Source organism: Pholcus phalangioides, unplaced genomic scaffold, assembly GCF_987345545.1.
Source record: "Pholcus phalangioides strain wild (caught in Gottingen) unplaced genomic scaffold, Ppha-v1.0 ptg000001l_1, whole genome shotgun sequence".
NCBI lineage: Eukaryota > Metazoa > Arthropoda > Arachnida > Araneae > Pholcidae > Pholcus > Pholcus phalangioides.
In genome coordinates this window covers 24,564,443-24,708,621 of record NW_028301594.1, presented here as the reverse complement: position 1 = coordinate 24,708,621, position 144,179 = coordinate 24,564,443, and the positions used below count along the sequence as shown (strand labels likewise).

Genomic DNA, 144,179 nt, shown 5'->3' with positions numbered 1-144,179 from the left:
ATTTTTTTTTCTAATAAGAAGCATGTTTCTATGATCAAAAGCTTAAATGCTGAACGACTTTTTTGGTTGAGAAAAACAACATTTTTTTTGTGAAACAGTTCATTTTTTTTAAATGTAGAAATTCGATTATTCCGAGTTCTACATTTTATAATTCACATCACGGTTACTTATACATACGTACGTATATTTTTCCCACATAAAATTTCATAACCGAGGCTCTCTCTTCTAAAATACAATCGCTTTAGTTTCCAAATTTCCATAAATACTTGAATGGATATCGAAAGTTTGAGTGAAGCAAAATACTTTTAATGTTCTCTACAAAGATAAAAAAGGGAGAGAAAAATGTCCATAGAACTATAGACATTCGATGAAACTAAGTAATAAATTCCGTATCGTGATTTCGAGAGATTTATCGAAGTATCGTAAATACATTGGTGAACGCATTTCCTCTTGTATTCGGTCTCATCTCAGAGATATACGATTTTTCTTATAACCACATTTTTTTTTTGCTCTTTTTATTATTATCATCATTTCTTTTAGTAATTCTTTTGGGTTTGGTTTGGCGTAGGAATCGTTGAATAAGAACTAGTTTCTCCGATTTCTTTCTTTATTTTTGAAGGAATAAAAAGAAAAAGTTCCTTTTACAATGTTTTCTGGAGGAAATATTCTCGCCCGTTTAAGTTTGTCTCTTTTTCTCTCTCTCCTTACTTCTGATTTCCTTTTTTTTCCTGTAGAACTTTCGAGAAAATTCTCCTCCTGAGAATACAGCTACCATTCTAAAGGTGGAAAGGGAGTATATGCGTGGGAATTCCTTTTTATTTTTGTACTACGTATTTTTACTTTTACTTCTCATTTTTCTATCAATTTTATTTTATTATTTTTTTTTTACTTGTATTCTCTTGGTGAAGAGAAGTAGGCGTTCATCAGTTTAATGGTCCAATGCATCACGAAGGCGACTCGGCCTCTGTCCTTCTTTTCTATTCTTTAACATTCCATATTCTTTCTTTCTTTTTTTTTTTGGGCTTAGGATTTCTTGCTTTTCCATTTTCTATGTATTGTGTATGTGTGTGTGTGTGTGTGTGTTCCGTGTGGCTGTTCAATGGGAAAAAAATCCGGCCACTTCCTGAATGGGAAGTAAATAAGAAAAAAAAATTGAATTCCACTTCTTTGGATTGCGATAAACAACCAAAAAAAAATGAAAATTTTCGGCTATTGTACTGATTTTGTGTGTGTTTGTGGCATTTGTACAATGAGCATTTGTTAAGAGTCGATTATATTTAGAATAGGGGGATTACATGGATGATTTCCTCTAAGATGTAGGAGTTTCCCCCAGTGACATTACCAGCACTGGTTAATTTGAAAAAAATGGCATACATAAATGGTAATATTCAGCTTTGCGATCTGATAGTCTTATGTAATAATGCATTATTGTGTATATCCGTTGTTTTGTTAGTTTCTGGCGAATGCTAGCGGGAATCTCGTTGGATTCATCGAGTCTGACAACATATATATGACATCGTATATATGCAACGCTATGTCCTCAATTAATCAATAAAGTATTAGAACAATTTACATCTTTTAAAAACTACTACTCACTGACTCATATCAGGAAAATATGCACTTTGGCTGAAGAGACCTCAACATCTTTCCCGCAGGATAAGGCGAAATGTCTGTTATGTGCTGATATTACGATGTCTCTTATGTGCTGATTTTAAATATCCTCGACAAAATTTGACTAAATAGTCAAGTATGATTTAGATTTTCAAATCCTTCATTACGTCAAGATGTCTTATATAGAAAACTGTATATTTTTATTGAGAAAACACAATTCGGTAGCATGCATTCGTGTGAATGCAACAAAGCTTATTGGCTGTGTTTTTCGTCTTATAAACGAAATTTTAAAACTTTTATAGAGTAATCTCGGCCTTAGATCAATCAAATATTAGAGTTGAAAACAGAAATCCCAATATTATTTATTGAGAGGATTTCTAGAGAGGTAGAGTCTACTATACTGCTACTTCCACTAAACCGTACATGCAACTTGTAAACTCGTGCACATTCCTTTTGCGGAATGACACAGATGTGGAAAATCAATTTTTATACCATATAGATTCGACATACCTTTCACACTGATCTACTGTGTGAGACCTTTCTCAATTCGTAACACCCATGAAAAAAGCGATCGGCTCATGATCACCTCAACGTACAACACCATTTATTAACAAAAAACGATTGTATAATATTTCTCTAACGGAGAAAAATAACAACGACGAAACATACCGAGCAAACATGTGTAGTTCTATTTATTTCATTATGTTTTTTTTTCTTCCGCCGAATAATATTTCGTCCTTTTCCTTTTTATGGCCATCCATCGGCTGAATCCAGACGTTGTGACATTAGAGGCGCCTGAGGCGCAAAAGAAATATTGGTAGGGAAAGGAAGATAGAAAACTCACAGCCACATACACACACATTTTTATGCGTAACAAAACTACAGGCAGCAGAGAGTAAATTGCCAATCAATTCAGAAAGTAACGATGATCACCTCATCCAAAACACCATTCATAAGAAAGGGAACGTATAGATACTCTCACTGTGTAACTTATTCAACGTGTACGAAGGATAAGAAACATCTCCGGGGATACCCAGGGTTATGCGCTAGGTTTTTATGAGATAATAGCGAAAATATACTCGGTGCTACCAGGGTTTTCATCATATTTCGAGCACTAAAGAAGTAATAAACCATTGCAAAGGAGTTTGTATCTATCTCTGTATTTGTTCGGGAAAAAATACTTACAAAATATTACATTTAGAAAGTCACTGATGAAGCCAAGAAATAATTTTTCCAGGCATTTTTTTTTTGGATTATTGATTCCTGATATTTGACATCGATATCTATCTATATCGATATTATATCGATATTTGATTCCCTTTTTTTAGAGTTTCTGTCATTTCCTGTTAGGTATATACGTCGCTTAGATCGGGATTACACTATGAAAAAGTTATAGAAATTATTTTATAAAAAATTTCCCAAATGCAATCAATAAACTTATCGGTTGCATTTGCTTGAATTTAACCGATAGGCTTATTGATTGCATTTGCTTGAATTTAACCGATAGGCTTATTGATTGCATTTTCCTATTCTATTTCCTATTCCTATTTCTTTTATAAAATAACTTTTATAAAATGTTTATAGCGTAATCTTGGCCCCTAACGTATTTATGTTGTCAGAGTTGTGTTTGTTTCGAGTTATACTTGTACTGCCATCTGCCTTTCGTATTTTGAGGTGAAAATGGTCGAATTTTCGTTATGTGAGTATCGTGTTGAGGGTATTTGTCAGCTCTCTGTGTAGAGACTTTTTCGAATGAGAAAACAGCCGGCATTTTGGCCTTGAAGTTGGAAGACCAACTACAACCGACCACCGCCGTTCCACCAATGCGAATCGAACCTGGATCCTCACAATGTCTATATATATATACAGGCATTACTACGTTTAAACGCTTGCACTTTTTAACACTTGTTGGCTTTCAAAATTTGTTTCCTCCATTTTTTTTTTAATTTCTAGCTGGAAATTATTGAACCGTATTATTTGATGATTTTGCCGTTATTAGTTATATTTACTGTTATCATGATTATTTTTTGAAACATTACTCAGTTTTTAAATTAAAGTTTTAACCTTGAATTATTGAAAATGACTTAATTTAATACTCATTTCATTTTTAATACGTCAGTTTTATATAAAAAAAAATCGATGTGCTGCAATTCAGAATTAGAAAGTTAACACGCTACAAAAATAATGTTAGAAATCCTTGAAGAAATAATTTTTTATTTGGATAAATAAATGAATTTCATCTTAAATCACATAAGAATGTATAATCTCTCACGGAAAAGCAAACGATCAAATATAATTGCATTACTTTGATTTTATAATCAGTTTTTGGAATTCTAATCCCTCTCAACAATTAGCGTATAACTACCGACTGAGTATCATTTATCACTGGATTAAGCAAAATCAATTATAGATTATATTCTTCCCATACTTCACATTATAACACCCATTGAATTTTTAGGATGAATAAATAAAGAATTTTCGGAAGCTTATCGAGAGAGAGAGAATTCCCTGTAAGGCAATCGTAATATCTATCTGAAAGTTTAATTTTAATCCCGTTTCCTTGTGAGAAGTTTCTAGAAAAATCTCTCATCATCTCTCATTATTTATCGTGTTTTTTTTTCAAATACTTTAGATTATGTTATTTAGTTCAGAAATCTTCTAGATGAATTGATTCAGAATCTGTTGATTAATTGAATTAAGTAATTAAATTGATATATATTTTCGAAATTGCTTCGTAATGTATAATAATGTTGTTTATAAAATGAATTGTATCGTAATAAAAATGAAACATAAAATATCCTTGTGCCTTTTTATACAAAATCTTTATCATTTTAATTGTTTTTATTCATTTTGTTTAGATTTATTCATCTTCGTTTTTTTTTTTTTCAATTTTTGCAGTAAATATATTTAATCAGGCCTTATGAGGAAATATGTGAATATAGTGATTGAATAGATATCAGAACATATACAGAATATAAAATTATATAGTTTATCAACCTTTTATTAATAATGATGATTTTATTTAAAATGAAAAATAAATTTCGTCTGTTATAGGTAAAAATAAACCGGGTTCGAACCCCACCTTCGCCACGGTGGTGGTCGGCTGAAGTTGGCTGAAGTCGGCCCAACTTCGAGGTGCGAATGCAAGCCGATCTCCCCATTAAAGAGTCTCGCCGCAGAGAGCAACAACCCTACAACGGTAAAATCCTCGAAATCACTACACGTCACTCATAGTTCGAAAAATATGTGGTAGATGGCAGCACTATAACAAGCACACTCCACTCGGGATATCAGACTACTCTGTTACCAAACTTATTTCTCCCCCCGTTCTTTCTTAGATAGATTCTTTCAATAGATTGTGGTGTAATCCCAACGACTTCTTGCAAAGGACAGGGCCTATTTCTTGGACTCCAAAACGCGATTAAAGCATACAGCTTCGCCTGTCAGCAATAGTTGTAACTAATTTGAAATTTCCATGTCAGATTTTTACGACTTTCAAAATAATCATATCGTTAGTTTTATTCTTCTATCGATCACCGTTTCCAAGTTATTTCATTTTAAAATCAGAGTCCATTGAGGGACATCCTGAACATCTATCACGTATACACAAATTTTACAGCGCTTCGAAACCACTTGCAAAAATGCAAATCCCTGTGCAATTACTACCCGTGCTAGCTTGTCTAAGAGAGTAAATATAGAAAAAAAATCGATTTTTATCGAATCGGAAATTTTTATTGATTCGGTAAATGAAAAGATAATTCGAAGATCTTTTCAAAGAAATCGATATCCACTACTTAAAAAAAAAAGAATGAACATCATGATGAGCATCTCTCTCATAGAGTTCGATTCATAAGAGAAAACGACAAGAGTTCTCTTTGAAAGGAGGTATGTTTTCCGAAGCAGATTGAGGAATATCGATGAAAAGCGTACTAAAGATCAGTCCCGCCCTCCTCGTGTAGTCAAGTGTATTAGTCTTCCAGCCTCCATCAATTCCATTTCTGGATTCGAGTCTAAAATTTCGTTTTCATTGTCCTCTTCTGGTGATTGATTCTCTTCTATGTACCAGGTCACATGAGATGAAGATACATTGAAAACAACCCCATCGTGTGGCTCCCACCGCCGACATCCTTGCGTATCATCCAGTTGCGATTGCTACGGTATTTTATATTTTTGTTTTTCATTCTCGAATGCTATTCATTTCCCCATGATATCAGTGAGATTTCCTATCAATAGAGTGAATCTTTCTTATCTGATATATCTGGAAATTCTTTCCAGTTTTCAGACATTAATCGATCTCCGAAATTGTTTGCTTTCTTGTAATCAATAAATATAAAAGCGAATTCTTTTTTTATTTAATTTCAGTACAGTTCCCAAAAATTTCTGAATTTCAATGTTGGAGCATTTTTACGTCTTTTTTGGGCGTATAGAGTTTGAAAAGTTTTTAATTATATGCATATCTTTCTTTTCTTGCAATGGTATCAGGTAATTCCATGCAAAATAGTGTTTATTTTTTGGTTTTTCTTAGTCACTTCTGAGACTGGGGAACTGGGAAGCCTCGAGAATTCCAGGCTCCGCCGCAAAAAGCAATGTAAACACTTCGGGGGGGGGGGGGAACCAGGGAATCTCCGGCAAAACCAAAATTTATTGATACGTCAAAGATCACATATAGTGCAAGGTAATTAAAAATATATATAAATCGCAGAATCACAAATAAATCAAGTTAAAGTCGAAGTGCAACTGGCACCGATAATAAACAATCATAGAAAGTTGTATAAAATATCGTAAAAGGCGCAATCAGAAGTTTGATTGATCAAGGATTGTATGACAGAAGGGTAGAGCAGCACCCCATTGCGCTCGGACAGCTCAATGCACCCGTCAAATCGAAAGATACCCAGGCCACATCGCCATATGGCAATATCGGCTCATTGTCCTCACGGACTGGATACCTCTAGAAATTTATTCATAAAAAACATACATTACAAAATATACATTACAATCATAACTATAAAATCATAATCTAAGTGTAAAATATAATCTAAGTGTTATATAAGATTATATTTTACACTTAGATTATATTTTACAATCTAAGTGTAAAATATATAATCTAAGTGTAAAATATATAATCTAAGTGTAAAATATATAATCTAAGTGTAAAATATATAATCTAAGTGTAAAATCAGTTGCGAGATCACAATCGTATGCAATCGGAAATCAAGCATATAATCCTAGCTCAATACACCCAGTCTAATTCACTTTTGATCACTGTTGAAGATCTTTTAAAATTTCTCTGGGACTTTATTAATTAGATTTGGGATTCATTCTGCTCCTCGCTTGCAAACAGTGCCACCAGCGCACTGTCAGGGTGGAGACGCGGCGATCTCCTTAACGGAGGCGCTGGTACCGGAGTTACAGGAGCTGGAGGAAACTTCTAACTAGAAAAAGCATCCAAATAACGTGTAAAACTCAGCTACGTCGTTCATATTGTAAGAGGTTGTATAGTTATTACAACAGAAATGGAAACATTTTATACTGACAACCTGTCCTAAAAGCACAATAATTAAAGGAAGTTGTTGCCCTGTGTTTCCTGGGGAAGACAAAAAACAAAATCCACATTTCTAAGTGAAGTATTTGGGAGTTATCTTAATTCATAATCAGCATAAACGACAGCAAGAAGCGTTGTCTGCTAGTTTATGCTGTTCTTCCCCAACTTTTTTTCCCGATTTTGAATTCAAATGTCTCAGCCAATATTGCCCATAGAAACATGTGGCTTTTTTTTGTTGACCTCAGGGAAGACAGGGCAACCACTTTCTAGTTTGTTTTTGAGGACAGGGAGTATCCGTATAAAATGTTAACTTTATACGGAGAAAAGAAATTAATATTTTGGTAAAAATATTGAAATATCGAAAGATATTTTTGTATGTTATAATAAGCAATTTCTGTTAGTTTTAATGCTTTTTGAAGGGTGGTAACTCAAAATTTCTCGGGAAGAAAATTGCTGTACCCTTTTCAAAGGTCGGTCCTTTGCGTGCTCCTGCAAACAGTGCATACATACTTACTGTTTATGACGTCTTGCGTTACATAAAACTACTATATTTCAACATGAGCACCCTTCCACCAGTTTATATGTTATCCGAGCTAAGAAGGGGGTGCATATAATGAAATGTGATAGTTTTATGTAATGCAAATTGTCATAAACATTAATTTTGCACTGTTTGTGTTGCATTTTACGCGTTATGTCGAATATTTCGTTTAACAGCGTCGCCTATGAATGAAATTTGAACTTCTGTTTTATTAATCAAAATGAAGAGAGCGCGGTAGCCCAGGTCGACAAGATACTCACTTAACGTACCAAAGGATATTAAGAGGTGTCGCGAGTTTGATACCGGTTCGTCCTAGTCAGAAAACTTTTCTGACACAGGGGTACAACAAAAACGGAGACATGACAGCAGTAAAACATTGCTACCGCAGGGAGTCTCCCATCGAAGGGTTAGCGCACCAACGATGCGTATAGAAAACAAGCCAGCCGTTCGGAATCGGTGATAAATTGTAGGTCCCGGGGGGTCTAGCCCTCGTGTGCAGAAAATGACCGTGGTGCGACAAAAATGATAAAAAAAAAACTGTTGGCCATGATTAGTATTGTAGATTAAACCGCACTTTTTCGTGTTGATTTGTTTTTAATCTTTTAAATGTGTGTCCAGTATTTCTCGTCGCCCCTGCGTATTTGATTCTGAACTTTTCCAGTTTTTCATCAAACTCACTTATAAATAATCGGATTGCTATGAATAAAGTGTTAAATAATTATAAATTATAATAAATCATTATAATTTACTTGGTTTTATTCACAACGGGGAATCATTGCAACTTTGTGTCCATCTACAGCTTATACTAAATCTCCTAAAATTAATTTCAGCAAACAGAAAAAATATGTTTTCAATACAGTATAACCTATAAATTTCTAGATTTATTGCGAATTTCCACAAAAGAAATTCAAAAAGTTATTGAATAATTTATGTACCCTTTTTTTTAAATGAAATAAAGTAATTTCTTTTCTATAGAAAAATTCTTTAAGAAAATGAATAAGGAGCTGCAAATTAAATAACAACTAGAATAATAATATATGTCTAAACAAATAAAAACCCTGAATAATAAATATAAAAATAAATAAAAACTGTGAAGATCATTTTGAAACAAATAAAATCTGAATTTTGTTATAAATAAAAATTTTGAATGTTAGTTTCAAATATATGAAAATTGTGAATATTATTATAAGGCAAGTGAAAAATGAACAATAATATAAAACAAATAAAAATTGTGAATATTAATATAAGATTTTCTAATGTTAAAAGTTCCCATACATAGTGAGTGATTTGCAAATGAGAAAAATATTCGAAAAAATGGGACATTTTTCTTTAACAATTTGAAAATTTCTTAAAATAACATGAAATATTTTTTTCTTATAGTCTACGATATTTACTAAAAAAAATTATTTCAAAGATATTTTTAAATTTGTACAGAAGCATTGTAAGTTTGTAAATACCCCAACTGAGTAAATGTTGCGCCGTATATTTCCCCAAAATGAAACAGAATATCTAAGAAAAAGGAAACTGGAGGTAAAAATAATAGTAAAAACACTATAAAATAGGCAAAGTTACAAACAGAAAAACTCTAAAAAAAGGAAAAAAGGAGTCACAAATATTTTCAAAGAAGTCACATCAAAAGGAAATCAACTCAGAACTTAGAAAAAGAGCTAAAAAAGAGCAAATATATTTTTTTTGTCTTCAAACTCTCCCGGAACAAAATCTCAAAAGAATTACCCCTGATGGCGGAAAGAGAATGTCAAAAGGTCTAGTCTGTCAGAAGACTTTCAATGAAACAAAGCCAAAAGAGGAGAATATGCTGGAATAAAAGGGAAGAGAGAGAGAGAGAGAGAGATACCAGGGACATTTATGCAAATGAGGATCTTTAACAACTACAACGCCTTCTCCATGTAGGTAGAAAAGAAATATTAGTCGCAGTGTTTTCCATCATGAATGTCATTTTACTATAACCTACAAAGTTAAATTTCCCGTATTTTCTGAGAAAAAATTAAATAAAATTTTAAAATAAATTAAGTTTAAAAATTGAAAATTGAAAAATTTAAGTTAAGATTAAAATTTAATTTAAATCTTAATAAAATTTAAGTATTTAAATTAAATACTTGCTTCAACTTAATGACCTTGCTCTTTCTTCTTCTTCGTCTTCCCGTTCCCTTTATAAAACTAAAGCGTAAATCTCTGTATCTGTACTAGTACACTATCGATATTTTTAAATCACGTACACAAGTAATGTAAGTTAATAAATTCCTAAATGGAGTAAATGTTACGCTATACAATTTTCCCAAAACGCAATAGAATACCTAAAAAAGGAAACTGAGGGGGAAAAATAATACTAAAGAAACACTATGAAATAGGTAAAGTTACAAACAAAAAAATCTAAAAAAAAGGAAAAAAGTCACAAATATTTTCCAAGAAGTCACATCAAAAGGAAATCAACTCAGAACTAGGAAAAATAGCTAAAAAAGGGCAATTTTTTTTTTTTTTTTGTCTTCAAACTCTCCCGGAACAAAATCTCAAAAGAATTACCCCTGATGGCGGAAAGAGAATGGCAAAAGGTCTAGTCCGTCAGAAGACTTTCAATGAAACAAAGCCAAAAGAGGAGAATATGCTGGAATAAAAGGGGAAGCGAGAGAAAGAGATACCAGGGATTTATGCAAATGAGGATCCTTAACAGCTGCAACGCCTTCTCCATGTAGGTAGAAAAGAAATATTAGTCGCAGTGTCTTCGATCATTTCACTTGCTTCTAGAGAATTCCCCTCTCTCTCTCTCTCTCTCCTGATGCACTTTAATGCCATCAACGTGGGGGTTGGATGAAAAAGAGCGAGAGAGAGATAGAGATAGAGAGAGAAGTTTTCACCTCTCTAAGAATAAGAACATCGGATGGCATCTGTCAGCAATGTCTTAATTAAATGACTTGCTTCAGCTTGATGACCTTGCTCTTTCTTCTTCGTCTTCCCGTTCTCTTATTCCCTTTGTAGAAACTGAAACGGAAGTCTCTGTACATAGTACACTATCGTGGTTGGTTGATTCCTCTGATGGATGGAGGTTTTCATTTCTCTTCCCTGTGACAATACGAACATCGCCGGGATTTCTGTTGTTGCTCTTTGTACCAAAAAGGAAATAAGTTTCGTAGTGATCTTGTGTGTTGCGAGTCCGACTCCCTCTATCTTTCTTGTTCTTTGTATGAGTTTGTGTGACTGTGTGTGTACGTTTCATTAGCGTTTCCGTGACGGAATGCCCTCGCGTGTTTCCACTGTCTACCCTTAAAAAGAGAGATAGAAACACATACAGAGAGATCAGATTGATAATAGGGAGTTTTGAGGCAGCGCACGTAGAAAATATTATGAGAGAGGATGGCATTGTGAATAAATGGTGGGAAGGAATATTGATGGTAGCTTTACACGTGCGTTTATACTCGGATTAAAATTTTTAATTTCAAGCGTTCCATTCGGTTGGTAGCATGCACGATAATGAGGAAATATACAAGAGCATTGCATACTCAAAATTCTTTTCTTTCTTTTAGATACGAAGAATTATTCTATAATAGAAAAAAAATAACAGACAGAAAGTTATATATTTTTAAAACTCGTATAGTTTTAGTATCACCTTTAAATATAATTCGAAATTCATTTTACTATTGATATTTATTTTTATTCATTCAAAATTATGAATTCAAATGGATTTCCGAAACAAAAAAAAAGATTTCCGTTTAACATAGTATTTTTTTTTTTCTTTTACACATGACATAAATACAATTAAACCAGCCCTATGAGTGATAATTTCATTTGGAAATTTCGCATGCGGTTATAATTTTGCTTAAGAGCACTATCTTGTTACCCTTATTCATACGTAAATTGAGTTCTTTTTTAAATGTATCAACAAATTTAAAATTTGCCATATTTCACCTAGAGTACCACACGTTTTCATACCTTTTAAACTATACTTTTGAATTTAAAATGTATTTCCGATTCTTACAGAATGGAACACAAGGAAAGGATTAACTTTTCTTTTTGGCGATGTAAATTGTAGAGAAACAGTTATCAATTGTCTGCAGCTTATCACCTACGCGAGTGGTTCTCATACTTTTGCCACCCAGCGACTGCCTTTCCATAACGATGTTTATTCACTGTTCCCCTGAATAGTCTAAGACAGAACCACTTCAAAGCACTGAAGAGACACACATCAATGTCTCCAGGTCACGGCGACGCTCTTGAAAAAGGTTGGTGCCGCCCTCAGGACGCATACTTTGAGAACTACTGACCAACGCGATGCAACGGAGGGCCAAGAAAATCGAGCTTCTCACTTGAAATAAGCTACTGATACAGTTTAAAAAATGTTGTTTATTTATGTACAAGGGATACCGAAAGATATTGCCGTACGTGCAAAATTGTGATTTCTTTTTTTTTCCAAAAAATATTTTGCCAAACGATCCTTACTTGAAATAGTCGTACGAAAATACAGCCCTTACTTCCATCGTATTGATTTAAATAAGACGTGCTTATATACGTGCTCATAAAAGTATGTTATGTTATTATAAAGCATGTTATGTTTAATATTAAGCTTACGGTATGTTAAGGCTGCTTGAATTCTCCAGTGACGTCGCCCTACGCTGTTTTCTAACTGTATAAACTTAAAACTGTTAAATGATTCGAAACGTTTATCTTTATAGATTTTTTTTTGTAAATTAAGTTAATTTTAATTATTAATCAATGCATAATGTGTTTTCTAACTTACATATTCTAACTGAAAACTTCCATAATTGAAATATCAGCAAATACAATGAGGAAATTATGGTAATGGGAATTATAAAAATACTATCTGAAATTTTTAAATGAGAGTACGTTGCACGACAGGTAAACTTACAAATTTTCTGCAGTTATATTCTGTAGCAAAATAATGATATTTATTGACCTTTAATGATCTTTAATAATTAGCAAAATAATGATCTTTATAAGAAAAACGAACCAGCAGAGTCAGGTAGAAGCGGCATTAATGTCTTCTGTAGAGACATTAAACTCCAGTACATGTCATCTATAAGTATTACATTGATGTTTGAACTTTGGAGCTGGATGAAATCAAAAATAAGAGGTAAATACCCTCAAGACTGAAAAATTGAAAAAATAAAAACAACTCTCTCTCTCTCTCTATCTCTCTCTCTCTATATATATATATATATGTGTGTGCAGGAGTAGGAGATTTCTCTGAAGGAGAAAAGTCTTTGGCGATTATAAGGAGAAAGTCTCGGAACTAAGATCGAGTTATTAGCACGTACAAAGACCGAAAGAAGATGAAGAATAAGAAAAATAAAAAAGATGGAGAAGGATCGAAAGTTTCTCTTGAAGCCATTAGCACAAAGTAATGATCACTTTTCAGTTCAATCTACTGAATAAGAGCGGAGAGCTCGTTTCAGTTCTTCGAGGAAACCTTCCCCTTTTATGAAGTTCGAACTCTTGGATGGAACAAAAAGTAACAAAGAAGAAGAACTAATACAAAAGCAATGTTCAAAAATTAATCCCGATTTTCTAAGGACCTAAAGTCTGCGAGAGAGAATCAGAAATAAATGGGTACCATACATATGTGGTACGTATTAATTAAACGAAACTGTCGGCAAACTAGCAAATAATTAGCTGCCTTCAAAGTATGATTACTTACGCTTTTATACGGGAACATGCTTTTGAGAAATTATCTACCTACCTACCTTCATTTATGATGTACTATTCCTTGAAAATTCGAGACGTGTATGGATACGGGAATGGAGTTACTTGCGTAACGAGTTGTATTTCCGAGCAAAATCCCATCGTTACTTGTTTTACGAATGAGAATTCATCGTAGATCTTCTGGTCATTAGTCCAAGCAACATATCAGCTGATGTCGGCGATCGAATATGCATTCATATTTATGTGGAATTTTCAATTTATCATTGTTTTATCATTATAGTACTTCATTAAAAAATAACCCTGATTCACAAAATGAATCCATTACATTTATTTTTATAATGTAATTATCTATTAAATAATATTGTCTTCAATTTTCTAGGGGAAAAAATTTAATTGCTGCTTGTATAATCAACTTACAAACTTACTTCAATCAAAACTCAACTTACAAACTTTTTGGGGAAAGGTAGAAAACACAAAACCGAAACAGAACAGAATCACGATTTTTTTTTTGTGCATAACTGTGGATGGTAAGAACTTTGAGCACTTGTTGTGAAACTTAACATGTACACATACTGTGCACTCCTCACGTAAAGTATCGATAAATGGAATTCCACCAATTATACTGGCTCGTCATTTCTGCACCTTCGTTTACCTTTCAGCTGATCAGGTTGAGGTTTATGGCCATACATTGTTATGTGATTATGTTTTATTGTTTTTGTGTTTTCTACCGCGTTAAGTTTGTACGTTAAGTTTTGAATCACCCTGTATATATGAATGTAAAAAATAGTGATTTTCTGTGAAGAAGTAATAGTAAGCTCCGATTATACAGTATCATAGGGATATACAGAGGGGGGCAGTGGGGTGATCACTCCTCCCGTTCTCTAAAAAATTATATTATTGGAATATACAGGGTATCCTGTGAGTCCAAATGCAGCTTTTATCTCATCAACTGTTTGTCGTAGAGGTATGATTCTAATTTAAAAAAATGTTTAAAATGTATTCAGAAATCATTCCGTACCAGTTTTGAGAGTGAAAATACAGTGCAGTTCATTCAAATTAAAAAGTCATAAAATAAAAAAATACACATTTTTTATACGTCCCCCCACTCTGACTTCCACTTGGAAAGTTGTTGCCCTGGCCCTTCTGAGGCCAACAAAAAAATTCTTCACGTTTCTAAGGGCAATATTCATTGAGATATTTGAACTCAAATATCGGAGAACAGCTGGGAAATAATACTATAAGTAAGTTAAAAAATCGTTAACCGTTAGTTTATGCTGTTCTTTTCCAACTTTCCTCCAATTTTTGAACTCAAATATCTCAACATCGCAAATATCTCTGGACATTGCACTTAGAAACAATGAATTTTTTGTTTGAGGTTTCTACCTCACGAGAGACGGGGCAACAAATTATCAATTGGAGGACAGGGAGACCGTATAAAAATTTAAGATTTTTTTTTTACTTCATGACAAACTGTATTTTCACTTTCGAAAAAGTTGTACAGTGACTCTTAAACACATTTTGAGCATTTTTTAAGCTGGAACCTTACGTCTACAACGAACAGTTGACGATATAATGCCCGAACTCGGACTTAGAGGACATGAGGTATACAGGTAGAAAGGGGTGGAGGTGAGCAATCTGAACTATCACCTCCTTTCGTTAACTATACACACCCTCGGCGATGCAGTGGCTGCCCCCCCCCCGTTCGAAGAGCCTGTATCAACTTATGCACACACCATTGCCATCGAATGGATAAAACAACATTGCATTTAAACCACTCTTTATTACGTGTGGGGAAAACAGTAGCTACTTGTTCACATGGCAGTTCTTTCAGGATCGAGTCGTGTCATTGCTGAAGCCTGATTTGGATCACGGGTATTGGAGCTCTTGGAAATCCCAGGTAGTTGGCTCATCGGCTATAGTTGTGCAAAGTGTGACGCCAATGTTATCTCTACTGCCAATTGCGGAACCGATGCTGTATTTTTAACGATCAGATGAGCAGAAAACTAATTTTTGCCACTCTGAGATGGAGGGGGGGGGGGTGGCGATGAATCCTCCAGATGCCTTGACGCTATGCTCTCGCTCGAATCGGGGACACGGAACTGATTCTGCAGATAATCAATATTATAGATTGAGTAAAAAATTATGCATTTTCACACATTGAACATTTCAAAAAAGCGTCTGTTGGAATGCATATCTATTCGTCGAACGCAGTTGGGCATGCAAGAACCACAGATGATTTCTGATCCCATTTCAATGAGGTCGGAATGTGAGGTCAACCGTATGATTGTTCATTATTTGTGAATATTTTGTGAATCAAATTTTCTAGCCAATATAGAACCAACGAGGTCGCATTGTCTCTATTTATTTCCATATTTCAGTTCTGTAAGAGATAATGATGAATAAGGCATATAACATGACATGACACGATATCGGTTTTCAAGTTGGGTTTCTTGTAAGATATTCATAGGGAAGAGAGAAAATTTAATCTAACAAAAAAAATTACACTTGACCAGTGGCGTATTTACGGGGGGGGGTGCACGTGCTATAGCCCAGGGTGTCATGTTAAGAGGGGCGGCAAATTTGAGGAATTAGTATCCAAGAAAATTGCTAGAATGGAAGAAGAACGGCGAAATGTGTATCACTCAATAACTCCACCTCTGCCCAGACAGCAAAGGACTGGTCAGTGAGTGACCAAAAGGGTGATCTAAAGAGTTTGCAAGCACGTGAATGACCATAAGAGTGACTTACTGAGCGAGGGACTACGTCAGTGAGTGACTTTAGAGTTTGTGCAAGTATTTGAGAGACAAATCATGTGCAAGCATGTGAGTGGCTAAAACAGTGTGCAAGAATGTGAATGACTAAAAGAGTAACTTAAAGAGTGTGGGCATGGGAGTGACCAAAAGAATGACTCAGAAAAACAAATGTACTTGCAGGAGGGGAGGGGTGGCCTAAATAGTGGGTAATGGGCTATAGCACAGGGTGGCGAATTCGAGGAAAGACTACTAATGAAAATTAGACTAGAATAGAAGAAGGGAAGTGAAATTCGTGTAGCCCACAGGCGTCAAAACCATAAATGCGCCTCTGCACTTGACTAGAAATACTTCATGACTAAAAGTTTGAAGTATTGAAAAAACTAAAAAAAAGAGATGGAAGGTGAATAATATCATTACACTGAATATAGAATTACATACAGGACAACAAATTATTCATCGTGAGGCCAAGACAGTACCGTATAATGCTGTACAATTTCACGACAAAGTAGAAAAATATTACATCGAGAAAGAAATAACCGATGAGTGGATTTGAAAAAGCTTATATTACATACATTTCGTACAAAGATACAAAAACAAATCTCAGCACATGACCATCAGTGACAATCTCAAGAAATGTGCAGTATGATAAAAAAAATCAGACAAAAAATACTGATGCTCTACTTCAAAAAAACAAAAACAAAACTATAACATTGCGCAAAAACATCGATTTCCATGGTCGATTTTGGAAGTTTAGAAATCACTATAAAGTCTTCGATATAAAATAAAGCCACTCAGTCTCAAGAAATCGACCAGAAGAAAGAAAACATTTCAACAGGAATATCATTTTCATATCTCGTCTCAGTTCGAAATATTATTGCTTCAACAGAATTTTATCCGCAGATCCATATTTCCCAAGCTCTCCATAATGATATACTAGAAGCAATCCAAATGTCAAAGGGAAAGAAATATCCGAAATTTTGTGCGTTCTTCTATTCACGCGGAATGTTACCAACGAATATTCTCAAAAGCAACTGCGAGATCTTCTCTCAGCAAAACTCATTTTAATAATTATTAAAATGAGCTATACTACGCGAAAAATATTCCTCCGTTGATTTTTCGATACACACTTAGGAGTATGAAATACAGTCGACGCTCGCGTTATAACCACCCCACGTGATATCAAACATTCCTTCACAACGACCGATAGGATAAGTCCAAAATGTTTTCATAGAATGACCCATCATATATGTTTTACTTTCGATATAACAACCCTCCCAATGCAACGTAATTTTCTGACGGGACGAAGGGGGTCGTTATATCGAGCTTCGACTGCATCTATATATATTTTTTTTTAATTCTCGTGTACATTATAATCGAATAGAAGAATAGTAAATTCAATACACGCACGCGCGCGCGCGCATATATATATATACGTATATGTATATGTATGTATGTATATTGTTAAAGTTTCCATTTTTTATATATGGAAAACTAAAAACAAATTAATTATGTGAACTGGAAAGAAAAAGCAAAAAATATGAACATTGAAAATTTCCAAAAGAAATTAATTTCCAAAAGAAATTAATTTCCAAAAGAAATGAAAAATTCAAATAGGAATTCAAAATGAAAAATTCAAATAGGAATTCAAAATGAAAAATTCAAATAGGAATTCAAAATGAAAAATTCAAATTGGAATTCAAAATGAAAAATTCAAATAGGAATTCAAAATGAAAAATTCAAATTGGAATTCAAAAATGAAAAAAAGGCATAGCCAATGTCTAGGGCTCTCATCAGTGGGGAACACCCTGACATTGGCTTAACACAGAACGTTTCTTGGCCTCCATAGCCTAAATAGATGCCCGATCTGCAAAAATCAAACTTTTTTTCTTCAACTTGACAAAAAAAATATTTTTTTTCGCTTTTTCTTTTGATTTGATTCTTGATTCTTTTGATTGTACAAAATTTGCACAATCGTTTAAGTTAGGGCTGAACTCCCTGTGGTCAGAAGAAAAAATTCTAGTGAGAAAAATCAACCCCCCCGAATTTGTGGCACCAGGGGCTGAAAGGGTCATTATCACCCTGTATAACGATTGAAAAATATTACATCAATTAAATTCATTTTTTTCTAACAAACGGAATTAATTTCACGTGTAACAATAACAAACAATAAACAAGTTGATAATAATTTCTGATTGGTAACATGCAGTGTACTGTATCATTCCTTATCTGGATCTAATATTCTTTCGAATATAAATTTTTATTACTGAACGTTCTTGAAAGAAGGGAAATAAAAAACTAACGTTAGAGTCAATTCTTTTTGTTGTTCCAGGTAAACAAAACGGTAAAAAAAGTAAACCCTGTTTACCCAGAAGATTTAATATTTAACTCGAGCTGCTAGAAAACTTCATTCTTAATCCTGATTTTAAGGGTTGAATATAATTCGGAGACGATCAAAATCACTTTGTGTTTGTTTACTGGCGAAACCCCGCGAGAAAAACATGTTATAAATCCCCTCGTTTTACGCCCAGAATAAATTGAATTCTCCGAGAAAAACGTGTTTTGTACTAACGTTACGGCCCATCGCCTCTCTCTCTCTCTCTCTGGAGATGATGCTGCCGCGTTTCTACCCAATAAGCGCCAAAAATGAATGAATCAGTTTGATAAATTCGCTGCGGAATGAATTTTTGCTGTAATCCGTTTTCCAGTTAATTAATAGCAAGTCTGTTGAAGTTCAGGAGTGAACTTTTGCGAAGTTTTGCCGTTATCAGAGACAGATCGTATCTCTCTCTTTCTCTATGTTAACTATACTTCTCTCGCTAATATTAGATATTTCGTGCGATTCGATTCACGTTTTTCCGGGAACACTTTTATTATAACAGATTATTCACTGGAAATGGAATTTCAAACTTGTCGTTAAATACATTCATACATCAGATTTTGTGGAAAAATACGCGTCAAATTTGTATGAACTGATCCATATCAGGTGATGATCTTTGCGTATACGTGTCTTTTAAAATTTTGAACCATAAATTGAATTTTATGATAAAAAAAAAATAGGGTTTAGTGAAATACTTCGGAATGGTTCGTAGAAGAGAAAACTCACTAAAAATAATAATGGGGGGGGGGGGGGAGGGTTGTGTTTCTGGGCTTGTATAAGTCTTTAGACCAGGGTTGCACAACCTCCTGCTCGCGGACCAAATGCAGCTCGCTAAGGAGTTCCATACGGCCCGCGAAAGCTGATTCGGTAGAAAAATATTAATACACATAACACAAAAAATACTTAGGCTGACCATATAGGCTCTCCACATAGACAGTTGAATTTTCTTTCCGGGATTTATCTTCGCATCAGCCAGCTGTGGAAACTTTTGTACGAATGGTGGAGAGTGATATCACACAGACACCTTCAGAGTTTCATTATGCATTGCTAAAAAGAACGGCTATTATTGAAGTTTTTCTATCTAATGATGACCTATAAGTGTAAGAAGAAACACCGCTATGGTTATGAGAGCAGGAAAATAAGAAAAATTAACGTATCGGTATACACAGAATAGGGAGTGACAGTCCAAAATGATTCATGACCCAAAACTTCAAAATTCATGTACATTCTTATGACTTTCATACCCAAAAAAGTTCGTTCCCAAAAGTTTGCCCCGTAATTTAAAGAGAAAAAACGGTTTTTTTTTACTCCCTTACAATCCAATGTAAATGAACATAAAAAAGAACGAAAAATTTCCTTCATTAGCATATCACCGTCTAATAAGTCGATACGAAACGACCAGTCACAAAGAGATCAGAAAAGGGCCATCACATGAACGCAAAAATAATAATAATACAAGGGGAAAAAAAAAATTATTATTTTTTTCCTCTAGTATCCATTCCTTGCCAAACCTATTAAAAGTCCCTTCTTGTTTCTGATCTCAATGTGGCCCATTCCTGCTAAACCAATAAAGGGAGGAGAGAAAGAAAGACGTAACAAAACCTGGCTTCTGTGCTATTCATGGATCGGCTTCTCCTCTATACACACACGGACATATATACGGTGTAATGGGCCTCCTGCAAAGGAGGCATCAACGTCAAGTAAAAAAAGGGGGACAGATGATCCTCCTCAGAGGGAAAATAATAAGATAAAAAAAAAATATATATATATATACAGAGTCTTCTTATTCTCCTATGGTCTCGAATCCATGCCCTAAATGACAAAATCAATAACTCACGGCATGGAGCGGCAATTTTTGAGATTCAAACGGCAGACGCCACAAAAGAGGTTGCATTTGTACCTTCCTTCTTCCATTTCTAGATATATACATGTATTTTTTTTCTGTGTGTGCGTGTGTGTGTATATACATGCTCTGGACCTCAATATATATATATATAGAGAAGAATTCAATGATTCCTTATATTTTTCTTATCCGCCCCAAATAGAAAACTTGGAATAAAAATGGATCGTACCTTTAACTGAAAGAAGAAGAATGGCTGGATAAGAAGACATAAAAATGCAAAAACTGAGAAAATCTGTTTTCGATTGAACCTTTCGTATACCGTATATATATATCAGTCTTTCTTATTTTACCGCCATTATAAGCCTTTGGAATTTGATTTCTTGATATTTGTAAAATATTACCGATGCAGAAGAATGAGGTTACTTATACTAAGCAAAATACCTGAGATTCTACTTTCTTTTCCATAGTCCAATAGTGACACTTATAAAGTATAAGGTGAGTTTCGAGGAGCGTCCTAAAGAAATAAAAGTTCTATGGTTGATTGTAACGTTAAAGTGAAGTATATGAAGTAAAGGCCGTAATTTCTTGCGTATAATACGCAGAAGAAATTTTCGCTACTTTCAGAAAAAATAATGTACCAACGCAATATCTGTAGAGGCGTATAACAAGCGTGTGAAAATTTTTTTCATCAATAATGAAATCTGTAGGAATTAAACGCATTGTTTGTAGAAAAAAATCTCAATGTACAGCGAAATCTCCATCCAACGATACTCGATATAACAATAAATCCCACTACAACGATTTCTTTTTAAATTTTGTTTGGCGCTGCCAAAAATCAAATGATAAACTGTCCTTTCGATATATAACGATATACTTTTACTACTGTAAATCTCTTTATAACGGTATTTTTTTGAGATATTTCGATACCACTACAATGTCATTTTTAAATTTTGCTCAAAATCACTTTCAATATACAAGTACGCCGTGCATAGCTACCACGACACACCGCATTCTACTGGCGGACCGTTCATCCTAGAGGCATACTTCCAGTTAGAAAAAGTATCCACATAAAATGTAGTACTCAGGTGCGTGTCATTCGTGTTGCAAGGGGGGGGGGGGTATAGTTAGTTGAAATAAAAAAATGAAAAACTTTTTATACGGAAAACAAGATAAATAAGGATGAAACGCGTTTTACCCACACCACATATATCCTGTTTTTTACCCAATTTTTCAGCGATTTTTTAATTTACATATCTCAGTGAATATTGCACTTGTTGGCATCAGAAAAGACAGGGCAACAATTTTATCTTCGAGTTTTTGAGCAAAAAGTGTCTCTATGAAAAGTTAATTTTTATTTTATTTTAATAACTGTACAACCCCTTGCAACTTAAATGACGTATCTGAGTTGCACACGTTATTTGGATAATTTTTCTAATTGCAAGTATGCCTCTTGGGACCAAAGGTTTGCCAGTAAAATACCATACACATCATTCAACTCATTCATTTCCCAAACTTCAACTAAACAATTAGACTTAATTTTTTCCTGGGAGTAAATATTTATAAATGCATTTTACGCCAGTGCTAACAACGCCAATTTAGAGGGGATGCCAACAACAGCATAAACCCTTAACTGGCGTTGTAAAAATTCAGTACGTAACTGGCTTCGTGGTGCCATTTTGACCCCGGCATGTGTTAAAGGATTTTCAAAATCAAAGAAAGAAATTTTCATAAAAGCAATGGGATTTTTCACATGATTTAGTTCATCTATCAATTAATTCACTAAATAATTTTTCAAGTTTCTTTAACTATTTCCTCTGAAATGGCCTTTTATTAAGACACACATTCGAAAGAATCGGACGCACACATAACTATTGAATTTTTTTTTAATTATATATTAAATTTTTTAAACACAATGTTCACGATTATAAACTGAACAGATATGATTACAATATACTCAGAAAATACAATTTACAAATTAAATTAATATTTACCATATTTTCACAAGCACCAAAATTAGTCTTACTCTAAGTCGGAAACACAGTACTTGCAAACAACACTATGACATGATGGTCACACAGATCTTAAGTAAAATTCACTAACAACACTATCTTCATCTCACCTAAGCTCACCTCGATCACGACTAATTTGAAACTGTTATCACTAATTTGAAAAATCACGCTCTTCTGATACACCATTTCGATCTGAACACTCAGGCCATCAGACAAAAAGAGACTTCCGCAAGTTGTGAGGGTCATTTTGATCCCACGGAAACTTTCATCAGTGATATAGCGGAAAAAAAGGAGAATAATATCGTAAATTTGTCAAACACGTGTAAATAACTAGCTGGAACGGTAGTACTGAAAATAAGATGGTCCAAATGCATTTCTTTCTGAAGGGGTGGCAGGATGAAGAATGCGTGGGATCAAAATCGTCCCACCACGTCAGTTAAGGGTAAATTCGGCTCCTGATGATAATGCTATGCATCTCTCTACGATAACCCCTCTACAACGAGATTTTTCCTTGGTCGGCGGAGTATCATTATATCGAGGTTTCACTGTAATACGCTATCTGCAAATCTTTTATAAAAGAATTCTCTTAGAATATTTTTTTTTATTCCTGCCAGAAGAAGTATTTGTTGGTAAGAAAAGCGGCATATAATCTTCACTAACAAATTCCGATGTTTTTTCAATGCATACTTAAAAAATTGTCAATTGTAGTAAAATTGACTTCTATTTAGGTTACATCTAAATTAATATCTCCAACAACATTTGACTGAAAATTCGCTGAGACATAAGTGATTATAATTATTTATTTTTGTCATTTTATCTGTTAAAATTTATACATTTCAAAAGTTTTCTACGCTTCAAAAGTAGTTTGAAAAAACATTCCAACCATTGATCTTGGCGAATTTTCACCTAAATGCTCCCGATTATATATTATTTCTCTGTGCAAAAGAAAAAAGATATAGTGGCATTGCGGAGAAAAAAATTGCTTATAATATAAGCGTATAACTGTGAGCACTAATAGTATATTTGCTGTAGAGCTTTTTTGCTTTTGACTATCCAAAACGGCAAGAACTTTTCTTTTGGTTATTGAATGTCATATAAGCCCTCTTCTTTCCCAATATTTGCATTCCAAAAAAAGTTGTTCAAGGAAGTTTGTCGATAACTTTCTCGATTCAAGATTTCTTTCTTTTGTCTCGTTACGGTTTTAATACAAGTATATATATATATATATATATATACACTGCTGGCCACCCAAATTGCAACACCAAGAAAGACAAGAGATATCGCAACAATATTTATTTTGTAGATAACATGTTGACCAAGCATCAAATGATTAAATTTATAGACTTCTGTGAAGTGTGGTTCCTGCCAAAATCAGTAGCCAGAGTAGCCGCCATTGTTGGAGATCACCGCTGCCACACGCCTCGGCATTGATTCAAAGAGACTTTGGATGTGTTCTTGGGGTACAGCAGACCAAGCAGCTTCCACGCGTTGCCAAAGTTGATCTGGTGTGGCAGCTGGGGATGTAATCTGGGTCAATCGTTGAGCAACCATGGACCACATGTTTTCTATCGGCGAAAGATCCGGAGAGCGAGCTGACCAGGGAAGCAATTCAATCTGGCGATTGACAAAGAACCTTTGGACAATGCGTGCCACGTGTGATCGCGCATTATCCTGTTGAAATATGGCTGTGGGCAAGCCCTGAAGGTAAGGAAGGACAACTGGCTCCATCACCTCGGAGATGTAGCGCTGGCTTTTTAAAGTACCGGCAATGCGTACTAGAGGAGTGCGAGAGTGATATCCAATACCGCCCCATACCATAATACCCGGTGCAGGACCAGTGTGGCGGTGCATAACGCAGCTGTTCAGCATCCTCTCTCCACGGTGTCTCCAGACTCGAATCCGACCATCGTGGTGTTGCAGACAGAAGCGTGACTCGTCAGTAAAGACAATTTCATTCCATTGTGCCGTCCACATCCTTCTTTCATCGCACCATTGGCGGCGGAGACGTCTGTGGTTCTGCGTCAAGGGTAGACGAAGCAATGGACGTCTTGCGGACAGACCACTCTGCTGTAAACGGCGTCGAATGGTACGCGCAGACACTGGATGATGTGGTACAGACTGAATGTGCTGTGCTATGGTTCGTGATGTGGCTGAGCGATCCGTCACTGCCATACGCACAATACGCCTGTCATCACGCGAAGTGGTGCACTGAGGTCGGTCCGTCGTACCCTCCTGCATCCAACGATCACATATCCGCATTACAGTTGTTTGGTTTCGTCCAACACGACTACCGATTTCCCTGAAAGATAATCCACAATCTCGGTAGGCCACTGTCCTTCCTCTGTCGAACTCGGATACTTGATCAAAAGATCATCGCTGTTTTCTACGAGGCATAATTGATCGTTTTTTTGAAAAAACCACAAGAAAAACACAATTGCCGTACTTCAAATCGTCGAAATCTCCGAGCCTTAAATAGCGCTTTGAAGTGGCGCCACAGGCGCGCGTGATGTGCGTCTGCGCTGAAATTCTAATCATTTGCATATCTCACCTTTGCTGATGCATGTTGTAAATTTCATATTATTTGCATGCTTCCTTCAGGGTGTTGCATTTACGGTGGCCAGCAGTGTATATACCAGCCTGCTCATCTGACACTAGCATCCATAATATATATATACATACACACACACACACACACACACACACACACATATATATATATATATATATATACATACATACATATATATATATTATGGATGCTAGCGTTAGATGAGCAGGCTGGATCGTGGGACTTTACGATCAAGGAAGTAATATTGCATCCAAACGCCAGTGAAATGAATTCAAACAAGTTCTCTCTTCTTTCTTTCCTCTCTCCTTATCATCTCGAAGCTTTGTTTTAACCCTATATATTATTTTTCCCCTTCGTTTTTTTCATTAGTGATTTTTTTTCTATATATGATGTATCTTTCTACCATATACATCTAAGAGTGAAAGAGAACAGGTAGGGTGAGGATGGAAAGATAAATCTACTTTATACCTACTCAATACTGTTTTACTCTTTCTTTTTTTTTTCCTCCTTTTATTCTACGTTTTTTTCCTTCCCCTTTTCCTTTTTCTAACGTGCGGTTAGGTTAGGACAAGGTCACCATATTTATCTCCGGAGTCCATATTCATTTAATGAAGATAATCCGAATTTGTTTCCAATCGCTCGTATGCGAAGGGGTAACCGGTATTTTGGCGCACAAAATTTACACCGGTGTGGAACATAAAATAGTAATACATATAATTTTATATGAAAAAACATATTACATATTATAACAAAATCAATATTATTTTTATGTATGTAAACACAAAATAAGTAATACATATTAGTCAAACACATTTCGTTGGTTTTCATGCAGCATACTGATTTTAAACCAACAGTTAACTTTGTTTTAAAAATTACAAGATAGTTTAGTTGTTATTTGATAAGTTGCAGCAGAAGCCCCGTGTATCTTTATGGATACAGTGTATGTATCTATCTGGATATTTCCCCCTCCCCCCCCCCCCCCCACATTTTACATTTCTCTTTTTTCTTCTTCCGTGAATACCATTAAGGCATACCATACTACTTAGCTGGAAGTGAGGTTTCTCGTTTTCCAGAGCAGCCCACTTGAAGTGTATGATTCAATTTTGAACCCAGTTCCAGGCCTCGTGACCGCACTGGACTGCTCAATATTAGGACCATGAAAATAGATCAAGAAACGTTGACTGCACATCATAGTTGCCAAAAAAAACCATTTTTGTGGAATATTGCGCATTCTGTGGAATAGACGCGTATGAACCACTTATATCATCGCCGATGAAAAAAATTAATTGTAATTCAATGTTCTTATATTTTTTTTTACATGCCCACGTCGGGCATGCGGTCGAAAAAAATACATGTTCGGTCGAAATCCTTACATGCCCCGGGCATGTGGAGTAGTAGATTTTCCCAGCTCTATTATACAGATATTATATCCCTATTTCAATTTCTTTGCCGAAAAACATCAGATGACAATGATACACTACGCCAGCGGTTCTCAGCTAATGCTCCGTGTGCACCTTCCAGTTGCTCCACGGTGACTCGGGGAAAATAAAATGAATCAGTAGATTTTATAGATAAGCAAATAAGAGAGGCCTACAAGGTTCTGCCATAGACATTATGTACAAAGAAGGGCTCCTCGAGTCAAACAGGGCTCCGGTATAGAAATTATATACTGAAAAGGGCTCCGCGAGTCAAAAAGGTTGAGAACCGCTGCATTACGCTAACCTTCTGAAAATGAAACACGAAATGTAAGGAGTCAAGATTTAGCTCTGTTTTGTTCATAGAAAAGACTGTGAAGGAACTCTCAGAATTCGCCAAAATGTGCGTTAGCATAAGAGGCATCTATGTCAAAGGCTGAAAGAAAGGCAGTTAGATTTTTTAAAATATTTGCATATTTAAAATCTTTAATGCATGAAATTTTTGTAAAAAGTCCCAGAAAAAAATATACTTTCTCGCAGAATTTCGACTTTTTGAGAAATATAATATCCTTTCTTTATCGGTCGGATAAATGGATCACGTATGTAAGATGAATCGAAATGATGAAATATTAGGGAAACATGGTTACAAATAGATTGTGAAAATCGGAAATCGTTCGTGATTCAATTGCATCAGGACATTCCTCGTCTTTTTAAGAGTTACGAATCAGAGAGATTTCGTCAAACGAAAACCAACTTAATCCCTACTATTTTTGATGAGTTAAAACCTCGAAAAATACTCCTCTTCTATTTCTTCTAGCGTTTTCGGTAAGTATTTATCCTCTTCTTCTTTCAAAAGACCCGACATACAATAAATAAATAAATGAAAACTAAAAAATAAAGCTGCTTTCCTCTCGAGATCAATCTGTATAACTAGTTGGATGGAGGATTTATATGAGTTCAAGGACTTGAAAAGGTTTAGAATCAAGTCTTTTTCGAAGTTCTTTCCCCCCCCCCCCCTTGACATCTTTCCGATTTCTTAAAGATTCTACGAGGATCTAAGGGTATATACACGTTCTTTTCATAAAACTGAAACACCCAGAAATTTACGAGAACTGTTCATGAAATGCTCAAGCTGGAAAGAACGAATTAAGGGTACAGTTGAAATTTGTATTTTCATCTTTTAAGAAGTTCCTTCTTGAACATATCGGCGGCAAAAATTTACACATATTGAATGTTTCTTAAAGTGACAAATTATTTTTTCCTCTTTGTTTCAAAAAATTAGAACATCTGGCTTCAAACGGATTATTACATGAATATTTTCATGCAAATTTACATCACCTTGATCGAATTCGTGTTTCATGTCTTTCCTGGTTATGTATGTATAAACCTAGATTTGTTTGTTGTTTTGTTTCTTTCTGTTGTTTTGACAAACGCAAAATTACATGTGTATTTGGTATGGAAGTATAAGGAAACGTGTTCTGATATCGTACGAATACATTGTACTATGGCCATCTTTGGCCTTGTCGTTATTTTAGAGCTAGTTTGCAATTGATTACTTTGTTTTTAGCACGGCTTCACAATCTTTTGGTAGGATCAGCATCTGGTACAATCATCAGATAGCGTGAAACCACCAAAGTACTGATGGTGTTTGATAGACATCACTGAATTCTAAATCCAATCTGCGTTTTCCATCTTCGTGGTTAAGGCCAAAGATGGCCGCAGTACAAGGTATTCGAGCGATATCACAGCACGAGTTCCTTCATACTGTCCTACTACATGTGATTTTGCGTTTGCAGAAACATCCAGTTTTTCTAGTCCTATTGCAAAGGTTCATCAAATCTAGGTTTATACATACATAACGAGGAAAGACATACGACACGAATTCGATCAAGTTGATGTAAATTTGCATGAAAATACTCATGGAATAATTTTTAAAGTCCGATGGTTCTAATATAACTTTCGGGGTGTTCTGAGTTTTTTAAGTAAAGATGAAAAGTAATTTGACACTTTGAGAAACATTTAATCTACATTATGCAAATTTTTGCCGCTGATATGCTCAAGAAGCACAACTTAGAAGACGAAAATACAAATTTCAACTGCACGTAATTCGGGCTTTCAGGTTGAGCATTTCATAAACTGCTCTCGTAAACTTCTGAGGCTAGTCTAATTTTTTGAAAATGACGTGTACTCGTATGAAGAGAGTTGATATTTTTTTTCAAAATTAAAATGTCTATTTTCATGCAGTTGCTGAAGCTCTAAAAGTTGGTAGGGATCTACAATAGAAATGTTTGACGCAAAAAAGGTACAATTCGATTTTTCAGATGGATCTAAGTTTAGTTTCCGAACTTCTCGTTAACTGGGCCAGATGTCTTATTTGTCTAGACAAGCTGTTCTCAACCTCTATTGACTCGTGGAGCTTTTTATAGTGTATAATTTTTGCGGATCCCCTGGGAAGTGCACATGGATCCTCAGGGGCTCCATGGGCACCGGTTGAGAACCGCTACCAGAACCATTAGTCTATGACCAATAAACGGGAAAAATATACATTCACATATTACTTATCACACGCATTCTGTGTTTTTACTTTTTAAAAATATTTTGGAATCGGACGGTTCTTTCTAAATCCCCTCCGTAAAAATATTGACTTGATCAAATGATTATTGCTCATTCAGAATTTGATAAAATTGCATTATATGATATATGTATGGTAAGTATCTGTTCAGTTGAGACTTAGCGCATTTTTTTTTAGTTCTATCATAATTTTACCTACGATGAGAAAAATAAAAAAAAAATTTTTATTAGGACGTTTTCATTTTGAAGAATCTCTCACGACCCCCCCCCCCCCCAGTTCATTAACGCTACCCACACTTTGGGAACAACTGTTGTACCCTGTATAGTCATTTTCAATATTTTCCAAAAGTCATATATTTGCTGACGAAAATTTTGTTTTTCCTCGTTTATCGGTTATAAACCCCCCCCCCCCCCAAAAGTTACTAAGAAAAGCAACATATTTCTATGGTGAATAAGTTTACAAAATATGTATGTTTAGAGTGCGATAAATGCTTCCTTGCACAGGAAGTTGTTGTGGTGTTTTTTTTGCGAAGGGAAAACTCCCCTATATTGCATAAGGTAGTGCGTTATTTTGTCATTCCGCAAATATATCGAAATTCTGTGTGCAGAGAAACAACAGGTCTGTGAAGGTAAAATAAAAGACTATGTGTCTGAAAAAAACTAATAAAATTAGTATCGGAGCCCCCGTACAAGATTGGCCAACCATTGGCCAATTGATAGGAGGGCTCTGCCAACCCTCCTACTTTTGAGAGGGGGGGGGGGTAATGGGGGCCATGGGTCACTTAAACCATTGATGGTGGATGCTTCATTTCCTTCCCAGGAGATATTCACAGACAACTCAGGTGAACACTCCATGATTCAATGATTACAATCATTGATTAATTCAGCTAAAGCATGTGTCAGAATTCTTGTACAGGAACTTTGCTTCTGGTTATGGCTATAATCATTTTTTGTTTTTTTAATAGAACGAAGTCTCGCTATAACGATACTCGATATAACAATAAATCCCTCCACAATGGCATTTTTCCAAATCTTGCTTGAAATTTGCCTATAGTCTAAAATGTTAAACACCTATCGATACAACAATATCTTCTACTATGATAAATTCCTCTATAATGATATTTTTCAAGAGATTTTCAAACAGTTAAAAAATAGTTTTTTTATATTTTGCTCAAAATCATCTTGAATTTAATTTTAAATTCGTCACTAGTTTTTATTCTTCCAAGAGCGTCTGATAACATTGGGGCTTTGCACCACGTGACCACCAAAAATGCTGATAACGCTGTTGTTGTTGCTACTTTCATTGTAAGACACAAAAGTGCAACATGGTAAATTTCTTAACGGGCCCAATGCATCTGAATGAATTTTATTAATCAACTAATTTTAGTTATTTCTCTATTACATTTTTCACGCCGAATAAATACTCTAAAGCGCGTTTTCCGATCTTACTAACAACGCAGGTATAGAGAAGATACCAACAGCAGCATAAATTTGGTAGCACGTGATGTGAATGTTGCCTCTCGATATAACGATAATCCCTCTACAACGATATTTTTTCTTGGCCCGCAGAAATATCGTTATATCAAGGTTTCACTGTATCTAAATAATATGTGACTTTGAATTCACATGATCATTTATAATTTTTTCACATCAACTAAATTTTACATAGACTTTTGAATTTTTTTAATATCTGTCAACATCATTTAAAAATAAAAATGTAACAATCGTATTTGAATAGAACGTACCCGATTCTCAATTCTCAGAATAAAAAATAATTTGTGTTTCTTTACGAAAACTTCAATTCAATTATTTCAATTTTTAAAATTATGCACATTGAGTGAGTGCTATTTAAAAATTCAAACAGCCAAATTGATCGATCGATCTAATTTCAGCAAACTGCGAGAGTATTTTGCTCTTCTCTACCTTTATCTCTACCCATCACTAATTAATAAATGAATTTAGGGGATTCATTAGGAAAATGAATTCAGTAATGTTTGGAATCTTAATTAATTAGTTCTTGAAGGATATTAAAATTTGTTGAGAAGGAATATAGTGGGAAGGGGGGGAATATTAGAGTCAAAATAAATAATAAATATTACATGGCAGGCTTATCTACACCACAATCCGAAGAATGGTTTTTCTTTTTTTTTGCTATTTTTCACGTGGCCTGTGTATCAATATTTTACTGTTAAGTACTGATCCGTACTTGGTGTCATTGGAGGGAGAATTTCGAAATTCCTCTCCGTCGATTCCAATGGTTGTCTGAACAAACATTGGGAAATCGATCCAATCTCCAAAAGCAGTCGCGGCTCATAAATTATTCTCGCTTCAATTATTCCTCAACAAGAACCGATTCAATTATAGAAAATTCTCTTTTGCCGATGCGTTGATGAAAAAGCACTTTCCAAAAATGAAACGTGCAAAAAGACTTAGCAAGCCATAAATACTGTACTTCCAATATTTCAATATATATTGAGGAAAATACAGATTAACTTTTTTTTCCGATTCCATTAATGAATTTATTTAATTTAAAAATTTCACATATATTTTGGAGCTGCAGTATTTTGATATGAATATTTGAATGAATTAATATTATATCAAATTTTAATTTATTTTATTCCATATTATCCACTTTTCAGTAGTGGGTTTTTCATCAAGTAACCAATATAAATATTTATTTTCTTATACAAGGTGCCCTGTAAGTCTCCTAATGTGGTCTTTATTTCATCGACCGTTCGTCGTAGAGGTGTGATTCCAATTTAAAAAATGCTCGAAATGTGTTCCAAATTTGCCCTGTACCAGCTTTGAGAGTGAAAATACAGTGTCACAAAATGAAAAAAAATTAAATTTTTATATATGATCTCCTTGTGTTCCAACTTCCAATCGAAAAGTTGTTGTCCTGTATCTTTTGAGGCCACCAGAAAAAATTCCATGTTTCTAAGTGCAATAGCCACTGAGATAGTTGAATTCAAACTATGGAGAAAAGTTATGAAAGAAAATCAAAAACTATATACTAATAGACAACGCTCCTGTCCCTCAATTATACTGTCCTTTCCCAACTTTTCTCTAATATTTTCGAATTAGAATAATGCACTTAGAAACTTGGATTTTTTTTTTTTTGGCCCCATGAGAGAAGACATGGCAACAACTTTCTATTTGAAATTTAGAGAACAGGGGGGACGTAGAAAAAGTTGGATTTTTTATTTTGTGATACACTGCATTCTCATTCTCAAAACTGGTACAGAGTAATTTTTGAACGCCTATTGAGCATTTTTTAAATTGAAACTATACCTCTACGATGGGCGGTTGATGACGAAAAAGGCAGCATTAGCACTCACAGAACACACTGTATAATCTGTATATTTTATTTGTTGAAAATTGAAATACGATGTGATAATATGGAATCTGCCATAATCAGATTTCTAGGAAAATGGTGAGAAAGATTTGATCAAAAACATTAAAAATGTAAAACATTATATAGCAAAAAAAAAAAGAAAAAAGAATCGTTTTCTAAGAGCATTCGACAAGAAACGACAATGCTTTCCCGTTCAAATTATAATGTTAATAATTGTTAAAATATTGCTTAAAAGTTATTGATGATTATTAAGTCGTTGTTTAAAAGCATTGTTAACAACAGTGGTTTAATAAGCAATCGAAAAAAATATATTGATGATGTTTGTTAAAAATTATTGATAAAAGCTTTTTTTAAGCAGATATCATTGTGTGTGTGTGTGTGTGTTCGGGCTTTTTTTTTAAATCATTGAAAGGAGAGAGAGAGAGAGAGAGCATTTTGCTAAAAATGATTGAATGATTGATAAGACGTCAGTGAGAATTGATTGATGAGAACTTCACAGAGATCATTGATTAGAAAGCTTTTTTTGAAGTCATTGATGCGATCTCTGAGCTCAATGATAAGAGCTGAATTATAGAAAGGAGTGTGTCAGAAATCATTAAAGAGAGAGAATTATCTTGGTAGAAATCATTTAAGAAAAGCTGTAATAGTAGAAATGATTGATGAGAGGTCCGCGATAAATCATTTATGGCAGGTCAGTGATAAATAATTTATGGCAGGTCAGTGATAAATCATTTACGGCAGGTCAGTGATAAATAATTTATTTCAGGTCAGTGATAACCTGATTTATGAGACATCGATGGTAAATGATTGATGAGAGCTTTGTCAGGAATCATTGATGAAAGCTAAATCACAATGAGTACCAAGAGCAAGAGGGAGAGCTGTGTAAGAGAAATCGTTATAGTAAGAGAGCTACGGTGAAATAATATAGGAGGGATCTTTATCAGAAATCCACTGTCAAAAAAAATGGAGCAATACATATCGTATAAATATTATAATCGTCATCTATATTCATTTATACACATTTTACGACACACGCCAAAAAATAAAATTCTCATTATAGTTAATTATTATGTTACACAGCAAGTGTTTGTCAGTCTCCAACTTCTACAATTGTGGAAAAAAATTTAAATCGACTTCGTTTTTGTAGATGTAACTTTATTTAAATTCATCAAATTCTGAAAAATTTACTCATTTTTTCTAATCCAGAATACCTTTAGTGTTGTAAAAAAGTGGCTCAAAAAACTGATGCTTTGAATTCTAATCCGTGTGTGAAAAATGGAGATCCCGCAGCACCTGTTGCATCCATCGACTGGTTGGCGTGACGCAAACAACTGCTCGCGTTGATGCTCGTTTTGAGGCTCCGTTGCGCATATTTCGATCCCAAGTTATTTGAGAGACCCCCGACAACAAAAAATATATAATTTATACCTATATATACACGAGTTCCCAATCATCTCTCTCGCGATGCTTAAATTCAAACAAAAAAAAATTTCTCGTTGTTATTATGTCTGAAAATAAAAGGAAATTTTTCCGATAAAATTTGAATTTTCTAGCATTATCAACGACAGGAAATCTTTACGTGTTATCAAGATTGAAGGTGCGAAATAGAGCAGGATAAACGAAAACTCCAAGTGAGATTTTGCCAGTTAAGCAAGCCGCTTAAAATAAAGCAGCAAGAGAGAGAGAGAGAATCTATGTGCGCTAGAAATATCCAATTCCTGATATTTTTCTCATCCACCAGGGGGCGGTAGTGGAGAATTTAGTGTGGAACTGGAAATCGCCGGATTCGTTTTCGGGTTCATTCCGTTGATTTTGATTGTTGGAAAGAGAACCTTCTTGTGTGGATTTGTTTGCCAACGGGACGATTTCGGAAAAACCCATTTATAGGATTTTTTTTAATTATATTTTCGCATATATATTCTCCATACAATATACATATTTCATTGGATAGAATATAACATCGAGAGGTAAATATAAATCTTTCTTATCAAAAATTTATCAAATTAATTATAGAATATTTTTTTCGAAGAAAATAAGAGAAATCAAAGCTCGTCAAATGTTAGTAATAATTTTCAATTATTTATTTAATCATTGAAATGTTCGGACCAGTGTTGGACGAAGTGATAGTTTATTATATAATTAATAAATGTAGAATTAATCCTCAATGTTTCACTCCCATAAAAACGTATAGATTATAAAACATATTTCTAATTGAAACAATGCATCAACACAGCAATTTAGTTAATTATGAGGGGTGCTTTAATTAGCTAAAATGGTTAATCAAGGGTAAAATTTACAGTTTGCACTGATTTTACTGTTATCTATAAACTGATAAAATCTTGCTTAGCAAAGTTGAATATAGTTTTACTTTGAATTTTATTGTTAATCCTCAATTTAGTTGTGATTTTATAAATTCCTGGACTCGTAACATATTTCAACCGCTCTCAAAAAAAACGACACCAGCAAGGAATTGACTCTTCCTAGATAAAATTTATTTTACTTACATAGCCGTATTTTACACTGGAATGATACTAAAATATGTACTTTCTAAAATACAAAAAAATTTAAAAAAGAAATAGAAAAAAAATGGTATTTTTGACCATGCATTTGCCTTGTGTATTCAAATATACACGGGACACCCAGAGGGTTAAATAATATTCTTAAATATCACGACATGTATATGACATGTTTTTAACACTGCCGAATGAATTTTCGATCAATAATGATCTGTCTTTATCATTTGAAGTCAATGCGAACCTATTCGGTGGAAGCGCTGCATAATTAATTAAACCATCAAACCGTTATCGAAGCGCCTGAGCGTCGATATGCTTGATATTCAAACGCCGGCTTGAACGTATACCCTGTTTTAATGCAATCAGCCAAGTATGGGCTTTATAATGTCCCGTATGTTTCGGATTGGAGTACCCTTTATCAAGCATTGTACTCGTATATAAATCCGGGAAAGTTATGCACGGGTGATTCGAGAGGTGACACAACGGGACCATTATATTGTCAGGCGTCTGCCAGTTGACTCGGTGACAATGCCATGTGAATAGACAGACATCTGTACTAATGTTACGAAGCAATAAATCTTCTTGGGTCCAGTAAAACCAAGGGGGTTTGGAATTTATAGCGCCTCGCGATATAGGCACTAGTACTCTTTAATGAATGATCTGCAATGTATTGTCTTCAAAATGATTAGTTTTTAACATTATCGTAATTCAGATTGGATTAATTAAAGAGGGGAGAGATTTCCGAGTTAAGCAAAATCCCATTTCAAAAATTAAAAACTATCATTTTAACCTCAGGAATTTTGCCCTTCTTGAAATAGTGACTTCAGTAAACAACTTCCGTGATTGGGTAATAACAATGAAATAAATTCAACATAACCTTCAATTTTGATACTAAATTTCTCCCATGATGTATCGGAAACTAATAGTAATATTTATTTGACAAAACTTTTTTCTTTAATTTTTTTAGAAAGGCTAGCGCTGATTAAATTCAGGACTGGTCTGTAGAAACATAGAATGGACAGTAGCTGGAGATTTATTTAAATACATACGTACAAAATGCGTTTAATATTTTACTTCATACGAGATAGAATTCCGTGTCCTTATAGGTCCAAGAAAACCTGTCAACTTTGACACCTTTGGATCCTGGACACCTCCCTGCATTGAGCAGTTTTTGGTGGGACTGAGTATATATATGAGCATCTGTAACATAGAATGGCTGCAATACTTCCCCTCCATAACGTTGATAAATTCTAGGTGTCCAAGTAAGTTTTAGCAATAAAATTTTAAAAAAAAAAGAGAATGAATCTCTCTAAATTGTTGAAAAATGCATATAAAAAACAGGGCAACAACTTTCTAATTGGAAGTTAGAAGACAGAAGGACCGTATAAAAAAGACAAAGTCAAAACTCTGACTCCGCCCTTGTCAGCAAAATTTCATCTTCACCCCTAACGCCTAACTCGTACTGGTGGGATCAGAGACGTACGTGAAGGGGGAGGGGGGGGGGGGAATAGGGGACTCGTGCCCCCCCCCCCCCCCGAAGATCAAAAATTTACTTTTTTAATGCAAAAAATATTTTTTTAAATTAAAATTTCGGAAGAAAATAACTTTATACGCATGTTATTATAATCAATTTCTGTTAATTCCAATGCTATTTAAAAGGCTAAGAAGTGAAAATTTCTCTTTAAGAAATTCACCAGCCATATCAGCCATATATTGTAAACGCTTGGCCCGCGGACCAAATGTGGCCCTGAGGGTTATCTGATGTGGAAGTTCTTTTTTTAACAGCAAAGAATGTTACAAAAAAACGACCGAAGGCTAAAATTAACAACTTCAAATCTGCGTAAATGAAAATTTACAGGAAGATCAGGTGGCTTGCAACCTCAAACCTAATTTTGTAAAATTTAACTAAGCGGCACATTTGCAGATCGCTTAAATGGCCCGTGACACAATTCCGGAGCATTCAATTGCCCTTGACACAATTCCAGAACATTTAATTGACTCGTACTACATTTTCAGATCACTCAAGTAAGCCAATGGCACATTCACGGATCACTGAATTGACCCGCGACACAGTTCCAGAACACTTAAGCTATAAGTGGCACATTTATAGATCCCTTGAGTAACATGTGGCGCAGTTTCAGAGTACTTAAGTGGCTCCCAGGGCGGTTCTACATCACTCAGGTTACTCGCGGCCAATTCCCGGATCATTTAAAGGATGCGCAGAATATTTAGAGATCACTACAGTGACTCTATAGAGGACTTATCAATAGGGAGAATGTTAGTTCAAGTGCCCACAAACTATTGAAAGGTATTTTTTTTGTTTTTGGCGCATCGAGTAAAATGTCATTGAGAATATTTCACATTTCTATAAAGGGTGGTTGATGACGTAAGCATCACTCAACCCCCCTCTCCCCCCCCCCTGTTATCAAAAGTCAGCAAATCGGAAACCCCTCTCCTCCCCCACCATCGATCCTGACGTAATACTTGAATGGCCCCTTACACTCAAAATATTCGAAAATAGAGTTTTTGGTCTGATATTTTTGACGAAACTCCGTACCGAGAAACTTAACGACAGTCATGCACCTAGAAGATAACTCTTTCGCAATATGAGCATCATTGCAGTGAAGCTCTATTGAGAGTTTCACGGTAGTAGCCACGCTCCGCTCAAGTGAAATGTCTATTTCAGAATTGAATATTTTATTCTGCTACTTTTATGAATCAAAGGTACTCCCTCTTTCTAACAAATTATCTAAAATCGTAAAAATCATGGTAAACCTCTTATTTGTGTCCACTCTTATTCGGTGCAACATGTTGAATATTTGAACAGATTCATGGAAATCAGTATTCAATGGAAGTCGTTTTATTCCACAGAATATGAATTCACGCGATAATAACCAGGCTAATGCAAATTATTTCCAATGACAAATCTCATATCTTTTAGGTCATAACTCAGTTGAAAATCAATCAAAAGTATTCGCTCATTTATAGTAGGTATAAATCTGTATATCTATCTACCAGTTATAATTGCACATGTCTGCAGTAGTCCGAGTGTCAGATGGTCTTCTCTCATCGTCATTCAGCAATATTTTCTCGTATTCAAATTCAAGAACTATTATGATGAAGTATTCTGATAAGAGATATGCACTCTCATATTCGAGATCGCAATTCTGAATATTTATAACTGGATATCTTCAGAAATTCGCATCTGCATTTCGACACCGTTATGGAAGAGAATCTTTCTGAAGAACGAGTTTCACATACTGCTTCCATCACGTCCGAAATGATAGCCTATTTGCGCGATATTTCCTTTCTCATCGGAACATGTGAAGTGCATGGGGAAAATCTTGAAATAATATTTGAATGATTAACAGGAAATCTTTAATAATTTGGTGTTAAATACACTGATTCGAATTTGTGAAATTTGGTGTCAATTGCACAGAAATAAGTGTTTGATTATAAAATTTTATTAAACTGATTGAGTATTCAAATTAATTAGAATAAATTTTGGTTGTCTCAGTGACAATTCATATTAATGAACTGTTTAGTATGGGATATTTCTAATGAATCGGTACATGCCGGCAGGGATGGGCTTAAGTATTTTGCGGTTTGCATGCAAAAACAGTTTTGCGGCACTCGAAAATAGGGTTTCCTCCTGTCCCCCCCCCCCCCCCACTGTATTGACGTACGTGAACAGGGTGTTTTGGGACTGAAGACCTTCCCTCCCGGTGAGATTATGGTGTATTTGAGAAAATCCAGCGTACGTCACCGCCCCAGTGTTCGTGAACAACCTGCTGCATACTAGGTTACACTGGCGCCCTAGGAGGACTATGAAATCATGGTCATTAAAAAAACATTTGACAGTACGATAGTGCCCGCTGCACTAATTTCTGTTTGATTTTATTGTATTTACAATATTTGTGTCATACCTTGCTGTAATTGGATTGTTTTCTGTAGCGTGGCATTTGAATAAATAAATAAAATCAGAGGAGAGACAGATTTTTTTAAGCTATAGCTTTAATAAAAAAGTTGTAGTCAAAATGTAATCAAGTTATTTTTATCACGTTTTACGGTCCCTAAAATTTAGCGGCCTGGTTCGGCAGCACCCTTCGCAACTGGCTAAGTTCGGCTCTGCATGCCGGAACGCGTGTTGTGAGTGTTTGTGCTGCCCTAACGTATTTATATTACCAGAATTGTGCTTGTTTTATGTTTTTGCTGGGGCTGCCATCTGTTTTCCATTTTTCAAAGTAAAGGAAAGAAGTGCAATTATTAGAGTGAAACTTCGCGGTTTATATATGCGAGTGTTTCAATACACGAACAATAAATTGTGAGTAAATTTTGATTCGATAAAAGAGTGATGATTCGCATCAAGAGCAACAATTTTGCGTTTCTCTTACGTGATCGCAATTGAATTGATATTTCTTCACATTCACCCTATGCACGTACTGTAGGATTATTCGTAATCTTTAGCACAAGCAAAACAAGCCTTAACCTCCGAGAGTTTTGGAAAAGCCATTTCAAAGCCTGGGACGGGGTCACCAAAAGTACCCCCAATTCTGCTTGGAGAAAACTGTGGACTGATTGCATTATGGAACGTGGCTCTGAAGGGTTTAGCTCAAGAACGAAAAACACTATTTTTCGAAGAGATTGTGTCCTTCTGGGAGGATCATATGACTGTAGGCGAATGAGGATGACATTCAAGAACTACACTAATGCTCAAAAGTTAAGCAACAAAGTCAAAAATGCTTATGAAACTAAATATTTTAATTCTTTTTTGTCAAAAGATACGCTCTGGTGAAATTGCAAAGGAAATAAAAAATTCAAAATCAAATAGCTGGCGTCAATGTGCAATAGGTCTGGTCAAGTTTGATCAACGCTGGTTACGCAGTGGTGATCGGATGAAGTTTGTTTTTTTCCCTCAGCTTTGGGTAGCAATTAAGAACCTGTCTTCCCCTTCGAAAGAATCTTTCTGTACAGCGAGAAACAGACCTTCAACATGACAAAAACGGAAATATTTTATTCAAGTTTCTCACTTCCGATTTTTGAGCTAGATGGCAGCACCTGTGGCAACCTCTTCTATGGAAGTGAAATGGTATTAAATTGCTTTTATACTGATCAAGGTTGTGGACAATCAGTAAAATAAGGTGCATTCGGATGTGATTATCCAGAAATATATCTGAGGAAAAACATTGATTGATTAAACATTAAATGAATGATTCAAAATCGGGCATACTAACCGAGTGGAAACAAATCGCCCACCTACAAAATAACGAATGCATAATCATAATTAATATAAATAAATGCAATGTTGTCTCCGCAAAATTAAGGAAAAATTTCTACACCAAATAAGGGAAAAAAAGAAGAATCTGGTTTACATTCAATATTCCAAGCAGTAAGATTCCGATGAATTCAGAAATGCACTTAAGGTATGTCATGGACGGATAAGAATGGAATGAATAGAGTTTTCACTCCTCAACGCAGTCAACATTACAGATTCTGTACAAGGATTTATTGAAGAAAAACTGCAATAGGAAAAAAAAAAGTGGAAACACCGTCTATTCTTGTTCTTATAAGAAACAAACATTACAAGAGGAGAAGGCGAATATTCTCGTTTATGTGCTCAACGCTTTCTCCCATAACAACATAGAAATACCACTACTTTCCGTCGCCATCTGCTCAGACTCTTGCAGTTCCGGAGCATTTGCCGACCAGTTGGGATGGTTATACACGTTCTGATCGAGAAATTTATTAGCAAAATGGTTACGTTATAATCATCATTAGCGACATGTGGTTTGCCTGATACGTTTCTATGAACATTTTGTTATGCAGTGACAGAGTAATTAATTTGAACCAACCTAAATCTCATCCAATCTTTGCAAATCACTTTAGTGATCGTTCGAAATATCTAATATGTCTCACCTTTCTGGTAGGGGTAGTTGATGAAATGATTTTCATTCACATAATATACAATCGGCTCCGCTTAATCAGGTGACGGATATTCTGATACCGAGCTTATACTGTTGAAATCCTCTGAAACAAAAGTTTCTCCCATAGAGATAATGCTAAAGTTCCCCCCCTTAATTAATGTGATAATTTCTAAAACTTTTCCCCGCTTAATCGAGTATTGGAATTCACCTGACAATAATAAACACATATCATTCACTATGCACATAATATTTTTTATTAAAAGAAGCATTCAGAAATTAAGTAAAATATGTAAACACACATATTTAAAATTTATGAAAAACTCAGAATTGGTTATCAGAGTTATTTTCAGTACATTTAATTATTTTATTTCATTTTTGTTCTTCGTTTAACCCATAGAGGACGCTAACTTTTCAAATAAAAGGAAAAAAATCTGCACAAACGCCATGGCTTCATGCAATGCCTCAAATTAGAAAAGAGTTACTCAACAAGAAAGAATTTCTGTTTCTGAAACAGATTGAAAGTTTTGAATGCAATAATAATAATAACTTAAACTGAAATTGCCAAAGACCATGGAATTTCACAAGCATCACAAAAAAAGGTAGATTAAATTCAAGAAGATTTGCGAAAGAACTGGAGATTTGTGTCGACTAATTTCTATTGCAACGGTTTTATGATGAAAAAACAAAACCGCATCAGTTAACCTCGCCATGAATTAGGCAAAAAACGGAGGAAATTGCCAAAGATGTTGAAAACTCCGAAAATATAAAACATAGCTTACCAGTCGCGCGTTGCTGCGATCTCAGAGAAAAGGAAATTCAAGGAAATGAAGGAAAGGAAAAAAAAAACTATGCCAGAAACCTTCGTGGGGAGGTACTCAACAACTTCCCAAAGTTTCATGGTGATCGGATGAATGGTGTAGTATATGGTAAACCCTTGGCCTGCGGCCCAAATATGGCCCTGGGAGTTATCTGATGTGGCTTCCCCCCCCCCCTCAAATCTTAGTTTGTAAAAATGAACACTATAAGTGACACATTTACAGATCGTTTAAGTGAACCGTGGCACAAATCCAGAGCATTTAAGCGGCCAGTGTCACATTTCAGATCACTCAAGTTCGCCTGTGGTACATTCACAGATCACATAAGTGACCCGTGACACAGTTCCAGAACATAAATTCGGGCATGCGAAAATTCGTTAGAATTATTCCGCAGAGGAATGTGTACGAGTTGCATGTACGGTTATGCAGTGGTAGTCTGGTATCAAAATTCAAAGACGTATACATATGAATAGGTACAATTAAACATTTTCTATAATTAAATCTATCCGTCCATACCACCAACTCTTAGATAGGTGATATATACTTTCTGAGTTACTATATTAAGTGCAATGTAACCTGTTTTCATCATGGTTTATTACAAGCGGTCTGGTTCTTTTAAACTCGAGGACATATTAACATGAATGATGTACCATCGGATTTGTTTGAAAAAGTCTTAGTTGTGAATATTATCAAGAGATTTGTTTTTGCCATTTTTTTCTTGGGATATTCGTGTTAGTGTTTGAAATATGGATTACTTTTCGCAACGTTTCACCAAACTTTTCAAGTTGTCCACAAGGTTACGGCAGTCAATTTTAAAGCCGCTGTGGTAGTAGTGTGATCATATAATGACGGACTCTCATCGCAAAGACTCGGGTTCAAACTCCACCGCCGCCACAGTGGTAGTCGGCCGAAGTTGGTTTACTATGGTTCCCAACTTCGAGGCCTGAATGCAAGCAGATCTCCACTTTAAAAAAGTCTCACCAAAGAGAGAACAAAACGAAAACATAGCGTTTAGTTTGTGCCAGGAACATTGAATATACAAATTTTGACTTTTTGGCTTTATCAGCTCGTTGGATCCCTTATCTTCCTATCTATGTTTTGCCAGAAACGCGAATGCATACCTCCTATTGCAACACATGTTACAAATTATTTTAGAAAAATATTATCCATATACTCTAATATATCGGCATTTCCCAAGTTTCTTTTTCCTTCGGCAATTTGCACATTCATGTTTCTGGCATAAGGGGTAGGATATATTACTCAGTGGTTATATCCCACGAGGAAAGTTATTCCAAAAACTTCTTGAATCTATTTATAGAGGGCTGCGGGCCATTATTACGCGAGAAATCCAACGTTGGGAAAAGACAACTTCTTAATTCGGAGCTCACTCGGTGAGGCGTTTAATTAAACCGATTATTACATCTACACGGTCCCATCTCGGTAGCGTAATCGTGTCCAGGAAATACTCATCTCAAGACCGTATTCATTCACCTCGTCACTTAAGGGAGGTTTCCTCCTTTTTTTTTACATGATAAAAAACTTTCTTATGTAGAAATATTATTTATATATCCGTTGATGTATATTTCAAATTTCAACCACATATATTTGATTGCATATGCTATCCCGTGCCAGTACAAAATTTTGCATATGTTTAATACTTGGTTTTTAAAAAAATGTCAAAGAAAACAAAATTAAAACAGCTTGAGTGCATGTTAAAGTAATATGACATCAATGAAATTAAACAATAATTGATTCCAAATGAAGGTGGAAAAAACTGTTTAGTTCATAAAATCAAAAGAAAAATATTTGAGATCTGTTCATAAATTTTTTTTCAAAGTTTTGAAATTTAAAACTTAGTTTTCGGTAAGATCGAGTCAATAAAATCTCAATTTTTTTCATCATTTTATGAACTAGTTTTCTTTATTTTGAATTTTTTTTTCAATTACATAGGTTTCATGTAATTTCATCATGCGCTATTTTTAAGTTGTTTTTAATGCATTTTTTTAAATTTAGGTATTGGAGGCATATAAAATTTTGCACTAGCATAGGATAGCATACACAATCATCAAACAAATGAGGTAAAAATTTGAAATAAATCAATAGATAAATAATATTTCTACACAAGAAAGTTTTTCACCATGTTAAAAGGTAGAAGACACCCCCCCCCCCCCCTTTTACGCTATGCAAAACTTTAAAACTTTTTCATGGAAGAAATTCAGAGATTGCTTCATAGTCAAAAATAATCGGATAAACTATCTGGACTTGATTCTACATCAGGATTATGCTCAGATCTTCCAATATATAATTTTTGGGAAAATATCTCTAATGTAATAAAAATCCATACCGGATCTCTAAGGATTCATGAGTGAGCAAGGGTACTTGTGAGAAGTCCCGAGATCATCTCCATTTACGATCATTGCATAAATGGCACAAAACAATTTATTTCTTCAATACTATATTTGTGTGTGTGTGTGTAAGTGGGGGGGGGGTTAGAGATCAGCTCTGTCAGATTATGTAAACGGGATTTTTCAAACAGGGATATTTTTGGTGTAAACTACGATGTAAAGTTAGTCGTTTCTATCAAAAGGGAACATATCCACCTTTGTCGTACACTTCGGTGTTTTTCATCTCCCGATAACGGACACTCATGAGGACCAAAAATTTTGTCAGCTAAAGAGTAGTGTCCGTAGTAAGTTACATTGAGTCCCGTCGATCAAATTCAAAATTTTGCCCGACATCGGACGTGTCCGTTATGGGAGGTTCCACTGTAGAATGATCGTGTTTCTTGTGTTAATGACGAGAGGGCAGTAGAAGTACTTTCGTGGGATAGTTAAAACCTTCTGAAATCAACAGGTGACGTAGAGATTTCCAATTTTCAGACTTGACCACCTCCGATTTTAATCAAAAGGGTAACACTTCCGCTAATTTTTTTTTTCCCAAAACGGAACATTTCCAAAATTCAAACGTAGATAACTCTCTTTAATGTTGATACCAAGAAACATAGAATTCAAATATTCTTCTATCGTTACTACATGCTACCTTTTGGAATATTTTGTGCCCTTGTAAACCAAGGAATCCGTTTTTTACTTCTACTGTAAATTTACCATAAATGGAAAAATGTTCCCTTTGAAAATAAGCTCCTCATTACGGGATAAGGTCATCGCAAATTCGATACCTGATCCATCTCAAAAATTTTTCTGACGCGGTGATGCAACAGAGACGGCGACAGCATGACCACACAGAAAAAGATTGCTACTGATGAAGTAGTCTCCCCCGCCCCACCCAAGGTGTTAGCGGCCCAGCTCCTCGGAAAGATATGTAAAAAAACGCAAAATGTCGAACGCTGCTGTCAGGAATCGACAATAAGCTATAGTTCTAAGCCCCCGTATGACGAAAATGACCGTTGTGCGACAAAAAATCATTAGAATTGGATAAGTTAATATTTTGGTCTCATACCTCAATGACTTCGCCGAGCTCGTGAAGAAGTCTAATCACACTACATAGTCTGTGATAGATTCCGAGTTCAATCAAAAGGCCTCGGGATCCATATTTTTCTGCATTCCAGATCCCGACTGATCCTCAAGATTCTTGACAAAATTTTACACCATCTTGTTCTGTTGTTGTCAATTTCATCTAGAGCTTTTGTAAAACAATCTCGGTTCCGCTCCTTTATGGTCGACTTTGACCGCGTAAAAAGCCAAAATTGCTGAATTATATGATGTTGCGTCCGACGTACGAGAGACCGGGGTTCGAGTCTCAGTGAGGACAGATATGAATTTTCCTAAACATCAATATCTCTTCATACAGTCAGTTTCCTTTATAGAGGGCGTCCTGTAACTGCTAATGTGTCCTTTATCTCTTCAACCGCCTGTCGTAGAAGTATGATTGCGATTTAAAAAATGCTCACAAAAGGCGTTCAAAAATTTCGCTGTAGCAGTTTTAAGTTTGAAAATATAGTGTATCGAAAATCAAAATCAAAATTTTCATACGGTCTCCTTATCCTCTAACATTCAATTAGAAAGTTTTTGCCCTGTGTCTCTTGCGGCCAACAAAAAAAAAATCCATCTTTCTAAGTGCAATATTGACTGAGATATTTTAGTTCAAAAATATCGGAGAAAGTTGGGAAACAACAGCAAAAACTAAAAAATACACAATGTTCCTTTCCTTCATTTATGTTGTCCTTTTCCAAATTTTCTCCCATTTTTTAATTTGATTATCTCTGCGAATATTACACTTAAAACATAGGATCAATTTTGTTGGACTCGGCAAGAACTTTGTAATTGAAAGTTAGAGGACGAGTGGGGGAGGACAGTATAAAAACTGAGACATTTTATTTTGCCACACACGGTATTTCCACTCTCAAAACTGGTATCGAATAATTTTTTAACACATGATGAGCATATTTCAAATCGAAACCTTACCACTACGACAAACCGTTGATAAGATAAATGCTGCATTAGCACTTTTACGACAACACCCTGTATATTGTATTAACAAATTACGTCTTTTTGTCTCTACATGTTTTTCTGTACTACGAAAAATGTACTCATCCTAGCATCCAAAGCAAAATGCTATTAAAATAGTTGAAGCATGAAAAATTATGTTGGGAAATAGCAACTAAAAAATGAGTCTGAAAAACCTAGTTCATAATGACATTTTCTTCAATGAAAATGGCCGAGAAACATCATCCATGGGGGTTAAAATAATAATTGGAAAGGAAAAACGCATCTAGCGACGCATGCTCTTCATGTTATTCAACTGGGGGAAAATGCAGACTAATTATTTTTGTTTGTCACTATTCGCCAAATCCGAGATCCTAATCATGGCGGATGAATTTTTCCAATGAGGTACTGAAGATGTTATTTTATAAGGTATTTTACGAACAAGAAAATATATTCAGTCGGCAAACGAGATGTTTGGTAATATAATAAATTAAAAATCCCGAAAAGTCGGTCCGAATATCGGTCGGGAAAAAACCTTCCAATTTCGGAAACTATTAGCATAACTCGAAATTCCATTCCTTTCAACTACGAGCAAATAAAGTCATTAGAACCAAGAAAACCAAGTATTTCCCTGTCGGAGAGGCAAAATAATTTAGTTTTATATGAAAAAATATGTTAAGCAGTTTCGAATTAAATTGGATAAAAAAAAACAAAATGTTTTATAAATAATGTAATAAGGGGAAATATTCCACACATTCCTCCATTTTTTTTTTCCTTTAATTTCTTTTAAGAAAAGAATTGCCTAATTTGATGAAATTTGCTATATTCAAGGTTTTTATATATTAACAATAAATGTACATTTAATAGAGGCGAAAAAAAGAACGTCAGCGCGCGTGAGTACGGACCGCTGAGATTTGCCAGTACGTGCAGCCATCTACCTTCCAAAACATTGATTTAACTTTTTCTTAAGAATGAAAGCGTTTTTTATTTTATTAATACAAGTGCTGCGGGTTAATGTTATCGCATCGGGACTCGGGGTTTCTGACAACAATAACTGAATGATAACTATAGGGTGTTTCAAAAAGAATCACCCGATTTGAAATGCGTATATTAGGAAAAATATTGAACATAGACACTTCAGGTTAATTTTATATTACATGGCTAATCATAAGGTTTCTTTACAAACCAAATTGAAGATGCTCAATACGTCCACCTTGGGGTGCACACATTCGTCCCAAACTTTTTCGAGCAGGTTGGAATCCAATGCGAGTGGATTTCTGTGGACTACTTGTGGAAGACAACCCGTGTCTCGGAATTGTTTATACCATCGTCGAATGCTCTGCGCGATAGGAAGTTCAGCACCAGGGTATTATCGACGAAAAGCACGATGGACAGTTGTTATGGACTCACGCTTCGTGAAGTTTAAAACACAAAAGGATTTCTGTCGTGCAGTTGCCATCTTGACAAACACTCAAGTGGCAACCGAAGGAAGAGCGTTAGCGCTACCTGTCGGCAACTGCGTGAAACTCGAGATTCCCTCTTTCTGCTTATACATTATTCGATCAAAGCGGATTAAAAGCTGAATAGCTATGATTTTTTTTTTAAATCGGATGATTCTTTTTGAAACACACTGCATATCTGAAAAAAAAAAGAACCTGTTTGTATAAGTACGGTGGCCACAGATGTTTTTTTTTCTATAGTTTCCAACTACGAGGCGCGAATGCGAGCCGATCTCTTCGTTAAAAGGTCTTGCCACAGAAAACAACATGCCCATAACTGTGCAATTATTCACTAGTAGTTAGAAAAATAGATGGCGGTACTATGGTTCCCAACTCATAACAAGCATTACACAGAAATAAACTTCACGTTAGGTTTACTGCCTGCACACGCACATTCCAACAAGTACCAATTCGTTAGCAGTTCCTGAGAGGAATGTGGATGAGGTACAAGTGTGGTTTAGTAGTATTACGTTGACCACACATCTCGTTTGGTCAAATGACACAGGTATTGGTAAAACGTGACAACTGTTTACGTATCTGGTTACAAAATTTTCAATCTTTCAGTTTTTTTTGTTTTTTTTTTAAATTAAATTTTCCTCTAAAATGGAACTTCAGCCATTTGTGAGGCGTTAGAATGAATTTATTTAATCCATGCCATGAAACACTTTTTTAATGTAGAATATGTTTCATAGATCCTTTGAGAAAGCTTATCGGAAAAATAAATTTGAATCTAGTTAATTGAAAGAAACTGATCAAGAGCTGAAGGAAAAACCTTTTTCCTTCTCATGCATTTGCCTTCACTATAGGAAAGCCATTGCAAAAGTAGCTCCACACGTACGAGTAAGTGGATCACGGCGAATTTTACGGACTGATTGCGACGTTAAGTACGGGAATGTTTGTCAACAAGGGAAGGAGGAGAGAATACCTCTTTCTTCTAGAGTCTCCTCCTACATACTCTTGCAGCCTGATAACGATAACTTTACAGGGGGAAAAAATAAGTTTTGTTAAGAACGAGCTTCAGAATGCGCAAAAAAAAATCCTATGGAAACAATTGATATCATTATCCGAAGTCCCGATAGCTATGAACAAATTTTTTTTACATGTTATGGCATTGGCCCGTTATGTTCTTTGCAAAAGTGATAACAATAACCAAATGATAACATTATCCATTGTTTTAATAAGCGGCATTGTCTGTACTATAGGTAAGTCGATCCCTGTAGCGAGACGTTTTCTATACGATTGTGTTCACTCCTTGGATATTGGAAACAGCAGAGAAACAAGTCCAGTAGAAGCAACATACGAGTTCGGCCACATATAGGCAATGCCGTACGGATACTATACCCCGGATGAGAGGTCTGCTGTTATACCATACAAATGCCCCCCTTCCCCCCCCCCCCCCGTTCAGCAGTTTACTACAGTTTCATTTTCGAAAGAAGTGTCCTCCTTGTGTGGGAAACTAACTGTGCATGTTTAATTACGTGTTCGGGTGCTCCCATCAATCTCCCGAATCGTAAATGAGAAACTGGTTGCCAGTAACAATTTTTAGTGGTGGGCTTACATGTTGCTCTGGCCTTTTTTCTGTTTTCTTTTTTTTTTTTCTATTGTGCAGAGTCTTATTTGAAGAGAATGCCTTTCTCTGCTTCCAAGTTAAGAAAAATGACCGAAAAACCGTCTTGAGTGTCGCCCACGGGGAACCAATCCCGGTTTTTACGATGCGAACCCACCAAGAAACTCACACGATCGCATAGCGCAAAAAGAAAAAAAAAGCCACACTAGCTAGAGCAGGCGTTTGTTGCTTGCATCTAAAAAGATCTACGTTCGATACCCGCAGGCAACACAGTGATGGTCGGCTGAAGTTGATTTGCTGTGGTTGAACAACTTCAAGGTATGTATGCGAGCCGGTCTTCATTTGTTGCACTCTCTAAAGGTTTCTCTACAGAGAGTAGGCTTGTGTCCGATTGTGTGACCCCTTCAACACATTACTTGCAGAATCGCAAAAATCCCGGCCACTTTCACTTCTAATATGAAAGTCATCTAATATAGAAAGCTGGCAGCAGTACTTACCATCAACACGAGTTTTACATAACATGAAAAATTTAAGCATTTGCCATTTTTACTTCAAAATGTGGGCAGATAGCAATAGCGGTATGACACTCAAACAAGCATAAGTCCGATTTTCAGCAATGATTTAGCTAAAAAAATAATTTAAATGATGCGTTTGGCAGCAAATTCTCGAAGTGGCCGGAGATCCCTGGCGAAAGTTCGATGTAAGATGGTCCGGTGGGAGCTAAATACTTTTTTTTTAAATCGTCAACGTGCGGTACATCCCTATATACAGGGTGATTATAAAAAAACTATCCCGACATATGGGCCCCTAACTATCATACCATTCACAGAAACTGAATGAAATTTTGGCATAAGGTATTTTGATGTATGCGCTCAAGAATGATATGGAAAACAACAGTGTCACTCTAACAGTTACGGTTACAGTGAGAAAATTTCGAAAATATCAAATGGCAACACCAAGTTTTTTGTATTGGAATGTGATCTCCATTGTGAAAAACCCTAAATAGCGTTCGAACGGCAACTGTAGCATGAAAATCACCGGCGGTAGTTAGGCTAAAAGTGAAGACAACCAATAAGGACAGAGAAGCAGCATAAAATAAAGCATTTTATTGTATTTCACAAATTTTCCACATGACCTTGTGGAGGACTAATCAGGCTGGGATCTCAGCCGAAGAAACAGTGTGACGAATGAAACGAACATTAATGCTCTGGTGCAAGGCAAAGTCCTTTTTTCTTTGCCTAGCTCCGGGGATTTTCGTGCTACAGGTGCCATTCCAACGCTATTTAGTGTTTTTCAGTATGGAGATCGCATTCCAATACAAAAAACTTGGTGTTGCCATTTGATATTTTCGAAATTTTCTCACTGTAACCGTAACTGTTAGAGTGACACTGTTGTTTTCCACATCATTCTTGAGCGCATACCTCAAAATACCTTATGCCAAAATTTCATTCAGTTTCTGTGAATGGTATGATAGCTAGGGGCTCATATGGTGGGATAGTTTTTTTATAATCACCCCGTATATAGTAGCTGTATTGGATTATCTTCATTTGACGATAGGAAAAAAAAAGAGAAATTTGCGAGGAAAAAACTACATAAGAAACAAACTACATAAAAAAAATGCATAAAACTACAAGACAAAGTTTTTGATTTGTTTTTTCTGTGAAATTCTGGTTCACAACACGACAATTTATACGGCAGAACTGATTTCAATAATGTATGCTATCAATAAAGCGAAAACAATGAACATTTTGGAACTAAACTTATATATAGTGATTGCATATCGGCTCTTCAAGCACTGAGTTCATACAAAAAAACAACTTGGCGATGATAGCGAATTGTGTCTTTTGGTACCGGACTTTAGCCAGGGATCCCCGGTGACTTCGCAAACTGGCTGGCCAAAGCCCGAAATTCGGATATTAGCAGGGTCAATAATCAACGAAATGGGCCAATTCGCGAACCGGCCAATTTCGTTCTTTGACCGTAACATATGTAGGGTCAAGTAGTAGCAACTATTTTTAGTAGTTTTATTTAGACTACCGTGCTGTTCGAGGAGGCAACCAAGAGTGCTCGATTATTGTGTCCGATTGTGCATTTACGCCTTTTCGATGGACAACTACTTCTGAGAACTCCTGTTTCATCCAAGGATTAGTGTTATACTGATTTTATACTCAGATACATGTTAGTCACCATATGAACCCTCACGACTCTAAATAAAAAAAATTGGAGGAAATTCCCCCCCCCCCGCCTTAAGCTAGACCCCGTCACGTATCTCCAACAATCACCAATGGACTCGTCGATCTAAATAACAAATCATCGAAAATTTTATATCTTTCAAGTTGATTTCTTTGCAAACTAGTAACATTGCTAAGAAACCTGCCAACTGATAGAAAATTTTATATTAATTTTTGCCTTCTCCACAGGTTTAAAATTTCCTAATATGTGAAGAACAAACCTGCTTTTTTGAAAATACTGGATGAAAAATGGTAGTCGGAAGAGAGAACGTTGCTTGGTAAGTACCTATACAGAGCCCCCATGAAAAATAATAGTTATTGTATTTACTGACTGGGGAATTTCTTATCGGTACCGTTTTTCTTACTGATGTCTTTTACGTATAGAATAAAGAATATATTTATCGGCATTCGATTAAAAACAACGTTTATTTGATCGATTCTACTAGAATCGCAATTTAAGGTATTTCTGCGGATATACGTACACTATTATACTATAAATACCCCTCTATGTTTACGGGAAGTTCGGTTATACGTTAGTAATAAAAGAAATGACTTGGAAAATTTTCAACGATCAGGGACTTTTTCTTTTGTTCTTAAAACAGTTTTGGTATTTTATAGGAAAACAATTGATTTCACAAGAAAATGCTGCGAAGGATAAGAAATATCATGTTATAAATAGTGTTTAACATAGCTGAGTACGATTTACAGTATGGATAAAGGATATTCTCATGAGACAATACGTAAAACGGTGATACCTTCAGGTACACGAGGCGTTACGATAACATATGCAAATACATAATTAATAAAATGTTCACAGAGAACATTAGAAACTAGTAAATGATTGGGACGTGTTGTGATCAAAGCATTTTCTTTGTGTACAGGGAGGTGTATATAAAAGTTTATGACACCTTTTAAAAATTAATAAAATACATGTAAACTGACAAAAAAACAAAGTGCGGTTTGCACGAAAAAATACTCATGGCGCAATTTTTTTTTTCTTCTGCTGATGATAAAAGGTTTAAAATTTAATTCAGAGATGGCGTTGTATCACGAAAAACTACCGAAAATAAAACTCGACACAACTCATAAAATGTGACGAAATAGTACATAATTAATGTTTATCACAATTTTCGTTATATAAAATTACAACATCGAATGGGTCTTCTACCTGTTAACAGAGTGAAAACTTTTTTATGTAGAAATATTATTAAAAATATTATTTCTGCGCTGATCATTATTTCAAATTTTTATCACATATATTTGATTGAGTATTTATTTATACAATATTGCTTGGCCGAGGCCTAATGCTATCTTATGCCCGTAAAAACTTTGCATATCTCTCCAATACTTGAAATTTTTTACAACTTTAAAAAAATGCATTAAAAACTGCTTACGCGCATGATAACATAACATAATATCAATGAAATTGAATAAAAATTGATTCAAAGTAAAAGAAACTGTTCAGTTCATAAAATGACGAAAAAAAATGACATCCATTCATAAATACTTAAGGAATAAATTTTTTTGATTAGAAAAAGTAGATTGAGTCAGTAAAAAAAATCTCAATCTTTTTTATCATTTTATGAACTGAAGAGTTTTCTTCATTTGGAATCATTATTTTTTATTTAATTACATTGATTTCATGCAATTCTATCGTGCGCGAAAGCTGTTTTTATATAATGATTTTTTTTTTGTTGAAAATTTGTAAAAATTACGTATTGAAGGTATGTAAAATTTCGTACTCGGACAGGATAACATTACCACAATCAAATATATGCGGTAAAAATTTGAAATTAATCAATGAATAAATAATATTTTTTAGTAATATTTTTACATAAGGAAGTTTTTTAGCATGTTAAAAGTTAGAAGACCCCTTAAATATAATCACACTTTTCACCCGTTTGATTCAATAGTGAAATTAAAATTCTTAATCACGGCGTAAAAGGAATTAAAAATCCTCCTGGGGAAAAAGTTCTCGCGTTAAGGATAGAAAGTGAAGTTCTTCTCTCATACGTCCTTTAACTTCCAAACCATTCATGAAGAATGATTCCAATTAGAAAAGAAAAATATTCAAATAACGTGTGAATCTCAGATTTGTCATTCATTTTTACCAAGTCCCATTAGTGTCTCTGAACTGTCGTTTCCTGAAGTATTTATTGTAGTTTCAGGAAAGTATCATGGGACGTTGGAGAAAATGAATGAATTTAATTGAGATATTTTTCAGGCTTCTTTCCTCGTTCATGAAGTAGAATCTCTGGCAACGGCAGAAATAGTGCGGAAAAAGAACTCGATTTAAAGATCCACTAAAGGCTAAAATGACACTTAAAGAGCTACATTTGACACGGAAACCTCGCGAATGGTGGTTAGAACCTCAGCGGTTGATAACGTCGACGACGTATCACGTATCTGCTTTAGAACGTGACGTGACTTAAATTTCCTACGCTTTCAGACAGCATTAATCCTCACTTAAGACCCGCAATTACTGTTTCGAGCGAACCAATGTTACGAAAGTTACTTTTCGCCGCGACCCAACGAAAAAGAAAGATAAACTCGGGCCCCATCCGGGTATATATACCTAACTTGTTGAGATAAAAATCGAAACTACGGCCGTTACAAGAAAACTCTTGAGTTTTAACAGAAAAAGAAAGAAAACTCGAGTAGCATTGCAGGGTGATTAACTAGTAACTACAAATACGTACTGATTAGTTAACGCACGTAGAAAATTGCAATGTCAGCTGTATTTCTGCATTTTCACTTTAATAGTGCATGCCGCTTAATGAGATCACATCGGGAGCAAAAAGTTTCTGATAATAATAATAACGATTCATACCTATACCCGAAAGAAATGGAAAATAGAATACGATTATATATACCATATTTCTCGTTTGATCTAACGAGCGGTATGAAAACGGGATAACTCTGTTTTTTCTTCCCATACAAGTGGGTGCAAAATGTTCAATCACGTGCCATTTTTCCTTTTTCATATAAAGCAGCACATTTATATATAGCTAAACAGGATCATAACTTAAAAAGGATATTTTTGTATTAAGCTAAAATCCTACATTTAAAATTATTATTCAGCCATTAATGAGCAATTTGACACATTCTAACGTGTTTTACGGATCGCGATAATTTTTTTTTAACGGTACGTTGGATGAATTCTCGGAGAAAAACTTTTGGCCGTATATGGCATTGTTGAACTGAGAGAAACAGACCAATAACTGATTGACGGGCTTCTTTTTACATTCCATTTGTCTCTACTAATAAGCCATTGCTAAATCAGCTTCACGTGTATATGAAAGAACCTCTTCAGACACAAGCATTCGTATTTTGGAATTTTCAAAACGTTTTTGAATTTTTGATACTTAAAAAAAAGCATTAGAAACATAAATGTAAGCAAATCTTTATTTTTTTCAAATTTTTTACAAACTTTTATGAGGAAATTATTGATTTAGTTCAATTTTTTTTTTCAGCGAAGGTAATTCAATGTATATTCAGATTCACCTACAATTTTTTTCAGAATTTTATTGCTAAATTTTAAGCAATAAATCACACTTTCTCCTAGAAGTCATCTTAAAAAACCTCATGAAAGTTTAGTTTCAAGTGCTGCCCTCTGGTGAAAGCCTCAAAAGTTCACATTCACCATATTTCTAACTCAAAACTTACACAATCCTTTAAGTCAGCGATTAACTCCCTGAGGTCAAAAGAAAAAATGCTACAGTGAAAAAAAAGAACAACCCACATAATTGTAGCACCGGTTTATAGCTGCCCGCTACTGCCCGAATAGGGCAATACGAATCGAATACAGAAGTATTTGTAAACAAGGGATGGGAGTACGCCTGTCCTCCTACGTAGTCTTGCAGGTGAACAATGATAAGTCATGCCAGTGGGGGGAGAATTTTAGATATTTTCCCTAACGAACTTGAGGTGCCCACCAATAGACAGCGCCTTCATTTCCAACCCATCTCATTAATGGCAGTAAATTGCAATACAGCGATATGGCAAGAGTTGGTGTTTGGTGAAGTAGTGTGGGGAGAGTGTATCTGGTTCAACACAAAAAAATTTGAAATGCGAACAAATTGGTAACGTAAACTGAAGTCCCGACATAAAAAAAAACATTTTTTTCCCCCATGGTATGACATGGGTCCGTTCCGTACTTAAAAAAAATTGATAACGATACCCGCGCGAATTATAACGTTATCCGTGATTCCAATATAAGCGGCTTCTACTGTACCTTTCTTTCTTTTATCGTAGGTGGAACTCTGTCACCTAGAACCCAAAAAAGAAATTGCACTTCTTTTCCATCATGGCAACCATCGAACACTCGCAAGTCGTCGTCTTGTTATGTAATCTGCTCTCGTGCCTTCTCTTTGCGAAAGCTCTGATAACACCGCCTACGACCACCTCTTGCCAACCGTGGCAATTCCAGTGTCGGAATGGCCTTTGCATTCCCCCAAATCGTTTCTGCGATGGCAACGACGACTGCGGTGACTCGTATGATGAACCTATGGCCTGCACAAGTAAGTTCGGCGTCGAGAACATTTTTCTCTTTTTCACGAGCACTGGTCCATAATGTGTTGGCATGATAATATTCATTTACGGGTTTTGTTTTTCCTCGAAATTTCCAAGTGTGGATCATGATTAAAGATTAATTGTTTTTCCTGCAGCATTTCGCACATCCCCATAATTTAATGCCAAGACATGAATTTATATGTTTTAGTGGGGTTTATTGTGTATTTAAAACAATGGATACTAAACAGTTCATTTTATCTGATAATTAACCGCCCACTGTTATTTGAAACAGAGGAGGGGGGGGGGGTAACATTTAAATAGTATTTTAAAAAAATAAAGTTAATTTAGATATTGAGCATTATTGTTTATTGAGTATTAGTCTTTTTGTACACTTCAAAGGTTGCCAAGAAAATTGTCCCATTTGAGCTATTGTCTATGATCCATGGAAGGATTATATCCCTTCGGGCCAAATAGTATTTGTAGTTATCTTTCTGTCATGTATGTTTTTATACGAAGGTCTCCAATAGCTGCCTGATGCAAAGATGAATTCAGGAAAGAGAGAAAATTCATCTTTTCGCATCAGAAAGCTGTTGAAAACCTTCGTATGGAGGGCGAAGAGTGACATCATACTTGGATGTATGTTTGTGTGATGTTTTGTTTACTGAAAAAACAAACAAATGAACCTTAAAATATAAATCGCTATTGAGCGTAAGTGCCTTCCTAAAATAATTGAAAAATTAATTTTTATTTGGGAATTGGATCAAGGCAGAATAAATCTCAATTTGATTCTTACTCCACAAAAGTCTTCTTATTCCCACGGGGAAAAAAAATAATACAGCGCCCATCACTTTACCATTGAATTGAGAGTGGAGATAGCACACGTCAAGGGAAAACAATTTCTGCAATGGAACCCAGATCCATGATATCTCGTTTGTGGTGGTGTTTTAGTGTCACAGGTACACGCGTGCGGTATTTTTATAATATTTTTACGATATATAAGCTAAGAAATGGATTAAATTCATGAAATAATTGGTAAGTAATAACATATTTTGATAATAGCATTAAAAATGATAATAATAATAACTTCAAAACCTTATATATATTAGGATTTTCTTTTAATATTTCCTGCACTTTTTTTATGTTGCAGTTGTATTGGTAATAACGCAATCTCCAAGGCTTCTAAAAGCTTACACTCATTTCAAATGAAAACAAAAAGATAACCAAAACTTATTAGAAAGTTCAAAATATGATTGATTTCGAGTTGGCTTTCAATCCACCCAATAAAATATTAACTAACGTAAGTGATTCAACTGAAAAATAGAAATCCGAGAAAAACATTTTCAGTGGAAGTCACTTCATGAGCAAATGCAAAATTTCTTACTTCATATGTTTAAATAGTTGAACGAAGCAAGCCAAAATGAATATATAAATACTAATGAAAATAATCGGGAAGATAATTTTGGAAATAATTCAGTAGACTGAGCAGTACAGCGATTGCTAATTACCGTAATTAATAGGATACCAAAGTGGCCGAATTCGGTTTTGCTTGAACAATGGCGCTACGAATGACGTCAGTTTGTACCGACTCCGACGCGTCAAGAAACAGCCCTTACAAGGGCTCTATATAATAAGTCAGGGCTATATAGCCCCTGATTCACAACTGGGTTACTTTAAGACCCTTTTTATCCCTTTTTTTGTTGTTAGTGATTTAAATTGCATGTTAACATGTGATAAAAGAAATTCATTTGCAGCCAATTGCATTTTTTTGGGGTTTTTTGTTTTGTTTTGACACACGTCTACTATCACCACACATTTCAGCGGTAAAATTCCGGGACAACTTCGAGAGTTCAAATTGCTTGCAATATTTAATTTATCGTTCATCTAAATCAAAAATCTCAAAAACAAAATAACAAAAAACGTTTCTCTTATGTGTTCCAGACTGCAACCAGACGCTGATGGGTGAAGCGGGGATAAAATACCCGATTCGGATAACTGAGCCTCCTCCACTGCAGAGACATCTACCTTTTTCATGTATTCTGCAGCTCGTGGCTAGGCCTGGACACCGAATAGAGATCACATTCCTGTCGTTCCAAATCGGTTCCTTACAAATGCACAATCCGAAGTAAGTTCAATTTTTTTTTCTTATTCAATTTATCATTACTAGAAGCCATCCTTACGTTTAACTTTGAATTTTTAACCAATGCATATTATGATAAGAATAATCGCGAGCCTTCCGGCAGGAGCTCTGTCAGCTCCACCTTTGTAAGGGTCATGGGGGCGGCTTCGAAATAAAATGGACATTCGGGCGTTACAAGTGGAGTCTGCGTTACATTGACCTTCACTACCGGGTGCCCGCCCAAAAAGTTTAGGAAACACTGACCTAGCAGATGTAGAACGGTGTAGAGCAAGGGTACTCAACCTTTAGGAGAATGCAAGTCACGTCATTGGTTTGAAGACGTGTCGCGGGCCACTTAATCAAGTGATCTGGAAATGTACCGCGGGATACTCAAATGATCTGGAACTGTGGATGGCCCACTCAAGTCAGTGTTTCTCAACCGCCGGGCCCTGACACCAGTCGTACCTGTCTCTGAGCGATTCACAATATAATTTTTCCATTAATTTCCCATTAGTTGCGTGTAATTGGCCGGACCTTCCCCTTACGGAAAAAAAAGTTTTGTGTGTTCCTTAAAAAAAATTACCCGGCCACTGGTTACAGATGCTGAAAACCAGTGACTTGATTGATCTTAAAACATGCCGCAGATCACTTAAGTGTTCCGTAAATGTGTCGCTCGTCACTTAAGTGTTCTTGAACTTTGCCGCGGTGATCTGTAACTACGCTGCAAGATACTTACGTGATCTAAAAATGTGCTGCTGGTAATTCCAGTGATCTGTAAATACGTTTCGTGTCTATTAAATGATATATAAATATGCCGTGGGGCCACTTAAATGACGTAGAACTGCATTGCGGGTCACTTAAGCGATCTGGAAGCGTGTGCGAGCATCACCTCCTAGAGATAGAAGGCCTCCGCACTCTGCCTGTGACGTCAGTAAGTAGTCTATTTTCAGAATATTCAGGGAAAAAAAATTCCCTGATCGTTACAGTATCAGTGTTGTGAGGAAAAGAAATGATCGAGCTCAGAATTGGCGATTTCTATGCCCCACATCCAATCACTATGCGGCTTTTTTGAGGCAATCAGGAAGATTCGACGCCAAAATAAGAAGAAACGAAATACGATGCTGTGTGGCAAACTTGCTAACTAGTCTGAATGACGCTTATGGCAAACATTGCAGAGGCCTTCTATCTCTAGGAGGTGATGGTGCGGACCACTTGAGTGATCGCCTTGGGTCACCTGGATGATACGGAGCTGCTCCGCGTGTCACTAAAATGATGTAGAACTGCACCGCGGGTCACTTACGTAATCTGGAAATGTGCGGCACAGTTGATTTTTACACAATTAAGTTTGATGTCACGGGCCACATCAGACACTGAGGACCACATTTGTTTAAGGGTTGAGCAATGATCATACATGGCGTAGACGGAACGTCTGGAAGTTAATTCTTCGACCGAACCACGGTTCCTTGACCCGGCACTACACCAATTCAGAATAGTAACAGCAAGCAAAATATATCGTTTTCTTTTCAAGCATAACCCAGTGTGGGTCCCACCTAACCAATTCGAAACTCCAACCGAGAACTTTTTCAAAGTGCCTGAATAAACCGTTGACATCCGCAATTTAAAATGTGTCTTTACCTTTTTTTTTTTAAAGTTTTATGATTAATGCCTTATTTTTTTTTCCTTGCCCCCCGTTCGTCCTTAAAATAAAGTTTCCAGAAAAGGGAGGAAAAATGAGAAATGGAACTCGCATGATGTGTGTGTGTGTGTATGGTAGTATAAGCGCTACGGTGCCAAATAGCGAAAAATCTCTCCATCTCAGAGTAAAAGCTTGTGAGAGGAATGAGATTTCTGGAGCATGTCCAGAAAGTATTCCTCTCTCTCAATGAATGAATGAATGAATGGTGATGCCTTTATTTATTTACTTTTTTTCTTTCCTTCGTCGTTAAGAGATTCGAATGCATTTATTTATTTTTTATTTTGAAAAAGAAACTTTGTGTGGAGTGTTTTCCTTTATGTGCAGTTTTAAAGTCAGTCTCTCTGGATGCCATTTTATTTTATTTTTTCCATTTACTCCTCCAGAATTCCGAAAGTATTACTTTTACTGAAACGGTTGTGCATATAGTATTCATTAACTTTTTCGAGTAAATAGCATGTGACGCAAAATCCCAGGTACCTAGGTAGTTGGTTGTTTTTTTTTTTCGGTTTGCCGATGTATCATAATAACGCGAAATTTTCTGTGGTTTTATGGTTCTTCTTTACAAATAAATTCGCTTTTTATTTTCGAAAATTGTTTTTTTATCGAACATGGAAGTTCTTGCATAAATGTTTTCTTACGGTATTTTCCCTTTTTTTTTGTGAGTTTCATAAATTTGTCACATTTTCGAGAATACTTTTTGTTTTGATATAGTCCAACTCGGTGCCGCTGTGGTGGTCGAGTGGTCATAGTGACCGGGTTCGAGCCCCACCGTCACCACAGTGGTGGTCGGCTGAAGTTGGTTTTCTGTGGTTCCCAACTTCGAGGGGCAAATGCGAGCCGATTTCCCCGTTAAAAAGTCTCGCCACAGAGAGCAACAGTCCTACAAATATTCAGTCACTACGCATCACTCACTTCACTTCTGAGATATAGATGGCAGCACTGAAAAATCATATACAACACTAGATACGCACTCAGACTGTTAGGTACACGCACTTACACTTCCGGCACAACTCACTAGGTAGTAAATTGCCTATGGCAATAAACCTGAGTTGTGCTCGGTTTGAAAGAAAAAAAAAAGTCCAACTCGGTTGTAACGTCAATAATTGGCTGCCTGACTGATTTTAATAGAGAATATTGTTAATGAACCTTTCTTATAACGTCGATGAAAACGCAATGACCTCGGATATAACGGCATATTTTCGTCAATTTTGCTCCTGTTTTTTTTTACTGTTTTTTCCCCCACAAGAAATTCCTAAAATAGAAGCTCATCATGTTGAGGCAATACTTGCCTCCGGAAAAAAATTATATGACCCATACAAGGAAAACTTCCGTCTTTCCCTATAAATGTTTAACTTCCGGAATTTTTTTTTTACAAAAATATACTGTTTTTCAATGAAGTTTACTTCGGTTCGTAATTTTTTCTTGCAATCGGGAATGAAGTTTCAGAATTTATAAATTGTTTTAAAATGAATATGCTTTTAAATACAGTGAAACCTTGATGTAACGGTACTCTGCGGAAAAAGAGAAAATACTTTGTAAAGGGATTATCGTTATATCTGGAGGCAACAGTTAAACACAAGCGTACGGACATTTCCAAACAAGACTCGAAAAAATATCGTTGTAGAGGGATTTATCATTATATCTAGTACCTAGTATCGAGTATACGTAGAGAGATTTCACTGTATAAATATTCCTCTCACATATTTTGCCATGTTCAGTTTTTAGTATTTCACTTGAAATACATTTTAGTGGACTTGCTGTAGCACTGTATTTCTCGCCCAGAATCATCTATGAGAAATATTTAGCAATTTCACCGATAATTCGCAACATTTTATTTTGATGAGATTGGGCAATGGTCCGTATTTAAGGTCAAGTATTTTCCCGGAATTTTCCTCAATCAAATATGGTCATCCTACCTAATCCAACAACTTCACAATCAAAATCAACTTCATACACAGCATTCGGTGCATCTGATTAATTTCTTTGTCAAAAAAAGATCTCGAAAACGTCACCAGTCGGTCGCAACGTACCTCGGTGAAAACGACGAAATTTCATGGAATATTCGATGTCATCAAAACCGAGTTCGGCTATACATCGATATTCATTCATACAATATCTTATTGTGTCTCATCAATTTATACATAACAGCTCGTATTAATACTACCGACTCATAGACTGTTAGAATGGGAGTATGCATGTGTGGTTTATCCGCATCCAATGAGAGTTAGGAGAGAGAGACAGAGCGAGAGAGAGAGTTTAGTATACCATAATAATTTATCGAGAGTAGATGAGGATTGCGTGAAATTTCTCCAATTTTTATTACAGAGAGAGTATTCGTATCATATCTTCTAAATTAAAATCAATACGGATAGGAGAAGCAAAAAAAGCCACAAAAATTTTGTCCAGACTCTCGAAATGAGAATTATTTGATGGACAAAAATACACGGTGCTGTACAGGTTTTCTTTGAACCTGTCATATTAAACATTAACGAATCATTGAGAAAGTATAAACAAGTCTCTGAATAATTAAAAAGTTTAATTTAAAGCCTAATTTAGGTCTATTTTGTACTGAGGTTCATATAAATAATTGCACTGTCAGATCCACAATTCTTCATTTATTTTACCGTCATTGACAGTCTTTGTACGTTATACAGCTGTTAAAGCAACATACTTTTATTATCTCACTGAAGAAATCGCCACAAATTTAAGCTCAAATTTCGTTCAAACCTCTCTCTCACACTTATTTGTGAGATAATGAGATAAAAGTTCAAGAATTTCTCACCAGGGGGTGTTTTCAGTGCCACCATCTTGTAGAGCATGTCTGATTTAGTACATCTAGAATTTTGTTCCATGTCTCTATCTACATCCGTTCACGAGTTATGAGCATTTTAACATCTCCCGTATTGTGACCTCGTTGGCATTTGCCTGTTGTGGCGTTGTATTTGTATTTGTATTTGTATAAGCAGTAATACTTTCTCTCCAATCATTTTGGGATGCCCGGGAGCAAAAGGATAAATATTTAAGTGCAAATAGAACACGGGAAATTCCATAAAAACTTGAATAACTGTTGAAATATGACACGTAGAGTCATGGAAGTTGTTCCGTGGTATAGTGATATGGGTACGTACAATATGATGGTGCTGGCTAAAATGCCACCTGGTGGTAAATTCGGGAACTTTCCCATATTATCTTGGAATCTAAGCCAATATAGAATACAAATTTCATCAATAATGTCGTAGAAGAGCAGTTAAATATAAGTGGTTTATGAATAATATGTATTATTTCCATACGGAGACGTATTCTACACTTCACAAACGAAACGCACACTCAGCAGCAACGCTAGAGCAGACCCGATACCATTACTATTTAAGTGAAGCAAATCATAAGAAGTTTGGAGATACTGAGGATAGTAATAATGCAGAATAAGGACTACACATAGATAATTGTCAATTATGACAACCCTTGAGCTAATGACGGTGGCATGCTTTTCTTCTTAACCCTTTAAGCGACATTGACGAGATATCTCGCCTCCTTTAAAGCCTCTTATTTTAGCATTATTAAGCCTAGACATTTTGTAAAGTTGATTTCTCAACGGTGCACATTTTCCTATACGCTTTAGTTTGCATCTACTGGAAATCGGAAGAAAACTTACTTAATTAAATATTATATGGCATTTTGAGAAAGGGGTTTCATAATTTCTGCTGTGTCGCTAAAAGGATCAATAGTTCTACTGTCGTTGCTTATTTTGACAATATTACCAATTCACCACTTTCCAATTTGATCCGTTTGAGGGACAATTAGAGAGTTGTCTACAGTTTATAACCGAGTCCAAACAGCTTTCACACATTACATACCTAGATTAATATACACATTTTTCACCATTCACTTTGTAGGCGCTTTTCCAGAGGAAGGTGATAGCTCCTCCCAAGAGCCACATATGGGAAAAAAATGGCATGTCCCGAAAAATACCGAATGTTCGAACGGATCCACATAAAAAGTCGCCCTCCCTAACGTATCGCCCTGGATCCGCACCTGCCACTGAGAGGTGTATGTGTTCCACAAATAAAAGTTTTACCATTCTTACCACTCTGTCAGAGAGGAAGTAAATGAGTGGGTAGTGAACTCCCAGAATATCTCTGAACATCCTTTTGGTTCAGCAGGCGAGCATCTCGTTGATGTAAACTTTAATGACCAGTATTGACCTTACGGTGTTGTAAAATTTGTCAAGTCCGTTTATGATAATAACATATTTTCAAATGTTAATCTCATTGATTAATTGGAAATTTCCAATTTTTAATTGGAGGATTTTATTCTCCCGAGGGGCAATAGAAATATTTTCCGGCAACTTCTAGAAAGATGTTGACCCATGTATTCTAGGACATTTATTCCTAGAGCATAGTTCTCACATCAACATTATTATGAGTAACGCGTTTGAAGAGGACACGAATAAATAACTCTTATGATATAAAGGGTGTATATGCGAAACTTCAAGATATTTCAATATTATTGATTGGTACATTTGTCATCTCTTGAAAGTTTAAATACGACTATAGTACTTATTACTTATTTTCACATAAATTAATAAATTTCCGGATACACCCATCCCCCGGGAAAGCTTCGATATCTCTCTGAGATGGGAAGCGGGGTGTGTCCAGTCCTTCAATGTTCAAAGTACTTATTACTATACAACAAACATTTTTCCGTGGTTACAGTGTAGCATTCGACTAATATTTCCAGTCCAAGTCTTATCCGAGCGAAAATCATAGAATTACTAAAAGTGCTAGGTAAAAAATTATGGACTAATTGGAAAATAACAAAAAAATAAAAGACAAATGATTATGAGGTAAAAAAGAGACCATAATCATCCTTTGAGCAGCACCGCGCAGTTTGGAAATCCTTTCAGATTGCATAACTCATGAACGTAAGTTCATGGTAGGTATAATGCTTGATTTCTGCTGATCGTTCGACGAAAATCCACGTTCATAGTAATTACAAAATTTTCAATACACTGACGTAATCGAAATATCTAAAAACTTGAATGAAATAAACATGAGTCTGCAATTGATGACCTGTGACATTTAACCTCACATCGGAATGCTCGATAATGAACACTGGCTGACCTTTCAAGCACACACACAGATGAAAAGGATAGATTCAATAAAGCCTACAAGAGGTTCGCGAATACATTTTTTTTAAAGCTTTAACCCCCTTTACGTACAGGCTTTTGGTGAACAAATTTGGGCGACGTGCAGTTGAGCTAGCAGAGATTAATCTAAAAAACTGGTGTCATTGTTTACACATGAAAAATGAAAGGAAAAGACATGCGAGGAAAGTAGGTTTCCCCTTCTCAGCTACCTTTTCCTCTCTATATATGTATCTATATATAAATACTTATTTCGACAACATTGCTTAATTTTGCAACTACAACCCTTTGGTACATTTCACTCGCATATATAATACTATATATTTTTTAAATCGTCAAACAAGAAAGAAAAAGATGAAAAGACAATGCTGAGAGAGAGAGAGAGAGAGAGAGAGGTGAAGGGAAAAAAACAAATTTCTTTCACAGTGTTACCAATGAAGAGCCCTGAAGGAAGGTCCTGAGAGCTCGAATGTATTTATTTCATTTACATCGGGACGACATACCTCGCCTCTGATCGTTAAGGGGTTAATAATCTGGACTCGAACGCTACAAGCACCCGTATACTCGACAAATTCCAGATGCTTGATAGTCGGCTGAAGTTGGTTTTCTGTGGTTCCCAACGAATGCGAGCCGATCTCCCCTTTAAAAAGTCTCGCCACAGAGCAACAGATCTACAAACAGCACAAATTAAATCATAACACATCACTCACTTCACTTCTGAGATATAGATGGCGGCACTGAAAAAGCAAACATAACACTGCATACGCATTCAGACTGTTAGGTACACACACAGTTACACTTCCGGCAGAATTCACTAGGTAGTAATTCGCCCATAAATGGTGATAGACCTGAGTTGTGCACGGTTTGAAGGAAAGAAAGAAAGAAAGATGCTTGATAGTACCCGTTCATTCATCAAGATAGATAAGCACATAGCTTTTATGATAATTTGTGAATATGACACCTTCATTGTCATATTGAATAGAGTAGGGGTGTCACAAAATCTCTGTTAATTTGAGAGCACTGTCTGTACTCTTGATCAGAAGAAGAGCGCCTTAATGACAACTATAACCATACGCTTGAACCACGGCCGGATTTCCGCACGAGCAAGTGAGACACTTACTTTTCTTTTTACTCAGTATACGGTGTGAACCATGTTCATTTTCAACTGGGACACTGAATTCGTTTATAGCACCAATAAGTTGAAACCTCGAATTCGAACAACGTGCACCCGCTGAAAAACAGAACGTCTTTGGTCCTAGTAGTGACGGACTGTCCCTCAGTTTTCCGGAAGAATCCGTAAGTCGAAGTCGGGAACTGGCATATCTTCGAATTGGACATTCCGGAACCTTGAGAGTACGAAATCGGCTATTAACATTGAGCAATTTCGGGTGCTCGCGAACAACAGATTAGGAATGCCTCGTCAAGCTATATATTTTTCGTCACATTATTATAAATTTTTGGCATACGGGATATTCAATAGAGATATGCATAAAATATACCGTATATATTATTACCCAACGGTAGTTTTGTATCTCTCTCTCTCTCTTTTTTATTTTTATTTTCTCGTTTGGGAGAATAAATTTTTAAATTCATTCACATATAATCACAAAAGAGGAAGTAATACCCCAACCAAGCTAAGGTAATTCCAAAATCAAATCATTTATTAATACACATGAATTGTACAGTGTTCCATAAATTCGTAACTGGTTTAACAATTCATAAAAATTAAAGGAATTCCTATATTCGAATGCAGTTTGCGAAAATGTTTTCTCACGAAGAGAGATTTCTTTAGTGTAGAAGTAAAAGTTCAAATTTTGTCGACGGCGGGCACTGCTGAAAATAAAATCACTGCATACATGCAAACCAGAATAACCCTATAAAATGCAGGGTGTTCGATTAACAGCTAATTTCTGAATTTTCTTCTTACTGGCGCTTAAGCAAAAGGTTTTCATTGTCGTATTGGCATCGGTGGATAAAGCACTATTGGTGAAGTTCTTTTACATAAGCCCCGACTCGCCTAATAATAATTCATTCATTTTTGTATGTATGTTACTTTCTTTTCTTCCCCTTCCCCCCTCCCTTTCTTTTTTGACTTGAAATAAGTGTTCCGGATTCTGTGACGAAGCTGGGCTGGAAGAGATCTCGGCAACGGGATAAGTTCAGTAGCGAAGTTCTGGCGTGCATTCATTCAGCCCCGAATCACCTGCTGAAGCTTTACGAGAGTTTCGGAGACAGAAGAGATGGAAGAAAGATTCATAACCATTGATTTTCACTTTCTAGCAGCGCTCTCTATCGACAAAAATGTGAACTAACTTTTTTATTTATCAAAAAAAAAAACTTTTCGTGAGAATGATTTTTCATAAACATTATTCAAATATACCTATTCCTACAATTTTCATGAATATTTATACTGTTCACGAATTTATGGGACAACCTGTACATATAGGGGCTACATATATTATTTATACAAATACAACGCCACAACAGGCAAACTGCCCAACGAGGTGGCTGACTTAAGAACATCACGGATCCCCGCGCCATTTTTTGGAGGCCCTACCTACTACTGCTACACCACACATGCACCCCACCCACACCCCCCCCCCCGCGGGACCCCCAAGGAATCGGTACATGCGGGAATGCGCGTGTACGTGTAGTGAAACCTGACGTGAAGTTTTTTGTTTCTCTGTAATGCTTGTTATGTGTAGTGCTGCCATCTGCCAACAGATCATAATTTTTTTATTTTAGTCAATTTTATTTATTTTTCATTTATTTATTTGTTTGATTGATTGTGTTTTAGAAGTAAGGTATGATGTCTATAATCGATTCTTTTTCCTTTTTTTTTTGCTTTTCTTCACGCAGAGATATGTCTCCATCCACGGCGCCCGCTTGTCGTAACGGCTACCTCGGCCTGTCGGAAACCGGAGACGGAGGCAGTCAAGAGGACAGGTTCAGAAGCCAACAAACGAGGGGTTTCTCGCAACTGATATCGGCAATGAAGGAACCGGATTCACGTAAGAAGCTGTCGACGATGTTCGAAGATGCTTCCGGCAGCACTCGTCCTTCAGAACCCGTTTTCGGAAGGTTCTGTGGTAGGCTCCTGCCGTCGCTGGCCGGAGTATCGTTCTTCTCCAGCCGCAGCAACGTTTCCGTTGCCGTGTATCTACCGCCGAGGACCTCCGTCGGTTCGTACCAACCCTTCGGTTTGTACCTTACGTACAGGTTTTTGCCCTACTCGGCCATATCACCGTCATCACCCACCGATTCAATATCCGGCGCGGATGACTTGCCGCTGCATCTCGGCAAGCCAGTAACGAAGACGTACTGTGATCGTGCTTACGTCGATTGCGACCGTAAGATCTGTCTCATCAGGTCACCAAACTTCCCTGGATTGTTTCTGCGCAACTTCACGTGCACTTTCTTCGTGCGACAAGAGAGAGCCGTCGAAGGCGTTGTCGCAAGAATAGAGATATATCAGACGAACGAGTATAAGATACGAGTCGGGGCGGCTACCTTAGAGGCTAGTGGAAGAAGGGTATCAGACCTAGAAACGGCCGGGCGATCGGCCGGCTTATTATCCGACTGCGACAACGAGGACATGGTCGAAGTGTTCGACGTGAAGAGAAATATAAGCTTTGGTACAAGGCATACATTTCCAATCGCCAAGTTTTGTGGTTCCGGTTCGTTGTCACCCGTCACTTCTAGTGGACCCGAGATGGAGATACGACTAACCAGTCGTTCAGATGGTGCTCTGTATGCCTCGAAGCTAGAGTTGAGAGTGCGCGTACGATATTACGACGAAAGATCTACCAAGAGTGATCTTCGATTGGATCAATCCCAAAGGTGTTCGCTTCACATAAATGGTTCGGGAAATCCCTTCGGCATAGTGAGCAGCCCACGTCACACTCTCCCCTCGAACACGGTGTGTCAGGTACACTTCCGTGGTTCACGTGACACGGATCGTGTGTGGATCTACTTTCTATCCTATTTCGTAAGAACCCGTGGCAGTTTGCTGGACTACATACCTAGCCCTGATGTGATTCCGATCGACGAGTGTGACGTTTCTTCTCTCGAACTCTACATGGATGGAATCAGTCCGAACATCACGACTCCGAGTTTCAGGTTCTGCGAACGCACTACTCCGGTGATGTGCACGAGGGCGGCTGACTACCGCGACAGCATTCCGGAGAAGCCTTGCCTTCCTCCGATAGAAAGTTATTTGAGTTCAGGATCCGAAGCTTTGCTCAAATACTCTTTCTTCGGATCCCCGGAAGTGACCCCTTCGACCGACACGAGTCTTTTCACCCTTCGCTACGAGTTCGTCAACACGGAGAGCAACCCTTTGGACATCGGAAATGACGACGACGATGACTCTGAAAAACAGAGCTGCGGAACTAGATTTCACTACAATTTCGGTAAAGGCGCCCTCCGTGGTGTGTTCAGTTCTCCGGAGAACGTATTCCAATTCGGCAGAGGCGGGAAAAGACGCCTCAGCTGTCGTTATCAGTTCCATGTAAGACCGGACCAGAAACTTACCATTACAGTCAACGAATTCAGGACAAACTTTCAAAATTGCCACACTTTTTATGACCCGCTTCTACGCAGTTGGACTTGCCGTTTCGACACCGCGGATCCAGCTCAAAAAGCCTTCGTGTCGATCGGCGAGTCCGCAGACGGTTCCGAGAACGTACTGCTCGGTTGCGTCTGCAGCAGTAGCAGCACGTCCTCGAACAGCTCGGGTAGAACGAACAGTTTCACCTTCGAGTCTACGACTTTCTACCGCGACATGCCTCCAAGGAAGAGCGTCAACATCGTGGATGTTATATTCACCATAGCGAAGATGACGGCATTCCACGATCACACGCACTTCGGCTTTTCGGCGCAGTTCGTGTTTTCCGAAACAAATCACGAAGATGCGACAAAGGGATGCCACGTAAAGTCCATCAGAAATTCAAACATTTCAGGCGAAGTCGCTTGGTTGACCCAGGGTAAACGTTGCAGATGGGTCTTGTCCACACAAAAAAGGCCGAAGATGCGCTTAAGGGGGACTCGTTGCGTCGGTCGGACTCAATCGAAAAAATCCCCTGGTCAGTTCATTCTGTACACAAGCAAAGATGACGCGACCAGGGCTATAGGGAACTTCTGGGTACCCCAGACAACGATATGCAGGACGGCTTCGGGAAAGAACGATTTCAGGTTTCTGGAAGAATTCGCCGAACCGAGATTATTGCAAGATTCTATTCTCACCTACAAAACATCCAACGTTTCGAACGGCAGCTCAATATACAGCTCTTCGAGAAGCAACCAAAGCTGGACAACAACCGTTGTCCTAGAAATACCATCGACCGAGCGCCACGAGACAATCGTCGAGTGGCAACTCTTCGACGGAGATTTGAACTCTGTGCTCGACCACGAGGCCAGCCACCGTCTCGGAGCCAAGAGCCCCGAGGTGTCTAGCCCCGTGCACGTGAACTGCGACTTCAGGTGTCCGGAACTAAACGCCTGTATAAATCCCGAACTCTTATGCGACGGTGTCGTCCATTGTCCTTCGACCGGCTTCGACGAAGATCCCGAAAATTGCTCAGTGAGGCCGGTCGTTTTCTACGCAGCCATCGCCACCGGGGTCTCGGTGTTGGTCGGTGCGGTTGCCGCATCCATAGCCTTCCTGATATACAGGGGCACGCTGACGCCACCTTGCGGCAGTAGACGAACCGAAAGGCAGCTCAGTGGAAATAGGTGTCTATCCGATAAGAACTATCCCTCCAAGAAGAGCAGCGGCCGATCGCCAAAATGCTACGCCAGGCAGATACAAGCGGTCGAAGTCCGATATCCCATCATCCACATGTGATAACAAAAAACAATAATTAATCGTTCGTTTACAAAAAAAAAATATTTTGGCTCTTTGTTTTCTCCAAACCACGTAAATATATTTCTGTTATTTGGTGCTAAAAACGTCAGTCAAGTGTGTTTAACACACACACAACACAGTTTACGGAACGTGCATCTATCTCATTTTCGTCTGATGGAATCATTCATTGCTCAAGATCTCGTTAGCTCTTTTATACGGACGAAACGGGAAAATTCTCGGTGTACATTTTCTTTTAGTGTGTGTGTGTGTACGTATATTTGAAAGTAACACGAGGAAGAAAAATATACGCCATGATTAAGAATACGGTGCTCCTTCCAAAACAAGTGCCTGTCCCGAAACTCTCAAATTAAAATAAATGTGCATGCGTCTCTTCTTACCTTTTGTTTTCTTCTTCATACGGTAACATATTAGAGACGGTTGTGGTTATACATTCGACGGAAATATCGGAATTCAAAGTGAAATTCTTTCCCGTTTTTACGCCCATGTTGCAATTTTTTTTTCGAGAAGTGTGGTTGAACCCGTATTCGCCAATTAAGCATCTAGATGCGTGTGATTCACGCATCTAAATTCAATTTTACTCCTCCAAATTTCGTCAAGGAGTGAAAATACTCCCTCAGATTTTAAGGTTATTTTAGTGCAGTTATTTCTCTGTATTTCATAAAAAAATACCCCCCCCCCCTTCCTTCAACTTCAACAAAACCATCCCTTAAAATTTTGAAATTACTCTGCAAAATTATTTTTTCTTATAACAGTGGGTTGGACTCGTGAAGAATGAAATGTCGAGCAGCAACCACGCGCGTTTCTCTTCAGAGAAGAATCCACCATATTTCTCTCTCTAACCCAGTATTCTTCAACCGCAGGGGATTTTTTTTGACGGTCGGCGAAATATTTCGACCATATAGGCGAAGATGATGTCACTCGCCGCTATTCATTTGAAGGTTTTTCACTTCTGGCTGATGCGAGGATGAAAAAAGTTTTGAGCCGAACGTCCATGTACGGTCCCGTTTAATGCACACGAGCTCTTGGGAAAGGTAAAGGATTTTCTTGAGATATTCGTTGCCTTCGTGCTCTAGTGTCCTAGGGCGCTCACCCGGCGAGTGAGAGGACGTGGGTTCGGTTTCCCGCACGGTTGAATTTTCTCTCTTTCCTAAATTCATCATCGCATCAGCCAGCTGTTAAAAACCTTCGCAATCTTAATATAGCCACTAAATAATTTCAAGTTCAACTAAATATTGTAGTCTTTGCACTAGTTTTTATTTTTGTCTCAACCGTCAGGGGTCTGTATTAGTAATTATTATTATGTAATTTACTGCATTTATTTTTTACCGATCGACAAATTACTTTCCTCATTCACTTAATCTGCCGGTCCGCTTATTTATCATTGATTCATTTTTTTTTGCCGGTCCGCAAATTATTTCCTTCTTTACTTATTTTTCCAGTCCGAAAAAAATTTCTACTATTAATTTATTTGCTGTCGGTCTCTCCGCATAACATTCCTATCATTTAATTTTATCACTTATTTATTTAATCATTTATTGTCGGTCCGCAGTGGAGGACACTGCTCTAACCCACGCTAAATCAATTTGAATTGGAACAAATTATTCTGAGCGAGTTTAGTGAAGAATTTATATTGGGTTGAAAGCAGAAGGGCCCTTCCCCGGATGTTAATCGTTCTTGATTTAATAAGTTCAGTGCCCTTAGACATCGCTCAGTTGCTCTTTCGTAGATACGACCTCAATTAAATGACGTCTTTCCTCTTGTGAATTCGTAGATGTCTCTGTCCCTTAGATGCGGATATTTCAAGTATGAAAATCAGGATCAAAGCACGGAATATTATGCTAGGTCCAGGGGTGGCTGGACCCTTTCCTCCCCTCCCCCCCCCCAACCCTTACCACACTCCAAAATTTGAAGGGAAAAAAAATGTTAAAGAGGATTTCATCGATTGGAAGGAACTAAAATGTTTCTGTAATTTTTAAAGAAGGCTTTCGCGTGCCACACGTCAGTCACCCACGTGTGTGCTGGGTAAACATTTTTCTATAAAGAAGATTAAACATTTTCAATAAACTGCTGTTTTATTTAATTGTGCGCAGAGCACCTAGGGAATTCTATTTCGAATAGTTTTGCGTATTAAATCTCTCGAGCATCGCGGTGCTCTTCTGAAGTGTAGACAATGTGGAAAATTCGCGAGTTTGTGTTCACGAGTTGTTGATCGAACACCGCAACTTGTTCAACTGCATGTTTAAGGTTTAAAACGAATTCATGAATGAATATCAAATCCTTAACGAGCAGGGACCTAACGCAAATGAAAGAAATGCATTCCAGCTCTGTGCTTTCTTTACCTCTTTCATCATCATCGCGAAGCTTCACCGTAACCCTATTAACGGAAGTCCCCCCCTTTTCCCGTTTTTTCTACATTCCTGTTTATTCCCCCCCCCCCCCCCCCACACACACACATGATGTACCTTTCTACTGAGCGGAAGAGAATACATTAGGGAAAGTGAACGATGCAATGGATCACTGAAGAGAAATCTACTGTCACTCATCTTTTTTTTTTCTCTCTTCTATTTCTAACATGGGAACAGGGAAACGGCTTTTTGATATTTACCACCGACACTTCAAATACATGTCGTCCATATTTGTTGCCAAAAGCCTGTACTTGAAGGTTAAATGATTTGGTTCACTAACGTTGTCGCATAGTCGCTTGCTTGGCGACCAGTATATATGAATTAGATTTTTACTCCAGCGAAAAAAAAGGATGAGAAGTTGGGGGGGGGGGGGCAAAAATTGCAGAGCTAATTCATGATCTGCGTTCATATAACCACTTATTAGCCACCGAATTTCGAATACAAACACCTCTCTGGCTACATTCAAATTATACTCCGTTTCAACCCACGTGTCTGCTAACATCGGGAGAGTCCCGATCACTTCCCTGATCCTTGTCTTCGATTCCTCGATGTTGGTTACACGTGTGGCGTATATAAACTTTGTCTGAAATATTCCCGCAAGAAGAGATCAGGAAAGGGAAAGGGGGCGTTAAATCTGTATACCCAGGTGGCCTAATGTCGAATTTTTTCGTGATACAGTGCCATCTGTGAGTGAAATTTAGAACTTTTTCTATTCATCAAAAAAAAAAAAAAAAAAAAAAAACCACACACACTCGAGGACATGAAAATTCTTATGCAAACTGCGTTTTTATTTAAAAATTCGTTGTTTATTAGTTTGTAAAATGTGCCCAGGACATCTCGCACACCCTGTGTATTGTATGTGACGAAAGAAAAATATGTTTCGTTTGATCATTTCTGTCGCTTTCTGCACACGAGGGCTAATTAGACCGGGACCTACAATTTATTCGCGACACCTCTAAACATCCCCCCACCCCCCTTTGGTACTTTAGACAAGTAAATTCTTTTTGGCACAGTTGTGTCCGTTCCGATTCTACGCGGATTCAAACAGAGTATTGTGGTCAATGCTCTCTCTATAACAGTTGTAGACTAAGGGTGGCCGTTCTAACCGATCTAGGCATTTGAGCTAGCATCGAGTCATTTGGAATCGGCTCTAAACTGTCCCAGCAGCGAAAAATAACTAGTGTTTGACAGAAACTGACAACCGAAGGAGTTCGAACGTTTTTCCCCCTTCCATTTTATTTACAACGAATTCTAGATTGAGTTGGTGTTTTTTAGTTCTTTGTGTGTGAGGGTTCGATGTGGGTTAGGTAATAGCAAAATAAGATATTTACATATTTTTTAAATTAAAAAGAAATTGATGTTCATCTATTATTAGCTACATTTTATTGTGTGCGATTAGCCCTTCGGAAGGCAGCTTCTACATTTTTATAGAACGAAAAACAAAATTTTGAAAATTCCGCTGAAGAAAACGGGATATTTTAAAAAGTCCCGTGAAATACGGATTGTGATCAATAGATGTTTCGTTGAAGAAAAACAAATTCTCATACTCCTTCAAGTAGAAATATTAACGGCAGCTGATTAACATCATTTCATTGAAATACGGGTCCAACCACAATCTCGAAAATTCACATTTCATTCAAAGAAACCCCCCGGTTACGAATACATAATTATGTATACTTACTTGCGCGTATGTACATATTAAAATTGTCTTTCATGCATTTAGTGTACAGATACATTTTTGTACTTCAAAAAACGTTTGTTTGGAATAAATAATATTCTTGTCTTGCCTATAAGTGCCTACATGTGACTGTAGTGACCCAACATTTACGTGCCGTCTCGTCCGCAAGGTCGAAATTACGCTATAAAAGTTTTAGAAAAAATCTTTTACAAAACTTGAAAAAATAACCAATAAGCGTTACATTCGATCGAATGTAGCCGATACGCTTATCGATTACATTTTTCACGTTTTATATAATGCGACTTTCATCAAACTTTTATAGTGTGTAATAACTAGAAATTTTTTTCATCAAACTTATTTCAATTTCTTTCATAATGCAACCAATAAGCGGTTACATTCGCTCAAATGCAACATATGTTTATTGATCAAAATTTTCAATTTTAATAAAAGATCTTTTACAAAACCAGCAAAGTTTCAAAAGTTTAAACAATAACCCTATCTGTTATATTCGCTAGAATGCAACATGCGCGCTTCTCCATTGCATTAAGTTTTATAAAAGTACGTTTATTAAACTTTTATAGTGCAAAACTTGAAAATGCGACCAATAAGCTTATTAGTTGCATTTGCTTGAATGTATCCGATTAGCTTGTTAGTCGAATTTTGTCAAATTTTATAAAATAACTTTTATAAAACTCTTGTAGCGTAATGCCGGCTTGAAATGATTTTTTTTCTCAATTCGTCGCATTTTGAAGCTTTTGACATCACGCTCTTTACAAGGGAAGTATGTCCGAGAGTAGTTGCATCAAAAAAAGACTGATAGGAAAGAAATCTGCAAATTTGCCTCCCTTTTCCATGGTTACTATATCCTGCAGCACGGCATCTTCGTAGCTAGTTTATAGTGTAAAAAAACAAACTGTACTCCCACCCTGGTGAAGGCGATGCCCAGGGCCGTCATTTCAACTTTTTCCGGGGGGGGGGGGGGCAAAGCACATGTACTCAATGTATGTATATATATATATACCATTTTTAGTGTATTTTCAAAAGCCGGGGGGGGGGGGGAGCAACGGCGTTCCTCCCCTAAATGACGGGCCTGGCGATGCCTTTCTCCGTCCTGATCTATAGCAGGCGGCCTCCGAGTGAAGCTTTGAAGTCACTAAAGTACATTTCACCTGCAGCCGTTGGTTATAGCGGGCCGACGTATGCGATACCTTTACCTTTATTTGCAATACATCCAATGACTATAATGGACTGAGTTTCGCGCGAAGGCTTTCTGGTATAGATGGTATTGCCTGAGGAGGGTGGGGCATTACCGTTAAAAATGTTTACCTGGATTTAACTCATTTTTTTCACTCCAAAATATGGAGGATAGATGGCAACACCACCAGGAACACGTAACTCTGACAACATAAATTCGTTAGAAATTCCCCAGAGAAATGTTTACAAGATACATGTATGGCATAGTAGAAGAACTCTATTGGTATAACTACCACAAATGGTGCAGTTGTCTCTAGCTCAAAGATCTACCTTATTTAAAAAAATTTTGTCCCCTTCAAATTCACACACAGTCTCGCACATGGATGATTGGGGGGGTGCATAATAAAAAGAAAATACATATAGATGTATATGGTCCGAAAGAAGCCACAGCGCAAAAAAAATGGTAAGAAACGCTGGTATTGCCTATAAATCAATCTTTTCTGTACAAATTTTTAGGAGCACAAAAATAAGTTATCCAATGTGTATTTTGGTATACAAACTATATTTTTATACCAGCATCAATACCCAGCACTTGCCTGAATTCTCCAATTACTCCAATTACTTCAATGTAAGAAAATCCTTCTCCAATTACTGGGAGGATTGAAAAAGTGACAAACGATTATAAAGGAATAAACACTTAATAAAATATTACACATAGGCCTATACTGGCAGCATAATAGTAAAAAGCTATCGTGAAGGCATATACACGTTTGAAACGCATTGTAAAGGAACCACAGTAAAAATTCCACAAGTCATTGTTACCCGACACTATCACCCATTTCAGACATTTGTCCAGCTACTACGTACTTTTAAAGTAGCCTATTGTTCAAATCAGGTCCTGCTTCACATATATGCTAAATTTAGCAAAATTGATCATCTAAAATTACAGATTTGTTTAAACAATATACACATAGACAGAAAATCAATTTCATATATATGTAGACTTGCCAGCATATTCAGAAGCATTACTTTCAGACTGTAAGTCATTAAAAATCATTAACTTAAATTTTGTCTTAATGAAGTTTCCCAAATTGAACACTGAAAGAATAAACAGTGGTCCAAAAACTTTCAATTTTTTCAACGTCTCAATTCATGCAGTATAGCATTGTTTCTCTTCTCATAAATCTGATGACTCGATTATAAGATTGCTACGTGTGTTGTGCATGCTATAAGAAAAAAAGAGACAATCAATTCAAGCACAAAGTATACGTCAACTCTTATTTTACTTTTTTTTCATAAACTACAGCAATTCACTTGTAATTTCCATCACGGATACGGATGAAGAAAGAAAAAAAAAATTTAATTGAAAGAAAACAAGTCCGTCATTTTTCCCCCCCTCGATAAAAAGCTACTGAGCAAATATAGCTTCCTCTCTGCGCATCACATAAGCTACAATGTCTTTTGGATGGAGAAGTTTCTCTGCATCTGCATCAGGAATTTCAAAATTGAACTCATCTTCTACGTTCATGATCAGCTCAACATGGTCAAGGCTATCGATTCCCAAATCTTGCATGAAATGTGCATCCAAAGTCACCTGGAATGAAATTCAGAATGACTCTTATCAAAAATGACCATTCTGTGCACAAGATAGAATTTTAAAGAAAAGTACTTCACTTTTTTGATATAAACTCCAATTTTAAATGGGTTGGAGACAGTGAAAAATTGCTGTTGATGAAAAATTTATTTTCTTCTATCTCATTAAATAGATGAATGTAAAAAAAAAGGTTTCTTTACATTGAGAATGACAGTTACATACAAAAGTGAAACAGGGTGGCTACACAAATCATAAACCTATACTACTCAGACGTATGTAGTGCCAATTCTAATGGAGATATTTTGATAAAACTTGGTACATAATATATATGGACTGAGGGAATAAAAAAGTCAATTTTTTTTACGACCAGGTGAAAAAGTTGCGCCTTTTTATTGCAGTTATCTTCCTCCCACCCATGGTCCAAATTAGGGATAGGACAAATAGTGATCCGGTTAAATACCAAATATTCGGCGGCCGAATATAATTTCCTTAAAATTCAATAATTATAAATAAAATTGCCATTTTTAATTGGAAAAAAAATTAATGGTAATTTCAAATGATTAAAATTGAATTTTAATTATGCAATTTATTATTTAAATAAACCTTAAAAACTGGTGACAAAGATTTTCATTGCCATGATATTGACAATCAAATTTATCGATGGCATATTGTATTTTGATATAACAGTGATACCTCGACTAAAGAAAATGATTCGTTCTAGAATCATGTGCGTTAGCTAAAACATGATTTTCCATAGGTTTCTATGGAAAACCATTTGATTTGTTCCAGCTTTTGCCCAAAATTTAAAGATAAGTTTTTACAACACCAAGGAATGCTATACAAAAAAACGATCGAAGGTTAAAATGGACAGCTTCAAATTAAATAAATGAGAACATGCAGGAAGATCAGAGAGGGAGAGATGATCTTTTAATTAACCATTATACACAACGAACACTAGCTTTAGTCTACTGTGAAGCTCGTGTTGACACAACCCAATTGAGTTCATAAGTGTCCCCAGCCATCCATTTGTGATTTGGTCAGCTCATTTCTGTGCCTGATAAATGCAAATGGAAAAGATAATCTCCCACACTGTTCAGCTTGATGCTAAGTCTATGAAAGAACTACTACTAAACCAGACATGCACCTGTGGAACTTCTAACAAATTGGTAAATGTTGGAATGTGTGTGTAATGAAACTTCTGTGGAGTTTGTTTCTGTGTAATGCTTATGTGTAGTGCTGCCATCTGCAATCAATTTTTTAAACTATGAGTTTTCTCAACTCATAGTGAGTGAAGTGTAATGAATGGATAATTGAACGCCCATTGTAGGCCTGTTGCTCTCTGTGTCGAGACCTTTTAATGGGGAGATTGGCTCGCATTCACACCTTGAAGTTGGGAACTGCAGAAAACCAACTTTAGCCGACCACTTATTACAATTTTACACATAATGGAGAAAATGTCAACCATTATTTACTCTCAAGTATTAATGCGTCATAAAATTTACGACTTATTTTCCCACTATATAGATGTTCTTTGTCCCATTTTGTAGGCCAATGTTTCTTGTCTAGGTTCATCTTCAGTTAGTGAATTTGTGTAAGGCCGGGTATAAAACTGAAAAGTTTTCTAAAAGTTCTTTTATAAAATTTGAAAAATCCAACCAGTAAGATTATTAAGTGCATTTGCTCGAATGTAACCTATGAGCTTTATTGGCTGGATTTTTTAAGTTTTATAAAAGGGATTTTTATCAAACTTTTATGGCATTGGGTTGCTGTATTTTTGAAATAATGGCATCCATATTTTTATGAGCATCTTTTTATCAGCCACCTCGTTGGGCATTTTGCCTGTTGTGGCGTTGTATTTGTATATTTATACACTATCTACCAATAAGTATTTGGACACCTATGCAAATGACGATATCTGCGGTCCTGAGATACGTCACGCCCTCTGCCGGTATATATCGTGTAGGAAACAACATCTGCATTAGTCGCATGCAAGATGCAGCGCAGTTCGGAGCTCTCTGATTTCGAGAAAGGTATAATTATCGGGTATCACAAAAATGACCGATCCTTAAGGGACATATCTAGTGAGCTGAAGTACCCAAAATCGACAGTGGCCTATGTGATTAAGAAGTGGAAGGTGAGCTGTGATTGTCGGAATTTGCCCCGAGTCTGCAGACCAACAAAACTGGGAGATAGAGACCGACGGGTGCTGGCCAGAGAAATTCGGAAGAACCGCACCCAACCGATGGCCCTCATCCGCGAAGAGTTTCAACAGGTATCCGAGAGTATTGTTTCAATGTATACCATCCGTAAGGAAGCACATCTGATTGGTTTTCATGGTCGTGCTGCTGCCCATAAGCCTTTGATCACAAAGTCCAACCACGTTGCTCGGTTAATCTGGGGCAAAGCACATTGAAATTGGACCGTAGTGGAAACAGGTTCTTTGGAGCGACGAATCAAGGTTCACCCTCTACCGTTCTGATGGCAAGGTCTGGGTCTGGCGTCTGCCTGGAGAACGTCTCCTGCCAGAATGCATTGTGCCAACAGTCAAGTTCGGCGGAGGTGGAATTATGGTCTGGGGGTGTTTCTCCTGGTATGGACTGGGACCCTTGGTCCCCATTCATGGTAAGCTCAACGCCGATGCCTACTGCACTAGTTTGGATGACAATGTGCTTCCTACGTTGTGGCAGTTTTACGGGGTGGGCCCCTGTTACTTCCAGGATGACAATGCCAGCTGTCATACTGCGAGGTTAACCAAGGCTTGGTATGGTGTCAATGGGGTTCATAGAATGGACTGGCCTGCTCAGAGCCCAGACCTGAACCCTATCGAGAACATCTGGGACGAGTTGGATCGCCGAATTAAGGGGTGCCCTACCCATCCAAAATCGGTGAAAGAACTGACATGTCTTCTCCAAGCCGAGTGGAAGAAAATACCACTAGCCGTCACACAAGGACTTGTGGAAAGTATGCCCCGGAGGGTTCACGCTGTAATTGCCTCTCGTGGAGGCTCTACCAACTATTGATTTTGAATAAAGTTAGTTTTTCTTTTCTATCACAGGTGTCCAAATACTTATTAGTAGATAGTGTAGTGTAATCCCGGCCTAATTCATGCTCACTTCCACCTTATTGTAGTAGGGTTCTATTTTCAGTTTCACGTTTTCTTATCCTAGAAATTCATCTCATGCACAAAAATAGAGGTATGCACCACATAAAATAATTAGTAAATTGTTAATTTATGCAAAAATTTCAATTAATATAATTTTTTTAAATTATTTTGTTGTGCTTAGATTTATGCAAATATTCAACTGGATACCTAAACATTTAGTTGAACCAAATATTTGGCAAAAGGGCAGAACACAGAATAGCAGCCAAATATTTGTCCCATCCTAGTCCAAATAACGCAGAATACTGACAGTACTCCGACCTATGTAGCACCCATGTGGTAAGTGCTGTCTTAACGCATGGGCACGGCCCTCACAAAATGAGATACAGTTGAAATTTTCTAGAATTTACCAAGTAGGGCCTCAGAAAAAACAATTTTGGCTCCTAAGATGGCCCTGGTTGTGGTGGATGTATTTCATTGAAACTTGGTATAGCGTTATTTGGACCATAGAAAAAATATAACTGATACATCCATTTTCAATGGTTTTAATGATCCTTTTTTTCAAGACTTGAGGGTGCATAAGTCTCATGATCCCAGTAAAGGTATCAACCCAAATTAATTTTAATCTTTTTAAATACCATTTTGACATACAACATAAAGAAATAAAAAAAAAAATCAATACCTAGTCGGCTCAGGTTTGAAGAGGATACAAAAGATTGGAGGAAGGGATTTGAAGAAAAAAAACTTGTCATTTATATAATAAGGTTAACTCCAAACCCTGCTTTTGAAAACACTAAAAATGGTATATATATATATATATATATATATACACACACACACACACATTGAGTACATCTGCTTTGCCCCCCCCCCCCGGAAAAAGTTGAAATGATGGCCCTGGGGTTAACTCCCTATGAAAAAAAAACACACACACACACACTCAACTGAGAATACAATATCAAGTACTTGGGCCTAACCCAGGGCTGAACAAAAAAAAATTGCAAAAATATTTCTACTCCAGAGAAAAGGGTAAAACTTCTTTGGGGGTATAGTGACCCTTTCATGTTGACAGATATAGGCTACTGCTATAAATTCTAAACATTTTGTGCAGCTCTCAGCCTGCAATTTAATAACCACAAAGAAAATTTTTGGTATTAACAGGTAACAAATCCAGTAGAAGGATGTGCACCTGAGTGGTGTGGTGTGATAAGCTGCTCGTCTATTACCGTGAAGATTGCAGACCATGGTAGGGAACAATATCAGATTTCAATACACCCCACCCAGATTGAAAACCCACCCATTTCAATTTAATTTCCATGTGCGGAAGAGGGGAGCACATAAAACATTCACAAACAGAGATCACGCAGACTCAATATCTTCACAAAACTTGAATACAATATGCATGTGAAAATTGGCCGTTTGAAGAGATATTGTTTAGGAAAGGAACAGACAAATTTTCCTTCCCTAAAACATCATTGCAGCCAGTTTTCCCATATATATTGCATTAACAAGAGCGGAGAAGACATCTTTCTCTACAAAGACAAAATATCCTTATAAAAACAGTCAAATCTCATTATAACAAATTTCAAGGGACCAAAAATGTGGTTTGTTTTTCTCTCGGCAAACACATATCTAAACCTAATATCCCTCAAAGCATAATGTATTACATAAAAACTGACCTATGTATTGAATACATGTCAGAACAATGAGTACTGGTACATAACAATTTTCTATTCAGAAAGAATTCAAAGAAAAACATAATCACAAACCAAACAGAATATTTTCCATTAGCCAGGTTTGAGTTTTTGACACAAGCGTAAAAAACTGGTTTCCGAATGGTTTTGGATATTTTCAACAGACTAGGTTGATAACATGATGAGTGAGTGACTTTTTTTGTGAATTGAGTTTCATTTTCAAGCACTAATTTATTGCAATAATTAAAACAAAACATTAATTATAATTTTAATTTGACATACAAAGAGTCTAGAATGGATAATATATAATTTTATGGTCTATTTTATTTAAACTACTAATTACCTGTGTTCAATTTACTAAGCAAAATAGAGCTGTTTATTTAAAATGTGTGGAAAAAGTCTAGGCGCGAGAAAAATTTTTTAAGAGCCAAGAATTTGTTTTTAAAGAAAAACAGGTTCAGAATAATGTTTCTTTTCCTGGACATAGCAGGCCTCCTTCCATATTGATAGATACGCTGATATAAATTCCAAAAAATGTGTGCTGTCTTGACTCTAATTTACTAACCAACCTCTTATAGAAAATTTTAGGCACCAATCCAAATTTTTTAGTCATCGTGGCGACCTGGGATTTGTGCAGCCCTGGTCTAATATGGGAATACATAGTGTGATAGGATCAAGAATTTAGTTTGTTAAATTTCCATTTTTTTTCATACATTTAGTTCAATTGATTACTCCTTTTTAAAAAATAGTGCTGAAACCTACACGCAGGAGTACAAAAGTAGACTTTTCTTTCTATATTCACAGATATATACCGGAACACTAATATAACTGGGGGTAAAAAAAAGACTTACCATTTCTCAGAGTTATGATCAAACATCCTGTTTCTCTACAACGTTTTTATTAAGAAAGTGTATAGCCTACAGCAAGACTTCAGAGATTACAAAGGTGGGAGTCCTACCAGCCTCCAATGCTCAAAAGAATGATCAGAGACACAAAACAGTTCTCTATAATCGCTTCACACATAATTTTTAAAATGTCTCTATGCTTAGGAGTTATCTTTGAGATCACATGACGTAAAAGGAGGAAAATTGTGGGAGAAAAATAATTTTCCCTTCAGTACTTTTCTCTGAACCCTACTGTCACCACAGTGGTTGTTGACTGAAGTTGGTTTTCCGTGACTCCCAACTTTGAGACATAAATGGAAGCCGATCTCTCCTTTAAAAAAGTCTCACCACAGAGGGTATTCAATCATTGCACTTCAATGTTAGAAAAATTGTGTTTTAAAAACACTCAGAAAAATTTATGGCAGATGGCAGCACAGTAACAAACCTCACATTTAGATTCACAACATGAGCACACACATTTCAACATGCACAAATTTGTTATTAATTCCACAGAGGAATGTGGATGAGGTGCATGTACGTTGTAGTAGTACTTTTCTCTGGCCAAATCACCAATACAAATTTGGGATATTTTTATCCTTTTCATGGTTCTGGCATTGTGCTTGTTTTTTTTTTGTTAACATTTTCATATGGGGTCGCACATATCACATGGGGGATTGTTTTTTAATTGAACTTTGTAAAAAATACACAAAGTTTATCCCTTCAAAACAGAATGTACCAAAAACTGATGTACGTTGCAGAACAACCTCAGGAAGATTTTAAGAAAATAAAAGAAAAAAAAAAAGTCTGAAGGAAAGTGACAGGAAATTTTTTGATGCAGAACATTTTCAGTCACCTGAAGGCCTATTGCAGAACAATGCAAAACATTCTGCTTTGAGGATTTCTGCATAAATTTCATTATTTGTGACAATATTTTAACACAATAATTAAGTGAAGTTATGTAAACATACCTTTGATTGTCAAAGAATAGTGGAGTTTGAGAAAAAAAAAAGAAAGATTTTTCAAGTCAAAAGAAAAATGGAAGCAGCTTCAGTGACTTTTTGTGTCACTTTTACGTAGTTGTGCTCAAAAGTGCATTTATGTATCGTTCAGGAAATAAAAAGAGAAAATAATATCTGTTCAATGCTTGACATCAATAAGATAATAAAAAATTTGCTTGAGTATAAAATATGTTTTAGATATAATATTTCCAGATATTAATTGCATCATAGCCACAGCTAAAATAAAAATATTCACCACCTGTACTGGTACAAGAGTGCGAACTAAATAGTCCTATTCAACTTTTTTTCCCCCAACAGCATTCTTTTTCATTTTTAGGTGGGGCCCCACTATGTACTATAAATTTATTTTTTGCAAAACTTTCTCAGCTGTCCAAGTTTTTCTTTAATAACAATGATAGATAAGAGTTTAGATTATGTTAAACAATAATCATCAAATGGATATTATTACTTCAAGTTTTAAATATAATGAATTAAATGTTTTTAAGTGGCCCACCACTGTTGCATGTACCTTAATATTTTTTATTGCAATGTAATTACAGTAAAGCAGCGGTTCTCAACCGGTGCTCCGCGGAGCCCTTGAGACTCAGTGTGCACTCTCCAGGGGTTTTCCACGGACGCTCCAGGAGAACAAAAAAAAATCAGTGAATTTGAAAAGATAATTATGTTTTTAAATAATTAAGAATAAATCAGTAACTTTGATGAATAAATCAAAAATAAGCCTACGGGGACTCAGTCATAGAAAATCTTTTACCAGAAAGGGCTCAGCGAGCCAAAAAAGGTTGAGAACCGCTGCAGTAGAGCATTATCTGAATGTCTATCAACTGAAACCATTTCAGTCCACAAATTCAAATTTGCATGCCATGTAGAAGTTTCACTAGCAGCCGATAGTGCTTTTAGTTGAAGCAAAAGAAAATTTTGGACTTCTTTTCCTATAAATTGTAGGCCTACTTTAATGGCCATTTTGAACTTGGCTACAATGACAAGGATAACAAAATTGAAAAATTCTCTAATCGATGCTTCTTGTCCAAGAATGGCATAACCCAGCTACATGCAAAAAAATAAGCTGAACTAAAGATAACTTGCATCGTTACCAGACTTCTTCAGCTCTGCTAATTTTGTTTGGGAATGTGCAGACATCCTTTCTTTGGCTACAGACCAACTGCCCCCTCAAATTAACAATCAGCTTGCATTTTTCGTTATCACTAAAAAGTTATTTTAAAAAAGAAATAGCATTCTTATATTTCAAACATTATATTGATAAAGTTAAAAATAAGAAACACATACATTACCTTTTTCGTTTGCGGTCACTGATGCTTTCCTTCCCTGAGTCATCATCACTACCTGAGCTTGAACAACATGAAGAGGAGGAAGACGAGGACGATGAACTTGATCCAGTTGAACTGTCTGAGGCAACACCAGTGTGAGACTCCAGATCTACCTTATCAGCAATTGCAACTAATTCCGGTCTCTTTTCTTTGAGAGCTCTATAAAATGTTCTCGAGAGCTTTGGTCGACCTCTGACTGTTTTGTGCCATACGATAGGGAAATTAGTAAGGCTACAGAAGTTCTGGGTGACTGCGATTGTACAGTCCAGATTGAGCACAACGTGCCACCAGCCACCCGGAACGAACACTGTTTCACCAGGCTTTTGTAAAATTTCTAGGGGCTTGCAGTCTTTGGGCCAGGATGGTGATTTGGTCTTTGGGTAAATATACTTGTACCAAGTGATTGCTTCATCGCCTTGTTTTCCTCCTTCTTCTGGACGTACTTTGATCATCTCTCTGGGTGTATGTGTGGGGAAAAGGCACCATCTTTTATGACCCTGAATGAGAGCGTTCCATGCACTGGTACCCAGAGGGTCAATGTGAATACCAGTCCCGGATCTCTCAGATCCCATAACAAACCACCGGTAGGGAGGTCTTTTCTCCTCGCCAGCATACTTAAAAAGATCATCCCGAAAATAAGAAGGAATCTCATAATCGTCTAGCAGCTTTTTCCTCCTAGGATGCTCCCCGAAGCTGCTGTCAAAAATGTACAAGGGACTATCATCCTTGTTGTTTTTCATGTAAGACACAAAGTACTTCATTTTCAACTTCACGCTGTAACCTTCATTATCCTCCCCGCACTTGAATCTTTGGTTTCTGTATCTTCTAACTAAACGATGCATGTTCCATCTGTATCTTGCTTTCCAATTGTCAGTGCATCCCGTAACGACAACAGGCTTGTAAAGCTTTTCGTATTTTTCGATAAATTCAGAGGTGGACACTTTTCTAACGTCAATACGCTCAACATTATCCTGTACATCGTTGGCATCCATTTTGAAATTGTTGGCATAACGTAACCTCGTCCAACCATTGCCTTCTCTGTCATTCAGTTCTGGTCGAGCTCTGGCTTTTGCCTCATTTATCCTTTTATTGGCTCGCCGAAGAAACCTTTCTGTTTCGAATTCTATACTCATGATTGGTAATAGTCGTTTTTTTTTATTTCTATAATTTCTTCTCTCTAATGGTATAAACAGTTAGGCACATTCGAAGGGAAAAACTTTTGATTTCAGTTCTTTCTCACTATATGATGCTTCTCTTGTTTATAATAACTTTCCAGCGTCTCCAAATATGTAAAACTTATGAAATAATCTGGAAAACTATCCTCTAAAAATACTTCAAAAAATTATAGCTCAAGAAAATAGTTGAAACATTTTACCTTCTGCGAATCTATTTTGTCGAATGTCTTGACAACACTTAGAACTTTCTCTGCAATCTCTTCCTCTGTCAATTTTTTATCGACGCACAGGCATCTAAGATGTTGCAAGTTCGACTAAAAAAAGAGGAAAAAACATTCCAAAATCAACTTGGTGAAACCTCAAGCGCATGTTCTATACATTTTACTAGTAGCAGTAAAATAACTAATTTTTTATTCCGAGTTAGGCTATTTAGTGCGAATGGTACCCCGACCTGTTCTCACCAAAGAGAGCAACAGGCCGATACACATATTCAACCATCACAATGATGTCAATGTCATCATTCTTACTTTTGTACTTGGAACAAGTTATAGGAGCTTTTTTCTAAAGCATCATACACAATCACTACCGCTAAATTAAAGCCTGTTTTAGTCCTACAATTTCATATTTTGATCGCTAGATACATTCTAATGTTATGCACAATAAAGGTTTTGTTTCAAATATCTGTGATTATCGAGATAATTTAATAATAACAGAAATCACCACATAGGGGCCATTCAAGTATTACGCAAGCAGATTTTCAGCCATTTTTGATTCCCTCCCCCATCAGCAAAACACTGCCCCCCCCCCCCGTCAGCAGCTTAGAATATTTCATATCTTTAAAAAGGGGTGGTTGATGACGTAAGCAACCTCAAACCCCCTTTCCCCATGTCATCCAATCCAAAACCCCCTTCCCCCTCGATGCTGATGTATTACTTGAATGACCCCATAAAAGAAATTTTTAAATGGCATCCAGAAATTTTTCAATATTTAAGTCTCCAAGGCCGGCATAATGGTGCTGGGTTGCCGAACTTTCTCCCTCCTAGAATCAGGTGACCTGGGCAATTCATACAGCTAACTCGTCCTTTCCCTTTGTGTAATATTTGAAATAGCATCATTTTGTTTTTACAATATGTCATTGTCTCGTCACTAGGATATTATCTGGATACACAGCATACTGTCACGTTGCATTTTTCCAACATATTTCTTTTTTTTTTTTTTTTGTAATTTCAGCCCATTTTTTGTCATGCCTTCCATTTTTAGTCTTGTAAATATCATTATTTTAATTTATTATTACATATTTTAAAGAGTCTGGATACTCACAGTGACTTATACCCTGATCGGTTTATTTTTACAAGAGTCCAGATTTTATATAGCGATACCTCGGTTTTCGTTGATAATTTGTTCGATAACAATCGGTGAATTCCGAAACCAAGGCAGTTATTTCCATATGAACCAATGACAGGCATTAGCCAAGATGTACTTAAAGGGACCTTAAGAAGGACACAATGATGCAAGAACATATAAATACCGGAACAGTTGGCTCCATCAACCTGATAGGGACATTCAGGCACGAATCCAAGAGGATCTGTCAGGAGTAGTAAATCGTGCAATTTCTCGGAATCATCCCGTATTTTATGGGACAAATTCTACCATATTACCAATTAAAAGGGAGTTGTATTATTCGCCCCTGGAGAAGGACGATCGTTTCTCTCCACCACCCAATGGATCCAAGTCGGACGAAAGCAGACATTTTTGGCTGTAAATGTAGCAGAAGCAGGGATTTTTAACTGTGAATGATGAATGCAGTGGTTGATATTTTCAGCTGCAAATGGAGCGGAGGCAGACGTCTTCAGGTTCGAATGAAGCCTAGGCAGGTATCTTCAGTTTCGAATGGAACGGAGGCAGATATTTTCAGCTTCAAATGGAGTGAAGACATATATTTTCAACTGTGAATGGAGCGAAGACAGACGTCTTCAGCTGTGAATGGAATAGAGGCACCTTCAGCTGCGAATGAAGCCAAGGCAGATATCTTCAGCTGTAAATGGGGTGGAGGCACACATCTTAATTTATTTATTAATTTATTTGAATGAAGCCTAAGCAGGTATTTTCAGCTTTGAAAGGAGCAGAGGCAGGCAGATCTCGGCTGATAAGTAGAAGCAACTTGTGTAGGTGCTTATTTGATCATCCCGAATTTTTCGGTAGACAAATTTACAGGCTCTTCGGGGAGCGGTCACCCCCATCTTTCTCCCCCCCCCCCCCACACACACTGGATCTGCGCTTGGGGGCATTGCCCATGGTGGTCAAGCCTTCCTCATGCTATATAGACCAATAAAAAGGGAGTTAAAAATAAATCTACATAGCGTACTATGCACCGATGGCGCGCATATTACATTTGTACCGAATACACACACACTTATATATTAGTTGAAAGCAAATCAAAACGGTTATCGCAATGAGATAAGCAAAGGCGTAATCATGCTCATTACGCCGGTCACAAACCTTATTTTGAATAGCCAGCAAACTGTTGAACGACTGTCTCTCGAAGTTACGCCACTGGTTGAATTTCGACCTGTAAATTGAATAGCTGACGCGTGTGTTCAGGTTGTAACGGGACGACACAACGCACGAGGGATTTTTGATCGCTGAACTTACTAGAGGTCGAAGAGCCCTCAGTGAAGCGGCCATTTTGAAACGGTCTGCGGCGAGTGTTGCCAGATCCGCAACACGAAGCGGTATAAACCCCTCCTCGAAATATATGCTCTCTGGTATTGAATGTGTTAAAGATGTAAATAAATATTAGTACGAATTAATGAATTATATGCATAAATACATGCTCAAAAATAAGTTTTTATCCGGGATATTTCTTGTAAATGAGAAGGCACAGCTGGATGCCAAAATAAATCATTGATCACGTGACTGAGACGAGTGTTTCCGTCACCGTGCATTGAAAACTCGTCTTTTCCGGATTGACGTCATCATCATCACACTGCAGGACTAGAACTCCTTAATACAAAGGATTCAAAAATGTTATTAGTTTTTAATATTGTCAGCATGTTTTCTTTCTTTTTTTATCTGCCATTTAATACTTAGAGAAGCCTGCAACTTCAAATGCTCAACACACAGCAAGTTAAAAAAAGCCACAGATGTGAGAAATAATGAAGCAAAAATTCACTTAATTTATTTTGCAGCCTGTATTTTACATTTAATATATTCTGTGAGTAAAATTTAAGGGGAATTAGAAACTGATATAAGAAAGCTGACAAAAAAAAAGTTAACTGGCATTTTAATCGTTGATTTGTCAATTTTTGACTTTGTGGTTAAAAGAAAGCATGCTCAATGCTATTGGGTTTTTCTTAATAGTGACATTTTGGTATATCATGGTAAGTGTAATACAAAAAATATGAATACAATTACTTCAGAATATAAGCATTAAGGTGTCCACTGTGTGTAAAAGATTTAGAAGGCGGGAAAGTTTTCGACAACTGTCAACAACAAATCTCATTATACAGACGTACAAGCACATAATACACATTATTATGATGGCAAGAAAAACGTGAAAATTAGGTTTCTCTCATTCACTGGTGAACACTTATTTCTCATGTCCATTACCACAACATCAGAACACGTGAATTTTCCCAACTAATCGCATATAACAATACTACATGTAAATATGTATTCCCCCGTTTCATGAAAATGGTTTTATGTTCATTGTCCAGATTGTAATCACACTAATGATGTTCACAGAAAATATGAACTGTTGCATGCACACAAATTCAATCTTTCTTGTATGCTCAATATATTCCCACTGTTATGTTTTACTTTACCATCGCATAAACTTGGTTACGTTAGAAGAAAACTCTATTCATGTCACTTATTTCTATTTTGATTAATTGAAGGATAATTTCACTGAACAAGAAACAAATAATTATTTAGGATATATAATTGAAACAATAAGCTGGTAATGTAACTGAAAAGTACACTGTAGACTTCATTATACACATATACGAAATGGAAGTACAAATAAAAAAGACGTAGGTCAGGGGTTGACAAATCGAAAAAAATTTTAGGCTCCAGCCCAGTTCTTAGGAGCCAAAGATGATGTTAAGCTCAAAAAAAGTCCTAAATATTTTTTTTTACTTTTTTCGGGACTTTATCATTTTTCTATGTTAAAAGACAACTGTTAAAAACCCCACCGTCGCCACAGTGGTGGTCGGCTGAAAGTTGGTTTCCTGTGGTTCCCAACTTCGAGGCGCAAATGCGAGCCGATCTCCCCGTTAAAAAGTCTCGCCACAGAGAGCAACAGTCCTACAAACAGTAAAAATATTCAGTCACTACACATCACTCACTTCACTTCTGAGATATAGATGGCAGCACTGAAAAATCATACACAACACTAGATACGCACTCAGACTGTTAGGTACACGCACTTACACTTCCGGCGCAACTCACTAGGTAGTAAATTGCCTATGGCGATAGACCTGAGTTGTGCTCGGTTTGAAAAAAAAGGAAAACCTGTTAAAAATCAGAAAATAGACTCCAATTTAGTTATCACAAAGAAAATTTTAAGTACCAATACAGATTTGTAGGCATCATATGGACTTAGCACTGGAGATTTGTTGAACCCTGTGTAAGTAAGATTTTCTTCAACTAAATGAAAAGACTCCCAGGCAGGTATTGCGAATTTAGAAGGGGTATAAAAATACTATATTGCAAAATTTACTCTCTGGTTACGAGTTGACACCATGTTTAAAGTTTTTTAGATGTTCTTGTGTTGCATATGATTGAAAGACCCATGATCATCGTAGATTCCTACCAGGAATCATTCTGCATTCCTTCACCAAATAATTGAGAGAGAGAGAGAGAAGCAATTCTGTAGTAACACTTATGGAAGCTCAACACCGTGTCATGTATAGAATACTCTTGTGTTGCACATAATTCAAACCCCCATGACCATACTGGATTCTTACCAGAAATAATTGCTTGATCTGAATAATTTTAATTTTTTTTTTCCAGGTGAATTGCTGTTGGGTCACACAGTTTAGAGCAAAGAACTACATATCATTCATATTCGTGTCAGTAACTTGTTTGCAATAAAATTCCAAATTTCCTGATCTGTTATTAAAGATTTTTCTGTGATTCAAAATTTACTGGCTAAATCCTCTAAAGTAGGGTGGTATTTCATTATATGGTGTTACGAATATGATATTTGTAAAGTCTTGTTTTCATAAGTGATGTACATTAATTATGTGTGTGTGTGCATATTTTTTTATTGAATAAATTTATTCACTGATTGAGCTCATAAATTGAAATTATTGAACTTGTGTCTGCTATTTAGCATTTAAAGAAAATTCAAATGAAATGATCAAACATTCTAAAATTATTGATTTTTGTAATAAATTATATATACAATATTCAGAGTCAGTAGTGTTCATTTATGAAATCCCTTTCTTCTGGGTGTTTATATGAAGGAAATAACTTCAGAAACATTAATCTTAATTGTCATTTCTATAAATAAATGTTTTTTTTTATGCCGAACCTAAAATTAAGGGGATCTGGGGAATGAATTTCACCCCCCCCCCCTTTTTTCACCTTAAATATTTTCGTATGTATGCTAAAACAGGAAAAAAAAAATTAAGTTCAAAAGTAAGTATGAATATATTATTGCTATAAATTATTAGTGTGTAATTGAAGTTTACATTGTAATCGCGCACGAACTTTAACGAATTCCACTCGTGGCTACTAATAATTTTATGAAATTATTAAATAATTTTATGAAATAATTTTATGAAATTATTAGTAACCATATACCCTATTTCCCACAGAAAATTCGATCGCTGAAATTTATCATTTTTTCCTTAAATTTAATTTTTCATATGCATTTGTCCCTACATTTTCAGCGCGGGGGAATTCTGTTAGGTTGCCATGTCAAGTCTTTAACGCGATCCTCTTTTTTTTAAGTCTGCTTGGCGGCCATTTCCGAAGAGACGATTAAGTGCAGCAACCCTGTAGGACCTCAGCGAGGACCAGAATGCCTGATGGTTCCGCTCGTATATGAAGGCGTCTTATGCAGGACGAACCTACGCTACAGCTACACCTTCTTGACAGCCCCGTCTTAGCGCATGGGGCCACCCTGGCTGCCCGAGGGCCTGTTAAAAATGAGATCCGGTTGAAATTTTCTAGGATTTACCAGGTAGGGTCCCCAAATAATCACTTGGCCCGTGGGCCCATGATACTCTTAAGACGGCCCTGCTTCTTGAAACCACCAGCATATAGGGCCCTCCCCCAGCCCTGGGGCACGGGACGATTATCATCATTTTTGCGTTTTTCACGTTATAAATTCACTATGAAGTAGCCCGTGAAAGTCCGGTCGGCGGCCCGCAAACGATCCCAGTCTGAGGGCCCCGCTTCAGGATGTGGAGGGCCATGCATACCAAAAGGACTTAAGCGCCATCCGTGAACAAAAGTGTACGGTTTCGTGGTGTTTTTTTTGAGACACTGCTGTGGGGGGGGGGGGGGGTTGTCCTGATGCTCGTGGCGCTGGACCAGGAAGGATGCTGAGTTTTTATCCTTATTCCGTTGAAAATTTCGGGGAAGGGTAGCACCATAATGGATATAATGGCTGGGGCGACAGAGTGAATTTTCGTTTCCAGTTGCGGCCCTGAGCGCAGGTTAAAGCAAATCAACATGTTGATTCTGTGATGTCGGGTGCACCCAATACCACGCTAGATATCTTTAAGTGTGGTGTTGCCCACATAAGATCACTGGTGTACGCGCTTCAGTCGAGATTATAGTGTCGTTTTGCAGTAGGAAAACGAAACCACTTCCCCTCGAGTATAAAACAAAATTATCCCCCCCCCCTCCCACACTGAGAAAGTCTGGGGCACAGGAGGATCGTCGCCCATAGAATTGTATTAAAAGCCGCAATTTCTCATTGCAAATGAGAGATTTGGGATTTTTCCACCGCTTCAAAAATTCCTAAATTCCATTCTTTGTTTTTGAAATCGCGAGTTTTTTTAAGGATAAGGAGTTGAGAAAATCAAGTAGAAGAAAATTATAAACCGCACCAACTTATCAATGGGACATGAATGTAATATGGATGAAATATAACATTAATTTCCACTTTTTTTCTTTTAATATTTTGATCAAGTACGAAAATATACGTGTATATGAAATCTTTCTACTGTGTGTCTTCAACCCGTTGCTCGCGTGCACCACGGTGCTTCCCCTGAAGCACCTAGAGTGATCGAAGCTGATTTTCGATTTCGTGCTCGCGAGCACTTCATCAACGTTCCTATTAAACACCTATCGAACCCACGTCTTCTCTCTCCGGAGCCCTTCCGCCACCTATCAAATAAAACCATTATAATTCTTCGATTCCAATTAGCGACCGGTTTTTGATTTATGTGCCACATTAAAAAAAAAACAATATGATAAGATATTAGTTGATATTTTATAAGCAGTATTATTTGTATCCTGGATGAGAGTAGGACCCTGGGTAAGACGGGGGTCACGAGAAAAAAAAATATGTCCATAGGGAGAGGCCACGGGCTGAAAAAGGTTTAAAACCACTTCGGTACAGCATTATATTGCTATGAGAAACATCTTCAAACTAGAACTGCTGCCACCTATTAAATAAAACTGTTACAATTCTTCGATTGAAATTGATGATTGGTTTTTGATTAGTACACCAAATGAAAAAAACAGAATGATATAATGTTATTAATATTTTACAATCAATAATATTAGTTACATTATCAAATTTACTCTGAATACAAAAAGCTAGACGGCTGGTTGGAAATAATGTGTTTTACATGTATAGATGGATTTTTTTTAGAAAAGGATGGCTACACATTATGAGTTTTACTAACGTTATTTTACCGTACACAAATAAAAACTGACAGCATTTTGAAGCAAACTTGCCAATTTAATTAATATTATTGCTTATAAAATACCAAGTAATACTACATCATATGGATTTTTTTTCATTTGACGCATTAATCAAAAACCAATTATCAATTTTAATAGAAGAATTATAACAGTTTTATTTGATAGATGGCGAAAGTAGTTCCAGTTCATTGATGTTTCTCACATGTAATATAGTACTGTGCTGTGTGCATAATGTTTTCAATATTTTCTAGAAGGCATAATTTTGCTGATATAAATTTTTTCTCCCCGTTTATATTGGCTATGGGCAAAAGTATTCGAGAAAGGCACCACTTTTTCATAGTCAATAAGTTTACAGAGTACGACGTTTAGATTCTGTGAATGACTGAAAATGCTTCCGTTATCTATCTCCACACACTCGCACACTCTATCCACCACCCTAAACACATTTTCTCCTTAATTAATTCTCCACCTTATACTTTATACCTACCCTATGTTGGGGTCTCCTCTTCATTGAATTTATAATGTAAAAAAAACCCCACAAAAACAACGAGCTTTGCCCCGGGATCCCGTGCTAGAGTCCTGCCAGCCCTACCCTAGTGGGGACATGGTGCTGACTAAAACCTTTGAGGATAGATGGTTGATTTCGTACTCAGGAGAGATTCACCGACAAATTGAACATTCTACAATTCAATGAGTAGCATGGTGATTATTTCAGTTGAAGTTATACCTCAGAGTTCTTGCACGGGTACTTTTCTCTGGTGATGGTTATAATAAAGCTCTTGATTCGTGAATATGCCTCCCAACAGGCTTACAGAACTCTAACCTCGTGAGTCCCAACCATGAGTGCAACCGAGCACGACACGGAGACCCATGGCCACGCAGTAAGGGCCCACAGTTTGAGAATTTCGTGTGCCTCCAGGTCAGACTTTTCACGGGCCACTCTGTTTTAAGACCACTGAACTCCTTCAGTGAACGAGTTCAGTGGGCTGCCACCCACTGAATGGAAATGAAACTATTTGCTATAAATTCTCTGCGCAAAATTGATTCTTGGTCTTAAACCGGTGTGAGCCGCGAAAATATATAATACATGATATGTACCATATATTGTTTATTTTCATGCTGCATACCGATGTAAATCTTGTGAACCACATAGTACCGGTTGCTGTATGTTTATGTTTGCGACAAAATAATTTTTTTGGTATACATGAAAACAAAGTGGCCGGTACTTTAGCGCATAAAATTTAGGCAATATGTATGTAGCAAGGAAATAAAAAAAATACATGATATCAAACCATGTACTGTTCATTTGCATGCTGCACACTGGTTTAAGACCAACAATTAATTTTAATTGAGGAATTATAGAAATTTTTTTTTCATTTCATAGGTGGCAGCAACGGTCACAGCGTATTTTTTTTTTTGCTGTGTGTAAAAAATGTCTGTGCAAAAGTATAATAACCGGTGTCATAATGCAGAAATGTTTTATACCGCTGTGTATCACGGAAACATATATATATGGTGTCAGGTATTGTTCATTTTCATGTTGCTCACCGGTTTAAAGCCGACAATAAACGTTACATGAAGCATTCTAACAAGTAGTTTTGTTCTCATTTGACAGATGTCAGGAGGGGTGTTCCATCTGAATGATTTTTTCACATGATAAAATAACATAAGTTACAGAGAGGGAATTTTTTCCTTCTATGTAATTTCTTTTTCACCGGCTCTCAAATTATTTCTCCCGTTCATGCCGATCCGCGAAATTCTTCACCCGATCTCATCGGCCCGCAAGTACGGAAAGGTTTGAGAACACTGATCAAATCATTCGGTGCGGTTCAAGCAGGGCCGCAACCAGATACTTAATCAGCCGGGGCATGCACGCAATTTGGTGCCTCTCCTTGTGATGTTGAAAGACAGATTAAAAGGATAAAATTTGCGCCCCGTCTGATCCAGCAACCGCGGCACCAGACCCACCTGCTCCAACCCTCAGTTTCGGCTCTGGATTCAACATCTAAATCTTGTGCAACAGTGGTGCACTAACATGAAATATTTTGAGCTGTCTATTAACCGAAAAATTGCTAAGTCGGGATCATCGAATTCTCTAGTCAATTTACACAATTTATCCACTTTACGATCAAGGCTGTAATATTGCGTCCAAACACTCGTGTAATAAATTCAAACAAGCTCTCTCTCTCTCTCTCTCTGTTTTCTTTCTTCTCTCCTCATCATCGCGAGGCTTTGTTGTAACCCTACGAAGTTGTTAATTTTGCCTTCCTGTTACTTCTATACAATTATTTGTGATTTTCCCCCACACATGATGTATATACTACTATATACATATAAGATCGAAAGAAAACAGGTAGGCAGAGGGTGAAAAGAGAAATCTACTTCACGTATACCTACTCTATTATCTGTACTTAACTATTATTGTGTTTTCCTTTCATCTGTTTTGTTTTCTTCCCTTCTTCCTACTTTTTTCTTGTTTACCTTCTTCCCCTTTTCTTAACGAGGGGTTAGGTTCGAACAAGGTTACTATATTTATCGCCCATTCGTCAAATGGAGATCATCCGAATTTCTTGCCAATAGTTTGTAAGCGAAGGACATGCCACCTGGCAGTCCAGTGGTTAGGGAGCTGTGCAGGTCTGGGTTCGAATCCCGGTTCGGGCATGGATGTCTACTAACACATTTTCAAATTCCTTGCACAGATCGTAAATATCTCTTGGGAATATGTGGTGATCACATTACCATCTATAATATCATAGTGCATTTAATATCAATGTAAGATCATGAAAGAGGGAGAGAAAGATCAAACAACTACTGAGCTAAAGTTCGTATTTAACTTTATAATTACAAACCGCACACACAAACACTTTATTCAAATAACTTAACCGGGGATGACGTTCAACGCGCGTTTGGTTTAGTAGCCTTTACCGTGATATTCTCGAGAGACAGTTTGAGATAAAACAGCTCAAAAATAGTCTCCACAGACAGTTCAAAACAGCAATTGCATAGAACAAAATGCTGCTTTCAACGGAAAATTAAATGCATTTATTTAGCGTAAGGGAGAGATAATAATCTCATTTTCTCGCAGAAATTCTTTAAAGAAGGCATTGTTTCCTCCCCCCCGCCCCTTGACTGTCAAAAATCTCTGTATCCATTTAAAGGGAACAGCGAGCCCTGGGCGAAAGTCCCCAAACTCGGTAGCTTTTGTAAGTGAGCTATTCACCTACGAAATAATTCTTTGACTACACGCATCTGCATATTATAATGCGTGGATTCAAAGTTTTTAACTATTCAAGTGTAAATGACGTTTCTCCCTCTTTCTTTCTCTCCGTCTTTTTTTTATTCATTCATTTTCCCATTTTTAATTACACTGACACCGGATACATGTTGGATAATGCATTCGAGGTTTATCTTCCGGGATTTCACAGGGAAGAGTTTCCACAGCGCGATGTTAATAAAAGGCATTGTTGGGTGGGGAGGGGGGAGGCTTAAAACGTCGCTCATTTTAACTTCGCAGTGAATCATCTCGCCACAAGAGGGAAAACTATTTCCGCTGTGTTTGGCTGTTTTAATTACTGCCTCCTTAATTAGCAGCCCGGGATAATTATGCTTTGAGCGCAGTATTCCGTGCGATTTATTCCTGAACATTGGGATGAGCAATTGCGAGACGATGATTATGATAATTATACGACAAGCAAAACTTGTAACAATCAGTGCAGGATGCTAATTAATTACGTCTGCCTTATTTAGATTCCTTTTACATGCAAAATTTCTCTGAAGAAGCCTCAAATGGACTTTATCATTGGGGCGGGGAAGAAAAATAATCCCCTCCACACAACCCTCGTACAAAGCTAATCAGGCTGCAATTTTCGGTATTGCGCTGGGATTCACTGATTGAGATGCAAATCTCAAGTGAATATTGATTGAAAGCAATGAAAATATTTTTATTGTGTTTATTATTATTATTACAGTTCTTTTTTTTCACCGAAAAATCATATTCGTATATTTTTGAAAATTGTAGACGTGTCATGCTCTGAATTGTTACCTCTCACACACGTAGTTGGAAGTGCGGAGAATTATGGAATGCCATTTTTAATTTCTTGATTTTTTTTTTTATTTTACTTTAACCCCTCAGTGTGTGCTCCTATCATCTCAGGATGATCTGGATTTTTTTTTCCAAAAAAACATTTTTGACATGAAGTTCTTAAAATGACGTATAGATGGCGTTCGCATATATTCCAGTTTATCATTATTTCTCCATTTTCTAACAGGTTTGCTTGTACCGAGTGAGATGATTGTTCATTTGATCATTTTTAACGCACCACGGTCATTTTCTGCTCACGACGGCTAATTAGACCGGGACCTACAATTTATTGCCGATTCCGAACGGTAGGCTTTTTTTCATACTCATCGAGAGGTTGGTGCGCTAACCCGTCGATGGGGGACTCCCTGCGGTAGAAATCTTTTCCTGCGGTCGTGTCCCCCTACCCCTGTGTCAGGAAAGTTTTCTGACAAGGACGAACTGGGTATCGAACTCGTGACACCTCTAAACATCCTTTGGTGTGGTGGTAGAGTGAGTCCGTGATCACTCTTTTGTAAGTTCTGTTGGTAATTGTGGGTGTGAACCCTGACTCTTTGTTTGTACCACACCTTTTATTTAATTGTATTATACAATGAAACCTGTAGGGAATGGAAGAGACTGCAATAATATTCCATTTTAGACGCACACACACACATAAAAGCATTAATCAATGAAGGGACTATTTTTTGATTCCGTCCGTCGAAGACAGGTTTTCGTCTCATAAAATGTACGACTGCGCAGTGATATCTCGGCTTACGAAGTTTTCGGTTAACGAACGTGATTCCGGAGCGAATTATCTTCGTTAGCCGGAGTATCACTGTATTTGCAGAATGCATGATTTAACATTTTGAAATACCTAGTCAAAAGTCAGAAAGAAAAACGGAGTTGTCCCGTTTTCGTTCGTTCCGTTCGACCGAACGAGGCATATGGTCATAACGCTTACAACCGAGATTTTGAGGATATAGTTATCAATTGGTTATTATTATCAAAACCCCGAGTCCCGATGTGATCGCATTAAGCAGCGTGTACTGCAGATTCAAAATAATAATTTGGTTGCACACATTATTTGTTAGCGATAATGGTTTGACGATATGTTTACATGTCATCCTCATCTATGGAAGCCAGGTATGTTCTAGATTTGTTCCAGACTCTGCCACGAAGCTGGGCTGGGAGAGATCTCGGCAACGGGATAAGTCCAGTGGCAAAGTTCTTTCGTTCATTCATTCAGGTATGTTCCAGAAACTATTTCTTTAGTAAGAATGGTTATTTCGAGGAATTTAGGGCCGAAAATGTTTTGTTTGTCCTCTCTTTGATCCTTGCAATGCGCATAAATGATGAGAAATAGTTACACATAAAAATATCTGCAAATTAAAACAAAAAAAAAAGACTGTTTTCCATAGTTTTGAACTGGGGAGGGGACCATTTAACTCTTGGCTTTGCACCAAAACCCCGTTGACCCGAGATTTAAAATGTCCGAAAACATCAGGATTTCTAATGCTTGAGATACAGTTAATTTATTTCAGTTGAAGGCACACAAAGAAATTAGTGAGACTTTATCATACACATATATTTTTGTTCACTCATTAACTTTTACATCACAAACGAAATGCATGCGTGTGTGTGTGTGGTGGGTGCAGAGTAAGTGACAGGAAATTTCAAGACATTCACTGCATAATTCAATAGCGAGATACACGTGTCACGTCTTCTAGACAAGTCACGGTACTGACTCAGAGAGAGACGCGACATGTTTAAAATCATAACTTTTGAGCGTTTTGAATGTGCGTAACTATATTATTCATCAAGTGTGACGTTAATTTTTTATGGGAAATTTTTTCCCCATGTATTACCAGGATTTGTCAGCTTGTAAAATAAGTTACAAAATGGCTACGCACATTGTCGATATCCGAATTTTTCGATCTCGCTTGAATTTTCTATGTATTGTTCTCTATTGAAAAGTTAAATTTCAATCTGTTTTACAGATAGAAATATTGGGCATCTTTTGCAGACTATTGTGAAGATGAAAAATTTCTGTTCCATTTTTTTGAATTTCTTTCATAAACGGTAATGATATCAATGATAAAAGTTCGAGAACCTACAGAATTCCAAAAAACAAAATTTTAATTACAAAATTCTTTAGTAAGTCTGCTTTATCACGTGGATTTGCTGTACTAGACTCTCATCGGGGACCCAGGTTAGAATTCCGTTGACGGCACTCACTTTCGGCCTCCCATTTGAAAAAAGTTTCCCACAGCAGGCATACCTTCGACATTATACGTAATTTATTATTATCATTACTTTTATTTTAATTTATTATAATTTTTTTCTTATTCCACTTTTCATAATGTCGGATGTAAAGGGCTAAAGAGTCACGTTGTTAGGGTATTGGTCGGTTGTGACTGTTCCGTATAATATTTCAATTTATGATTTGACGTATTTCGGTGCTGGTACCTAACTAGACACGATTTTCACCGTACATTTCATGATGCTGAAAGTTTTGAGTACAATATGCATGCAATACAATATCATATCTGAACAGTGGAGAATAGAATTAGCATTTAGATGGAAAAAAAAGTAATAGTGAAATTTATTCATTTACAGGATTTTTTCCCCAATAAATGATTTTGACTGATAAAAATAATGATAAATACAATTTTTTTTTTTTTAATGTAAAAAAGAATAATCAAACAAACTTCGAAGAAAAGTTGAATAGGAAAAGACGGGAGAAAACGCTTTTTAAAATACGGTAACATTTAGGACGACGCTTAGGCGATTTCTTCTCCTTGAAAAAAAATCTAATCTCGAACTTAATGACATTTTGATGCTTGTAAGATTCCTTCTTCTTTTCACTTTTGTTCTTTCCAATAGAAGAAGAAGGGGGAAAAAAGAAAATAACGTTAAATACTCTATATTTTTTTTTAAATATTTTTCTCAACGTCTTTTAGTAAATGATCATCGACGCTCATGAAAGTATTTATCATCCGTCATAGTAATAAAAAAAACAAAATGTGGACAATTTCTTATAGACAGAAAACTCGATAGAAACATATGTGTGTGTATATGTATACACGCAATTGAGTATTACATTTATTTTAATTTTTTTTTTTTTTTTTTGCTTTTCCTTCCCAATTCTCTTGACAGGCCGAGATGTAATTAGTTCAGTTTTCGACATGTCCACAACTACGACGTGAAAACCGAAAAAAAATGTAGAAAAAAAGAAGAAAAGTCCGTCGTAAGTAGAAGAATGCATTTCCGATCGTCTTATTTATTTCAAGAGCAAAAAAATTATAGAAAAATTGTAAGAGTTTCGAGAAAAAACATGACAGTGACACGAAGCTCATTACGTTTGTAAGACAAAAGAAAAAGGGCATTATGATGTTTAATTATTTCGTGAAAGATACGATTACGATAAATGTGAAGAATGATACTCGCATCAAAAGGCTTTGTTTCTGTTCGTACTGTTTTCAATATGGTTGGTAGATGCGTGACAGCATATTTTGATTGATTTTTGTATATCATTATTCAATGAAAAATAAATAGCCAAATTTTCAAACCATTTCTCCAAGTTGTCGTGATCCGCTACAAGGACAGAATCCCAAGGGGATATAAAACATTTTTTTTGCCGCTGATTCTACTCATATCTCATTGAAATTAGCGCAGAAATCTAAAAAAACCGGAGAAATTATCATGGGTCACTCAAAAAAAAAACTGAAAATATTAATATTTTGAACGCCAATAGAGGCCAAGAATGAATTTGAAAACTGCGTAATCCCCTATTCAATGGGTTATTCTAGAGTCTCGCAATGACGTCACTAAGAAATCACATGAGCCGGTTAACCCTTCTCCGTAAAAGCTTTTGAATTTCCGTACTTCTTTTGAAACTTTGATTTAAAAAGAAAAATTGACTTTCGATAGTTTTTATGCAAAGAAATCAATTGATTTTCCAAAGTTTTTTCAAGTGAATCCAGTGATAATATTTTTCGGGAGTGTAAAGTTTTTACTCTGCCATCTATTTTTATTATATAAGTCACATAATGCCCGACTGAGCATACAAATTTTAGGAGATTTGTCCAGCCCTGGCCCCTCGCAAGAGTTACCCGCGGGAACTCAAAGGACATGTTCTAGACATAGGTACATAGAATATGAGGTACAGAGATACAAAACTAACATGTGCGGTACAATACATGTTGACATAAGACACATGTGCCAGATTAAGTGGATTTTGCACAGTGACTTGTAGGGTTATGAATTGCATGCTTGCAGCACGGGAAACATTTGTGCAATGGCGCTATTTAGTACGCCATGTGCATACGGTCGAGTGAAATAAATACTATGCGGCATAATAGAGGCCCCTAGCGAGAGGTAAACTTTAAGGACCTTTTGAGAAGAGTTGCACGCATGTAACACTAAGGCATTATGCCTTAGGACAGCATTTCCCAACCCATGGTTTTCGACGATTGTAAAGGTGGTGCGCAAGCGAACTTGATTATTTTAATTCTAACTAAATGAAAAATGTTATTAGTAATATTCTCTGGGTTCAAATACAAAAATTAGACCTTCATACTTAGGGTTACCACACATAACTAATCCAAGAAAATACTGGAGAGATCGCAGTGTTAAATAGGAAGTTGTGACCAAAAAATTCAATTTAAGACAAATTTGTTAAAATTGATAAAGAGTCGAGAAATAAAGGACTGCAGCGAATCGCAGAAAACGAATATGTATTTCATGAAAAAATACATCATTATTTCTGGGACCACTTTCATATCGCGGGAGCTGATCTGAAATACGGCAAAATACGGGACAATGTCAATTACAACCAAAAGCACTGCCGTTAGTCGGTAAAATCACCAATTCTTGCTGAAATCGCTGAAAATTATGAATCAGTGGAAAATACTGGGACTCGCGGAAATTCAAATGTAGTTCATGGAAAAAATCGTTGAGTATGACAAAATATGTGTGAGATCATGTAGGTATGTATATTTTTAATCATAACTACCCTATTCTAATTTATATGTCATGGAAGTTATTTTCATTCACCATTTTAAGTAAAGATTACAAATTCGAAAAAGCTTCGTAAAAAAAACGGGACAATTGTATGAAATCGGAACGGACAAAAGCACAGAAATGTCCGTCGAGGGTGGTTGTTAAAGGTCCGTTGAATTGTCTCAGATATTTTATTGGTATTTGGATTCAGAAGGATGGAGAAATGCTACCTTAGGATATGTACAGAAAAATAAGGGGTGGGAAGACGTTCTTCAAACAAACACCTGTATATTAAAAAAAAAATTAAACGTATGAAAAGTAACGAGAGAAATGCATAAATGAATCTTTATTCTAAAAATAACTCACATTAAGAGATCACGATCACCGTCCCGAAGCATTTTCGATGTATCATTCCCCAGCCATTAACGTTATTGTAACTCGTTAAATTGATATCAGGGAAGCGAAATAACTATTCATCGCTGTGTGTATATAGCATTATTATTATTATATTTTTACGTGGAGTCAGTTAAAAACTTTTGCTGAATCTTCACTAGGGAGGACGTATGTTATGATTATTGCCGATGTTGGAAGCCTTTAATTAACTTCGGGTGCGAGATGAAAACAAATTACGTTAACGGGATATTTTCTCCCGGTACATACAAGTTCCTTTTCACGTGAAACTGTCATTAGTTTTGCGCGCGTATGTGTGTATCAGAGTTCCGCTGAAATAACACAATGACACACGTGTTAGTAAATTCAGCTCTTTCCCCCCCCCCCATCTCTCTGGTTGTCTTCTCTTCCAATTCATGAATAGTACAACACGACTTGCTTAATAACCTGCGCCCCTGTTTCCTCTAAAATTTTCCAACTGATCCTACGCAAAATAATGATTTTGGCGTTTCGCAAAGAGCTTCGGCATGCGTGTCTGTAAAACCAAAGTTACACGTATTAATCCTCTTTCTATTACTGAACGAATGTCTTTCTACTACTGTATAATAATAACTCGATGCACGTTAATTAGAATCGCAATTAATTAAAAATTGAAGAGTTTTGAAAGCAATATCGACGAATTTGTAAAATGTTTTTAGAAAGTTTACTAATGAATTAATCCCCCTCCCCCCTCATGCATATTCTAATGTTGTTTTCATAGACTGTACCCAAGTATTTGTATAACAAATGTTTCATTCATTGTCAGGTCGTCGTTTAATTGGTGTGGGAGTGTGTGGTATTTAAGCCTATATATTAAAGTACTACCATGGTATTAATGAATCTGTCCCGCTTTGAAGATTTATTAGCGTTATTCTGGGATGCACGGAATATATAAGAGGAAATCTAACTATTTTACACCAACTTAAAAGGCTCTGAAGAGCGCTCTACTGCTTCGAATGAGATGAAATTTAGACAATGCTATTGCTTTTTATTTAAAAAGAATTTAGTAAAAAATTCTTTTGATAGGTGTCACTGTGACAATATAAATCGTATTACAAATTGATCGTGTCTTTATTTTCGACGACTGTCTTTATCTGGAAAAAATATATCAATGAAGCGATATAAACAGACGGTCGTCGAAGAAGGCATGGGCCATGCCGCTAGAAGCTGTGCTTGTATATGTTGTTAACCTAACGTGAATATTGTTTCTGTGTAATGTTTGTTATAGTACCACCATCTGCCTTCTATAATTTGAACTATGGGTGAAGTGCAGATTTTTTTCGTCGGCATGTTCCAGGTATTGAAGCTAGTTCAATGCGTTCAGTGGTGGAAAGCACTTCTTTAACATGCGTCGTATTATTTGATTTTATGTAATCCAACGAAACGAAAAAAAAGCATAATACAGCAGAGACAAGTTATCAATGCTGTTCTCATAATAATATTTTACCAGCGCTGGGAATCGATTAACATTTTTAACTGGTTAATCAAAAAAATTTTGATCTATTTAGATTTATTTGGTCAAATAAATTAATCGACCGATTAATTGAATTTTAATCGAATATTTTGAAATGCTATTCATTCATAGTAAACGTGGTGTTGGAATTATGTAATATTAATTGATGCTTAAAAACATATTCTATTCATTTCACACATCTATCCACTGAATAAGCAAATACAGAAATAGATTAAGAAATGAAGGCCGCGCCCGCTTGAAGCTATTTAATATCTTTCCCCTTTGCCAGAAACACAAATGTGCAAATTTCTAGAACTTGGAAAACAACTTTTGAATGTTACTCTATGGAAGTTGTTCTCCTAAAATATTCTGTAAAATGTGTTTCAGTAGGCAGGGGATATACATTCGCGTTTCTGGAAAAACTTGGATAGAAAAATGACTGATCCAACCAAAAGCGCTGATAAACCCAAAAGTGAAAATTTGCCCATTCATGCCTCTGATATAAAATGAACGATATGCTGAATATGCTTGTCATATCCTTGAATTTCTTAACGTGGATCTTGTTCTTTTTGAACAGTAATTTTAGAAATCACTAGTTTTCGTTGAATCGAATTCTGTTTCCTCATGTCAAAAATTTTGATCGAAATATTGATTCAAATATTTTTAAATACGGCTATTTATCTGAAATGTTTAGTATAGAAACATAATTTATAGTACATTTAATCGGTTTGGTCAAATAAATCAGATTTATAGGTAAACTTTTAATAAAAATTTTAATCGAATTTTGATCGGATTGATCGAGTCGATTAACTCGACTAAAAATTTTAACTGCGATTAGCAATTGATCTATTAACTGACCCGATTAATCGGACCAGCCCTACATTTTACCAACATAGCGCGTGGTACTTATTATCCGAATGTATTTGGAAAAACGCTTTTTTGATTGGATATAGATCGCAGTCCTGCTTCATCTAGCTTCCTATATTCCAACACTGTTAAAACTCATTCTACAACACTGTTTTACTCATTAGCATAAATTTAATATAAAAACGCCATCTGATTATGAAAACTTGAATTTTTTTTTCCTCCCGAGGGAAATCTTTTTCCCACAGTCTTAATTGCGTGAATATAAAAGTTTCATTAAAAAAAATCTTATCACTAGTACGCTCTCCATAATGTGGTTAGTTCAGTAATGAAGTTAGCGTTTTTTGAGCAATTCAACACAGAATTCTGTATATCGAATGATCATGACACACCATGTTCAGCTGAGATAAATGGCAATCCATCAAGTGTCAAAAAACAGTGACTTTTATAAGCACTATAATTTTTTTTTTTTTACATCTATAACATTAGTGCCGCAAAAGAAATTTCTGTAGTTAATCGCGTGTAATGATGCAACCTGTGATTCATTACTGCCATTTCCGATCTTTCTTTCTATTACGCCTTGATGGAAACCGATATTATATTACAAACACAAACGGTGTTTATTTTGTTCTTCTCCTTCAGTCTTTTTTGAAACAAAGTACAGTACACACACACAAGCGTGAAATGTGTTCATTGAAATAAAAATTGGTTAAAGTGATTTCAAATCGTTCGTATGTTCAATGAAAGAAAGAAAGGATGTCTCGATGTGTCTCTTGGAAATTTACGAGGAGGCGGGAACGAGTCTTGTACAGGTCGCTCATTTGTCAATGCGTGTCTCTCTCTTTGTTTCTGAAAAATGTTCAAAAATCCTATTTTTACGATTTTAAACAAGGATAAAAGCTTCTTTCTTTTTTTTATATTATTATTCTCTGCATTGAGAAGTTCCTTAAAAATTTCTTCTCCCCGGAATATCACTGATAAACATGTTTTAAACTCCCGATAAGAGGGTCGGAGTTTCTTTCATCAGTTGCTATTACAGTGGGACCTCGTTTATACGCCGATCAATTATACGACTTTAACATTTATACGACGGTTTAGCTTCGGTTCGCAATTGGTTCCTATACGTTTTGATGCTACAATAAATCGTTTATTCGACGCTTTCACTTTCGAATCGGACTCCAAATCTTTTGGAAAAACGTCATTTTTATACACATTGAATGTGAAAATTTTCTGTAGACCAGCGGGGGGGGGGGGGGGGTTAACCCTTAAGGAGAATGCAGGCCAATCCTTTGACTTGAAATGTGTAACGGGCCTCTTAATTAAGTGATCTGGAAGAGAGCCGCGTATCGCCTATGTGATTTGCAAATGTGCCGCTGGCAGCTTGAGTGATCTAAAAATGTGTCGCTTGTCACTCAAGTTATCTGGGAATGTGCCGCGAGTCACTCAAGAGCTCTGGAACTGGACCGCGCCGATTTGAAAATATACCGCGGGTCACTAAATGATCTTTAAATGGGCAGAGGGTCACTTAAGTGCTCTAAAAATGTGTCGCAATGATCTATAAATAGGCCGCATGTTACTTCAGGGATCTGGAACTGTAGCGCAGGTCACTCAAGTGATCTTGAACTATGACGCGGGTCACTTTAGTGCTCTGGAATTGTGACACGCGTCACTTTAGTGCTCTGGAATTGTGACACGCGTCACTTTAGTGCTCTGGAATTGTGACACGCGTCACTTTAGTGCTCTGGAACTGCCACAGATCACTCAAGTGATCTGTAAGTATGGCGTGAGTCACATAAGTGATCTGAAAATGTTCCACGGGACACTGTGATCTGGAACTGCGCCGCGAATCTGGAAATGCGTCACCTAGTTTATTTTTACAAAATTACGTTTGAGATCGTGGGCCCACATTAGATGACTCCGAGGGTCACATTTGGCCCACGGGCCATGGGTTGAACATATATACGCTGTAGACAGTGAAAACGCAAGATGCAATCAAACAAATTTTATTTTATTTGAAAATATTCAAATAAATTCAGTGTATATTTTGAATGTCTGTTGGGGGCGGGGAGAGCTTTGTTTTCGAATGACTCTCAGTTATGCGACTTACGCATTTATACGACGTTTTTACCCGTATCTTGAACGTCGTATAAACGAGGTTCCACTGTATTATCATTATGCTCTGTTGTTTGACTCGTTTCGTTGGGATTTTTAGAAAAAAATTCTATCGCTGTGCTTATTGCATACCTGAAAAAGAAGTGTAACTAAAGATTTTCAATTTCCAGTTTTGGCATCGTTCCAAACGGAGATGAGAAAACGATACGATTTTTAACGAATATATCCCAGGATCGAATATTCGTGCGGCAAAAAATAAGTTTGGCTTGAACAAAGATAAATGGATATTCGTTGATTTATACAAGTGCTTGCGGCGGATAATCATTTGCAATGTGTCAGATTATACACTATTACTAGAGCTGTCGCAAAGTAAAACCAAAATGGTGGATCGTTTTTGTTTTTTTTTGTCGTGTGACGGGTTTAATGTTTCTCTCAAGACTTTTTTCCGCCACTGTTTATTTTACATTCTATTATTGTATTCAAGTAGCTGATGCTCGTTGATATCGGTGGAAAATTTCTAGTCACAAGGGTGTACAAGAATTGTTCAAATTTTGAGAAATCGACAACAACAAACGGTGAAACATACAATCATAAGCATATAGAAATGTCGTCTCCACTTGTCAATACAAGATTCATTGAGAGACTGGTTATTTGTGGAGATGAAGATTACAATTCATCTCCACAAATAACCAGTCTCTCAACGAATCTTGTATTCACAAGTGGAGACGACATTTCTATATGCATGTGGCCATCTGGTTGGCCTGTGTCATTCACGAGCTATTAGTTGATTGCTAACGCCGTCCATGTATGGTGCCTTTCAACATACATATACGCTCCAAGGTTGAAATATTCTATCTGCTTCCATAGCTTAGATGGTAGAGCACTCTCCGGCAAGCGAGAGACCGGGGTTCAAGTCCCCGTGGGGGCAGTAATTAATTTTCTTCCTTGTAATCTTCATCTCCACAAATAACCAGCCTCTCAATGAATCTTGTATACAATCATAACCCATTAAAATCACGAGAGAAAACTTGAGTGAAAGATAGTTTGTTTGTTTTATTTACATACAACCCTGGAAGGCATGAATGCACTTACACTGGTCATGAGAAATACACACAAAACATGTAAAAATTCATGTACAGAAAAGGCAGCTAAATACAAACGAATTCATAAATACTAATACGTTGTCGAGTGAAAACGAATATTAAGACAAGATTCAAATGAATACATATCATGATAAGTTTAAATATATAGATATTATATTGGAAAGTTATTTGAATAATTGTAAGGTGTTAATATAACTATATTTGACGACTACTAAACTGATTTGCTGATTAGATTGGAGATTAGCATATAAATAAATATACAATTTTTTAAATATAAAGATTTCGTGAAAGTATATAAAATATTGAAAGATATACGCTGTTATTCCTCAAACACGGTTGATGAAACAGTGAAATATGCTAATGCGTAATTTCATTGGTGTATGAATATGAATATATTTTAAGAAATGTATAACAATTTTCTTCAATCTCGTGAAAAATTTGGTTAATTAACGGACTGATTTGCTTCTTTATATTTCAGCCGACCTGATATTTATAGAATTTTTATAATCAAAGGTTAAATGATTGTCGGACTGATACGGTATATTTTCGCCGACTCAATGTTGCATCTTTATTCATACATTGAAATACAAATAATTAGAAGTGTGTCATGGCGATAATGTGGCGGAAAATGTCGAAGAATTTTGGGAATATATATCTACAGTTTGATATGTGTAGACAATATGGACATTGGGATTCTTTTTCTAAGTGAAGTTGTCAGCACCTCCAGCTCCCGAACTGTTAATCTGAATGGCTGGCGCAAATATTTGTAGGCCTATATGCATGTATGTCCAAATGTGTTCATTCAATGAAAAAAATGTAAAATAATCATTATAAAGGGGCACCTCGGCCCAACGCCACTAAAAAAGCTCAGGGGCACTAAACGGCTGCTCGCGAGATGTTAATGGTGCTCTATGGGGTAGGACGCAAACTTGAATATTTTTTTTTTGGAGAAAATAAACACTCCTTCCGGGGAACCCCGTATGGTGAACTATATTTACCAGGCCGTGGATTAGTATTTTCTTACTCTCCGTCTCATCTACAATAATTGATTCAAATTTTTTTTTTCCGCTATTAATAATTATATGAGTGCTACACAATCCGCGTCGCTTGATGTCATCACATCGGGACTCAAGGTTCCGGATAACAATAAACAAATGATAACTATATCCGAAATAAACCCTGCAAGTATGGTGACCATACGTTCCGTTGGGTGAAATAGGACGCATGATAAACGGGTATCGGTAAAGCGTGACAACTATGTTTCCCCTTCCTGTATTAACTGGTTGCAAAATGTTCAATAGCTCCGTTGTTTTTGTTTTTTTTTTCCTAAATTCTAAAATGGGACTCTTTTTTAAAGCTAAAACCCTGCATTTTTTTATTCAGTCATAATGAGGCATTAGAATGAAACTGCCTAATATATATCATAAATTACTTTTTTTTAATGTACAATACGCTTCATAGAACTCTTGAGAAAGTCTCTCGGAAAAAGAAGTTTAAATCTGGTCAACTGAAAGAAACTGATCAAGAACTGCAGGAAATAACTTTTTTTTGTCATACATTTGCCTTCACTATAGGCAGGCCATTGCAAAAGTAGTTCCGCACGTACATGGACCACAGCGAATACTACGGACTGATTACGGAGTACGGAAATGTTTGTCAACAATGGAGGGAGGAGAAAACATCTTTCACAGTCTTCCACATAGCCTTGAAGCCTGATAACAGTAACTTACTGGGAAAAAAAATAAGTAAAAAAAATACGTGGGGGAAGAAAACATTATCCAAAGTCCTGATAACTATGAACAAATTTTTTCTAATGTTATGATATTGGTTCGTTCCGTTCTTTGGAAAAATCAAAACAATACCTGAATGATAACATTATCCGTGATTTTAATAAGTGGTGTCGACCGTACTATTATAATATTAATTATAGTAATAAATGTTGCGTAAAAAACATTAACATTAAGTATTAATGTTAATTATATAATTAATACGCATAACTATTTTACGTCAATTTCTATTCCCATGATGATTTGAAAAAAAATTCTAAAAAAATTAACATTTGTAATATATCACATTGAGAATTGCCACCATCTGCAATATTACTGAAGACATAAAACAGAATTAATTTTATTTGAACTTATGATAATAAGTTTAAGCACTTTATTAAAATCACAGTTTCTGTCTTAACAATTGGCAAACGGAAAGCGTTTCTTTTTATAATGTGAATTTGAATTTTTAATTTGCAGCAATTTTTTTAAACTTTATAAAATCGTAACAAGTACTCGGTCATCAAAGGCGGAAAATCATTTATTCAGCCACATGTCTTATAAATATTCCAACAAATTTCCAACACTTTTTCCTTTTCTTAACACAAGCATGAAAAACATCTGCGAAAAACCCTATTTTTTTACTTAAATATTGTTCGAAAAAATATCATTAACCCGTTTTTTTCCTCAGCATTGAGAATGAAAACAATTTATTCATAATAATTAATAATCACTAATTAAACGTAATAATTAGTGATTCGTAAAAATCACTAATTAATACGAATTCGATTTCCAAGACAACATGAATGAATGAACGCCAGGGTCTCTGCCACCGGACTTATCCCGTTGCCGAGATCTCTTCCAGCCCAGCTTCGTGGCAGAGTCTGGAACAAAGTGAGTGCACCTAACAGTCCGAGTGTGTAGCTAGTGTTGTGTCTGATATTTCAGTGCTGCCATCTATACTTCAAATTGTGAGTGAAGTGTAATGATTGAATATTTGTAACGTTGTAGGCCTGTTGCTCTCTGTGGCGAGACTTTTTAACGGGGAGATCGGCTTGCATTCGCGCCTTGAAGTTGGGAACCACAGAAAACCAACTTCAGCCGACCACCACTGTGGCGCCGGTGGGGGTCAAGACAACAATTGACCGCTAGGAAAATTCATCGACGGGAAAAATTCGCAGCTATTTTTTTTTATAGAAACAGCTGACGGAAAAATCACCGCTGGGAGAATTCAGCAACAATTACTCACCAGTGAGCGAGTGATTGAACAATTGTGAGAGTGAGTGACCGATCGAATTGGTTTCGGGCAATTTGTCTGTTGTGGACTTTGTGTTTGTGAATGAGCAAGCGAATAAATAAAATTATCTAGTCAGTGAGTGATTGTATGAGTGAGCGGGTGAGTAACTTTATGAGTGACCGAGTGAGTGACCGTGTGAATGAGTGATTAACCAAGTTCGCGTAAGCGATTGAGTGATTGAATGAATGTGTAAGTTACCAAGTGAGTATCCGAACTAGTGACTCATGCACCTGCTTATTTGCTCACCTACTTAGTCACAGCTCTGGGGCTTCTAGAATATATCTCTAGTATTGTAGTGACCTTATGTTCTTTGAATAGTGAGCACTCATGATGACAAGCATAAACAGAAATTTATTAATAAAAAAAAATAAAATAAGAACGTTAACATGAGACGACGATCCTACTCGATCGCTTTTCCACACCCTCTCTCTCCCTGTTTATTTTCGAATGTCCCCCTTTTGTTTTTGCAACCTCCGGTCTCCTGAGGCTTTTCGTCTTCTTATGCTCTCAAGCCTTATACCATATTGTTTCGTCAAGGTTGTCAACTGAGAGACGCACTACAGAACACTACACCCCCCACGCAAGATTGGGTTTACCTATAAACACAAACTGAATTCTTTTGTTTGTTCTTTTCTTTGACGAATTCCAACAGCGCGGCTCGAAGTATCTCAGCAACGGTACAGCATCAACCAACTCTCTAGATGCCCTGGTCGTTATCACCTCGATGATCTCCACGTCGTGTATCACCGAGATTCGGAAGAAATCCGTCTGGAGGAGTTTCTTGAGCACTTTTCCAGTCGCCGCGTTCCTGCAATGTATGGCACACTCACAGAACTTCTCGGACGTCAACTCGTCGGACCAATTGGCATGGATCAGCACGTTCACGTCGATGTTCAGAAACGACCGCATTACGTCGGACATCAACGTGATTAAACCCTCGTGTTTCATGTCGAAGCCCTTTATCAACAGCAGGACGAGGATGTCCCCGGTGGCCTCGTGGAAACCAGGATTCGTTCCGCCCCGGAAAACGTGTGGCAGATGCTCGTACTGCATGAAAAACTGAATGTGTCCCATCTCATGGTGAATAGTGATGAAATCATCGTCGGTTCTGTCTGCGAACATTTTGATCCAGAAGTCCAATCCATTGGACAATTCGTGGACAGACGCGTGGCAAACTATCTTCTTGCCTTTGGATCTGTCGAATATAGACGTCTTCCAGAAGACCTTCGTCTTCGGCTTCAATCTCAGTGAAGTGAAAAACTCTTCAGCCGTCTTCACTTCCAGCACCGTTATATTTTCCGCTTTTGATGCCGGAGCAACGTCCACCGATGGCTTCTCGGTCAATTGCTTCACGTGGTCCATATTGCTACCCCATTGCTGGGTCCACATGTCCTCTAAAATATACGCCGGTACGGGTCCGCATTCTTTAATCTTGTCGCTACTATAACAGTTCCTGGTCGTGCACTGGACATAAACGGGGAGTTGCTTGTACGGCGGTTTCACCTGATTCCACAGCTTAGATATGGCGTCTTCGAGTATGTCACATTCGTAGCTATCCCGAAACATGGATATGGTGTTTTCAAAGTCATTAAGCTTCGCGGTTTCGTTGCTGAGCTTCTCAAATTCCGAGAAATATTTCCTGACGGGTTTATCAGTGACGTCTCTCCAAGATGTCCACAAGTATGCCATTTCGTCATAATCACGAGCTTCCGCTATGATCCTTCTTAGATCCAATTCCATTTGTAGGGTGCACTCAGATCTGCTTCGGCTCTTGGTTGTATTGAGATGGTGAGTTTTTCCAACCTTCTCGCGTTTGATTTCGCAGATTTTGGTGGTGTCGAAATGCTCAGTCAGGTCATCCACCAGCTCAGTCGGTCTTTTGTATTTGTCCTCTTCAATATTCACACTCACGCCTTTCTCCCTTCGCTCTGTCGCAGGAGGCTTGTGATATTCCCTTATAGTGGGGAAGGACAATCGCCCTTCTTCGGTGTCTGCGGACTCGCAAAGTAGTCCATGTACGTTTGGTGGAATAATGCATTGTTCTCGAATTTTATCTGTTACTGCAGCGAGAATTTCAACAGGTTTACAAAAATCTTCGTTATTTCCTATTTCCAGCGAAGCACTGATATTCACAAGGGATGCTTCAATTCTTTCTCCAAATGCACTAGCTAAGATGATTTTCCCTTTCTTAGTTATTGGTTCCTGTATACAGTCAGAATGAATCACTGGAATTTGACAACCAGAATCCACTAAGCTTCTGATTTTTCTATCATCTACGCAAATATCAGCATAACGTAAAGGGTTCAAATCCAGACTCGATTCACTAGAATTAAATAATTCCGATCGAATTTCTGCGATCAACACATTATCTTCCGATTTCTCTTTTGTGTTAGCCTTATATCTTCGGTCACAATCTCGAGCGAAATGGTTCAGTCCACAGATGTAACACTCCTTTGGGGTTTTTCTGATATTCGTGTTCTCGGTTTTGTTCCAGTCCTTATTACTACGATATTTCCGAGTTGGTGGTTGATATGCTGTTCTTGTCGATGTTCCTCGTCCCTCTCTATAACTGAAGTGTTGTTGCTGTAACAATGACTTTTCTTCTTCGGGGAAAGCTTTCTTATCCTCGCCGATGTCTGCCCTGACGTTCTCATAGTCATCCAACTTATTAGCAAGGATGTCGGGTCGCTTGAATTGAGACCACTCGTCAATAAAATGATCTCGAATCTCTGACGGTACTTTGCGTTTTATCTGATCCGTAATAATCAAATCAGACAGTTCTTCAACCGTGGTAATCTCCAGGCCTCGGATCCATTCAGTGAAGAAGTTTCTGAGTTCATAAGCAAAATCACACCACGTTGCTTCCGATTGTTTACTGTGCTTCGTGAACATCTGTCGAAACCTCTCGGGAGTAAGCTTATATCTCTTAAGCAAAATGGATTTGACTTGGTCATAGTCATCTGTCGTCTCTTCATTTCCTCTAGCAATGACTTGCGCCACATCATAAGGTAATAGTCCAATCAGATATGAAACCCAAAGTTCCCTTTTTATTTCGGCTCTTTTCGCTTGCCTTTCAAACAGCACCAGGTAGAGGCTGATCTCGTTGCTCTTCGGATCGAACTTTTGCAAAATGTTCTGTAGCTCTAGCCTTGGCCTTGCCATTGAGTTAATCGGGGATTCACCTGCCGCGCTGATGCGAATCCTTTCATTTTCTAGTTGCATTTTTCTGAGTTCGAACTCCATTCGTCTCTCCTCACTAGCTTCCATCCGTTTTCTCTCCTCACTTGCTTCCATCTCTTTCCGTTTTCTCTCCTCACTTGCTTCCATCTCTTTCCGTTTTCTCTCCTCACTTGCTTCCATCCGTTTTCTCTCCTCACTTGCTTCCATCTCTTTCCGTTTTCTCTCCTCAATTACGGTGTTCAAAAACTGTTCTATGAACTCTTTGTCATAGCATTCTGCCTCCGTTATTGCGGATTTGAGTTGAAATACTTTCATCTGCATAACATTTTCAAGTCCCATTTCCGCAGCGACTTGCTGTAAGTCCTCTTTTTTGCCTCTGGCTAAGAAAGCCATGATTCTCTCAAAGAAAAGAAAACCAGCGAATTTTCTTATGAAAAAAAACACTCACCGCACTTTTCCTTCGTTCTCCCAACACTCTTCAAGTGCTCTTCGTATCGTCTCCTCACGACAAAAGTTCTCTTCGCATCGCCTTCTCACGACGAAAGTTTTTCCGTTAAATATTGTCCAATCTATTGCTCACTATCCTAACCGACTGCGCCAATGTAGTGACCTTATGTTCTTTGAATAGTGAGCACTCATGATGACAAGCATAAACAGAAATTTATTAATAAAAAAAAATAAAATAAGAACGTTAACATGAGACGACGATCCTACTCGATCGCTTTTCCACACCCTCTCTCTCCCTGTTTATTTTCGAATGTCCCCCTTTTGTTTTTGCAACCTCCGGTCTCCTGAGGCTTTTCTTCTTCTTATGCTCTCAAGCCTTATACCATATTGTTTCGTCAAGGTTGTCAACTGAGAGACGCACTACAGAACACTACAAGTATATAAAGTCACCATAAAACACGCTCTCAATTGCTCACTTACTCATTCACTCGCTCATTTGTTCACTCACTCGCTAACTCTCTGACTCACACGATTAATGACACTCCCTGACTCATCCACTCACTATGGCAATTTGTCGGTGAAATTTCCTAGCGGTAAATTGTCATATCGGTGAATCGCGTGGCTGTGAATTTTCTTTTCGGTGAGCTGTTAGCGACAAATTTTAATCACACGAATTTCCTGTAAAGAAAATCGTTTCTCAAAAAGTTAGTTCTGAAAATTATCTGCTCTTTGTTGTCTCAAGTATCGAAACACCCCTTAATCCGACCCAAAAAACACTGATTTAAAATAAAACGTGAAACAAAACTGTATTATTGATATTGAGATAACGGTATTTGTGTAATTAAGATAGAGTATTTAATTCGAAGAATTACCTTTTCGTAATAAAACGGGTGAATATACGGACTTTTCTTTATATATATCCTATATATAAGAAAAACCTTGGGGGAGGAAAAACACTTAAAAAGCATATTCGTATTTTCGAGAAAACTTTAAACAAATATTTTCAATCCATTTTATATATTTAAAATGAATGAACTAGGGACAAAAAAAAAGGTAAGAAATGAATATTTCTTTCTCAATAAATTAAATTAAGTCAATTTAATTTCTCAAGTTGATTAAATTGCATTTCTTCTATTGTTCCCCCGAAAATTCTGGATTCAGAATTTTCTTATTTTTTTTTTTCTTCTACTCTTAATTATTAGATTTAACAATTTTTTTTTTTCTGAATTAACTTCTATTGAATTTGGCGTGAGTATTTTGAATAATTACTACTTATAAAAAAAAAGCAATTATTATATACAGCTAATGTATTATTTCCCCACAATACGATTCAGAGATTTCCAACTGTTTCTCCAGACCATAACGAGAAGATAACTTAACAAAATTATTGGAAATATATTTAATTAACGAGTATTTATTCAAATATTTCCAATAAATGTTAACGTTATAATTATTAATATTATAATAATGTCAGACAGCTCTGCTTCAGCTTTCATTATACATTTACTGCAAAAAATTTACGTATATGCGTGGGGCATTAGTGAATAAATCTTATGATATTCATATTAATTTCAAATTAATATGATTATTTATATAATTTTTATAATTTTTATATAATTTTTTATTAATTATATTTAATTTTTATTAAATTATAACTTTGTCTCTCAACTTAATTTATTGAAACTACCTCTACATAAAAAGTGAAAATAATGAATTTATTGATTTTCACACGTATTAATAACGCGCACAATAATTACGTATATCGTATATACGTCATGGCGAGATTCTGATATACGGGAAAGGAGAAGAATTAATTGCCCGAGTTTCACTGTCATTATAATAGCAATAATAATAATGCGTAATAATAGCCTCGCTGCGATATGAACTCATTATTCCGACGGGAATAATGCGTGAAATGTTATCTATGTTTTTGTAATAATAATAGGCAATGGCCTTGGTGGTAGGTAATTGAATTAAATTTTGTTTCGGTATTTTATTCCAGAAATTTCTATGGCTTTAGGAAATGGCTTTCTTTTCCTCTTTTTTATTATTATTAACATATGCTGTTATCATCATTATTATTGTTACAATTTCTTTTATTACAACTGATAAGATCACATCATTTGTTGCTGTTCAGGAAAAAGGTATAATATCAGAAGGTTCTGTTACTATATAAATGAGTACGGTTTCATTAGTAACAACGGAGGAAATGTGTCCAAACATTAAATATGTACATATGCAATTCCTGCCTCTTAAATTGAGATTTTTTTTTCTTTTGTAGAAATTTTGGGTCATTTGAATAGCTATTTAAAAACAATGTTGTCGTAGCAGGCATGAGGTATCATTTGATTAAATACAGGGTGCTCCATAAATTCGTAAATAGTTTAAAAATTCATAAAACTTGAAGGAATTTGCATATTTAAATGCGGTTTGCGAAAAATTTATTCTCCCGAAGAGGGAATTTTTTTTTTGGCAGAAAAAACACAGTTCGAGTTGTTATCGGTAGAGCACGAAAGCCCGGTGAGGGTGATTGGACCTGAACTTTTCTTCAACCTCTTCTGTGTCCGAAACGTTCGTAAGCTTCAACCGGTTATATGCGGGTGAGGAAAAAAAAACTAGCCAGTAGTGTTTTGTCCACCAATGTCATCAACACAATGAAAATCTTTTGTAAGTGCTAGTAACAGGAAAACTCAGAAAGGAGCTATTAATCGTACACCCCTGCATTTTATACGATTCTAATTCGCATATTTCCAGTGTTTTGCTTTCTGCAGCGTCCTCTATTGACGAAGATGTGAACTAAAAATCTTTTTTTCTCTGATTTAAAAAAGTATCCCCCTTTCGCGAGAATGTTTCCGTGAACCACATTAAAAAACAAAAGTTCCTTCAAATCTTTTGAAGTAGTTATAAGATCAAATTTGTCCTTACACCTCATCTTACACACATTTTCACATACACTCACTCTCACCTCCCCCCACCCCCCCAAGATAGGCCATCCCCTTAGTGGCCCACGACTAAGACCAGTAGAATGTCCATCAAAAATAGTGGCATGGGACTGGCGAATCAGGCTTAATTCAGCTCAGCTCAGCTTGAACTAGTTATGCTTTCTGCAATCTAGATCAGCGGTGAACAACCTTTCCAGTCAATCAAGAAACTGGTATACACATATTGGGTGACCATATATGAAAGGTATTTTGTGGGTCATTTCCGTATTTTCTCGTAATTTTTTGGTGGACGTCCCGTCTCTTTTTCTTTTTAAATTGCCACATTTTGTCCCACATTTTCAACGAAGCTCACTCCAGTTCTCGTTGTTCACTGAAATCAACGATTAAGATTTTTTCATAACTTATAAATTCTGATAATTTGTCATGATTATTATGATATAATTTATAAGTTGACTTTAAAAGTCATATTTAGACAACTAGTTTTCACTCATGTCCCTCTTTGGAGCTTATTTTTTTCTCATAACAATATCCTGTCTCATTCGGGTTCCCCCCCCCCCCCACCCTTCAAAAATGAGACCCTTTCTGCTTATTAAATTTGTTGGCGCAGTTTGACTTAACTGGTCTTTGCGCCAAAAAAAGTCACATATTCAAATCCAATTAAATTGATTCTTTTTCTAGTAAATTTATCGAGGAATTTTTCTAGTAAATTTATTTATGTTTGTATACTCTGGACGGATCAAGCGATCCCTTGAGTAGAATACTGTATTTATATATTTATATATATTGTTTTTGTTTTTTTTCTCTTAATAAACTATTTCTATTTCTAAAAAAAAAAAAAAAAAAAAAAAAAATTCATAAGCAAGGTTGATCTCTGGACATCTCTAGCCTAGAGTTGGTTCAGTGAGTTTACCTCCTGTGAGGCTGTATATGCAGGGCCATCCCAACATCATAGATCTCCAAATGATTATCTGGCGGGGCTATGTGTGTGATACTTAACTCACCTATTTAAATACTTATTCTCGAAAAAGTCACAGTACCAGATTTCATCTTGTAGGCCCCACTCCGCCCCCATGAACATCAGATCTTCCCGACAAGTGCCCGGATTCTGAAAGTAGTGATATATTTCTCCACGATCTCCGACTTAGAAGTTGCATTTGCTCACACATCAAAATAATTTTCCGCCGTTCTTAACGCTTTAAGCGGCATTCGCGAGACATCTCGGCCCCCCTTAAAAGCCCCTTATTTTAGCATTGACAAGCCCAGACATTTTGCAAAGTAGATTTTTCAATGAAACTCTTTTCCCCTATACCCCCTTAGTTTTCACCTGCTGAAAATCGGAAGAAATCCTACTTGATTAAAAAAGTTATGGCATTTAGAAGAGGAGGAGGGGGGGGGGGGGGTCACAGTGATTTCGTCTGTGCCGTTTAAACAGGTTACTAACTTGGGTGGGCCCCCAGGTTGAGAAACACTTACCTATAATACCCGGTGTTTCTCAAAATGAGCGTCACAGCTCCTACGGGTTTCACCCGTCTCCGGAAAATTCACCACCAACAATTCACCATCGCCATGCAATTCAAGTGAATGAATGATCGAGTAGGTGAACGAGTGAGCGAATCAATGAGCGTAACCGGCCTGTCACTAGAGCTAGCTACCTCTCGCTCACTCACCCACCCACCAGGTCACTCAGTCATTCACTAGCTAGCTCATTCTATCACTCACTCACACTGGGTCATTCCCTTTGTCACTTATTCACAAACTACTCTATCATTTACCGACTCATTAACTACTGTATCACACACACACATTCAATAACTCATTAACTACTGTATCACACTCACATACACACATTTACTGACTCACTAACTCGGTCATTCCAAGCTCACTGACTCGTGTCGAACTGTTGTCAGATCGGTAAATTTTCTTAGCGTTGAATTGCTTGGCGGTGAATTGTTTTTTGGTGAATTTTCAGTGAAACCGACGTCGCCAGCGTTTGTCAGGGACGTCGTGGTGAACTGTCCATGTTTATGTATATCTTATTAAAGCCAAAAAGTGGTTCCTTTCTGGACTGTTCTGGGAAGCCGTGGGTGGCAAAAATTTGAAATTCACTTCTCTCCCCATAAATACTATGATTCTGAAACTTTCAAGAACTATATTCGTAATCATGAGGGGGCAGCATCAATAAAAACGAGAAATTTATAAAATGAAACAATTTAATGAAGGCCGAAATTTTTTCATAAGCAATGTCACAATTTTTCTACGCGTTTTCTTACACGCAAAATACATTAATAATAGTAAGGAAAAAATGTTGAGAGAGGAGCGTTTTTTTGTTTTTTACTCTTCAAAATGAACCGGGATTCTAAATACTCATGACGACTGTAAATTTCATGGGGGGGGGGGGGGAATATAATAATAAAGGATTCATCATGAAAAGAAAGAAACAAAACACCTGAAAGTCTCGAACGAATTTACACGTGTGTGTACATTTACAGAATCTTTTTTCACGTCGTCACCCGCTGGCTCCGCTCAAGTGAAATTCGATGCGATCCATGCGCAAGTTTCCCCGATATCGGTTTTTACGAAATGCAAGAAATCGAAGGCGTTACGCCATATTACGCTACGTACGCCCGTCGTAATAATGACGGAAAACGGTTTCGTGGTGATGTGAACGGAAGAGATCCCCGGTCCGAAAAGCACGTGTTTCATCCACAGGTAGACGATTAAGAAATACATAAGACCGACCGAGGCGTTCGAAATTCGGTTCTTCCACGACGCAGGCGTATCCCTTCCGTGTTTTGCTGGTGGGCAGACGTACAGCTTCGCCGAGCAGAGGGTGCACTTGTCGCCACCGGACGCCCTCAGCCATTCCGCGAGGCATTCCTGATGTACGAACTTCATCGATCCATCGCACCGACAAGGAGAAAGTAATGCGTCGACGCTGCTTTCCTCGCGGCATATCTTGCACTCTGCCGCCGCCGCTGCTGCCATGGGTCACTCCTCTTCCTTTTCGACCGGTCGAAAATCTACTTGCGTCGCTTTTTTTTTTTTTTTTAGCGGAGAATTCGCGAACGCGCTACTATTTTACAAAATTTCAACGAATATCACGGGTGGAGTAAAAAAACTGCGGAAATTTTGTCTAAGTTTCGACGCTCTTTTTACATTCGGTTCCGAGTTCCATACATCTATCGCTCATTCAGTTTTGTTGCCAGGAAGATTTCACGAGGTGGATAAGGAAATTAACGCCTTTCTATTGGCCGCTCAGTGTATTTTGAGACATATTTTCTTATTGTCTATCCGTTTAGTATATACATTCCCCCCCCCCCCCCCGTCAAAAAAAATAAAATAATGCACAATAAAAAAGTAGAGAAGAATAGTCGTTACAAAACTTGGCAGACCAATATGAGCATATGGATCAGTGTTGCGAGGGGATAAATAAAATATTTTTGCCATCAGACAGCGTGGAAGTTCTCTCGCTACTCTGTGAAATGATCGGAGGGACTGCTTTTGCCCATTGTACCCCCCATTCCCGTTGGATGTGGCGTTGTGAATTGCTGAAGCTGCCTTGAGGCACATGAATATGTTTCACCCAAGTGAGACGGGTCTCTTTTTGGAAAGGAGGACTCCCTTTTTTAACTTCATGAGAAGTAGGGAGTGTCTACAGACGAATTTCGCGTCAACCTGACCAGCTGTTAGAACTTGATGGGCAGCAGTGGGTGCGTGTGTGAAAGGCATATACTACTACGTTTAAAAAGCTCCGAGACTTTTTAATTACGGAAAAAACAACAAAGATAGAACCTGCTTATTTGGTGTTTCTTCTGCAGAACTTGCAGCGAGATATTGAACATTAATTACTTTTTTCACACCCAGGCCATTTTCTGCACATGAAGGCTAATCAGACCGGGACCTACAGTTCAATGCCGATTCCGAACGGTAGTCTTTTTTATACTCAGAGGTTGGTGCGCCTAACCCCCCTCGGTGCGAGACTCCCTGCGGTATGGTGGCCGCTGTGGTGGTCGAATGGTTATAGTGACGGACTCGCGATGCGAGGATCCGAGTTCGAACCCCACAGTGGTGGTCGGCTGAAGTTGGTTTTCTGTGGCTCCCAACTTCAAGGCGCAAATGCGAGCCGATCTCCCCGTTAAAAAGTCTCGCCACAGAGAGCAACAGTCATACAACGATAAATAATTCAATCATAACACTTCACTCATAGTTAGAAAAACTGGTGGCAGATGGCAGCACTACACATAACAAGCATTACAGAGAAACAAAAAAACTTCACGTCAGGTTTCACTACACGTACACGCACATTCCCGCATGTACCGATTCGTTGGGGGTTCCGCGGGGGGTGGGGGGTGGGCGGGGTGTACATGTGTGGTGTAGCAGTAGTAGGTAGGGCGTCCAAAAAATGGCTCGGGGATCCATGATGTTCTTAAATCAGCCACCTCGTTGGGCAATTTGCCTGTTGTGGCGTTGTATTTGTATCAATCTTTTCTGTGGTGATATTGTCGCCGTTTCTGTTGTATCCCCGCGTCAGAAATGTTTCTGACAAGGACGAATCAGTTATCGAACTCGCGACATTTCCAAACATCCTTTGGTACTGTAGGCGAGTAACTTATCGATCTGGGCTACCACGCCGCCCAAGAATACAGATAGAACTCGTTTATTTGGTGTCTTCTTCGAAGTAACTGCCCCGTGAAATTATGTATTTTTGTCACTGTGCATACGAAGATGTAAATGCGGATCGCAAGATTTTTTTGTCACACCTTCCAGTGCTTCCGACGCGCCCCGCTGCACCTCTCCAGAACCTAAGAACCGTTTCCCTTTAAGCAAATTTTTTATCCGAGAAAAAAAGGAAAGAGTCACACGGGGCACGATCAGGAGAATAATAAGCTGATTTTAGAAGTATCAGAATGTGATGTTTTGACTGGTAATCTGTTTCCAGGAGGAACCCGTGGGCCGGCGCATTGCCGTGATGGAGCACTACGACTTAGCTTTCTAAAGGTCTGGTCACTTACGTCTCACCGAATCATGCAGACGTAGATGGGTTCACGGGTCTGGGGTCAAATTACATGTCAAAACATGACATTCTGGCTTTTTCCTCGGATAAAGAAGTGCAGCGAGCAGCGACGAAGGCACTGGAGGGGCGTGACAAAGAAGGCTTGCAATCCGCATTTACATCTTCGTATGCACAGTGGAAAAAATGTATAATTGCACACGGTAGTTACTTCGAAGAAAAAACACAAAATAAACAGGCTCTATCTACATTCATTCTTCCTAATAAAATAATGCTCGGAACTTTTTAAACGTAGTAGCACAAATACACCTGACGAACATACTCTGGATTGCCCAAAGTCCTTCTGGAAGGGACAGAGCCACGACCACCTAGATAACCCCACCTAAATAGGTTATATAGGAGGTCATGACAGAGCCCGGGTCGTGTCTGGTCTGACAGGTTGACCAATAGTAGAGAGGATTAAGTCAGCACCACACTAAATATATTTCTAGTGTGGTGTTAAGTTCGAGTTCCCCAACAGTGACTGCCCACCATCCAATCGTAGATGATGTCTTCGTCGGGATCCCGCTTTTGTACCAAACACGCGCCCCTTTCAGCAGAAGCAGGTGTGTGTCACGACATCCACCGAAGCTAACAGCCATCCAGCAGGTCGGCTTCGTTTGTAATGTTGCTGTGAGCACAAAACTATGGATTACAGGCAGAACATCTTCAGCGATGAATTTTGATTCAACATTGGGTCCAACGACAACCCCTTTAAAATATGATGGCCGAGTGGTCAATGAATTAATCCTGCTTATTTTGCGTGGAAAAGACACAAATGCCCTTAGTATCTGATGCCCATGCGTTCTGAATCGCCCTGTACACAAGTAGTGCTCAAAATTTTGTCTATCCGTGGCTCCCTTGCCCGCCCATTCATGGTTTATCTGCAGCTCCGCCGAATAGTTAAGTGGTTATTTTCACTTATAAAATTTGAAGCATGAATAGGCACACAAATCAATATCTTCGGCTCTCCGCTACGTCCTGACAAAAGTTGGCGATGCCCCTAACAGCGGCGACGCACACTTTGAGAAACACCGCTGTATAACATTCTGAAATAAATGATCAACTTGATGTGGCAATTGTGATCATTTTTCATCAAAGCATGCCATTCATGCATTTCAAGTTGCATGGTGCTTATTTTTTTCCCTTGACGTATTTAACCATGTAACCGTCAGAAATGTTTACGTTTTGATAGAACAGGTCGGAATTGGCTCGAACGCGAGAGATTCCCTTCCCAATTAATTCGTACTATAACTCCAGATCTGATGTGCCCTTTACTCACAAAAACAGAAAAGATTGTGTGAGTAGAGGGCACAGTATATACAGAAAATTTAGGATGTTCATAATCATACTAATTATTGATTTCATGATAAGTAGACATAATTATAACCTGCCAGATGAATAATACGGTTGCGTGAAATGCTTGCTTATGACACCAATTGTTTAGCCGAGCTCGAATTACATGTAGGTATTCCGTGTAAATACGTCTCTATTAATTGTGAGCAGATTCACGTAGTTTAACTAGCGCTGAACTAATTAGCTGAATGGCTGATTCTCTGTGTCTCTCTCTCTCAAACACACAGACACACACTCCGCGCTCAACAGAAACACGCGTGATCCTTCATATGTTGCCTACCATTAATAGCCTCTGTTCTAAACATCACGGATATTATGGTAGCCTACGTATAATTCTAAGGAATTCTGACGTGTACATTATCATGCAAATAACAATAGAAAGGAGAATAAAATTAGGCAAGGATAAGATGGAAAAGTAAACGCCACCCACATACGCATAATCTTTAGGGATTATAAATGTGTTGGTTATTACAAGTCGATATCTGCAGAGAATCGAACCGGTTACCAATAATTTCACGTCTCTTTGACGAATGTGGTTTCAAATTGAAAATTTCTATTTATACAGGGTTCGGAAAGCTCAAACAAGCGAGAGATTATTACATACAACAAAACTACTAACACTGATGAATGATCGGCAGATTAAACAGAAAAGTTTTCTATGGGATTCGATTTTCTGCTCAAATATTTGTTATAACACCGTGAATTGGAATTTCCTCGTTCACTTGAAAAATCGGAAGATTCACCTGGAACATGGAGCTCCCGTTGGAATACATGAGGCATTTACGCAAATGAGATTCGTACCTTTCACAGCAATATACTACGCTGAATAGCATTTCTAAATTGTAGATTTATAACTATATTTGATATACTGAGTTTAAATATATCTAATATTAAGATATTCTTATTTTTGTGCAAATTAATGTAATTAAAACATAAAAAAATTTATTATAATTCTTTTAAAAACATAAGGAGAATAATATATAAGAAATAATAATTCATAAAAGAATGAATTCATTGGAAAAAAAATGATACCAAATCACTGACCGACCGATTTCCTTCCAAATATGGAGGAGAGAGATGGCAGCACCACATTAACATATAACATTCGAGCACTGGAATGTTGTTACAACGTTGTTAAATTTCTCCATAAAGAGTGCGATAAATGTCTCAAAAGAATATATGTAACTTATAGTCCGTTTAAAAAGTTTAAGTGCAAAAGAAATATGACAAATATGAAGGGAAATTGAAAGAAGATGAACTTTTGATATTTTTGCTAATTAGGTGCCTTATCATGTCTATAATCAACATGAAAAATCACTGGTAAAATAAGATGCAATTCCAAAATAAAGGGTCAATGATGTTTTCCTGTCCCTGTTTTACTTTCGAAAAACATATTCCTCTATTGACAGAATCATATGTTGAAGTATTTCAAGGAAGGAATGCCAGCGTCCACCGATAACAATACTTGATCTTTCTAGATGCTTTTATTGCTATTCATGATTACAAACCTCACGGATAAGAATGCCATAAAGGTTCTTTGTCAGGTTCATACTTTGGCTCAATATGCTGGTCAGTCTGAAATTAAGAAAATTCATTCTGAGAGTTATTGTTTTGTGCATGTTGTGTGAAGTAGGAAAGGAAGCATTTTCATGCTGAAACTCCCACTCGGAGTAATCCCTACGGAGCTCGTCGAATGGTTGCAAATGTTACTCGAGTGAGTTTCCTGATTTTCATACGCTGAATATACATCAATAATAATTATAATATATAATTCAAGTCTTGCCTTTCCTTTCCTCAAGAATCGACAGGGTGGTCTTCAGGGCCGTAACTAGGCTGGGGAAATTGGGGCGCTGCCCGGGGGTTCCGAGCTGAATGGGAGCCCTCCGAAAAATCTGCACTTATTTTGCATAATAATAATCCTTTCAAGGACCCCCCCCCCAGGTCTGCCCCGCGATTCCCCCCCCCCCTCCGAGAAAGCACGCTACTGCTCTGGTGGTCTGACCATTCAAACCAAATAATCGGTAATTTTTCACCCTTTCATTGGCAGAAAACATTCCTTGGCTCTTCCATAAAGTCATACCGGCAAGTTTTCCTGTCATCGTGGTGATCTAAATTTCACTTTTTCTCCCTCAACACATTTATTGCTCTATCGACTAGTGTTGATTTCAATCATTGCTTCACTTAAAGGGGAGGGGGGATTGTCTTTACATCATTTTACTGTCCGTACACAGTCCTGGTCTAGTTGCCACAGAGACGATTTACTACTATTTCACTTCCGAAGAGGTGGCTGTGTCGGAATTAATTATTGTGGACCTTAACAGTGCATTCATGCAAGTTTCGTGTATGCATGTTTCAACTGACATTACTACTAGTATTTATGAAACGATGACGCCACACTCTCCGCTATTCATACAAAGGTTTTTAACAACTGGCTGATGCGAAGATCAATTTTTTTGGAAAGAGAGAAAATTCAACTGCCTTTGCGGTTAATCGAACCCACGTCCTTTCACTTTCCGGGTGAACGCCCAAGACCGCTAGACTACACATGCAACGAATGTCTTACCCAGAAAGTGAAAGGAAGTGGGTTCGATTCCGAACAAAGGCAGTTGAATTTTCTCTCTTTCCAAAAAATTTGATCTTCGCAACAGCCAGTTGTTAAAAACCTTTGTACTAGTATTTAATCGTACATGCACCTCATAAACATTCCCCTGGGAGATTTATAGCGAATGGATGCACGCCGGAACGCGTAATTTGAGCATGTGTATGGCCGTAACGTATTTATGTTGTCAGAGCTATTTATGCTTTGTGGTCTGGTGGTACTGCTTTTATGTTGGAAATATATGGGCTGGGGGGGGGGGAAAGGCGGTTTTCTGAAATTTCCTCTTAGCACGAAAAAATCTTTTCTTTTTTGTAAATTAAAAAAAAAGAAGCAAAAGAAACTGTTGGTTGTGGAGGAAAATAGTCAAAAAAGCTAGGGATATTGTGTGATAACGCAAAAATCTCTTTATCAACGTTAGAAATATCACGCTAGTTGGTACTGCCATCTATATTTTCAGTTGAGGATTCTCCGAGAAACGTGTGTCCCTTTCTTTGAGTTTCATAAAAAATATTACAACCAAAATCATATTTAAGAATAGTGTAATATATATATTTCGCCAATAAAAGTTAGTGATTATTGAACCAGAAAGTTATACATATATTTATAAATTGTATTAAATAAATTACTATCTCTATCCGCTTATTCTACAAGTTAATAAAGCTACTCGATCATGAGCGAGTGGATACTTCCTTGGCGGTATTCAGGAACCAATTCAATCGTGAGCACCGGGATTGCCTACGTCAAGGAGTCTTCCACGCATGGGTCCTACGGAGCTTCTTTTCCTGGCTTGTCGATAATTTTCAGAAAATGGTTGAAGAAATTGAAAAGTGAATATTTTCTAGAATTTATGAAGGAAAAATATTATAAAATAAACCCAGAATTTTGTGTTGAAAACCGAATAAAGGAAATAAATAATTGCACACACACACAGAAAAAAAAAGAAATAAAAATAATTCCCTGTGTAATAAAAGTCTCTGTTTAACTATATATAAGTACAAAGGAGCTGCATTTGACCTTCTATAAAGATGTCACTAAACTAAATTCCATGAGATGGGCTTCGTGGGAAGTTTCAGTTTACCTCGCCGTGTCTGAAAGGTTGAAGACCCCCTGGCCTACATGATTACATCAAACCACGTTCCCCAAGCTTTTCATTGGTTCAAGCACAGAAAAATATTATCAGATGCTTTTTGAACAAACCACGGTCGTTTGGATTCCTAAACATTTCTTTTTAGAAAAAAAATCTGTAATCGTCAAGTAGAGAGAGAGAGAAATACACATCAAAAATATCTAATAAGTATATAGGCCTAGAATGTCTATAACTTTGCATTTTCGCCACTTTTACGCGATAGTGCATTTTTTCATGACTTTCAGTAATTTTAAAGAGATTTAATAATTATTATTTAATTTTTTTCAGAATTTAAGGCATATTTTCATATTTTGCAGCATTATTTTGCGTATTTCCGCAGAACAATGAAGAGGGATTTTTTTCCCCCCGAGCACTCTTTTTTCCTAGCTGCACTTCCTTTCAATTGGCGATTTCAGCAATAATTAGCAATTTTACTCACCTTTGACATCGATTTTGGCAATGATTGGCGATATTAGTAATTAGGAAATTTTATAGTTATTTTATTAGCAATTTTACATAGCTATGTATTTTACTAGCAATGGCAATTTTGTGTACCTTTGGCATATTTTTAACAATGATTCGCAATTCCTTTTAATTTCCCTCGTTTTTCTCGAGGAAATATGGACAGCCTGTTGATAAAAGAATATTTTTAGTTTTTTTAGGGCATCAATGCATTTTTTATGGAGAATTTTCTGTCGGTCATAAAAATCCTAGCCCTACTAATAAATTTTCTACCGTAGTCTCTAAACGATATTCCTTCAATTGTATTTCTCTCTACGTCGTCTATGGTAGTAGACTTTATTAAAATGCAAAGTAAGAAGCTCGAAGCTTCTATCAGCAAATAGTTCTTTACGGAGCTATATTAGCATATATACAGCATATGAATGCATCTGTGTATAAAAAGGCATAGCAAACAATCATTAGATCGTATGAATAAGTATCTAGATGAGAGAGAACCAATCTGTCTCTTCTTTTTTAATCACCGCTCATTTTTCATCTAAACCTTATTTGCATTTCGTATGAGAGAATCCGCACATTTCTCCCGATAACACACAATTCTTATTTATACATTTTGTAGTCATGAATATCTAACAAGAAAAACATATCCACGAAAAAAACCCTGTCCTGCTACAAAAGAATTAGGAATTTCATTAATCAAGGAATGAGACGTTTCTGGATGTTATGTCGAGATGACTTTGGACAAAGTTTGTTGTCTCCACCGAAAAATCGAACCTCGGTCCCTCTTGCAATCCGGACGAGCGTTCTACCTTATACACAGCGGGAGATTACACAACTCTGTTCTTCGTATTCCACGCACAGTAGCGTGACGCACTGTGAGGTAGAGTCATTGCAGCCTCCCTGAACTTCACGAAATGTTCCTCAGGTGGCGACAGTGCAAAGAGAGACTTTCTTTTTTCTCAGCCAATAATTCATCAATGGAAGAGAACTTTCTGGATGTTATGCCGATGTGAACTCAGAAGTTCGCTGTCTCCGCCTGGGAATCCAAACAGGGTCTTCTTCCAATGCGCTTTTCCTTGTTCTTGCTGATGCTACCATCTGCTTTCCTGAAGGGGAGATGCTTAATGCTTGAATTTTTATATCTAATTATGTAAGTGTCATTTTGAAGGCCTGTCTGTTCTCTGCGGGTAGACTGGATGCCTCAGACTGCACAAAGCCTGTCAGGGCCCTTCTGTAAGGTGATGTTAGATGTTATCAGCCACCTCGTTGGGCATTTTGCCTGTTGTGGCGTTGTATTTGTATTTGTATTTATTTGTATCTTGAGGACCGCGTTCACGCTAAAGAAAATCTCCCTAAATATTCAGACTTTCAAACCGAGCAAAACATCGGCATGGGAAATTTTCTACCGTGTGAGTTTACGTAACTAGCAGTCAGATTCAGACTGCAATAGGACCTGGGTTCGATTACTGTCGAATACAGCAAAATTTTTCTTTTAACTCGCTTCGGAATAATATCCAGAAAAGTCTCTTCCGTTGATGTATTATTATGGGCTGAGAAAATAAAAGACAAACTCTATCTTTGAACTACATTAATATTAGACTCATCTCTTGGCATCTTTCAAGAGAAATTTTTTTTCAGATTTCATAGAGAAATTTTCCTAAGAAAGTTCAAAAAGCATCATCATGAGGTTGAATGACATTTCTTTTACATGTTCAAGAAGCGTTCCGTAAGGACTTGGAGTAAAATCATAGAAAAATCAAGAAGTATAGGGTGATTCAATTATTTTTTTATATTTTTCCCGCATATTATATATTTGATTATATTTCAACTTTATATTTCTTTTTTTTTATTTACTTTATTAACAGTATATTATTCTTTATTTACAGTATATTTCTTAACTTTCTTTATTTACAGTATATTTCTCGTGTGTATTCTGAGTAGTTTTAACTACTAAAACTGCTTATCCGAATACAGCCAAATTTTTAGCATATCTTAATAAGACCATCGGAGAGAGAGATTTATGAAATTAAGAGCAAAATAGTTCAATTTTCGACCACCGGGTGAAAAAGTGGAGGTTTTTTTTATTGCATTTTATATTTTGGCTCGATTCACTTTGGCTCATAGCATCAAAACGTGCCAATTTTTTTGGCTATCAATCATTATTTTTCCTGTGGATTAGTTAGTTGTCTACCTGTGGGGATCAATAAGGTTTTTCCTCGAATATACAAGTACTTTGCAACTATGAAAGTTTTCGCAGTATGTTTACTCCTGAATTTTTGTAATTATGTAAGTTCGCAACGTGTTTTGTTTCCCATTTTTGCAACTATGCAAGTCTCCTTCTCTCTCGCAACATATTTGTTCTCCCATCTTCTTGTAATTATGCAAGTTTTGCAACATGTCTACTCCTTTATTTTTGTAATATGACAGTGCAAATGTTTTAATCACATTTTTGTAATTTTTCAAGTTCGCAAAATGATATTCCCCCATTTTTTGTAGCATTGCGCAAGTTCATAACATATTTTCTTCAGATTTTTTGTAGAGCTGGTCGCTTTAATCGATTAATCGGGTCGGTTAATCGATCAATTGTTAATCGCAGTTAAAAATTTTAGATGAGTTAATCGACTCGATCAATCCGATCAAAATTGGATTAAAATTTTTATTAAAAGTTTATAATTTAACTTGATTTTTATTTGACTAAACCGATTAAATGTTTCAAAAAATTGTTTCTATACATAACACTTGAGATAAGTCACCGTATTTAAAAATATTTGAATCAATATTTTGATCAAATTTTTCGACATGAGGGAAACACAAGTCGATTCATCGAAAACTAGTGACGATTTGAAAAATTTTACTGATTAAAATAAAAACCGACAAGATCCAAGTAAAGAAATTCCAGGATATGACAAGCATGTTCACAACATCGTCGTCCTTATGCCATAGACATGAATGTGCAAATTTTCACTTTTGAGTTCATCAGCTGGTTGGATCACTTATTTTGGCAGAAACGCGCAAATGTGTATCCACGTTTGCTATGAACGAATAGCATTTGAAAATATTCGATTAATTGGTTGATTAATGAATTAAAATTTTTTGATTAACCAGTTAAGAATTTTAATCGCTTCCCAGTCCTTTTTTTGTAATTTTAAAAGTTTGCAATATGTTTACTCCTCTGTTTTTGTAGATATACAAGCTCACAACATGTTTTATTATCACATTTTTGTTATATGCATGTTTGTAACAGGTTTTCTATCCTATGTAAGTATGCAAGTTTTGTAATTATGCAAGATCGCAACAGCGCTCCCATTTTTGTAACTGCGATAGGTCGGAGCAGTGTCAATATACTGAAGACTACGTAGCGCCCGTTCTGGTAAGCGTATTCCTTGAAACTTGAAATATACGCTAAATGGTCCATGGGGAAAAGGACGATTCAATAAAAAGCTCCACTGGTAGTGAAAATTGAACTTTTTTTGTTTATTTGACAAGTCTCTCTGTCATGGTCTCATTAAGATATCCTAAAAGCTTGGCTGTATTCAGATGAACAGTTTTTTATAAAAACTACTCAGTGTACGGGAACTTTAATTATAATCACAATGTATATATATATATAGGTACAGCAAAAAAATAGTTTATTCTTTTCCAAATTATCTTCCTTCAGATGATAGCTCATTGCTCAATCCACTTTTAAAAGCAAATGGAAAAGGTTTTTTCCAGAAGCTATCTCGGGGTGAAAGCTGCAAAACTGAAATTCATAGCAGTTCAAGCTGCTTTATGTGTGTGTTGTCACAGTTTTCAAAAGTGAAACATTTGTAAATACGGCATGCAAAATCATGCCACAACCCACTTACAGTCTGTACCTTGCACCATGCAATTTTTTTCTGTTTCGGACATTGAAGGAAAGCTACGTGGGAGAATTATTTGTCACTAGCAATAATACCTGTCAGACCAGACATAACCCTAGCTCTGTCCCTTCCGGGATGTAATCCCTTTACCCGTGTGGTAACTATAATACCTACCACTGTTCGGGTACAGAAATGGCGGAGTAAACATGTAGAGATCTTGCATAATTACAAAAGCTTCATACTTACATAAGATAGAAAACATGTTACGAACGTACATATAGCACACATACACACACAAAAACGGGGGTAGAAAACATATTGTGAACTTACATAATTACAAAAATATGAGAGTAAGCATGTTGCGAACTTGTAAAAACGATGTGTTACAAAGATGAGGTAGAAAACATGTTGCGAGCTTGCATAATTATAAAAATGGTATAGAAAACATGTTGTGAACTTCCACAATTACAAAAATAGTGGAGTAGACGTGTTGCAAGCTTGCATAGTTACAAAAATGGGAGGCAAAGCACGTTACGAACTTGAATAATTACAAAAATTGAGGAGAAAACATATTGCAAAAAATTGCATAGTTACAACGTACCTTCAAGAAAAACAATCTCATTGATCCGAACGGGTAAACAACGAACAAAAATCTACAGGAAAAATAATGATTGATGGCCAAAAAAAAAGTTGGCACGTTTTGACGCTAAGAGCCAAAGTTGTAACAGCAATTTTCCGCCTGGGAACTTCTCCCTTTAGATCGGAAAAAAATTGTTCCTGTATATACCTCATAGAAATTCACTTAACGATCTTCAGATTAGCACAACAAGATTTCAATTAGCGAGAGCCCAAGGAAACAAAGACGAGGAAAGAAAAACACAGGGAAACAAAACTAAAATATCGCTTTGGAAGATGTCCAAAAGAAACGCTCTTCCAATAAACTCCCCGTATGATGTGTGACAAATGTTCATCTGCTAAAAATCTACTCCTGCAGCTGAACGTGATTGATTTATATGAGTGTGCGTGTGTGTGTGTAGTTCGTATAATAAGCCTTTGGGAGTTGAACAAGCCAGAGAATACGCATGTACGTGCGTACGTACGTACGTGGTGTTCGATTGACCAACGGGGTCTTATTTTCCCCTCAGGAAATCACTTCGATCCTTAAGAAAGCGATTGATGACGGTTGTGTGTCAGGGCTACCCTTATCAGACGCGGGGCCAGGTGCAAAAATAATTTCGAGGATCCTTAGCCCCTATTTTCTGTACCGTCAAACTCAGTTTAACGACCTCGGTTGTAACGACACCTCAGATTCAACGTCAATAATTGGCGGTCCGGAGCTTATTCCCACACACAAACCAGATCCGAATACGGCCAAATTTTTAGGGCATCTTAATAAGACCATGAAAGAGAGAGATATTTATGAAATAAAACAAAAGTAGTTCAATTTTCGACCACTAGGTGAAAAAGTGGTGTTTTTTAATTGCATTTTCCTTTTTTCCCCCCAATGGACCATATAAGTTTCAATGGAATACGTCCTCCATTTCCTAACATGTCCTTACTGACTGATTCATCATCACTGAGCCGAAATCGCTGAAGCTAAATTATGAAATTTGGTCAGTAATTTTATTTTGTAATGCAGAGACTCACTAACGAGGGGTTTTTCAAAATTCATACTCTAAGGGGGGTCATGGGAAGTTTGGCTTCAAAAGTTATATGGGGCAATCATCACTGAGCCCGAACCGCGGAAGCTATAAATATGAATTTTTGTCAGTATTATATATTATAATAGATAGACTCACCAAGACGGGATTTTTGGTAATTCATAAGGGCGTCATGAGGGATTCAAATGTTATATGAAGGAATCTCGTCACTGTGAGCAATTTTCAGATTACGAAATCTACGCTAGTGACAGCTAGTCGTCATATAAGTGCAAGAAACGTATAGGCTAGAGATCACCGTATTTTTACTCGGCAGAGATCAGAAGAAACTGTGACTTGAGAGCGCCACGTGTTTTAGGGTGCCTTGATACGTCTCCCTAATATTATTCTACAGCACTTTCAGCTGTTCGTTCACGAGCCGAAACTAATTCCATGCTAAAACGGGAAAATCGCCGTATTGTAAACGCATTAACGCTGTCCTTTTTTTCGTTTCGTTTGGGTGAAATTCGATTTGTTTTAACAGAATTAAGTTACTTCTCCCTCGTACATTGTCATGCTGCATGTACGTGATGTAAATACAGGGTGCTTTGAAAATTACTAATATTTTTTAGAAAAGCAATATCAGGAAAAGACGGTGTTTAAAAAAAAAAAAGACCGCATTTTTTTGCGTATTATCAATGTATTTATACGTTAAAAAAAAAACCCAACAAAAACACATCGGAGTTTCATGGTGCGAGGAATCATATGCCGCTATGTCTTATCTGTAGCTTTCTTGTTTCTTTCCGAGAGGGTACAATAGACATAATTACATTTCCAAAATTGGTAAAAAAATCGGATTTTTTCAAGGTTTTATAGATGGCGTATAGATGCTTTTTGATCTTTTGACCTTTCACACAGACATTGTAGGACAAAAAAATTTCCTTGAGAACCCGAGAGCCTGCGAGTCATACTGCGGTATTCAGGGTGTCCTGTAAGTGCTAACGAGGCCTTTTTCTCATCAACCGTCCGTCGTAGAGGTATGGCTCCGATCCAAAAAATTACCCACTACCCTAATCCACTTTTCTGAGTGAAAATACAGTATGTAACAAAAACATAAATTTTTATACGGTCTCCCTTTGCTCCAACTTCCATTTAGAAAGTTGTTGCCTTGTCTGTCCTGATGCCAACAAAAAAAAAGTCAAGTTTCAAACCTTCAAGTGGCAAACTACAAAAATTTGGATATTCAAACAAGTTTTGCCATGACATTTCGATGCCAAAATGAGTACATTCAACTCATTTTTGCATCATTTGAGACCTTAGACATCGAAAATCAAGCCAATAATCAATAATCATAAAAGTTATGAATAAAATTTCATCCAAGAATATCCGGATGAAAGTTCAATAGTTGAGTAACTATTCTCTATTTATAACATGAAAATTCTTCATTCCGATGATTCTTCTTCTTCTATATTTCAGTAGCTTTTGTTAGTTGCGGGAAGCTGCGCGTTCTATTTATACCGACATCGGAAGGTGTGAACAACTTCTTCGTTATCGGATCAAGTAATGGCAGAAATAGAAGGAACAAAAGCGAAAAGATAAAAAGAAACAAATAAGAATGAGCGAGATATATCCCTTCGGATGAGGTTTTTCCCTCTGAGATTATATAAGAGATGAGATATTACTTTCATTATGCTCCCTCACTTTGTTTGCGCAAGCAGATACAGTACTGTACACACAAGAAAGAAAACATAACGCAGCAAGCAGTCAAAGTACACTGTATCTCGTACTCGCATTGATGAACCAACGATATAACAGCAAGAAGAAAAGTGAGCAAGAGGAAAAGCAATCGAGAAGAAAATGATACGCTTCATTTTCGCGATATATCCGCAGAGAGATATATAATATTTTGGTCAATTTTTGTGCTGTTTCTTTTTTATTACTGCTATGTAACACTTTCCCCAAAATATGTCTTACATTTGCAGCGCCTACTGTAGTATTACTTCCAGTGTTTCACTATGCTTACGGTATCCGGCTACTTTCGAAAGCACTTTTCGGTGAAATCTTACTGGGGTGAACTTCAATAACATTTTTTTTAAAGGAAGAAAATCCGAAATAAGGAAAAAACAATAATAAATTTTGAATTACTTAAGTCATTATCTATGAAAAAAGCCATTTTTATGTCAAATTTCAAGCAAAACCCATGTCATATTTGAAACACGATTGCAAAAAAAATTCTATGAATGGAATGTTTCGTTATTTTCACAACACATTGAGCTAGTGATGGTGAAGGTTATGAGTGAAAATTTAAACGATGCCTATAAGTGACATTCAAATTTGTTATTGTGCGTGTGAATTTTTTGAAATTTCATTCTACTTATCACCTATAAAACAGTGTAATTAGACAAATACATGTGATAGACCACAGATTATGGTTCATAATCTCAACAATATATACAGCAGGGTATATCATATTAAAATTTCGTAATGATGCAAAGAATAGAGTTTTAGGAATAAAGTTCCAAACTCAAGTAAAATGTCAAAAATAGCATTGTATGTAAAACGCGTTTAAAATGTTTATTCACAGATTACTTGCATGTATAAAAACACACAACACTAAAGTGGACGTAACTTCGGTTTGAAGCGTCACATAAACAAAACAAGGCCTGTTTTGGAATTAAAACAATTAAGGCTTTCATAAAACATAATAAATTAAAAAAAAATCTATAGTTTCTTTCAAAATGACGTTTTCAAAACTTAGTCTGGTACCTTAACCACTTTACGACCAAGGACGTAATATTGCGTCCAAACACCAGTGGAACAAATTCAAACACATATCTATCTGTTTTCTTTCCTCTCTCTTCATCATCACCACAAAACTTTGTTGCAACCCTATAAAAAATGTAGTTCTTTTTGTCTCCGTGATGGGGATAGAAAGACTTCTATTGTAAGGTGAAATAGGTTGTACTATATACCAGGGCCGTCTCAAGATCATCATGGGCTCCCGGGGACAAGTGATTTTTGCGAGGCCCTACCTATTAATTTCTCGAAAATTTCAACTAGATCTCATTATGCGAGGCCCCTTCTTCGCTTGAGGCCCCCCGGGTCGTGCCCGGGTGTGCCCATGCGTTAAGACGGCAGTGCTATATACATGTACATATGAGGAGAAATAAAAAAGGCAGGTCAGGGTGAAAAGAGAAATATACTTCATACCTGCTATCTCTTATCTGTTTACCGGGCATAGTAATATATTAAGCTTATCTGAGCATAGTTTTTCCCTTACTTTTCTACTTCCCTCCTTTTTTTATAGCATGCCATTAGGTTAAAACAAGGTTATCAAAACTTGTATCGTATTTATCGTAGATTCGTCAAGCAGAGATTATTCGAATTTCTCGCCAATTGCAAGAACGAAGCGGCTATGTTACAACATAGATGGACATACCTCTTTTCCTATTGTATCATACTGTATAAGAGTTTATTATCTTTCAAACTCAGAGGACGTTTCCTAGGTATAATCAGTTGAAATTCGACAATATTCATAATTGAGACAGTATATACACAGTTTCTTTTTCAAATTTCTCGTTAAATACTGACAGAATTTAATGGTATTTCGACATAGATTGATAAATAAGATACATAGCATTTTGTATTATACAAGGCCAAAGCACTCGCTTACGTCGTTAATAAATAATATTAAAGAGAACAAGAATTGTATACTTGACGTTGCTAAGATGCTGCCTGAAATGAAGTTGATAGGATTACGGCCACCTGTAACTCACACGTAGATCGTGGTCATACTGTTGATGAGACAGTTGATCAGTTCCTCTCGTGGTAGTCGTAACTAGAGCAGTAGACTGTTCCAAAGCAATTCTTTGCTCCTGGATTGTTCTAGAAGACGGTTGGCTGACTGACATGTCAAGTGCATTCCAGACACGTGCAAGTGACTTTAACCCATTAACGATCATGACGAGATATCTCGCGCCAACGCAAATGGAAGAGATACATTTCAGCTCTCTGCGTTTTCTTCACTTCTTTTCTCATTATCGTGAAGCTTTACAGTTTTAACCCTGTGAACGGAAGTTGTTTTTTCTCCCTTCTCTTTCCTTCCAGTTTGATGATTTTTCTCCACACATATGTGTCTTGCGATGAGAGAGAAAATGAACACGTATGTAAGGGAGGGTGATAAATAGAAGGTGGTAGTGAAAGTGAAATTTATATATACTTGTGTGTGTGTGCGCAACTCATCTTTTTCCTCTTTCTACTTCTAACATTCAAAAAAGGAAACAATTTTTTATATTTATCACCGATAATTCAAATACAGGTCATCCAAATTTGTTGTAAAAGCCTGTACGTTAAAGGGTTGTGCCTGGATGTCTAACTGTCCAATTCATCCGTTGAATACCCACGCTTCAGAGACTCACTTCGATGTCTCATTTCATCGTTTCCATATAAATGATCTGAGAGCCAACCGCGATCCTGAGAAATGATTCTAAGATTTCTTATTTATACCGCTGAAGTGTCATGGTGGCTTCTATAGCTCCCTGCCCAGAAAATCACACCTTTTATCCCTGTATCAAAGGCTGAATCTAGACACCACCGATGGCGCAGTTGATTTATTATCGTTTACCAATGCATTTTTGAAGGCACGAATATATGTGCTTTCGAAGAAGTCTAAACCCACCGAAATTACTTTGTGGAAAAAATCTGGCTTCATGAAATTTGAATGCTATTTGATATTTACCCTCTGAAGACAGCACCCATAGTGTGTCGAAATGCATCAGGAGTTTCATATTTTTCGGTGTATTTGGCTTTTCTCGTCGGTCTTGTTTCGTGATTGTATCAAGCAAAGAATCCGAATTTTTTCAGATTTGAAAACATCAAAGAAATAAGTGCCTTGTTTTATTTTGTCGTTGTTTCATTGAAGAGAGAGAGAGAGAGAGAGAATTAGCTAGAGTTTAATGACGCGAAGTCGAATCGTATTTGGCTGCTAGAAGAGAGGCAAGTTGGTTGATCTTAATTCAATTTTATTGCCTTTTGCATCCCACCATCCCTACCCCTGGGGAGAAATGGACAGAAGCCAAATATTAGGAGAAACGGGCTCGATGCCGTGGCGCTAATTTACTGAAAAGCAATATAACAAACTGACGCTGCGGACCGGGGAGGCGAAGTTGGACAAACGCCTCTAATGACCAGGTAACTGGAGCATCAACTCTTAATCCCGGTAATTAATCTTCATTTAATCGCAGCTATTTAATGTGAAAGTCGATGTTTCATTATCTCGTGGAAGATGGCGGCAACAACAAAAATATCAGTGCCGTGGTTGAAGCTGGATAATGTGTTTCCCTTATGCCCATTAATAATTTTGTTATAAAATGTTTATGAATAATTGTATGGTAAACTTCATCTAGATTAAGTGATCGATCAATACAAAGATGGCAAATACATTTTATTTTCTGTGATAAAATATTTTTTTAATACGTAATAATGCTTCGCGTAGTGAAATAAGCCGGAAAAAATGAATAATGACTGTCAGACAAAAAAAAGCTAATAATAATTACTAGACTTTTCTTTCATATAAGGATAAAAAGAACTTTTTCTTTATTTTCAGGATTTTAAGTCTTATGGTCTAAGAAAAAATGATGCCAAAAATATTTAGATTATTTTCAGGCTTATGATCAGTGATAGTTTATGATAGCATTAATTTTGAACAATTATTATCTGCCCGCTATTTGCATAATATAGTCTTCGAGCAAGTCTTTTGTTGTTTGGATGCAAAGTGATAAATGCGAAATTGATGACGAGGCCTAATGAAATTATTAACCTTTCAACTGCTATGTTTAAGTATACTCGAACGCTATTTTTCAAGGGAAATAGAAAAAAAAATCACTTCAGCAAGTCTTTATGCTAGTTCGTAGCCCGTCAATTTATCTCACGACGCCAATTCGTTGCAGCGTAAGTTCATTATGTTTCAAATTCATCGCAGTATAAGTTTCTTGTAGCGTTAATTCATCATGACATCCATGTCCTCAAAAGTAATGATTTGAAAACAATGATTAAAAAAAAAGAATAAAGATCATGAACTATAATTTGTGACCAACAATGAACTAACATTTTTTTAATAATCAAACCACAACAATATTTATACAATCAAATCACAAAAATATTTATACAATCAAATCACAAAAATATTTCTTAACAACAATGAAATCATAATATTATTGGTATATGAAATCGCAAAACAAAATCCTTTGTATTTGTGATTGTACAAGAATATTCTTTATATTTATGATATCACAAGAATATTCTTTATATTTATGATATCACAAGAATATTCTTTATATTTATAAAGCCGTAACAATATTTCTTCATATCTATGTTCACAATGTTTATGAAACCACAAGAAAGTGTTTAAAAAATTGTTTTGATGAAAATTAACTCCAAACAATGTCTCCAGATACACTGGCGTATAATTACCTTAACTTGAGTTGTTCCGAAACCTCAAAATCAAGCAAGAACAAGCAAACGAAATTTTTCATAAGAAGCTGAAAAATCGATTTCACATTACTATTTTTTTGAACCGAAAAAAAAAACCCCAGATTTTAGCAAGCATTCAGCAAGATTTAAAAAACATGAACAATAACAGCAATGATTTTTGAAAAATAAATATATACATTTACGAGTAACAATAAAAACCCCGCTTATTTAAGGCAATATAAAGAGAATCACTAAAATTTAGAAAACGCAAGAAAGACAAAAGAAAGAAAAATCCTATATTCTTTAGATTCGTGCCGTTCGATGTCTTCATAACTCTCCCGGGACAATAACACGTCCGAAGAATCGTAAATTGTCCTCTTTTACTTTTAGTTTTGTTTTCCTTTTTTTGAGAACGTGAAAAGTGCGAAATTCGTGCTATTCATTTTGTAAATATCGAGCAAAAATAAAGCGGTGAACACAAAAGACGAAAGAAATAACAGCTACGGAATTTTTAAGGAAAGATAATAAGAAAAGGGAATTCGGGACGAAGGGCCGTAAAAATAAGAAAGTAAGAAAATCCCGAAGAAACAGAGTCAAGAAAAAGAGAAACTCAAGATATTTCTCAGTATATATCTTATACGTATAAATTTTTTTTTCCTTGAGAAAAGTTAGTGAAAATATGCATCAAATGTCACGGAACAGTAATCGTGAATAAAAAGCTGCTCCATGAAAACACTTTGAATTTTATCATGGAAATTGCATTTTTGTTGTTTCTTTTTAACTTATATATGAAATGAAATGAAATAAAATAAAAATAACGCAGAACTTTGCGTGTCTCAAGAGATAAAACCAGGTTTATACGCGTCCTCGACTAACGTTACCTCACCTTATTTTTTTTTATATTTCGTATAAAGAAAAGAAAAACCATAGAAATGTATAGCATGGAGTTTTGAAGATTTAAAAACAAAATGCACTCAACAATTTAGTTATAAGACAACAACAAGTTTGTTGACAAGTGGATAAATCTAATGTTTATATTGCGTGAATTTTTATTAAGTTTGTTGCTTTGCGTGAATTCCAAATTCTTTTGTGTAAGTATTGAAGGAATTTTGATAAACATGTATTTCTTTTTTCTGACTTTAAGTATTGTCATTCATATATTTTGGTTTCCGTGAAACATTTTTTGTTTGATGTTCGTGAATAAAATACAATGTAATAAAATGTATTTTGTGATTCTTACACTTATTCAAATTTGAAGCATAAACTCCTTGTATTCTCTGTGGAAATTAAATTGTATGTTCCGGAAAGTTATCAAATATTTGAATATAATAAAAAAAACATTTTCACGAGCTGTTTCTTCTATGGGTTAGTTTTCGGAGAAATGATATAACAAACAATGGTTATTCTTTTTAATTTTATTGTCCAACAATGCGGGACATGTGTGTGTGTTACAAACCAGCACTTACATATTCATCACTTACTATGTATTCATTATTTTATTTGCAGGATACGTCTCCACGAAACATTTTTGTAATATGATGAAAATTATTTTCCCTTAAACGAATTGGACGTATCAGTATTTTCAATTTTTGGTCTGCAGACCGATGCCGGTCTGAGGGAATTTCCCAGCGGTCCGCGAAACTTTCCGCCAAATTCTTAAAGCCATGATTGAACAGCTCCATTGCTCCGGGGTGAGAAGAAATTTTTATGAAATTATCACTTCGGAAATTTTTATTTTTGTGGGGAAAAGAAATTCTCAGAAATTTCCGTAATAAAAACTAAGCAAAGAAATCAAATAGAGGTTAATGAAGCACTTTCCATCACACAAACACAACACTTTCCATACACAACATTTTTTTAACGAACAATCATCGGATGTGCAACTACTAAAAAATATTAATTTGGCACACAAAAAATTACGAGTAATTGTCAAAATTCTGTGGCAAACATGAAAACCAGTACAAAGTTGCATGGAACTTACACCGGTGTGTACCGGAGGTGGAAGGATATTGAAATGATATATTATGTATTAATTATTTATATATATATATTTACTTATTTAGCTTATATTTATTATCATGCTACACACTGGTTTAAAACTGACCGCGGATTTCTCTTTAAGAATTATATCAAATAGTTTTGATTTTAATCGATAGGTAGCAGCCGGAGTCTCAGCGCATTTAGAAACAGTGATAAATAGAAAGATAGAACACAGCATTTCGTTAATTGGGCGAGCATGGAATTTCAAATATACCAGTTTGTGAAATTAGTTAACATTTTACCCAATAGAGACGTCATTCAGAGTCTGTAATATTGCTCTTCACAGATATGAGCCATATCACGTTGCGATGGATTCGAAATTACTGCCTCGTCTAAGGACAAGGCAAAAGTGAAGAGTTGACTTTGAACCTGCAATATTTCTACTCACAGATGAACCATTGGAGTCGAGT

At 36.7% G+C, this 144,179-nt stretch overlaps 3 protein-coding genes across 4 annotated transcripts; 1 reads left to right on the top strand and 2 right to left on the bottom strand.

Moving 5' to 3' along the window:
- The first annotated feature begins 34,083 nt into the window (after positions 1-34,083).
- On the top strand, positions 34,084-73,016 carry LOC149090168 (uncharacterized). Of its 2 annotated transcripts, XM_089232431.1 has the most exons (5): positions 34,084-34,223; positions 51,437-51,525; positions 55,502-55,767; positions 57,698-57,881; positions 67,574-73,016. In XM_089232431.1, the coding sequence occupies exons 3-5, from the start codon at positions 55,554-55,556 to the stop codon at positions 70,557-70,559; spliced, it is 3,384 nt and encodes a 1,127-aa protein (XP_089088557.1). In that variant the 5' UTR covers positions 34,084-34,223; positions 51,437-51,525; positions 55,502-55,553; the 3' UTR covers positions 70,560-73,016. The 2 variants fall into 2 exon arrangements, with proteins under 2 accessions (XP_089088557.1, XP_089088558.1); XM_089232432.1 differs by lacking the exons at positions 34,084-34,223; positions 51,437-51,525; positions 57,698-57,881 and having other exon boundaries at positions 55,700-55,767.
- A 4,105-nt stretch (positions 73,017-77,121) lies between these two features.
- JMJD6 (Bifunctional arginine demethylase and lysyl-hydroxylase PSR) lies at positions 77,122-86,850 on the bottom strand. Its single transcript, XM_089232429.1, has 2 exons — positions 85,438-86,850; positions 77,122-77,451 (listed from the first exon to the last, which is right to left on the bottom strand). Exons 1-2 carry the CDS (start codon positions 86,604-86,606, stop codon positions 77,448-77,450), a joined length of 1,173 nt encoding a protein of 390 aa, XP_089088555.1. The 5' UTR covers positions 86,607-86,850; the 3' UTR covers positions 77,122-77,447.
- LOC149090166 (uncharacterized) lies at positions 77,122-89,333 on the bottom strand. The gene is made up of 3 exons (XM_089232430.1): positions 89,148-89,333; positions 86,849-86,962; positions 77,122-77,451 (listed from the first exon to the last, which is right to left on the bottom strand). Exons 1-3 carry the CDS (start codon positions 89,331-89,333, stop codon positions 77,266-77,268), a joined length of 486 nt encoding a protein of 161 aa, XP_089088556.1. The 3' UTR covers positions 77,122-77,265.
- Positions 89,334-144,179: the final 54,846 nt, after the last annotated feature.

Coding starts and splice junctions, on each gene's coding strand:
- JMJD6 (XM_089232429.1), bottom strand. CDS start 86,606: ATGAGTATAGAATTCGAAACAGAAAGGTTTCTTCGGCGAGCCAATAAA.
- LOC149090168 (XM_089232431.1), top strand. CDS start 55,554: ATGGCAACCATCGAACACTCGCAAGTCGTCGTCTTGTTATGTAATCTG. Junction 55,768..57,697: donor TGAACCTATGGCCTGCACAA/GTAAGTTCGGCG, acceptor TATGTGTTCCAG/ACTGCAACCAGACGCTGATG. Junction 57,882..67,573: donor TTACAAATGCACAATCCGAA/GTAAGTTCAATT, acceptor TTCTTCACGCAG/AGATATGTCTCCATCCACGG.
- LOC149090166 (XM_089232430.1), bottom strand. CDS start 89,333: ATGGCCGCTTCACTGAGGGCTCTTCGACCTCTAGTAAGTTCAGCGATC. Junction 86,963..89,147: donor TGCTGGCTATTCAAAATAAG/GTTTGTGACCGG, acceptor CTCTTTTTTTAG/TCGAACTTGCAACATCTTAG. Junction 77,452..86,848: donor ACAAAATAGATTCGCAGAAG/GTAAAATGTTTC, acceptor ATTTCATTCCAG/GTGACTTTGGATGCACATTT.